Source organism: Toxorhynchites rutilus, chromosome 1 (genome assembly GCF_029784135.1).
Source record: "Toxorhynchites rutilus septentrionalis strain SRP chromosome 1, ASM2978413v1, whole genome shotgun sequence".
Lineage (NCBI taxonomy): Eukaryota > Metazoa > Arthropoda > Insecta > Diptera > Culicidae > Toxorhynchites > Toxorhynchites rutilus.
The window spans coordinates 115,753,760-115,855,336 of record NC_073744.1 but is presented as its reverse complement, the minus strand read 5'-3'; the positions used below and the strand labels follow the sequence as shown (position 1 = coordinate 115,855,336).

The following is a 101,577-nucleotide window of genomic DNA, read 5'->3' as shown; positions in this document are numbered from 1 at the left end:
ATCGTTTCTCTTTATTATCTCTTCGGTTCCTCATTCGGTGTAAGCTTATGAACCCCTTGGTGATCGGAATTTTTTACAGCTAATCGAGCTAAATTTCGCTCTGGATTCATGAGTTCATATCGTAAATTCTCCATCATGCAGTTTCAGTTTCACTTCTTTACGTATTCCCAACCGTGTTTGTTTTTCATGACTACATCAATTCCTTTGTGCATTTTGATCTGTCCATGAAGCAGGATATCCATGGAATTTCAGATAATCATCGATCGGGGATCATTCCCACTGTCTTCAGTATCCTTGCTCAGTGTATACTGCTGAATTGGCAGCGATACACTGGGCGCTGAACAGCCTCCCCTCACGACCTGTTGAACACTATTACATTGTAATGGATAGTCTTAGCTCTGTCGAAGCTATCCGTTCAGTGAGCCGTAAAAGCAATCGCCGTACTTCCTTGAGAAGATACGAGTGCTTTATCCAGACGCTGTTATGTTTTACCTTTGTCTGGGTCCCTATAAACTAAAAAACAGCATTCTACGCGTGGAGGGCGTCCAGCGCAAGTTCATGAGGTTTTCCTTGCTGCTTCCACCATGAAGTAACCCTCATAGTCTCCCTAGCTATAAACATCGCTGTGGAGGCGATCTGGCGTAGTGGTAACATCCATGCCTCTCACGCTAAATGTCACGAGTTCAATTCTCACTCCCGACATTCTTCCAAAAATGGAAGTAAAAGTGACGAACCTGCCAAATTGAGTTGAAAATCACTATAATACAGATGAAAAAAAAAAAACATCGCTGCAAAGTTATTAGATTATACACATTAGATGTGCGTCGTAAAATTGCTAAAACTTGTTTTGTATTTGATTTGTTATTGGGTCACATTGATTGTCCAGAGCTTCTGCAGCAAATCAATTTCAATATATAAAGTACAAGGTAGTACTTTATATATTCCTTCCTGTACAATTTACTGTCAGAAAAGCACATGAATTTCTCTCATGGCAACTCAAAATCTTCTCGTTACAGTTTTATGGGCCTACCGCAAGGCTCCTGCCTAAGCCCCCTCTTGTACAGTTTTTACGTCAATGATATGGATGATTGTCTAACTAGAGACTGCACGCTGAGACAACTTGCAGACGATGGAGTTATTTCCATCACGGGTACTAATCCCGTCGCTTTGCAAAAGTCGTTGCAAGATACCATGAACAATCTGTTCACGTGGGCCCTCAAGCTGGGTATCGAATTCTCTACGGAGAAAACTGAAATGGTCGTTTTTTCTAGGAAGCACGAACCCGCCCAATTCCAGCTTTACCTATCCGGCAAAACGATCCAACCCTCTATGTTTTTCAAATACCTGGGTGTATATTTTGATTCTAAATGTACCTGGGGGAGACACATTGCATATTTGAAACAGAAATGCCAGCAAAGAATCAATTTTCTCCAAACAATAACCGGAACATTGTGGGGTGCCCATCCAGGAGACCTCATTCAGTTATACAAAACAACGATATTATCAGTGTTAGAATATGGCAGTTTTTGCTTCCGATCAGCTGCTAGGATTCATATTCTCAAGCTGGAGAGAATACAATATCGTTGCTTGCGTATAGCCATGGGGTGTTTGCATTCGACACATACGATGAGTCTCGAAGTTTTGGCAGGAGTACCCCCGCTTACTCTTCGGTTCACAGGATTATCCTACAGATTTCTCATCCGTTGCAAGATCATGAATCCATTGGTGATTGATAACTTCGAAAATCTACTCCAATTGATTCCTCAGTCAAGTTTTATGTCTTTATACCATGAGTACCTTACCCACGACGTGCATCCTTCACCAGGCATCTCCAACTAAGTTTGCTTCCCATACTTTTGCAATTCCTCTGTCATTTTTGATCTGTCCATGCGACAAAAAATCCATGGAATCCCAGATCATCTACGCTCAGATTCTATTCCGCCGATATTTTCGGCAGAATATGGGAAAGTTAGATCTGATAAAATGTTCTTTACTGACGGTTCATGCATAAACGGGTCCACTGGCTTTGGCATCTTCAATGAAAATTCCAGTGCCTCTTTCAAACTCAAAGATCCTTGTTCCGTGTATGTCGCAGAAATGGGTGCGATATACTATGCTCTAGGGATCATTGAAACACTGCCCATCGACCATTATTTTATTTTTTCGGATAGTCTCAGCTCAATAGAGGCAATCCGCTCAATGAAAGTTGATAAACGCTCATCTTATTTCCTAACAAGAATGAGACATCTATTGAGTGTTTTGGTCGAAAAATTATTCAAGATTACCTTAGTAATGGGTTCCCTCTCATTGCTCGATTCCGGGGAATGAGAAAGCGGGCTCGCTAGCTAAGGTGGGCGCTTCAGAAGGCAAACTTTTTGAGAGGCAAATTGCCTATAATGATTTTTTTCAGATTCCTCGTCAGCACACACTCATTAGTTGGCAGCGCATGTGGAGTGAAGATGAGTTCGGTCGCTGGTTACACACGATTATCCCTAAGGTCTCGACGAGTGTTTGGTTTAAGGGATTGAATGTAGGTCGTGATATCATTCGCGTGATATCTCGGCTCATGTCCAATCACTACAACCTAAACGCGCATCTCTATCGCATTGGGCTCGCAGCAAACAATCTTTGTGATTGTGGCGATGGCTACCACGACATCGAGCATGTTGTCTGGTCGTGTATCCGGTTCCATACTGCTCGCTCTCAGCTCTCTAGAGCACTGAGAGCACAAGGCAGACAATCGGATATCCCCGTCCGGGATATATTAGGTAGCCGTGATCCTGATCTTCTGTTTCATCTATACCTGTTCCTCAGAAACGCCGATGTCAACGTTTAATGATGTTTCCTTCGTTGTGTCCCCGTTTCATATCCCTCCTATCCGATCTATAATCTTTTACTTAGTCGCGGCAATACATACACACACTCTTTACAGATACACGAGCCAAAGGTTGTGCAGTCCACTGATCATTCAACAAGAGCCAAAGGTTGTACCGCTCATGACAACTCTACACGAGCTGATGATTGCGCCGGCTAGTGACCATTCTATCCTGGATTCCTCGAGTCGAGAAGACGCACCACGCTAGATATGGGGTACATACTAGGGGGCGTTGCTGATTAATGGTCAGCTGCATCCCAATAGGAAGTATCCCGTGTCGGGCACACGTACAGAGCATTGGAGACAGCAACATCCCAATTACGAGAACACTTGTAATACTAACCTCGAGCCAACCGCGAGTAATCGGTTACATATTACTAACATAGATAATAAGAAAAACTGTCAAAATATTGAACTCCGGCCCCGTCAGGCTAACGCCATATGAGCCTTGATAAAAATATATATTTTGGAAAAAAAAAAATATAAAGTACAAACTATGGCTACAATGAGCCTTTGTCGAGCATGTGTCGCTAGTTCAACCGATGCAGTTATCTTTCGATTTCGGGTTGTCTCGTGCAGCACTCAAGAAACGCTAAACCTTCGCAATTACAGAAACCACTATTAGTAACTAATTCCTTTTTTCTCAATATATAAATGTATGTTATGTGTAATTTAATCTAGTTCAGTTTAGTTCGGTACCGAATTATCATTAGGGCTATAATTGTTGCCCGTTGATATGATTAAATGTAAATGAATCATTTTTGTGACGCTTTTCAGGATTAACTTTTGATCCGTTGGGTAAAATTAATTTCCAGGCGCGTCTTGCTGCTGCTTGGACCAAAGCTATTTGGTATGATCCTCGTCACCGCGTTGATGGCCTTTGCTGCCTTCCCGCATTCATAGTCGACGTGCTTAGCCGGTCGTCGATCATAACTGCGAGGTATTTCGCTGCCCGCCTCGAAGCGATGGTATGTCCTCTGACCGAGACTTATGCCTGCAGTACTGCTTTGCGATTGCTCACTAACAGCACCTCGGTTTTGTGATGTGCCGTCTGGAGCTTTACACTGTCCATCCAGCTACCGATCGTGTCTACTACCTCAGTAGCCAAAATTTCCACTTCCTGGAGAATTTTGCCGATTACCGTTGTTATGATGTCGTCCGCGAAGCCCTCGATCTCCACACCTTTGGGTAGCTTCAGCGTTAGGACACCGTCGTACATCGTGTTACAAAGCGTTGGACTTAGGATGGAACATTGTGGAACTCCCGTCGAGATGTTCTTCAGTAACTGTCCCCTGTCTGTGTTGTATAGCAGGATCCAATTCTGGAAATTGCTCCTCAGTATTCTGTACAGGTAGCCAGGGACCTTCAATCTGTGTAGCGCCTCGGCGATGGCCTCCCAGCTGGCACTATTGAGGGCGTTCTTCACGTCGATGAAAAGCTTCGCACAGTAACGATCACTTCTTCGTTTTTATTCAAGCGAGACCTGAGCTTTCTCGAGAACTGTCCGAATAGCGTCCACGGTCGATTTTCCTTTCCGGAACCTGAACTGCATTTTCGACAATCCTTGATCACCCTCCGTGCATATCATAAGTCTGTCGAGAATAACCCTCTCCAAGAGCTTTCCTAAAGTGTCCAACAAACAAACAGGTCTATACGATGCTAGATCTCCAGGTGGCTTACCTGGTTTCGAAGGCAGCACCAACTTTTGGATCTTCCATTTCGCAGGGAAATGACCGTCATCCAGGCATTTCTGCAGCACCATCTTTGTGATGACTGTTTCCTCTTTTGCTCGTGTCCGTCACATCAATCCCGTTGCTACTATCTCTCACTGACAGCTCCCGTTTTCAACGCCAGGTTTGTTATAAACATGGTGGCCCTAAACTCAAAGTCTGTAAACATAAAGGTGCTATATACTACAACCCCCCTCTTAGGATAAACAAATGAAGCTTCAGCTTGTTATATAATACTTTTATTATTATAATGTCGATAGCATTTTGAGATGAGGTATTGTTCTAGTGTGGTACATAGTCAAGGTACTTTGATGGTTATAGTCGAATTCGTTTAGCAAGACTAGATGACAAGTCAGATAGCGGTTGATAAGTGTTAGGTTCTTCGAGAGGATCCGAGTTTGTCTCTTTCGACTGATCTAAAGAACAGTCTGATTCATTGCCATCGGACGAGCCCTGTTGATCGCTGATCTTTTTTAGATGAGCTGAGCTCCTTCTATATTGCTTGCCAGTGTTCCTTGATCGTATTACAGTGTCCGTTCCTTTCTTCCGACAAATAGCAAATTTTTCATTCGTGAAGTCCGCATCAAGTTTGTTAGATCTACGCATTCTTTTAGCTAGTACATGGTCACCCTCTTTTAGAACACTTTCGTTTGCTCCACGCCTTTGATCTGCGTACTGTTTGCCTTTTTCTGGCGCTCAACCTCTCCGTTCGATTGTGGCCAGTAGGGGATAGTGTTCATAAGTCTGACATCGTTTGCATCACAGAATTCCTTGAATTCAACACACTCACTATTTAATTGCGTTGCATTATCTGCCTTCAAAACATGGAATTCCGTATCGACTGAACATAATGGACAGTTCTCTGATGACGTCGCGTGCCGTTATGGTTTCCATTTCACAAACCTCGAGAAACCGACTATAATAGTCCACCACTATCATCAGGTGTTGTCCTTCCGGTAAAGGACCGAAGAAATCCAAAGCTATCGTATGCCATGGAGAACTAGGTAGCTGACTCCGCTGTAACGGCTCCGGAGGTTCTGGCTCCTCTGCTAACTCTATCTGCAGAAAGGCTTCTCTAATATCGAGCTTGCTCCACATTCGCCCGCGGCCTAGCTTTGCCAAATAATCGTCAACTGATGGCATAGGGTGGTGTTCTCGCAACACAGCCTCATTAACCCTCCGCAAATCTAGGCATAATCGAGGCTCGCCATTTGATTTCTCAACTACAACCAGTGGCGACACCCAGGTTGTAGGTCCCGTTTTAATCTCGATGATATCTCGCTTCAGCATCTCATCCAGCTTCCTATCGACTGCTTCATCCAGTGGTACGGGAATCCGACGCGTTGGTTGATAAACAGGAACTGCTTCCGAGTCAATCCGAATCTTCGCGCTAATGCCATTTATCTTCGGGAAAGGGTACACTTCAACGTTGTTCATATTTATTCCGACCTTTAGCACTCCCAGCTGTTTTGCCGTCTTGTCGCCCAGCAAGCAACGTTGCCCTCCTTCAACAACGAAGAACTCCGCTTGAATGCGTTTGTCAACAATCGCAATATACGCAACGAATGATTCAAGAATCACGAGTGGCTCTGAGCTTCCATAAGCACGTAAGATCCGTTTGCTACCCTTCGTCGAAGAACATACCTTTACCTGCTCGCCCTTAAGCTTCTGCCATATCATACCGCTAATTAAATTAGCATCCACAGCAGAGTCAACCAGCATTTCCAAAGAAACACCGCCAACCACGCACATAACAACATTCGATTCGTTTCCCGAATAGAAGGCATAATACACCTTCGCGTCATTCTTCTCTGGATTGATTTTCGTGGTATCTGTTTCAATAGATTTTTCTTCTACCGCTCTCACAACTTTTCTAGTGTCTACGCCTACCGATAGCTTAGCTTTACGACATAAACGTTCAAAATGTCCATAGCTCTTGCAATTACGGCATTGCTTCCCGCGATCAGGACAAGTAGGAGATACAATATGTCCAGTCCTGCCACAGTTGAAGCCGGATTTTCCTATTGCTATCGCAGTGCTTGAAACGAATTTTCCTTTGAAACGTCCTGGTTGCTCGATTTTGAAAATCTTCTCCGGTGGGTGACCGACCGCAATCTCATCTATTTGCTGATCTACACCCTCCTGCACGATTCCTAACGCTTCGATTTCAGAAAAAAACAGGTCCTTCAACAGGATTCTTCTGCGAACTTCGTTTGAGATACACCCTTCAACCACCGCATCAGTCAAATAAATGTCACTCAGTATGGAGCTTACTTCTACACCATACTTCTCAAACCCGCATTGTGAAACCTGCTGTTTCAGCCTGATCATGTAGTCAGCGAAGCGTTCCCCTGTCTTTTGTTTCATTAAACGAATCTTACGGCGTCCCGATGTACTCTGATGGCGGGGTTCGAAAAATTCATCAAGTTTTTCGATCGCACAGTCGTACCACCTTGGATCTACTGTTACTATAGGCACATGATCGTAATCCTTCAGGTTCTTGAAAACGACTTGTTGTGCCGGTCCACCCAAGTGTAGAAGCTTTGCTCTTTTTGCATACTGGTCGGTAATATCGTATGCTGCAAAATAGCATTCCAGTCCTTCCTTCCGTATCTTCCATTCCTTGGAGAGCTTACCGGTTTCGATTTGATCACACCGAAATGGTGGAACTGGTCGTGAATCTTGCATCTGAAAATCAAAATGGAAAAATAACACTTCTATATTTCTATCTGCTAAATGCAAAAAACCAGATATTTTACAGTGTCCAACCATTTATGTGAACATTTCTAAGAAAACATCACCGTCTTCTACGCTTTCTTTCCTCTTCTTGTCAATTTTTACTCTTACTCTGAGGAAATTCACTTAAATTCCGCCATACTGGGAGAAATCCTCCAGATTTCCGCCACTCCTGGGGAATTCACTAAATTTCCGCCACATCAGTAGAAATCCTTCTGATTTCCGCCACTAGGGAAATTCACTAAACTTCCGCCATACCGGGAGAAATCCTTCAGATTTCCGCCACTCCTGCGAAATTATCGAAATTGCCACCATACCGGGAGAAATTCTGATTTCCGCTACTCCGGGGAAATTCGCTAAATTTCTGCCACATCAGTAGAAATCCTCCACATTTCTACCATTCCGGAGAAATCCATACGATTTCCGCCATACAACCATTTTTCTCTCCATTTTCATTTCTATCGCAAGAAATGTACAGTTACATGCAACAAGACTCCAATTTTTTTCACCGCTTTTTAAAACTAACTAACTGAAAACTCAATATTCACATTTTGTTTGTTCACATCTAATTTCCTTGATCTAGTACAAACTCGCAATTCACATAATATTTTTTTTATTATTCATTCGCTGGTAAAACACATCGTTTCCTACCGTTTTTATTAAATTTGTTGCACTTCGGGTTGTAATCCAAAATCCTCGTCGCCAGATTGTGATGACTGCTTCCTCTTTCGCTCGTATCCGTCACATCAATCCCGTTGCTACTATGGCTGATGTCACATTAGGCGGATTCGCCGCTGCGGATATCGCGACGGTTATTTTCTCCATTTGAAAACCGCCCCGCTCTGTGTGACATGGCTCATGTACAATACACTGTAGATCATCCGCTGCGGTTTTACTCGCGGAATCCGCGGCGGCGAATCCGCCTAATGTGACATCAGCCTATCTCTCACTGACAGCTCCCGTTTTCAGCGCCAGGTTTGTTATAAACATGGTGGCCCTAAACTCAAAGTCTGTAAACATAAAGGTGCTATATACTACAATCTTGAACATGTCGGGGAATGCAAGGATCGCCGATTTCAAGGTCAAGGTTCATCGGGGCTGGTGAAACAGCTCTGCTGACCGTCTTGGGGTTGCTCACCAACTACACATGAAGATTCCATTGATTTTGGCGATCACGAAACCTTTCTTTGAGCTCTCTACCACTTCCATCATGGTCTGTGATAAAGTAAAAGGTCTGTGATAAAGTAAAAGTTCGATTATTGTATAGTTTTAACACATATTTATTTTAACAATAAGTAAACCCATTCTTCAATACACATTTTACCTTTGTCAAAACTGCTTTGTAATGTTTTGTTTCGCTTGTAAAATTCAGCTGTTGAATAAGACTAGGCAAACAATCCATAAGAAAACCAAAATTGTCGTCAAAAGTACGCTTTTTTTTTAAATCAGTGTTCAGTAACCAACTGAATACAGTGAACACCAGTTCCACATTTTATTCTAATACTTTTTTGTTTGATCAGAAGCGCTCCGTTTTTGTTTGTTTGTTTGTTCGTTTGTAGGAAAGGATGTTCGCAAACTGCAATTCGTTTTCTTTCTTGTTTTTTTTTGTGTTTACTTCCCTAAATGAATCGGTTCAAAACCAGTTTAATGATTGTTCATACTTCTCGAAGCGTCGTTATTCAACAAATTGACAAAACTTAAATAAATTCCTTTGTAAAACATTGCATATAACGACGACCAGCGCCTAAAAAATACATATGTATGTGTATTGTTTTCACAATTTCCTCATTTATTTGCTTGATAAGAGTCTCGGTGTCTCGGTCTGGAGAATAATTACGGCGAACGATTGGTTTTTTTTATATAGATACGATAACTATTTTCCCTGTACATTCGATTTGTTTGTTTTTTGGAGAAAAACAATATTTGGGTATCTCGGATAGGAGAGAAAAGGTTACCCTCCGCAAGCCATTTGTCGGGATGAGACTACCAGAAGTTCGTTCACTAACCAAGTGAAACAGTCATATTTGTGTAGAGAAGCTAATAATAGATGATGAAAATCATCAACTCAAAGGTTTTTACACAACTCCGTTGTTGCGATAATGAGTGAAATAAAACCACAATTTTCTGATAAGTGGAATTTTCGTTTGCTTTCATATTACTAGTGCTCTTTTTCCGCATGACTGATTAGATCTGAAATATTCAGAAATTCAATACATTACTATTCTATTTACAATGCGCTCATAAGCGGCGATATCGAATATGTTTTTTTCTGCTGTAAAAATCAAATGTGAAGTACCTACATTTTTGGAAATGATCTAAAAATGTAACAAAAACAGTACTCATTGGTATAACAATTCATCATCATCGACCTCGTCATCCCACTGAATCATAATCTAAGGAAGACGCACCGTCGCTAAATTTGAAAGCACCGACCATTGACCATGGAACCCAATGATATGAGTGAATGTAAGCGATTTAATTCAGTAAATCACCCTGGGATTGTCCGGAAGATTGAAGTTGGAATCGCTGAAGGTGTCTAACACAGAGAAATGATTGACTAATAATTAAAGTCGGCAATCCTTATGACTCGAGATATTGGCCGATAATTTTCTCGGTCAACATTAGATCATGAGAAAACTTATGGATTTGCTGTTAATGTGTGTTGATGGATGTTAAAATTAGTTTAGATGAAATTATCTAGGAAAGTTCACTTACGCTACGGAGACAGTTTTAAGTAAGTTTCCGCATTAGCTTAAATTTAAATTTCCAATTTGTTCGCATAATACCTGAAAATGATTTACGCCGGAAGGCAACAGCAATGTTTCATAATCTGATCGATCATCATTCTGTAAATCATCTACAACACATCACTTCAGCTTTCAGATTCTGTGGATACGTTTTTGGAACACGAAAGAAAGATACAAAAGTCAAGACAAATGAAAGCTTGGTGTTCGAGTAGCAAATATGATGTTCCTTATACCCTATCCGAAGTACACGAGTTCAATACGACTAACATGTAAAGCGTTTTGAATATTTTATTACTGATTTTTTTTGTTTTTGTTTGTTTGTTCATTCTATAAACTTGTCTTATTACTCTACTACGTTTAATATTCTTGATTATGTTAAAGAGGCACTTTATTGCGCAAAATTTTGATGAACTTTGGGCAGCTCTCCGAGCGAAATGTGCTTGTTGAGGAAGCGTTTGCATCTCACGCCGCTGATCAAACCAATTTCGGAGTGTTCGCTAAGCCAACCAGCGCAATGAGAAGTATTCGCGCGGCTCGCCGTTATTATTCTCCAGACCAAGCACCAAAACGGTAAAATCTAATATGTTCTCTCACCTGGCTCTCTAACAACTTGTTCTCAAAGAACCTCGTATAATTGCGTATGGCTTCATGTTTCCCTTCTTATATTGTCCTACTAATGTAAGGAATCAAAATGTTCGAATTTATCTGCTGGAATAAAATAACACGAGAGGTACATTTGTAAATCACCGATAGATTCATTATCATGGAACGTTGGAAAGCCGATTTTCTACGGAATAATGCGAGAATGCATTGTGACACTGGAACAGTATGGAATGCATTGAACTCCGGACAAATGTTAGAACTTTAAATTTAATGGCAAATAATTGAGAAGCGACAACAGAAGCTTCAAAGTATCGATTGTGATTGAAAGTTGGTTAAGGGCTAATCACTTGCTCGATTGTGTTTGTTTGCTTCTTTGAAATCTTCAAGAGTCACGTCACGTGGAAGTTTCAAGCTTTCAGCGCACGATGGAAAGCCATTACAGAGTACCCCTCGCCCTCCTTCGTCGACAGTCGACAAGGAAGTGGTGCTTGTTCCGGTGAAAAGAAACCTCATGAACCAGAACTCCTTTTTTCATGGGTAATTTCTTCGTTCGGTCTCAGTATAGATAGAAAGTTATCGTCATTCTTGGAGGAGGTTTTCATTAGTGACTTTGAAATAGAGTTGAGGGAAGGAAAGTTCTTTCCAGAGCGCCCGATTCAACAATTAAAATATTGTATCGTTAGCTCCACCTGCTCGCATACCTCAAGGTGCCATTTGCGAATTTAGTTCACTTCTCGTTTGGTGGTCATCGGAGCAACATCGTTGCCGGTGAGCGGCGAGCTGGACAGGGTTGTCTTTCTTGAGACAGGTGAAGGAGGAGTAATGGAGTAGTTTTCTTTCCACAAGAGCCCTTCTCAGGGTTAAAGACGAATGAACTGCAAAAATTTAAAGTTTCTATAAACCAAATAAGGAAGGAAGGAAGGAATTTAGTTTAGAGACGAATGAACTGCAATGTTTCAAGCCTCTTAAAAACAAAGAAGAAGAAAAACAATTTAGTTCATTTAGTTTTCACGAGTTATACATACAACATCGATCAAGAATAGACAACTAGGAGGGAAGTATCACGTGTTTTGACTTTATTAGTGAACTCTTGCCATCGAAGATAACCCATTTGCACATCGATATTGGGCTGAGTGGACTGCTGTGGAAACCATTCTCTGGAAACCGTTCTCATGACGGAAAAAGTTCACTGCCTTGGCGCTGAGAATCGCGCCAACAGTTTTATTAAAGAAAAATCGAAATTCAAGCAAGAGAGGATCGCCAAGGCAACACAGTCGAAAGGAACAGGTCCACAGTGTAATTGTTGTAAAAAATATGGCCACATAGCAAGAAACTCTACTGCAAAAGAATCAGTTCAGCGTCAGGGCAAAATAGGGGGGCGTCAGGGCAAAAAATTATTCAATTTATTCATACAAATTCGGTTCTTCCTGCATCCCTAAAATCGTGTGCCTGGGAGCGGTCTGCCCCCTAGGAACCCCACAGTTGACGTCACTGACGACCAGAGTGTCATGAAGATTGTCGCGGAAGGATCAACGGAACTTCAATCTACGTGCAACCCGGGAGTTAAAAAAATTATTTTTTTCTGCTAGCGGCAATACGCAACAGTGGTTGACGCTCTGCGACGGGGGTGTCTACCCCAAGGGAAGTATATTAATAATCAAGATGGATGTTCCGACACTGGTGCGGATTCCCCACATACGATCTTGGATGATCTGATGACAGATCGATCAGATGGACGCCATAACAGCTTTCCTTCAAGGAGACCTCTCCGAGGTGATATACATGGAGCAACCTCCTTGCTAAATAGATAAAGAGAAAAAGGCCTTGTATAGACCCAAGTGATCCAACTGGATGTTGCCCTCCGGAAAGTCGGTCTTCAATGTATCACATACGACCCTTGTGTGTGCTATAGGATCGAGGACAATAAGATACTCTTCATTGCAGTCTTTGTGGATAACGTACTTATCTTCAGTAATTGCAAGGGATGGACGAACGAAATCAAATCGAATCTGAACCGAGAATACAAGATGAAGGATATTGGACCTGTCAAATATGCTCCGGTTATCCGTATCACCAGAACCGAAGCAGCGGATACTTTGGACCAGGACTGCCGTAATCTCGCAAAGTGACGCAAGCGCCAAAATTGATATTTTCCTTTTTTTGTTATAGATCGATGAAGAATTCCAAATGCTTTCAAACAACTGCGAAGTTTTACAGAAATGTGAAAAAATGGCCCCGTAAAAGCCTAAATACGGAGTGGCGCAAGCGCCATTTCCACTGTGATGTGGCGCAAGCGCCATTTTCCCTATGGTGTGACGTGATTTAATTGTGATAGAAAGTGATTTTCTATCTGATCTGATAGCATAGAATGGATTAGCAGGGACAGCAAATTTCACATAAAAACATCTTCCGTAATGAACGTTTAGCATAATGAAAATCACTTTTCCGAAAAGCTCGTCATGTCAAATATTTTAATCCAAAACAGTCCATCCCCATGCAGTGCTGCATTTATAATAGCAATTTGTTTCAGAACTACAAATAATGTACTTTGCTCTGTTTATAAATCTCGTCAAATATTCAAATTCATAAAATCAAACTCACCTCGAAGGAAAAAATTATCCTTGATCGATCACATATTGCACATAAAAATTGTAACTAAATAGCTATTATTAGTAAGTAATTGTAACTATCAATTTAATTGTTGATTACCAAAATTGATGTCTTTTGATGGTAATGATGTCTTCTATCCTCAAGTATCAAGCGATAAAGCTTCTTGACGCTGTTTACTTTCTCACATGCTCATTTCTCAGATCAGATTTTCGTAATGTACGCTGATTATACATGCAATTTTACGAAAAGTCTCGTACTGAAAATTCTTCCCTCTGGCGCTTGCGTCCCTTTGCAAAATTACGGCAGAGGAGTCCTATATCACAACGATTCTGGATCGATTTAAAATGTCCACATGCAAACCCGTGATTTCACCTATGAACGTAAGCGAGAAATCGACGAACGAAATGTGTTCAACAAATCAAGAAGTGGAACGCATGAAAAATGTTCCGTACGAGGAATCTGTTGGCTGCCTTATGTGCTTGGCTCAACGTACGCGGCCGGACATCTGTTATGCGGTGAACGTTCTCAGCCGATTCAATTCCAACCCTGGTTAGCGACATTGGAATGCGGTGAAGCACTTGCTACGTTACCTAAAAGGAACATCCAAACATCGCTTGGTATACCAGCAGGATAAGAAATCAATTATTGATCCGACGCCGACTGGGCGTCTGACCACGACGACCGGAAATCAACTACCGGATACGTATTCACCGCTCAAGGTGGAGCTGCCAACGAAAAAAACCGTTGCTTTATGCTCTTGTGAAGTCGAGTATATGGCTTAATCGGTAGCTGCGCAAGCAGCCATATGGTGCAAGCGTTAAAGATCATTGTTCGAGGAGGATCAATCAATTGTTATTCATTGCGGTAACCAGAGTGCAATATCCGTAGCGAAGAATGTTGGCTATCAATCGAGGACCAATAATCATATACGTCATCATTTCAATCGTGATTGCAGCGACAAAGGTGACATCAAGGTGGAGTATATCAGCACTGATAAACCAGGGGTATGACTAAAACGTCAAATCCCTCATATTGTCAGTGTACCCAATATTGCTGCGGATCACTGACATTTTGGTTCTGTCAATTACTGTTGTTTACCGGTTATATAGTCGAATAGTGACTAACTTTAAACTCCATGTTAAATGTGAACTGAAATATGAAACTGAAATATGAAAATCGCTCATGCAGTTGGAAATAAAGCAGCGCATTTTTCCTTGTTTTTACTACCTCCGTGATTTCAACGATTTCAATCCTCGTAAATTTTAAAACGTTAAACGTTTTAAGCAACCCATTACCTCCCTCGAAGATAAACTTATGTCGCGAAGCAATGAGATTTAAATTTCAATGGTTTTAGGAAGAGTGTTGAAGACCATCCAATATAGACAACCCATGATCTTCTGTCAAATAAAATATTCACTCCATTTTTTTCTCTATTATAGTGACTTTCAACACATTTCGACTGCTTCATCACTTTTACTTCCATTTTTGGAAGAATGTCAGGAGTGAGAATTGAACTCGTGATCTCTGCGTGAGAGGTATGGATGTTACCACTACGCCAGATCGCCTCCTATTCACTACTTGTTTGTCTGTAACTTACACTGCACGCGTTTTTTCTTTCTTTCTGCCCTCAGTCTTGACTTTATTCAATTGTGAAATCTATGTACACCCTGTCATTCAAAATGCTGGAAAAAAGTCATTCGAAATGCTTGGAAAATAGCTGCAAGGCTTTGGATTAACAAGCTCATAATACGATCCATGTCTCTATTATCAAATAGATGGAGGACGAATTCGGTTTGTCGCAATATAAATCTTGAACCGATGCATTGGAACGCTGTTTTCGAACTATCGCAAGTTTGGAGCGAACAGTGCAATGAATCAGATCAACATGAGAGTTTTATCCGAGCAAAAACTACATGTGGACTGGTGGGAATATATTTTCTATCTAGGAAAAGTGATACCTTCCCTTGACTTCTCAATCGACACTATAGAATAAAAATTTGGCCTAGCATACCGTCAAACTGTGACCCAGAAACAAATGCTGAAAGTGATAGAGAATGAAATTTCTCCGTTGAAGCGAAAAAAACAGCAAAAATGGAATGTCAAAGCCGTTCGGGACATGCGGTAAAAAATATCATCCAGACTAGGAGGTGTTGTTTCGACCGGGCTTGGCCTTCGTTCATTGCGCGAAGAAGTCGCTGAATGAGATAAGCCGCTTGAAGATAGATGTTGTTCCACAGTCTGACAACCCTCCGAACGTCCCCGAGCGGTGTCTCATCGAGAATACCTGGACAAACCTGAAGCGAAGGGTCCACTTCAACAATTTCGTGGCTAAAACGGAGAAGGAACTATTAAATAATACGATGGGTTCGACCGAAGTGGAAAGGGTTGCAGCCGTCAAAGATTTAAGTAAAGTGCTCTGCAACAAACTAAAATTTACGAAGCATATTGCAACAGTTACAGCTAAGGCTTATACCGTTCTCGGATTCATTAGACGCCACACTCAGGCATTTAGTAATAATGCCTCAGAGCGTTGTATGCAGAGCTCGGAAAAGTCATATTAAACTGAGGTTTTCTAGGAGACTATGAAGAAATGCACCTTCGCATTCAATTGGAAATGAGTGTTTGCTTCTCCCAGCAGTTTTTCCGTCAACATGACTCAACAGTCATTCGGGCGTTTAGTTGCTATCTCACTCCACGACTAGACAGTCTCATTTCATTCTTCCCCGTCAAATGGACTCTCTCATGTTTTACTTTTTCCATGTCGATTGATTTGAGTTCAACGTGGTTTGACATATACGAGGGCGGTCCGATAAGTACTTAGCCTCATCGCCCGATGGTGTCAGTATCGCAAGAGAGATTACTTATCGTGTACTACATTCTCGTAAACGGCTACTGTCAAAATTTCTGCCGAATCGGAAAAGTTTTGTTTTGACCGTGTGTGGAAGCGGGCGTGTCCGCGGATTTTAGAAAAATGGAAAAGATGGACATTCCGCCGTCGCCACGGCCAAGTTGGTCGAATTGCACTACGAACTGTTGCCCCATCCACCGTATTCTCCATATTTGACCCCGTGCGACTTTTTTTTGTTTCCAAACTTGAAAAAGTCACTCGCCGGGTAGAAATTTGAGTCGAATGAGGAGGTCATCGCCGCCACGGAGGACTACTTTGCAGACCTCGAAAGAACGTATTTTCCAGATGGATTAAAGAAGTTGCAGCATCGCTGGGTCAAGTGTATCGAGCTCAAAGGAGACTCTGTTGGGAAATAAATCGCCACTTTTCCAATTTTTTTGTTTTTTTTGTAAGCTAAGTACTTATCGGACTGCCCTCGTATTACAGGTGAGCTAGATTTTTTGATATAGTACACGAAAATTACTCACACATATAAAACAGCGTGTATGTGGAGAGAAATGACCAGAAAGGTATCGCGTATGAATGTACAAACTCTTAAGGAAAGTGTGAAATTAAAATATCGAGATTTTCGTCAAAAATTATCTAACATTTAGTCCATCACATTCAAATTGAAATATTTTCTCTTCAGAAGAAGCAATTTCTCGGATGAATAAAAAATCCTTGGAGAAAATCTTATTCCAGAAATTCTAGAAAGTCTGGGATGGATACGATTATTCAGAATAACGTTGAAAACTCTCAACTTGGTGTCTCGAGCGGTAGCAGCGACGCATCTCACAATTCCGCTAATTCTAGCACGCACTAACTTCATTCCCGTGAAACCCCCACCGGTGAGACTCAAATGTACCTTCATTCCAGTAGTTTAAGAAACAAAAATTTAAATAATCAGTGTTAGTCAATAGTCTAAACTATCTACACAATTCGGCGTTATCATTTGAAGTTCTAGTTACAATTTCACATGTTGTTGGATTTTGTTACCTCACGTCGTCTTTCTCTCTCAAATACTAGTTACACATCGATATTTTGTTTTACTAATTATTAGCATAATCAGAAAGTTCTCTGTGTGTGTGTGTTCCTCCCTTAGTTTATGTTTTAAGTTTTTCATCCCTTCAGTGTATTTTGCTTCTTGAAAAATTTCTCGTCACTCCGAAAACAGACTTTGTTTCTGTACTTTAACGCTGCTATTCCATAGCTATTTTTGTGTGTGTTTTTTTGTTGTTGTTGTTGTTGTTGTTGTTGTTGTATAACTAGGGTCCATTTGCGCTATGATTCGACGAAGATCTAGCTTCGATTATGATGAACGTACGAAAGTGTTGAATCGTGGTCCAAAGAAAAAAGATTCTGATAAAGCCAAACTTCATGAAACTTCATTCTCGTAGGGTGGTAGCCTCTGCCGTATCTGCAATTTTATTTCATACACGCGCGCGCCAAATGATTGCACCGAGATGCGCTCATCTAATTCATCGAGGTGTGAAGAGAAACACGAATCATCTCTAGATTGTTAGGGGCAACCAAAACTAAGGACGCGAATGAATTATTTCTATTGTTTTACGTCTTCCTTTCTCAGTTTAATTCTTGCATGATATTGCTTCTATTTAAAACTACTTATATGCTAGGATAGTTCTTTTTCATTCATGGTATAATATCATCAGTTGTGTGTGTGTATGTGTAGTCATTGTTTCTTCTGTTGCTTAACCGCATTTCGACTGTTTCATTTTTTCACTCCCTTCTGCTTCTGCAGAATGACATACACGTAACTGAAGCATGTAAGTCACAAGTACAAATTAAAAAAAAGTTTCAATCGTAACGTATAATTCGAAAAAATTGTCCATTCGACAGGTTTTGGTTTTTGGTAACTATGACACAGAATGAGTAGTAGGAGAAAGAGTCTTCTAATTTTTTTTGGGATGATCAGATTTTTTTTGTGAAATATTTAACGCTCTCACACTTAGTACTACAATTAAAATTATGGTTTTTGGTTTGAATATAATTTCGCTATTCATTCATGTGGTGTGTTTCTTTGTTTTTTGGTTTCAACATATATATCTCAGATGTATAAAAAATAAAGTAACTTATCGTACAAAACTTCTCTGTCCATAAAGTGTTTCTCAACGAATAAATTATCAACGAATTACAAATCTTTCATTAATATTAAACGCAGGGAACCTGCCCTCACGCGTGTATGTGATTGTTTGTATGTGTATGTGTCGTTATTGTTGCTTGTATTTTGTTACCATTTGGGAATCAATCCTCCAACAATGTTTGTTCACTGGCTATCGATTTTGCATGTGCATATTGACTTGCATACATGATTACGATGAGTATATGTTTGAATTTCTATTAGATTGTTGCTTATACATGTGATACGGTAGGAAGGGTGTGATGATGTGTAATTTCTTAGAGATTTTCCTCACGGTGTGATTCATCGTTCTCCGATGCGCTTTCCTCCTCGAGCGTCATCTGAAAGTCAATAATTTACTCATTCTTCTAAAACATTTGCAAACGCAAAACGTACCTGGAAGCGAATTTTATCTTCTACTTCGTCGAGCGCAGGGGGCGAGGGTGGAATCAAATTCTGATAGTAATCACGGTTTTCCTCCAGCATGTCGAGGATATCTTGCGCATCCGGATGCACCAAATCCCCCCAGGTCTCCCAAAGTGGATGCACAATGTAATCGATGAAACCGACCTGGGATTTCTCGATTGTCGCATTGTGACGATCGCACATCGGGCTTATATCCATACCGGCGGCCCGCTCCTTATCGCCCTGCAGGAAAAACTCCTCCATCAGGAGTGACACCCATCGTTTGTACAAGGGTAACGGTTTGGTGGGATTGCTCAAGTCAGCACAATGTACCAAGTTTTCTAATACCTGCCGAACGAAACAAATATGAGATTAGTATTGAAATGTTGATGGTCGAAGCGCACGTAGATACAAACCTGTATCCTATCTGTATAATTATCTAATAACAAAACTCCAGAGCCAGCAACTTTCTTTGTTTCGACCATTGTTTTCAGATCGGCCAACAGTGTCATATGCTTAGACATGTCCGTCGATAGCACCATATCAATAACCATTTTCCGAAACGTTTGACGTTGTTTTCTGCAAGCAAAGAAATAGATACACTTGAAAATAGTTTGAAAAAGTTTATAAAAATAACAATAGTTGTAAAAATAACAATAGTTGTGTGAATCGAATATCACTAGCTCTTCACAGAGATATAAATACAATTACTCTTTCAATATTATGCAGCGATCTTCGTAGTTAGGGGAATTCAATGCGAATCGACTCAATTTATTGAGAATTATTTTGGCAGTAGGGCTATCACACTACACAAGCATATACGAGTATCAAACGAACCGACACATAATAGAAACCTTGATGCAGTGTCCATCTCGAAATTGTTTGGCAACGAGAAAAATGGTTCAGAAACTTTGGTAACGAGAAATTAGAGTTCAGTACTGTTCCATTCTACACAATCGCAGCAACCGCTCACTGCGATGGATGGACCGTATTCTCCACGTCCACACTGCATCATACCATCCCCACTCAAACGGATTAGGAGAATGATTTGGGGGATACTTCAATGGGATCGACGAAACTTAAGTTGCTCATAATTGGATGTTAGAGGATAGGACCATCCTGTGACCAAGTGGTCATAGCATGTTGGGAACTCCGGGTTCGATTCTCATTCTGGTGGGTGGATATTTGGTCAAAAAATTTCGTCTGTCTTGCACTGCAATCACGTGTATTCTCTAGACAAGTTGATGAAGAGAAATCGATCAAGTCACCTACACCCCTTGCATTCTAAGGCCCTCAATTAAGATTTGTTATTTGGCGTAGAAATCTCAACCAAGTAATAGTAAGAACGACTCAAAGAGAACTACGTTGAGATGACAAAGTTCCTCTAGGAACATTAGGGTCGCTTAAGAAGAAGAAGAAAGAGTATCAGGACCATTATACTGTATTTACAAAAGTCCCGCTTACAGTTTCACTTTTATCAAAGGAAAATGAACACGAGCGACATGTAACAGCGAACAAATTGAAATCACTCCTCGGGGCCTCTGAATCTGTCATCAGCAGTGTTTGGATATCGATCAATATCGAATGATACACAATGTGTCATGCAAGTAACCTCTCACGAATAACAGTTCGGCTGAGAAGTTTATGAAAATAGGCCTTAGTTTTGGTAATCACTTCATCATCGGTCTTAAATTTCTTGCCAGCGAGCATTCTCTTCAGATCTGCGAACAGAAAATAGTTGCTGGGGGCCAGATCTGGAGAATACGGTGGATGCGGAAGCAATTCGAAGCCCAATTCATGCAATTTTGCCATCAATACACGAAATTCGGATTTTTCCATCTTTTTCACAATAACAAAAGTTGCTTCACTCTCAATGCTGTAACTCACGAACCAATCGACCGATTGCTGTCAAATTTTGACACATATCCATTGAGAGATGGTGCTTTGTGATAGTCAAGTAGATTTTTGCAAGAGATGCCATCTAGCCATCAACCTTATGAACTTTCCAGCCGAACTATTATATAACCAAACATGAGTGGATCATTCAGATACTTGTATGAATTACAGGAATCACTTGTGTTACACTAAATGATTAAAATTAAAAAGATTGTTGGTTGACTGTGCAGAGCGAGAAATGATTCTGGGAAAAGAGCTAAAACGAGAGAGTTTTTGTTTCTCACTGAAGCGGTGTTGCTAGTAAAACTATGCGGTCTATATGAATATATATATATATATATATATATATTTCAAGGGATAGCAGCGTTGACTACCCTTCTCTGAGCCTCTATCTAGCTAAATAATCATATAGTTTGCACTCTCTGAGACCTATGACTCAGGATCTACTATATTAGTTGAATATGAATAATTCGCTTTGCGTAGTCCGTATGATCCTGCTGTTTCATGATGCATGGAGAGTTTGATATGTATATGTTAGAGGTAAAGAAGAAAATAAACTTTCTGCACCGCAACCGTACATAACGGTTTTGGTTTGTTGGCTCGTATGTCATGAAGTGCGAATATATTATACATTACCTCTATTAATGCAATTAATGATAGAATCGATGTTGATGCACTTGCATTCTTTTTGAGATGTGAAATTTAATGATTTTGTTGTAAATAATTTTTTATGTGAATTGAAATAAACGATACATTTTACACTATAAAAAAAACAAGAAGTGGGTTATATCTATGGTATAACCGCAAGGGTAACGTAGGACTATCGTTGATTTAGAGATCATTTGTTCGAAGTTGAATCTAAATCCATTCTGAATGAATGAATAAATGAATATTTGGGGGACTTCGAAAACGAGAGCCTTACGTTGGAGGCTCAAGGTTTTATGCATCCAATATTGGATACAAAAAACCTTGTTCTGAAGAATAATCTCCAGAAGCTTTCGTGCTAACTGCACTTGATTGACAAATCACAAAACCAAATGTATGGATCTTCTTCTTCTTCTTATATGGCACTAACGTTCCTAGAGGAACTCCGCCGTCTCAACGTAGTATTACTTGCGTCATTTCATTAGTACTTAGTTGAGATTTCTATGCCAAATAACACGCCTTGAATGCATTCTGAGTGGCAAGCTCTAGAATACGCGTGACCACAGTGCAAGTCAGAGGAAATTTCTTTGAAGAAAAATTTCCCCGACCAGAACGGGAATCGAACCCGAACCCCCGGCATGTTAGGTTTGACGCTAACCACTCGGCCACGGGAGCACAAATGTATGGATAGAAAACATAAAAATAAACTCGCTTGAATGTAATTTTCAATTCTAAGGGGAACTGGCAGATTATTTTTCAGCAACGATCACTTCTTTCCAGGTTTCTTCTCGATACCCAGCAAACGAAAAGAGTTGCGCGCGTGTATATGTGTGTGTGTGGCGGGTGCTTCGATGTCTTCCCGGGGAACCGTTTTTCGATGCTGATACTCTCTTGGCCACCTTCTCTTCTCCTTCTGATCGATCGGCTTTTCTGCGCTCCCTCACAGTTAAAACAAACTGATTGCATTTCAGGTCAGGTCAGGCCAGGTAATGAATCCCTCGATCCCTCGCCGTCCAGCTCGTCCAGCACGTTCAGCTCGTTCGATTACGATGCTGCCTTGTCGATGTCCTCACGAAAAATGAATGCATTTCACCGCCAGAATATCGCTTAAGTATGCTTTTTGTCCGTGATTGAATCGAGAGATGGTTTGGTTTACGATGGCAATTTGGAAGGCAAACTAGAAAGGAATGAACTCTCCGAGTTTGAATCTTTCGGCGACTGAGCAATAATCGATTGATTGTTTCGCGATGCGAAACATTTTCCGTTGCGCGCGCATACAATATTGGATACGAGAATATCCTACTGATGGGGAAGAATAATGTTCAGAAGCTTTCCTGCTAATTACACTGGATTGAAAAATTACAAAAACAAATGTATTTGGTCGCTGTGTTATATGGTTAGAAAACATTAAAATAAATTCTTTCGCATGAATGTATTATTCGATTCCCAGGGAACTGGCAGATTATTTTTCAGCAGCGATTAGATCTTTCCAGAATTTTCTCGCTGTTGAATGGCATCCAAACGAAAATACTCCTTTCAGTTTGGTCTGCAAAAAACTTTTCTGTAATTTAATCCATCAAATTTGGAGCCCTAAAAAGGGCCATTGATTATATGCTAAACTAATATAGCACGCTCTCCTCGGATTAGAGATGGGCAAAACAGTTCACTTTGATGAACGGTTCACTCATCAACCGTTCATCTAAGTGAATCAGTTCTTTTGAACCGTTCTTTCGCTCTTTTGTTTAGCGGTAATGAGAACAACATAGAATGTTAGCTGGAACCCAACATCAATAGACAGCTATTCATTGATATCGTTGTATTGTATAGTGTACGTATGGGATTTATATTTTTGAAATTTAGTGGGGAAAGATAAGCTGCTTCTTTAAAAGTCGTAAACTGTATGTGAAAATATGTTTATCGATCGACAAAAGTTTTTGTTTTTAATGCGCACAAAACATGTGCAATTTTTCATATTTTCTTTTTGGAGAACACACGGGTTCCATGTAAGATCATATTTTATAATGTCCATTCGGGGAAAAAAATGAGCAGCGATTTTCACTAACAATCAATCATACAAACAATCACGATAACACGTACACGCAATAGGCCAAACAATGAATTGAAAGTTCACTCTCAAACCGTTCTTACGGAATCAGTTCGTTCACAAACCGTTCGCTCGCAATCAGTTCGTGCGGAGAACTACCGTTCTTTGAAAAAGAACGACCGCTCGTTCACTCTTTTCGGCGAACTAGTTCTTTCGTACCGTTCGTGAACGGTTTGCCCATCTCTACCTCGGATACGATGGGTCAGCTGGATGTCCTTGGGAATGATGTGACGCGTTTTGCATGGATAGCACACAAATTGGTATCTTCGAATAGGCCTCCTGCAACGTCATAACCGCGGAACTTTGGAAGCGCAAGTCGGTTTTAAATCCTGAGCAATTCCACGAACCGAATGCTGCAATGGTAGCTTGCGGATCAGCAATTCGGTCGACTTCTGATAGCGACGAATTTCACGCCAAGTTCCCGGTAGATAGCGATGTGGCTTCTTCACACTTTCTGCGGCTGGCGCGCTTATCCGAGCTGCTTTCGTGGTGCCTTACCACCGAAAGACTAACGTGGTGTCGTGGTGTCGATGATAATTCGATACCGATAGGTGCCATGAATATGGATTTGATAGTGAAGAATATGAAATACATGACATGATGTAGTGAATATTTCCCCATATCGAAGAAATCACTTTGATGAAACTGCATTATAAAATTATTTGTGTACGAATGCCGCAATCGATAGTCGACTCTAATTTGCGCTGGGTAATTTCCTCGGAGGGCTCGATTCCTCCTTTGAGCATTAATAATCTCTTTCTGGCAAAACGAAGTGGTATGAATCACATTATTCGAAAGATGAAATGAAGATGTTTTCTGCCAATTTCCTTCAACCTCCAAACATCTCTTTCTCCCGTTTGTCGTTTTTGTGTTCACTAATCTTTTCTCACAACACCCATTTCTCGTTTGAGAAATTGGTGAGTAAACATCGTTTGCCAGTGCGCGTAGAGCGGAAATTCCTTAAGATTCATCGCACTTCTAATAAATTTCCGAAAGACGTGGTCTTACGTTGATCGCACTTGATTGAAAAATCCAAAACGAAATGTATTTGGTCGCAGCATTACATGAGTAGAAAACAAATAATCGCTCGAAAATTACATGATTTTCGCGATGTGAAACATTTTCCGTTTTTCATGTTATGCATCCAATATTTGATACGACATTTTTCTACTGGTGGGGAAAAATAATATTCAGAAGCTTTCCTGTTCATTGCGATTGATTGAAAAATCACAAAACCAAATGTATTTGGTTGCAGTGTTATATGGATAGAAAACATCAAAATAAACTCATTCGCATGAATGTATTTTTCAATTTCCAGGGGAACTGGCAGATTATTTTTCAGCAACGATCTAGCAACGAGAGTTCCGCGCGTGTATGTGTGTGTGGCGGCTGCTCCGATGTTTCAAGCGGAACCGTGGGTGATGAGGATTGCGCCACGGAAGCAGACGAATTGCGTACCGACTGACTCTTCGCTGAACGGACTCGATTCTCGTTATGCCAGTTTGATAGTGCGAAGATAATAAACGTCCGTAAAGGTTTTTGAAACCCGCGTAATAAATCACATGTTTATTATTTATTCATTTATTTATTTATTTATTTACACAGCAGTAATCAACACCATGTCGTGCACTTCTGTTGCCTTGATGAAGTTGTAATGAGAGGTAAAAAGGCGGCTGCACGTCTACTCACCTACTGTTCCAGCGCAACCAGGATTTCGAATTCACGATTCGTACATAAAAGTGCACATTCACTCAAATAAAATATCTGGTTTAGCTACTAGAACTCAATGAACTTCGATCGAAAACGTCGAAGATTTAACATTACCGGCTACCGTGGCAGGAGTTAATTATTCTGGGAAATTCGTACACAGTGAAAATGTCTTTGTTTCCCACTGTTTGTTTATCCACCCCAAACGAATACTACGATTACACTTAAATCGTAGTTTACAGTGTTTTGTGTGTATTCTGCAACTTTCTCGAATGTCAACATCGTGTCTAGCTGTCATTCAATGCTCTAGAAGTTTTCGTGATCAAAATTTTAATTTCGTGTTCAAAATTGGAAGTTACGGTAATCATTCGGTAACTGAACCAGAAAGGAAGTCCATTCGATTGACATTCGGTTTCTAACTACAGTCAAGCATAGTGGTGGAGAGTTACTTTATCAATTTTTCAACCAACTGAGCATAACCTTGATTTTTCTCTGCAGGTAGAGTCATGGAGTGGGGATCAATGGCGATCAATGGCAATGGCGCTGCATGCGTTGGTGAACTTGAGTTCATCGATGGAATCATGACCAAGGAGGTTTATTTGGACATTTTGAAGCAAAAACTACCAGAGTATGCACAAAAGCTAAAGTTTAGATGCAGATATACGTTCCAACAAGACGGAGATCCGAAGTACACGACGATGTCGAGCGGTTATTGAAGCCAAAGGTGGTCACACAAAGTACTAAAACTATGTGAACCAGAGGGGTGGATATACTTGCAAGAAATGCAAGAGAATTTGCCTTTTATTTCGAACTCGCATAAATTGGACTTTTTTCTACATAGAAAATAATAAACTGAACAACAATTAACCGTGTTTTAATTTTCTGGTGGGTTTTTTGGAAGAATTTAATTTTTGTGTGCCAACTTCGAAAAAGACTGCCGCTATAGCGTTCGCGATGAATACTCAGTTTTAATGCGTCAATGCGTACATCGGCATGAGCAAATAAATTGCGACATATGATAAGCTTGTTTATTGTTTTCAAAAGGGAAAGAATAAACCATCATTGAAACATCTTCGAGTGCTTCTACAAAAGCAAAAACTGCTTCTATAACCCTTTAATACTGATAGGTGGAGAGTGTTTGTGTATGATTAAATCACACGTGTGTGTTGTTAACGGTGTGTCAGATGTGCGTCTTGAAGAAGAAATGAATAAAAAAACGAAACAGAATTTAAAAAACTAGAATTCTAGAATTCAAAAAATAACGTCCGGAATGTGGAACTGTTTTTAATGAGAAGTACTGTGGATTACTCTGCTTCACATCAAACAGTGGATGCAAAAACATATTTATCTAGAATTATCATCATAGGACACCTAAGAATTTCAACTACTCACTTTTGTATATTGCGTAGTATATCGCAGTCTTCATTTTGCAAGAGCTTAAATGCAACTGCTAAGTGATGATTCTCCAACACGGATTCGTCATTGTACATGATCGCTAGCTCCGAACCTAAAAATGAACCCGCGATTGGTGACCTCGAGCGATAGATAACGGCTTGTTGCGATACTCACTTGAATTGATTAGAAACTGATTGGTTAGACCTGGATGATCAACATCATGTATACAAGCGGCAAATAGTGCTGCGCAGATCTCTAACGAAGTAAATACGTTCTCTAGTGCCGGAGTGTTCAGTAACACATGCGTGCTCTGCGCCACATCCGCTGCATGCAGTGAGTTGTGAAATGGATTATCCTTAACATAATGATCCTCTAAGGTTGTCATAAACGCTAGAAAAACTTTGGATGGTATCATAAGAGTGTTCAATATGTCCCTTTCCTGCGAACCAGAAGATATATTAAGGATTGATGGTCAAACGGATAATTGATTGAGGCATAATACCTGAAATATAGAAAAAGCTACACAGGTAAGCGGTCGATTGTTGCTAAGAGTTTCGATTTTAAAGATATCGATACCCCATGTATCGACACTGTTGAGAACCTGTCCCAACTGGTGCTCGTGTGGAGTTTCCACGCCGTACTGTGGCAATCGATCGCTGGTGAACGAGTTAGTATGCATCAAGGGTCTCTTGAAGCCCGATATCTGCGACATTCGTTCACCCATGCGAGGGGATCGACTACGAGTGAGTGAGCTTGGATTATGCGAATCTGAATCGTCTCTGCTGTAAGGAATATCCACCTCCTGCTGCTTGTCTGCAAATCGATCGTTATCATTAATACGTTTGAAGTTGTCACACATCATTTTCGCTTACCTAAGAAGGTCGAACAGATGTACTCGGAAATTTGATTTCCCGATTTACTAGATTCACTAAGATGCGACAGCTCTTTGTTGAGCATTCGCTTGAACTGGAATCAATAACGTTATCATTATTGATAAACCTGTCTTCGATGAGAGAAATTGAGGCTTACCTTCAAGGATGCCATGTCGGAGACACTGCGGTGCGTCTGCACCGTCTCCAGTTGATCCAGACACCAATCCAGCTCGTCGATCGTATCTAAAGCCAGCTTTACATACGATTCATCCCCAGGAGTCAGTGCTTTAGGCATTGGTGTCAGTTGAACGTTGTTTCGCTTTGATCTGCATGCAAGAAAGGTTGGCGGTTAATGCGAAATTCGAATACAAGAAACCGGACATGAACAAAATGTGAGGGTGTAGAATTATAAATATTTTTTCCGCGAAGTCAACAAAAACATTCGTTAGTCATATCACATTTTATAGTAACATGTGATACAGATGTTTCTGGCCATTTTATTTCACACGTTGACGCACTTGATTTTTTCAGAAAACAATACACATGTATCGTTTCAACGAAATTTACGTGCACGTCACCGTTTGTATCTTCATTCACGATTCTCGAAATTGATCGTGTGTACAAAACAACAAGCGCGATTTGACAGTGTGCGAAAATGATCACGATCCGCGTGTACTTACTTGGGCGGGGTAACATTTGTCAAGTTGTAGAGGTTGGATCGCACCGAACGTAGGCTTGCCAATATTTGCGCGAATGGTGTCACGATCAAATCTTCCACATGCCTGCGCGCGTGACGTGATCGTTGTGATGTCGGAGCCAATGTTTGTTTTGAGCAGGAGGATCATATAGAAAATAAACAGAAAAAGACAAATTAGCTAGAATGAACGGCTGGCAAATTTGTGTTGTGGATAACGAGTGTCCCAAAGATTCATATAAAGATACGTTAGCCTTTTCTTTTTAGTAAAGGCAGTAGGGAATTCACGCTGAAGTTGTTTATTAGTTTGTGGAAGAATTTGGAAACATGTTTCTTTAAGCACACAGCGACATTGGAGAATGAAAAGCATACATCGACCGGACATAGAACGATGAATATGTTGTCATTGGATCTCCTATCTGCTAACGAGAACCAACAAAATCTTCATAATTAAGGATTTACAACAAAATTTGAAGTAATTTTACATCTGCCAGTGTGTTTGAGGAAGCATCATATCATCCAAGGAATAATGGAGTTTAATGTTTTTATTATTATTAAGAATTGATACAATGTGAATGTGTTTAATAATTTATTTTTTTACGATTAATTTTAGCAAATAAAATTGAAATTTGGAACTCAAATGTTGGTAGGCTGACCAAACGCACCCTTTTTAACGGGACAGTACCATTTTTTCGACTGATTTTGATTGTCCCGTCTTTTTATGATGAGATAAGGTGGTGGTGGAACCAAAAAATCCAACTGATGCGGTACACATAAAACATACTAGGTTACACTAGAGAAATCCATTTTCCATGTCCTGAGAATATTTGCACCCAACGATTTGCAGCTGGCAAGGATTATTAGTTCCACCACCACCTTATCTCATCAATTTTAACTACTTTAGTTGTTGTGTACTCATCAAACAACATGTTTCCATTTGTCTGAAAAAGACGATTTTTACTAATGCCACTTTGAACGGTCAGTTAGGAATGGACTTTAATAAAATCCATTTGTACTGTTGTGTGTTTATCAGACTAACTTTTCATTTCTCAATATACTCCTACGTAGTATCGTAAAATTATCCACAGTTTCAATAGATTTCGTTTACTGTGTTTGATCTGAATCAACTAAATTTTCAAGACCACTTTGCTCCTCACTAGTCAGAAATACTTCTTTCCTTTTATGTTGAAGAGTTCTATTTTTTTATAAATCGTTTATCCTTACAGGCTCAGTTCTGTAATTTTATGGAGCCAAATTCTAGAACCTTTTTTAATTGTAAATTATATTTACCATTTGTTTATTCTACGGTTAATAGAATGGGGAATCGATTCAACGCAGAGGAGGGGACATAAGGAGATTTGGACAATTTTGATGTTTACACACGGAGATCGATAGTTTTGAGGAAAAGATAGATTTCATCTAACCGAGCCAACACATCCCGCGCCGGCATAATGGGTTGTTTCTCTCGGGCCCAAAGATAGTTTTCTAAATTCGATCTGGCTACAAGATACATTTAGCACGACCAAACAACATGTTCAATGTCGCGATAAACTTGACCACAAACGCAGAAATTGTTGCTGGTAATATCGATACGAAATAACAGCGCGTCTAACGAACACTGATTGGATATGAGTCGGGAGAAGTTACTACCCTTAGGTTAGAATTCTAATAGTATCAGCAAAACTAACGGCAATATCAGTGGCAGATGCATTGTCTCTTTCAACAAGATGAATAAATGTTTGCAAGGTCACCAACTGATGTCTCTGGTAGAAAGCATCCATAGTATTAAGCATCGGTTTTTAGTTAAATCCCGTAGTACAAGAGGACACTTTTCTTGTGAAAGAAAATAAGAGCGCAATCCTTCAAAAATACTAAGAATCCTCTCTTGAATTGCTTTTGGGGCGTCCTGATTTATTTTTCATAATTGTCAAGTCAATGAAATAGTCAATATCGACGCCGACCACGTCCTCACAGTCACCAGGGGAAGGACCAAACTGAAACGCACTCTTTTTAACGGGACAGTACCATTTTTTCGACCGATTTTGATTGTCCCGTCTTTTTATGATGAGATAAGGTGGCGGTGGAACCAAAAAATCCAACTGATGCGGTACACATAAAACATACTAGGTAAGCTAGGTTACACTAGAGAAATCCATTTTCCATGTTCTGAGAATATTTGCACCCAACGATTTGCAGCTGGCAAGGATTATTAGTTCCACCACCACTTTATCTCATCAATTTTAATTACTTTAGTAGTTGTGTACTCATCAAACAACATGTTTCCATTTGTCTGAAAAAGACGATTTTGACGTAGGACTACGTCTTACATTAAGGGTGCCAAATCAGAAAACCGGTCACATTTTTATGAAATAAAGTTAATGTTAATAACTATTTTCGCTGCGAACGGATTTTAACGATTTGCATATCAATCGAATCGGAAATTTTCCAAGATTTGTTTGGTATGTTATACCTTACAATCCCACAGTCTGTATATGGTTTAAATTGATGAAAATTGAAAGCATTCCCATTTCCCCATACATTTGTTCTGTTCATTTGTGTGCTTTCTCGAACAGAGCTATCGATAACGAGCAACTTATGCAGCCGCTAGAATAGAAACAGTCGGAGACTGTTTGAATCGTTGAATCGTTGGATTTAATGTGAATGAATGAATCGTTGGATTTAATGTATCCATAAATAAAGGAAAAGAAGAAGAAGAAGAATAGAAACAACGATAGGGGATAGCGAAAAGAGAATATTTGCGGAGTAAGTAAGCTGTTGCTAGTGTATAAGTATTGCATCTCCTCTGAGTAAAATTCTCAGAACCTTTCTGTGCCCGAAACAACAAAGGTCGCTTATTCTGCTCGTTTTGTGTTTTATGTTTCCCCTCGAGCTGTGAACGCTAGCGCAACTTTTTACTGAAGAGTTATTTATGAACTTTCGACGTATTCGCAAATAATATCCAAAATGATAAACCAACAAATTAAAAAAAAAAGATTGCATAGTCCTACGTCCTAAGCGGTCGTGTCTCGGATACAACCCCTCGATTTTTTTTCTAATGCCACTTTGAACGGTCAGTTAGGAATGGACTTTAATAAAATCCATTTGTACTGTTGTGTGTTTATCAGACTAACTTTTCATTTTTCAATATACTCCTACGTAGTATCGTAAAATTATCCACAGTTTCAATAGATTTCGTTTACTGTGTTTGATCTGAATCAACTAAATTTTCAAGACCACTTTACTTCTCACTTTCCTTTTATGTTGAAGAGTTCTATTTTTTATAAATCGTTTATTCTTACAGGCTCAGTTCTGTAATTTTATGGAGCCAAATTCTAGAACCTTTTTTAATTGTAAATTATATTTACCATTTGTTTATTCTACGGTTAATAGAATGGGGAATCGATTCAACGCAGAGGAGGGGACATAAGGAGATTTGGACAATTTTGATGTTTACACACGGAGATCGATAGTTTTGAGGAAAAGATAGATTTGATCTAACCGAGCCAACACATCCCGCGCCGGCATAATGGGTTGTTTCTCTCGGGCCCAAAGATAGTTTTCTAAATCCGATCTGGCTACAAGATACATTTAGCACGACCAAACAACATGTTCAATGTCGCGATAAACTTGACCACAAACGCAGAAATTGTTGCTGGTAATATCGATACGAAATAACAGCGCGTCTAACGAACAGTGATTGGATATGAGTCGGGAGAAGTTACTACCCTTAGGTTTGAGGCTGCCCTTAGGGATAATCGAGTTGAAAACGGTTTGACGCTGATGAGAATTCTAATAAAATCAGCAAAACTAACGGCAATATCAGTGGCAGATGCATTGTCTCTTCCAACAAGATGAATAAATGTTTGCAAGGTCACCAACTGATGTCTCTGGTAGAAAGCATCCATAGTATTAAGCATCGGTTTTTAGTTAAATCCCGTAGTACAAGAGGACACTTTTCTTGTGAAAGAAAATGAGAGCGCAATCCTTCAAAAATACTAAGAATACTCTCTTGAATTGCTTTTGGGGCGTCCTGATTTATTTTTCATAATTGTCAAGTCAATGAAATAGTCAATATCGACGCCGACCACGTCCTCACAGTCACCAGGGGAAGGACCAAACCGAAACGCACTCTTTTTAACGGGACAGTACCATTTTTTCGACCGATTTTGATTGTCCCGTCTTTTTATGATGAGATAAAGTAGTGGTGGAACCAAAAAATCCAACTGATGCGGTACACATAAAACATACTAGGTAAGCTAGGTTACACTAGAGAAATCCATTTTCCATGTTCTGAGAATATTTGCACCCAACGATTTGCAGCTGGCAAGGATTATTAGTTCCACCACCACCTTATCTCATCAATTTAATTACTTTAGTAGTTGTGTACTCATCAAACAACATGTTTCCATTTGTCTGAAAAAGACGATTTTTACTAATGCCACTTTGAACGGTCAGTTAGGAATGGACTTTAATAAAATCCATTTGTACTGTTGTGTGTTTATCAGACTAACTTTTCATTTTTCAATATACTCCTACGTAGTATCGTAAAATTATCCACAGTTTCAACAGAATTCGTTTACTGTGTTTGATCTGAATCAACTAAATTTTCAAGACCACTTTACTTATCACTTTCTTTATGTTGAAGAGTTCTATTTTTTTATAAATCGTTTATTCTTACAGGCTCAGTTCTGTAATTTTATGTAGTCAAATCCTAGAACCTTTTTTAATTGTAAATTATATTTACCATTTGTTTATTCTACGGTTAATAGAATGGGGAATCGATTCAACGCAGAGGAGGGGACATAAGGAGATTTGGACAATTTTGATGTTTACACACGGAGATCGATAGTTTTGAGGAAAAGATAGATTTGATCTAACCGAGCCAACACATCCCGCGCCGGCATAATGGGTTGTTTCTCTCGGGCCCAAAGATAGTTTTCTAAATCCGATCTGGCTACAAGATACATTTAGCACGACCAAACAACATGTTCAATGTCGCGATAAACTTGACCACAAACGCAGAAATTGTTGCTGGTAATATCGATACGAAATAACAGCGCGTCTAACGAACAGTGATTGGATATGAGTCGGGAGAAGTTACTACCCTTAGGTTTGAGGCTGCCCTTAGGGATAATCGAGTTGAAAACGGTTTGACGCTGATGAGAATTCTAATAAAATCAGCAAAACTAACGGCAATATCAGTGGCAGATGCATTGTCTCTTCCAACAAGATGAATAAATGTTTGCAAGGTCACCAACTGATGTCTCTGGTAGAAATCATCCATAGTATTAAGCATCGGTTTTCAGTTAAATCCCGTAGTACAAGAGGACACTTTTCTTGTGAAAGAAAATAAGAGCGCAATCCTTCAAAATAACTAAGAATCCTCTCTTGAAATGCTTTTGGGGCGTCCTGATTTATTTTTCCTAATTGTCAAGTCAATGAAATAGTCAATATCGACGCCGACTACGTCCTCACAGTCACCAGGAGCAGGGAAGGAATGTTAGTATGATATTCGCAATCAGAAGGGTTGCCTCTATACCGTGGTTCCCTTTCGGTTGTCATGGAAGGGGTAGTATCGACCTGTGTCCTGAGTTTCAACTCCGACCAGATGGTATCCCTATGCAAAGGGTTCTCAAAAAGTAGAGAGGGTTGTGTCCAAGGCAAGACCGCGTTTTTGACGCAGGACTACAAAATTAGTTTATTCAATTCGTATGTTTACCACTTCGTCTGGAGAGTTGATAGAATGACAGGTGGCATGCCGCTGTATTTGTATTGAGATCCTATTTTCAATCACTTGAATAATTTCGTCGACTGAACATCGGGGTTTCGTCATCCGCGCCTTTTATGAAACCAATCGGTCAGTGATTGCGAAACAGAGAGACTTCAGTCGACATTGTAACATTCCCCGCTCAGAGTCCCATATACTCAGATCAATTCTAACGTGGTTGATTTGTGAGATCGCCACAAAAAGCTCAATTGGACGGCATAGGAATTGAAGAACACATGAAAATGTGAAACAAGTAAGAATTTCAACTAAGCAGTCACCGAGACCATCTGTGTAAAAAAATGTTGTTGTTTCGCTTTGGTTTAAATTTCCATCTTTAGAAAATTATATGAACTCAATGGTTAAATGGACGTGATTATGCCAGTCACAAAAAGCATCAGGATTATGATAGACTGGATGGATAGTAGGAACGAACATTGCGTTTGCATTTCGAGCGAGTAGGGGTTTTGGTCCTTGTGAAGCTATTGAAGCTATCGCAAGTTCTTCCACATGAAAACCCACATTGGAATATACTTTTTCATTGAATTTTACTAGACATGTAGAGATAGCAAATGTACCTTGTTCACTCTGGATCATATGTCGTGTAACTGCGATGCGCAACAGAAACAGAGCTGTTTCCAGCTGTTAACTCAAAAAGGATTTGTTTTTATTTCCATCGATAACTTTAAACATGTAAATTGCAGGATTTGTTTGATAGTTTTCAATAATGTTTTCCAGAACAGTATCATCGATGAAATGATGATTAAGTGGAACAGTCTTTTTCGACACAGATTTATAAAGTTTGCGAAAAATACATTTTTGTTGATTAAAAAGCGAGTGCTCCGTGAATAATATCGGCTATAAAAAGTGTACAATATATAATTCTTAGAAAATTTCCAATCCTATTGATATGAAAATCTTCAACATCCGATTGAAACAAAAATAGTTCTCAACGTTGAAACTATTTCGTAAAACGTAACATGTTTTCTGATTTAACAATCTTCTTTCAAGACATAGTCCTACGTCAATACTAGTTGATTCAAGTAAAATACAGGAGACTAAATTTGGAGTGTTGGAGTGTTGGAGTACATTAAAACATAAAAGGAGAAACATAGCAGTATTACATTAAAGTACATTCCTGAAAAGTAGCATTAGTTGAATGAAACTTTCTGTTCATAGTTCTGTTTGACAATTTTGTTCCCGCAAACCGAATATTTAAACAGTACTCTTAGACAACAACAATTGGCGGAGTTATCAGAAGCGAAACTGTTATAAAAACTCTCAAGAAACTCATTCGAAAAGTTGACAAGTTGGCTAAACGCAAAATTTGGTTAGTCTTCTCTCAGCTTTGAGAAAAGTCATGCTAGAGAAAAATCTCTTGGAAAATTTCATAAGGGGTTGGTTAGGCATGAATAGTTTGACGACAACAAGGTTTGGTCCAAAATTTCTAAAACAGCGAAATTTTAGATTATTAGATTATTTCCAACGGCTCCTAACTGATTACGGAACGTAGGCACATGAATATGACACCGGATCCAAAGTCCAATCGTCACAGTGCAAGTTGCCTGGAAAGACTTGTGAAACTACACATATACTATAATTTCTGTTACAAAGATCCACATTCTGTACATTCGAAGCATAGCTATTGCCAATTTATACTAGGTCGAGAATAGAATAAAATCACTACTCTACAAAGCTTCTATGTTAGTGCAAGGATCTATATTTCAGAGATCAATTGGTTCTTCCGAAACCATTTTTCACTCTTTAGCCTTGCAAACGCCAAACTGAAATTGTCATTAAAATAACATCTTTTAAAAGTTCAACTCATTTATGTTCTAGAGCAAAAACTACAAAGCAAGACACTCGTTAGGCCCTGTCCCGATACTTACGTTCGTTCCGTAGTGGTAATCGTTGGCGCTTCCACTTCTTTGAGTCTAGAAAATTTATCAGTTCTATAGAGCAATATCGAATCGTGGTGAGGACACATTTGGTTCGACGGTCGGGTAGTTGGTTGACGTGGTTTAGTAGTTTATGTAGGTTGTTTCGTTTCGTTGTTTGGTTTTTAAGGTTTCCGAATCACAGAAAAAACACAATACGAACACGCACAATATTGGGAAATGCAAGAAACGAAGTCGGTTCAGGTTTTACAATGCAAACAGGAAGAGACAGAGATTATTGGAAAATAGAATAACAACATGGTTGAGCGGTTAAGCTGGTCAACGGATAAGGGAAAGAAAAATAAAACAAAAGAAATTACCTTTCACTGGCGATACTGGAATTTCGTGACATCGACTTCGGCGACATCTCAAAATCCGAATCAGACCGGTACAGAAAGGATTCTCTTCGCTGAGGTAGATTCTGCAATACCAATCCGGCGGCCACGGCGGCTGCTGGTGATCCACCTTCCAGCGGCGATCGCGAACCTTGACCATTTTCGACATCAAAGCTGTAAGGAGAAAGAGAACAAATACTTAGTTATGTGGTTGACGTTATGCTAGAGATGTTCTAGATATAACTATGTGTTATAAAGTGCATTAGGATCCGTTGACGATTTTCTAGTTCAGTAAGACATTTTCATTATATTCGATGCTGGGAAAAATTCGCGGGCTTCTGTCTAGAATAATCTAAAACACATAATTCCAGTTTGAATGGGACAACAATGTTACACGAAACGGAGAATAACTGTTTTCGATACCATCGTCAGAACAACCTCTCCACTCATCTGTTTCCGTACCTCAGAGTTAAAGTTTTCGAAAGAGTTTAATAAAATAATTTTCGAAATACTATCTATGTTTAATACAATTGCCATATACTGCGTAGATCTTAATTTGTCGCACGTGGATATCTATGGGTGCCTTGAAAAGCTTTTTCTTCTATAAAACAAACCAGCGATATAAATCGAAATTCGTCGCGCGTAGAGTTAAATCAGCTTTCTATTATTTCAACACGTGGCGGCGGTAAATAACCCTGGGCAATTTGAGAGGGCAACCGAAAGCAGTGCAGCAAATCATCAAATCACTCATTTGAATTCGAACGAACAATTAACATCAGTGAAGCTTCACAACACTTCTATTCATTACGAGCCTTCGCGGGCTAATTTTCCATTCATGTGGATCTCATCTCACTGTATTCATTCAAGCCGCATGTAATGCTGTGACCAAGACTAAATTGACACCCTACGATTTCTCATGACATTTTTTGTTTCATCCATTCTTACATAAGTATAAGGGCAAAAGAAAATGCATTTGTTTCGCCTGATCTGTTGTCGACAGTTTTGCTGAAAAAATGTTCATGCATTAGCTATACGAGTATGACAGTGAACCTACCGAAATCGTGCTTCACAGCGGAATGTCGAGGTCGAGAAAAGGATTGTTCTTTCGTTCTACTCATATAATCTCATCTTACTTAAATGTGAAGTAATATTAAGAGTTTGTTCGAAAGGAAGCAGAAGAAGCAGTCAAATACATAGCAAAACCTGCCTGACTATCAATCCTGGCTTGGTTCTCGTTCGCATCGACTTATTGCTTTTCGTTTCGTTTCGATCAAGGCAATTTCCGCCTGATGTTGTATTAACTAATGCATCCTTCATTAACAGTCACCATACGCTTCAGTAAAGGTTCGCAATCACAATGGATTTTATCACACGACTGTCTCAGCGATATTTATTATGTTGTCGACAATTGACTGACCAGAGGGTATTTTTGATATTCAAAAAATGATTTGTGATTACGCTGATTACCGAAACTGAGGCCTATTTTAAGGAAGAACCTGAAGAGTACTATATAAATGGTATCAAGTTGCAAGATCGCTATAATCGCTGTATCGCCCTCGAAGGTAATTATGTTAAATAATAAAATTAAATTTTGCAAAAAAAAAGTTTTACTGTGTTACCTTATAAACTTCTCAGCCGAACTGTTACACTTCCTATTGAATGCAAATAATTACGACACCATATTTTTCTTACCAATACAAATATACTTCGCCTTCTAATCCACCTCATTATGTATCGCATTGTACTGCATCTAACGTACATCCAAGGAAGATGTTGAATGAAACCTGCATACATGTTTCGGTAAACATTCCTTCTTTATTCGTAAATTGTTCAATTCTTCAAATATTGTTTCTATTAGGGATTCACGCTTTTCAAAACGCATCCAAAATTCTTCAAATATTGTTCCTATTAGGGATCCACGCATTTCAAAACGCATTAAAAAAAATACTGGATAAATTTCCCGCCTAATGTTATATAGAATAACACATATAACACTAACATTTTTGTGTAATATACGTTTGAAATTTCTTAAATTTCCATTTCACCCCATTTTCAATATTCGTAGAGTTATATCAGTATTTAAATCAAACACGAATTCCTACGACAAAAGTATTTTTCGGTGCAAGTAGCTGATTCAACGAGAATGGTTGTCGAAACTGTTAAAAATAATTGGCTCTTTGCTATACAGTCAATCGGTGTACATCCCGTATTGGGTTGTTGTTTTTGAGTTTTTCGGTGTTTAAAAGTAAATAATTAAAAGCGACTTATATTCATCGAAAAATCGGTCCTTTTTACTCTCATGTAGTGATAAAAAGAAATAAAATGGTCACATTTCTACTTCATGTTTAAAAAACAAACAAAAGATGTGGCAAAATTGAGTGTACAGTTCAAGATCAGTTCAGAAATTTTAACAGGGAACAAAAATCAATCCCCTAGTATTTGGTGTGGCCCTCTTTGGCGTCCAGCACTGCCTTCAAGCACCGAGGCGAGATTTATGATCACTGTAGATGGAATACTCTTCCAGATCTCCTTCATCGCCATTTTGAGCTCTGCTATGTTCCCTGGAATTTTAATCTTCAGACAGTTCTTGATTTCCCACCATTGATGCTCAATAGTGTTCAAATCCCGTTATTTGTGTTTTGAGTTGATTGGGACATTATAGAGTAGGCACTCCCGCAAGATGAGATCGGGTCATCATCCTGTTGAAGGTAGTAATCACGAAAGAGACGGGACACTGAAGGTTACGTTTCAGGATGTTCAATGAAGACATCTTGTCCATGGCCGAATCGATAAACTCCATGGTTCAAGTTCCAGTAGCCGCCATCGTACCATACATCAGCTGACTACCGCCGCCGTGTTTTACTGTGGGAACCAAATGCTGGTTCTGGAGCACCGATCCTGGTTTCCTTCACACCATCTGTCCTCCATCCGATTCTAAGAGATTGGTTTTCATCTCACACGTATAAAAGACCTCGTTCCAGAACTCCTTAGATCTGTTTACATATGTCTTAGCAAACTGTAGTCGTTTTTTTCATGTTCACCTTCGAGATGAAGGCTTTTACGGGCAACACGACCTCTCAGATTGTTCATGTATGCTACTTTCCGGATGCTGTCTGCGCAGGTCTTTTAGTCATGTTTGTTTTAGGGTTCTTCCGAAATGTTCACACAATTACCCGTTCATCATCAGAAGACAGGATCCGTTTGTGTCCTGTACCCAGGAAAATTTTCATGGTTCCTTCGTATTTGACCTTGTTTAAGATTTTCTTTGTTTATAGTTTGTTTATAGTCCTCGGACTATAAACCGACCGATCTCACCTCGGCTGCGCTGAAAGTTTGAAGCCTTTCACGGCCGCCCATCGGCCGATGGCGTTGGTACCTGCCTGTATCCAGATACGTGGGATACGGTGGGTGTCACCCACTTCACCACCATATATTCTGACAGAGACTGGGGCGATCTGGCGTTGTGGTAACATCCATACCTCTCACGCAGAGTTCAATTCTTACTCCCGACATTCTTCCAAAAATGGAAGTAAAAGTGACGAACCAGCCGAAATGTGTTGAAAGTCAAAAAAATCTGCCAGAGTTTTCAGTACTAATGGGATCCATGTTCTGTTCTACGCCTTTTCCGGGTCCAGTTCTATAATCTGCATATGCTGACGGTTCCTGTTGCCTTCGGCTTCCACGTCTCCGAGGGTCGCGAGGGATAGAAGTGGGTGCCCATACCCGATCGGAAGACGAACGACCGATAGTCCAATTTCCGCCGCAAGCAGTTTAGAACAAATGTTAGCGTTTAGTACGACAATGCTAATGACGCAACGCATTATTGTGGGCGGCTAAATGGAAACACAAATGTTTAAAATGAAGTGTCAAAGCACAATTGTCGCGACCAGGGCCCGAAATCTTCGAAGGTGGAAAATGAGGACCGACTCTACTCCCAGTAGCTTCGCTTCGACTAGAACTGCTTCGGCAGTCACCGCCAACAAAAAATGACTTGACTAGAAAATGAATTGACTAGCGCTGACTAGCGAGGATGACTGGTGAACTAGTCCAGTCAGTGGTTATTTTAACTGACTCGACTAATCAATAGAAATCTGCCTCTTCATTCAACTGACTTCAATCCACATTTCCATTTCCCCCGATACTAATTTTGTACCCGCATACGCACGTCCATATAAAGAGGAACGAAAACTTGATTCCTGATGCAAAAAAGTAGTTACCCAATAAATGGACGGTTTTTTTTCTACCCATCGTGAACTCAAACCAAAGAACTTAGACATTTATCAAGTATGCTATAAAGGTCCTTGCATTAGTTTTAGTTAGTATTAGGCGTGCAAAATAGCGCACACACACTGCACGCTATTTCACACGTGTGAGTAGTTTTCGTGTACGCTACAAAAAAATCTAGTTCACCTGTAGCGTTTGTCAAACCACGGTGAACTCAAACATCGATGCATGCAAACGTGCATGGGAGAGAAAGAGAGGAACGAATTCGTTTTGAGGGAAGTCACTTCAAAATGCAATGAGGACAATTTGACTGGGAAGAATGGAATGATATAGTCGAGTCGGTAGAGGGAGATAGCGACTAAACGCCCGACTGACTGTTCAGTCGTTTTGGCGGAGAAACTGCGTGAAGAGCCAAAAGTCATTTACCGACTGACTATGGATATAGTCAGTCGGTTAGTCAGCCGTCTATCTTCAGTTTTTACGGATTCTAAGGTTTTAAAGGTTTAAAAAGTCCACCTTCTATTGGTGTCAAAGCGCCCCTCATTTGAGCTAACTTCAAATCAATAACTAGACGATCATTTGGTATGTATTCAGACCTTTTCTGGTCTGTAAACATCAAGCTTGCACATCATTTGTATCAGATTTATACATTTCAATCATTTAATTAATGCATCTTGATGACCTCAATTCTGATCATGGTTTGTCCGATGCGCTGATGTTGGTTTGTCCACATGATTACTATGACAGCCGCTTGGCGCGCTGCTGTTTTTGGAGAATAAAGTTTCTATGTGTTGAGTGCTGTTCACCATTTTAAAGGTAAAAGGTAAAGAAAGGAAAAGAAAATACAATATTCTCAAGAAAGTCTAAATTATGAATGGATCAATAAGATAACAGTAAAGTTAAGCAATAATAAATGCAACATCTACTTGAAAACTCGATTTTTTTTATTCAAAAATAGTGATTCCTAAAATTGAACAAACCATGGTCATTTTTCGGATAAACCATGATCACAATTTCTCATTGAATAAAATCGTTAAAAATCATTAAAAAAATCAATTGAACACCTTATGGTATTATCAGGAGCTAGAGACTTGGGGCTTTTCAACAAATCCAAACTCGTCTTGATCACATGTGATTTTCATGAGGAAAAATTGATTTGTGTTTACTAGTTGCGTGAAAACACCCAACATCGGGCAAACAAATATCGTTTACCTTATTATGGGGTCGCTTGGTATATTTGCATGCGAAAATAAACTATGCAACTCCATGGAAAATTCTGCAGAGTCTCAATATTTCGCTGCAGTATCTAATAGTAGTTTAGCAAAGGATGAGTAAATCGGAAATAGTTGAGTTTGTGGTCTATTTGTGGGAGGTTATTTAAAAAAATTATGATTTTGGATTTACTGTATTTACCCAAGCTCAACTAATGGAATAGTGTGATACAAAAAACAACACAGGACGCCAGAACATCCATATTTCAATAAATAAGTGTAACAGAGTCACAGAAAACAAGTACTGGCACATGATTTGAACCAAAATAATTAACACAAAGAAGCTGCAGCATTGTCCTGATTCAAATCCCTTTCATTAAATCGGACACGTTTGCAGTGATGATATTTACAGAAATGGAATTTTTGAAGCCTAAATATCAGTGCTCTTGACATAACCTATCAAAAATATACACATAACACAAGGAAGAGCACCGTCCATTCTGTACAGGTTTGTCAGTACAATGTTCGCGCCCTTTTTGAATTGCTCTCTAACCAATCTCCATTCTATCCCGTCTAAATACAACAAATCTCTAGAGACACCATATATCAACGAATGAAGGCAATTTAAATAAATTTATTCTTCGGAAAGACACCCCGCCACCCACTAATTGCAACCAGGGAACGCGCTCACGTTAGATGTTTGCTTCATATTAAAATTCTTTCCCACTCTAACACTCCCACACTGCATACCTGCCCGTTGTGCGTCTTCTTCTGGTCAAGCTTGTCCTAGAAATGCACCGTCGAATGCGGGTCAAACTTTTACGTGTCGTAACGCGCGGCTCCTCCGCCGAGCGGCCCTCGTCCGTGTTGAAGATATCCGAGCATATCGAGGATGAATCTTGACGACGTTTGTCGTAGATTTTGCTAGTGGCGGATGAGTAAACGGTATCACTCTGCAGCGATACGCACAGCTCTTCGAGTGATGAGTTCAGATTTGTTTCCACAGCGCTTGAATCATGCAATTTGCGGTGTTGTTGATGTTCGTCTGCTGCCGACGATAGCGACAGGTTATTGTGAATGACGGATTTGCGTTTTTGTGTTAGTCCTCGGAATAACGAGAATATTACAAATACAGCAACAATCATATCATTGTTTGTTAGCTTTCGTCCGATTCAAGGAATTCTAATATTAAACACAGCAGAGTTTATTCGGATTCGTTGGTCATCTGTCACTGTTTCGCAAAGATTTTTTTCCGCGAAGCTGAATCAACGTTTCGCCGTTTATGCGTTCTGCACCCACATTTCTCAGAGTATGAGGGGAAAAGGTGAGAGACGTTTCTGAGATGTAGAACAGCACTATGCACTTCCTGATAAACAGATAAATTATGCAAGTTCACTTTTATTTTTTTATTCGACGACTGAAGCACTGCATTTGTAATTCATATGCTGAACATCGGAAGCAGGTGAATAAGTTTAGCTCACAGGTCAGGAGAACAGTTTTTTGTTATTCATAAAAGGAAGATTTGATACGAGAAGAGAGAAAAAATGTCGAGTTCAAGTGTAAATAATACTATCTCGTATGGTCCGTTTCGGAAAATTATTCGCGACTTCCATACCGGTCAAGTACGCCTGCCCAGACCCCGCAATCAATCATAGTGGTGGAGGTGGTCGGCGCAGACGCTCGCAGGGTTTTTCGGCTCGAATCGTCCTCACATACACTGCGACAGCCTTGGCACGAGACTGTGGGACGTTACGCGGATTGAGAATCGTCCGAAGCGCTGTTGCGATAGGAAAAAGAAAACGCCGTTATCTGATAAACAACAGCGACATATCAGCGACACTATTTGGCGATGCACTGATTCGTTTGCTTATCTTTATCTGTGATAAGGCATACAACGATTAAGAAGTTGATGCTAGTGTATAGTGTCTTTCGTTGGCACAGTTTTCTGGTTTCATCACAGGGAATTTCATGCCAATATTAGTCACACCAGACAATATTTTTGAACCAGAAACAGCGTCCGTCTGTGAGTGTTTTTGAACCAGAGTGTATATACGAGAGTTTGAAACACTTTCAGGGTATGGATCACATTATCGCTAGTACTATATCATACGGTGATTCATTTAGAGGATCTATCCTGTATCATATAACGTTGATTTTGATTGGTAGACCTTTTTCAAATTATAGATATTTTAAATTACAAAGTTCATTTGCATCTAGCCTTAAAAAAGACCGATACAAAAAGGAAAGACCGATAAGCTGACGCACAACTATTTGACTACGAACACCCCCTCGTCATACAGTGATAGACATTCGTTTAGCCGCACCTGAAAAAAAAACTTGAAACACTTACAAAACAACTAGGAATGTTCTTTTTATCGGGATACTTGGGATATTTGCTGTAGTATGTTTAAAGTATGTTTAAGTTACTTCTATTGAAAGGACGTGCGTCATAATCACACACACACAAGGCGGCATCGGTTGATATAAACATTCAAACGTCGTTTTTCCCGAGACATACGTTTAGCCGCAGGGCATAAAAATCGAGTTTTCGCATAATCGCCAAGCTTTTGTCTGTGTTTTTTGAGAAAATACTTGGGAATGTTCTATTTACAAGATAAATATTAGATGTGCAATGTAAGAAGTTGGTCAGATTAGTGATTTACGTAGAATTTAAAGGAATGGCGAAAGGTATTCTATTGACGGAAGAGGAGTGGAAAATAATAAAGATATTCAGTGAACAAAAGTTTTCTAATCGCTCGATCGTAACAAAAATTGGTCTATCTGAGAAAGTGGTACGGAATTTCTTTGAATAGTGCCAGAAATATGGGATATAACGACCAACAAATAGGAACACCAAAGTTACTTTGCGCCTTAAAGGTCGAATAAGATACGAAGCAACCAGGAAACGATGTCCTGCTCATACATTAAGGCAGAATCGGTTGTTCCAGTAACGAAGAGGCACATTGCGTGCATCTTGAATGAGTCACCAAACATAATGTGGAAGAAACTTCAAGGGAAGCCGAAACTGACCGCCACCCATAAGCAGAACCATCTCATTTTCGCCGGGCAATACATGTAATGGAAACTAGAATGGAGAAATGTTGTATTTTCTGGCGAAAAAAGTTCAATTTGGATAGTCCGGACTGTTACAGTTGCTATTGGTACAATTTAAGTCAACGGCATGTCGTGAGATCGAAGCGAAACTTTGGGGTGAAGTTTGACAGTGTGGGGAGCGTTTCCTATCACAGCAAGCTTCTCATTTGTTTCATTTTCACCCGAATGAACTCCGAAAAGTATTTTCAATTACTGGAGGACGTTTTGATTGGCCATATTGAGAATAACACTATCGAGGATGTCGTTTTTTCAGCAGGATTATGCATGGATCCACGTTTCCAAACAATCGAAGGCATGGTTTGCCGAGAAGGACATACCGCTTCTTGAATAACCTGCTGGCAGTCGATTGCAATCCCATAGAGAATCTTGGCCGAGATGGTCTATGCAAACGGATGACAATTTGACAACATTTCCAGTCTCAAGGCAGTAATTCAGGAATGTTGGGCTATAATCAATATGGCAACACTTTGAGAGCTGTCTGACTCGATGCCAAATCGAGTTTTCAAAGTGATCCGAAATGGAGGTGAACATACTAAATATTAGCTACCGATTGGACTCGAAATTTGCCGCACAAATTTTCTTTTATTGAAATTTTAGGAAGCGGCTAAACGAATGTCCACCCTGATTCCACAAATTTGAATTACTTAGAAACCAAAAAGTGAATTTATACTTTTTTAGAATGAATTCGATGAAAATAAACAATAATCGTCTTTTATGAGCAAAACTGTACAAAGAATTGACTTATTTTTGAAAATATTGAAGAAAAATAGGGTGCAGCTAAACGAATGTGTACCACTGTACCATATTTAAATAACGTGACATTTTCATTCAGTATTGGTTGAGATTTTATCATGGAAAGACTTAACCTGGTGTCATAATATTTATAAATTATTTCGTTGTCTTACAAAAACATGTATTACAAATGAAACCGATATGCTCTATTTTTTGACGACACTTTAGAAGAGACTATGCTGATGATAGATATTTGATAAATTTGCTGTGAATGGCATATAGTAGCCAGATTTTTTTCCCATTACACTAAGTTGGCCATGAGTTTGTGCATATCTAAAAATATGTATTTTTATCGAAGGATGCCGAAGAATACATCCTCCATACTATCCAGAAAATCACCAAGTAGAGTGATTCTGGCATATGTACGAAAATATGTCAAACCGACTGATACAGTTGAAAGGTTCAAAAAAGATTGGACGAATCAAATCGGACGATCCGTTCTAGAGTGATGCGCGAACAGACATTTGTGGCGATTGATCTCATTACATGAAGATTTATATAATTGGTTCCAGCTTTGAAGCTATTTCCAGTAAAACCGCTATCAGATAGTGTAATGTAATGAGTGTACTTATAGGGGAACTGGGGGGAATGTGGTCACCCTAAAGAACATGCCTATTTCCTGTGTCCACATATCACTAAAATTCCCGTTCTTCGAAGAATATTGTAGCTCAACTTATTGTAGTTCAAGATAGTAAGCGGTTTTTATTATTTAAATTGGAAATAGTACATTTTTCATTATAAGAAAAAAAAGTTTAAAAATCGAACATTTTTATAGTGAGGAGGTAAAGTGGTCACCTGTGGGGGGCAAAGTGGTCACTCGCACATATCACGCTAGCAGGGTAGATTTATGCATGCTTTCTTGGCCAAATTCGTTTAAATCATTATTGAAATAGTAGGTACATGTATGAAATGAGCTAGGCCTTCCACCTAGAGTCGTAATTGAAATTTTCCCATGCGTACAAAAACGTAGTAGGAAACACGTAGGTACGTTTTTCATAATGAGGCTAGGTTTTGGTTGAGGTGGCATATTATTCCTGGGTCAAAACCACAAAAGGGACTCATTTAAGAGCAGAAGGTGATAAGGCAGACACTCTGTTAGTTCTAAAAACGTAATTAAAAGGAAAGCGAATTCAAAGCAGTTATCGCAGTTTGTTTTTCCAGGATTGCATGTCGTCTTACCAAGTGAGAAAGTTTAGTTTGTTCTTCAGAGTAGTGACATGAATATTGACTGCACATTTTGGTGTGGCAAATCAAAAGAATACATGTCGTGTCCTCCTTTGGCACAGACAACTGCCTGCAGGTTTCCAACACCGGTTCAAGCAAAACACCCCCAGACCATGATGTTGCCGACACCGTGTTCCACTGTTTTCTAAACATTCTTGTCAAGCAGCTCCTCGCTTAATCCATACTCTGGATCGTTGTTTTGTTCTGGAAATCTCGAATTTGCTTTCGTCTGATCCCAGCACCTTTTTTCAAAACGAGATTGGCTTGTGGACGTATTTATTGGTACCTTACGGATTAACGGCCGCCGAGGCGCAAACTCACTCCTTAATCCTTGCTGTTCCTTCCGTTCCGATATATTCAATGATAAACTTTCTTTTATAGTTCTACTTGTAGCTCTTGGGTCCCGGTCCGTTGTCAAGCGTGTGTGTCCTCGTCCTACCCGGTCGCAAGCGGTACCATTGGTACTTCCTCCAAAGCTTCTGAATTGCACTAATGCTTACGTTGTAGTCGGCCACTATGTTACGAAAAGATACGCCATCTTGGCGGCTCTTAACTATTAGTTTCTGCACAGAAATTTCAATTTTCATGAGCAGCAAGAAAAAACTTATACCAACTCGCGAAACCGTATTCAGAATCTACAAACTCAATCTGACCCTGAATAATGGTGGAACCCAAACAAATTCCGTGTGTAACAGAAATGTCATTGATATCGGTGATGACGCGCCATCTTCAGCAGAATACGAAAACTGTTCACCTGTATTTTTTTGTGTGCTACATTCAAAATTACCGTATCTACAACATTATTCATTTGTTCATAAAAATTATTAATTAATATGATCAAACCTGACACAACCGATGTCTTGCACTTCAATCCAGAAACAATATCGGTGGTGATAACTGATATCTTATATATGTAAAACAAACGATTCATGAGCAAAGAGGATTTTTTTAATAGTGTATTTTTATTATTGCCAGTACTGTATACTGCATTTCGATTTACGGGTGATTATTTTGCACTGCAGGCTTTTTAAGAACTTCAATTGTGGCTTTGGAAACTCATATTTTCCAAAACAAGAATGCAGTTTATTACAATTCAATATACTGTTTTTCCAAATGATTGGCTAAAAGTTTCACAAAAAAAGTGTTTTTTAATGATTATCTCTGAAATTAAAACAGACCAAAAAGTAGAACATCTTTTCATTTCGGGTATTATGGTTATGTAGTGGTGGGATATGGACAAAGAATTAATTTACATAGAAATGATATTGTGCTTTTTAGCAGTATAAACGGACAGACCCTCAACTATTTTGCTTTTGGTTCCAGTCAGCTACTATACGGTCCACCTTCGGCGATTTGCTTTCTGTTTATAGACGCAGGGCATTCCTTAGGAAGAGTACAAATAGACGTTTCACATTCCATCTCACTCTCACTGACAACTGTCCATTCCGCTCCACCAGTACATTTATTTCATTAATTGAAATTTTCCACTCACAAATGAATTTTCTTTTCCATACATACATAGTATTGCTTCTCTGTTAACTCACAATCAGAAATATATCCATCAGCGAATTGGATTTTAAAATTAAACCACCCAAAACGCTTGATATCGAAGCCGCAAAAAATTACATCCACACGAGGAATCGTGTTTGATTTTCGGGTTTTTTCTTTTCTACTTTTGATCAGTATTCATTGTCATAGAGTGGATGAACTATTAAAAATAGCATGTAGAAGGGGTTCTCATTACCAGAAAAAATCATAAGGTAACTGTACAAATCTACCACTTGTTCATTTTTAAAATAATGATGGTCCCACCTCTTTCCTCTACATAGGTTTGAGCTGGACGAGTTACCTTGTGGATAATTATATGGAGGAGTTTCTTTGTAATATTAATTCAACCAGTAAGTAAGTTAAAACAAAAAAACGGTCCGGTTGCACCACTGGCATAGATTGTTAATCAAAAGAACAAGTTAGGGCATTGTCTGAAGGCTAAATATTTCATGACATGTCAGGAGAATTTCCAACCCGGGAAGACACTTGACCGATCGGAAATCGAACCCAATGCCTATATCAGCATTAGCCATGAATTTAAAAGGAATTACCCGCTTTACTAGATTCCCGAGAACGATCTACTAATGCGATCGCTTTCAAGCCCAGACAGCTGAGCAACCCCAAGCCTAATTCTAGCCGACACTTCATTGAACCTAATACTTATTGCGTTTTGGAGACCAGGCAGCTGGCAAACCTTAGCCTAATTCCAGCCGATACTTCAGGCCCTTCCTTTAATCTGGGGTATAGCCGCATCAATCTGAATCATCTGCAATGAGATCTGCCACAACACAGAAAGATCTCGTCAATCATCTGTTAGAAAGATAAATTTACAAGTATTCCGGTTGAGCTATCCCTAGCTTCTTTGCAATTTCCACTTTCAATCCCTTAGAATGATATGATTTTCTTAAAATCAGAACCATTATTTTAGCCAATGCTCAATTTGATGCTCAAACTGTTGTAGACCCCTCGAAATATATAAAAATAAAAAAAAAATAATAATAATAATAAACGAGTAACAACAAATAAAATACCACCATCATCATGGTCTGATGATAAAAAAAGACAAAAGCACAAAAAAAATTAATCCGTCATAGCTTCGTCATCTTATATACTAACATTGATTATATACCAGGTAAAAAATCTAAATCGTGGTTCAAAAACTTTTTACAAATGCTACGGAACATTCGAAGACTTGTTGCTGTTTTGCCTCATTAGGCATGGTATTATACTGTCGATATCCCTTATAAAAAAATGAATTTTGGGTACATGGTATTCGGAAGTTCATGGTTTTGAGTGCACTTGCTTGTCTTGTATTATATCGATGCATATCTCTTCCATACATTATAGTATTTCGTAGATAATTCGGCGTCATATTATTCGTCATTTTGTATATAAACGAGAGCGTACAATATTTAATACGCTGACTGGCTGATATCCATTGTAGACATTCTAGCATGAATCTCCGTGGAGTTCGTCGATCACATCTCAATATCAGGCGCATAGCCTTGTTTTGCAACATTTGCATTCTTTGCATCTGTCTCTTATTTGCAAGAAATAGCACAGATGCACAATAATCAAAATGTGGAGCGATCAGCGCTTTGTAGATCGTTATTTTGCTTTCAAAAGTCAAGAAACGATTTATTCTACAAAGCACTCAATATTTTCGAGCTGCCTTCTTTATAGTTTAATTAATATTCTCTTCAAAAAGCAGTGTTTGCGTCTTGAATGAACACCCTTTACTACAACCTTGAAGGCAATCAGCTGCTGTCTGGTACGTACAATGACCTATAAGCAACAATAATATTCGCCCAAACAGCAACATCAAACGAAGCCGCAAACAAAGCACTATAAGGAGTGTAAAAAAGGCAATGAATGAGACACCAGATATCTCGCTTCCGCTGCAGTAATTCAGGACAGCCGCTAAGCAGAGGAGAATATTCACCAGAGCCGAAGCCGAATCGGGAGATGAGATATTGTGCTCGGGTGGAAGAGCAATAACATCAGCAGTAGACGGGAAAATTGCAGATCTGCGGAGCAGATCATTCCAAATCGGTCCATCGCAGAAGATACTTTAATATGACGAAAATTGTGTCAGTTTTAAGAACTATTTAGAATGTCCTGTATAAATAAAGAATGTAACATTGTTCGATGTACTGAAATGCAATGTGTGAAATGTAAATTCATGTGTTGTAATGTTATAAGTAAAATTGTGAAACAAAAAACGTATATGAATTGCGATTAGAAGATTGTGAACTAATAAACTCTCAGCCGCTATCCAGTGTTATTTGATTATCTACCGTAAGCACGGCTGTGCATATTGATTACATTGCGGGATGTGGAATACATCAATGGAATTGGTGTGGTTCCCATCGGCACTATTCGCGTTGTGTCCAGGTGTATTTTGGACAATAAGTGTTACGCATGGGTTGTTCGCATGATTAGCATGGTCAGTATGTTATGTGATGTTGGCACATGTTAGTCGGCTATCGAAGAGGTCAGGTAGCCAACAAGCAGCGTTTCGTCTAGAATAACGTCAAGATATTTGATTGATACTCTTTCCACAGGCTGTCAATCTATACTCATACTTAGACTGCCACTATCAAGACTGCGTGTCGATACTACCATATATTTCGTTTTACGTAAATATTTTTGTATTTTTTGTAGTTCAAGGTTCTTTTTTCTGTAACAGTCTTGCAATGTATCTGCCACAACAAATATCGCTGTGTCGTCAGCGAACAAATTCACGTCGCTGTCATTTAACACCTGTTTGATGTTATTGATATAAAGCAAGAAAAGTAACGGCCCCATAACACTTCCTTGAGGCACACTCAGATTCACTGATCCCGCCGATGATTTACTGTCCCTATAAATAGTGATTTGTGTTCGCCCGCTTAATATCCCCAATGTCCGTCTTATCTGCACCACCCCTACATGAAAACAACAACGAACTGTTTCGGCACCGTTTGCGCCCGAACGTATCGTACGAACTTACAACATCTGCCTGATTGCTTGTGCTCGACCAATAAGAACGCGGGATTTTTATGTAGATAATGCTTGAGAGTTTTCATTTGTTTGATGATTAGTTCCATAAAATATATAGTTTTCCTCAATGTAATAAATTGTTTGGGAGTACCTAAGCCGATTGATGCAAATGTATTGTAAAACCATCAGAAAATCACTAAGCAATTAGCGTTTAAAATAGGACAATTTTCTCGATGCGATCGGTTTCCGGTTTATCTATTTGTACCCCAATATGTTCCCGAAAGACGTTATCCTACGCCAAAAGGAATAATTCGGAGAAACTTTTTTTTTTTAACAAATACAGAATACTTTATTAAGTTTCGATAGTGAACAACACCGTTTCAACTGAGGACATTTTTGATCAAACTAATTTTTTTCCGAATGATATGCGCGTATGTTCGACATTCCCACCCAAAAACGCAATCAATGCATTTTATTTGGGATGGTGATCTCAACCAGGAACCAATACGAACTAACAGATCCGATTTTGCAATTCAATGGAAACACGTTCGCGTGAAAACATTTCTGGTGAAATCCCTTTATTGCGCCCACAGTCTATCGGCAAAAGGATATCCGGAAACAAGCGAACGTGTATGTGTGGTTGTGTAGGAGTCCGTGTATTACACTATCAAGCGTGCATTCCTGTGAAGGAGCAAGGTTGCTTGCATAAAACATTTAAAGGGAAGCAACATGCTACCCTTGCTAGACAATCTCCCCGGCAAAACCGGGAGTAATCATGTTCGTGTGCCTGTTTTCAGTGTGAACGTGTGTGCATTCAACTAGCAGTGGCATATCTATAGCGTATATATGACTTTTTTGCAAAAAATCTTTTCCAGCTATGACGACATTCATCTAGGAACCTTTTAAGCACTACTGGCTACAATTATTAAAGCGAAGAAAAAAATCAACCGCCAGCCTATGCTGGCTTTGTACTTACTCTAAGATTTCGGCATTTATGTAACACGATGTTCGCTCCTCTTTGCTTTGTTCACTTCTAATGCTCAGATGAACGGGACTTAGGATTGAAATTTTGCGATTCAACTGGATGCTTTTCTTCAGTTTGAATTCATTACCGGATTCCATTTCACCAAACATTTTCCCAAAGGACAGTGGAGATAAAACTAATTGCGAGGCTGACAGCGGTGACGATGTTGGAAACGTCGAATAACCAGATGTGGTTGAGACAGACTTGGATGATGAAGACGATGACGATGAAGTCTGGTGCAGGCCCGATACGGTTGCTCCAAAGTGACTCTGCTGCGTCGTAGCCGCGTTGCTGCTCTGCAGAAAACTGTGGAATTTCGTTTTTTTCGAGGCAACCGAGGACGCGGAAGACGAAGTCAGCACAGATTGAAATGATTGTACGCTTGCGTTCGTATTAACACTTGTTGCTACATTTCCATGAAATCGAACACCTTCCGCCATTCGGTCGGATGCCATGCTGTAATCCCCGAACGGTTCGGAATTTGGAGCTCCGGCCGATTTCATTCCCAGCGAAATCAATTGCTGCTGCTGCTGCTGCTGCTGCTGTTGCCATCTCTGCTGCACGAATCCTTCCAAGGGAGTCACCTCGTCACTCTCTTCGTCCGCACTTCGTCGATTCATGTTGAATGTTAAGGTCAAATGAATTAGTTTTGCTTGCACAGCTGCTCCACCTCCTCTCTGTATGTAACCTTCACAGAACTACACGAGGACACAGCGGTAAAAATTAATGCCCCAATGTTACTGATGACAGCTTGACAGGGAACACGTATATCTAGTTCACATTTTTATTCTGACCCAAATAGCCCTCAGTTTTTTTTATCAAATGCTCTGCCACTCGACTTGATTTTTTCCTCTCACTTGAATGTGAAATAACTGATTGCACGTTGAGTTTGCTTTATTATTTTGGTAAAAATTATACTTGTTACCATGACAATCACACGTATTTACTCATTTATAACTGAGCCGCTTGATGAATATGCCATGACCAAACGATAGTTCACAAGGTCAGCAAAGTATTATCAAACATACAACCAAATCCGATGAATTTGATCCTTCCATTAATTAACAACATAAACATGGAAGCAGTTCGCATCGACTCCACTCTTGTGGCACTTTTCATTCTTTATCTTTCATTCAGATATATTCACTGCTTTTCCCACTCAAAACGTGCGAACGCTTTTCATCGGCACCATTAATATTTTCCTTCCCCACAGCACAATTAATTTTCTCGACGGCGTTTCGCAATCATAAAAATGGCAACCAACGCTAGAAGCCAGCAGAAGCAGCAGCTGATGATGATGATGATGATGTCATTTCCGAACCAAACAAGACATAGCGAACGAACAGCATAAAAACTAAATCTTCCAATAAAATATCCTCGAAACGACCGGACACAGGTATTTCATTGATCGCTTTTACGGGGGTGCCCGCGTGTTAAGAATACCATTGGGAAATTGAATATCCGGCGCGGAGTGAACGCAAAAACGCGCGACGGACGACGACTTCGGTGGGCGAACTGTTTATAAAAAGCATGCCAGAGTTCAACTGGTCGTTGGCTCTCTCAAACCGCGCGGTTCACGGGAAGCTGGCATTGACAAATCTTTAATTTCGTTTTTTCCGCAAGTGAATATATATTTTCATACACACCGATAAAGGTCCACGGGTGAATATGCTATCTGTTTAAAACACAATGAGGATGCTCAAAAAGGTGCGGAAAGATTGATGTGGTAAAGCATAGTGTTAGACAAACTGAGGTCCACCTTTTTCACAATTATATCCAGTTGAATCAGACCTGTTGTTTTGCCAACTTATTCCCAAAAACAATCGAAAAATTACGATATACTTCCAATGACTAAATAACTTTGTACGATAACTGATAAGACAACGTCATTCGGACTCAGTATGACTTTATTCATTCACAGAAATAGCTTCACTGGAATCAACGTATCTTGCGATCAAAATGACTGACTCTTGACACTAAGGTTAGATCTGTACAATCCGTCAAATCAGTAGAATCATCATTGGAGTCAATTTTTTCTGATATTCTAAAGTTTACTAGAACCTAGAACCTCAGTTCACCTTAGTAGTTTCTGTTTATGTTCGGATTGAGTTCGGAGTTGTATCTGGAGGACCGAGAGCAAATTGTGGACTTCAGGGGTTGCTCCAGAACATCTCGGATAAAGTGGTTTCTGATTTCCAGATAATTGGATCCTTGGAACTGGGCAATGTCATATGTCATATTGATGGTCGCACTCAGTACACCCAAAATAAATGTTTCAAAACATATTTTTACATGCTCATATATTACATCAGATAAGCTTCATTTATGTTTTATAAAAAGTGCTCTCCTGGTACATCATTTACTCCAGCAAGAGACGAGTTTGTGTACAATATATACAGTGGAACCTTGATTATCCGCGAGCGGATACGGTTGCGTTACTTTCTGCGTATAAGAGATAGGAAATTGCGTTACGTAGGGGGGGAGGGGGTTCAAAATCCGGATTTTTAGCGTTACGTAATTTGTGCACGATGCCTTATGCGCGATTTTCGTGATCCGCGGTGACCTAGCCAGACTATTCCGCGGATAATCGGGGTTCTACTGATGCCATAACAATACAAGAGAACAAAATAAGAGACATTTTGCAAGTAAGCATCCACGGTTTCACGTTAAAGTACTCTCTTGCTTTTACTCTCAGAAAACACGATCTGCGTATAAGAATGATCCAATTTCATTTTATAATTTGGTGTAATATCCTCGTGCAATGGGACGACGGCACTAGTCGTTGTGTGGAACAGTCTTACAGCCCAGCCGGTCTTGCTTCAATCCTTGCTTGACATCGTTTGGGATTGTTTTTGTACAATTCCTGACATTCCGACATTCCGCCTGAAAGAATGAGAAGTCTGTTCCATACAAACATACTTTTTAACTCTCTTAAAAACATAGAATTCATAGAATTTCATCAAAAGAAGTAGGACTTTTGTCTCAGTGTCATCCACATTTTTTTAGTTTACTTTAGTTTACTTTTGTTCTTAGTAATCAATGGAGACTTTTGTCTAGGGTTTTTTTAGTTTTCAACTAGCTATAATCGCACCTTGGATAAACCTCATTGATTACGATATCGCCACTGCGCAAAGCTAGTCTTACAAGCAAAAAATCCACAAGTATATAGAATGAATTCAACAACAAAGCGATTTTAACTTTAAATTTTGGAGAACTTTAAGCTGTCTGAATACATATAATATAATTGAGTTATCACAGTTCTTTTTTTGCGGAAGAACTGGGGCTATATTTACTCAATCAACGGTATATCAAGCCAACTATCATTTCAGGCAGCGTTCACTCGAATCTTCTCCTTTGTCCTCTCGACTTCTACCAGTATGATTCCGAGAGGGCACCAGCAACTGGTGATGCTATTTCCTCGAGATAGTTTTGAATGATCATCACAGGTAAACTGGATAGTTGAAGCGTCTCGGTTTGTGAATCAGGACGTTGTGCAAGTCCTAACAAAGGATATTTTTATATTCACCATGGCCATGACTGTGATCTGCGAGAGATCTTTGGAACGCTTTAACAGCCTCCCACCACCCTCTGGAGATGATGTATTGTGAAGTATCCTCGACGAAAGCCGAATTACATGTCTAGGTTAATATTGCATTCTGCTTGAGGATCCTGGTGGAAAACGACTCTCTCCTACAACTTGCTTGCCGCCGAGAGGAAGCCAATCGGGCTATATCTTATCGGGCCCGTGGGGTCCTTCCCCGGATTGAGTATAGGTATCATTTAAGACACATTCCAGACTGCTAGACACATTCCAGACTGCAGACCCCAGTTCCAGACAGCGTTTGAAGACGTTCGTTAGAAGAACATACGATTTGGGTCCGAGATTGTTGAGCGCAATGTGAAGTGCTCATCGATGTCATGGGTCTTGTTGGGTCATGTTGCGGATGTTCCGTTTGAGCGATTTCATTTTCGATAACAGTCTTCTGTTTGGTCGTCCTCAGCATCCACTCAGCATCTCAAGTCGGCTACTGACCCGGTCTGATGGGTCTTCGCTGCCGGTGATGGTGGCTGGTGGACGTAGACCGTTGAATTATAGAGGCTATATAGTATATAGGCATATAGTATTTATGGAGTGTTGTTCTGGTTGGTTATTACGAAATTCATTATATAGGCATATAGTATTTATGGAGTGTTGTTCTGGTTGGTTATTACGAAATTCATTTTTTTGTCGTAATTTGAGTTTCAAAAATGCGTATGTAGCTCGTTTCGATTTGTAAACACGCGTGATCCTCGAAGGGTAGAAATATCGAGCATGATGCTACTTTTTGAACTCAATCAATTTGGTTTCAGTGAAATGGTTTACCTTCATTGAGCTGTTGTAAGTCAATCATTTCTAAAAGTCACTGTGGAAGACCGGAAATATTGAAAAAAAAATGAATGAAACTGTTAGCTCATTCAAATTTATTCAAGCAAAAATCCACTAGAGAGAGAGAGAGGAAAGAGTGCGGTGGTGTGGTGATAGAAAAGAAAGGTCAATGTCCAGGACTCGTGTCGGGCGTTTTCAAGCAATCGAATTCCATTCAATCGTTTTATTCATCGTTTTCAGGAACCTAATTCACTTCGAGACTCCAAAATGTTCATAAAAAGGTGTACAATTTTTAGAAAAATATCACCATAAATCTAACCACAATGCCTATCCTTGAATGAAAAACTTGTTGAACAAACAAGAACTCAGCTCATCTTCAAGCACTTTAGTGGTGTCCAAAAGGAGAACCACACAGTCACAGTATTGTACCTACAATCGATAGATGAAAGCGTTCGGTGTTTTTGAACCACAACACTTCTCACGAGGACGAGATCGCTGATAAAAGAGCACTTTTCCATTGTATCGTTTTAACGTCTTCTGGAAGGCATCAAAGCGATTCGATACACATTCGCTCTGTTTTAGCGTAGGCGTTCATTTGTCGTGTCACTGTCAGATGCGATATATGATTTTTGATTGTTATTTGCACAAATATATGAAATATATGAGAAATTCAAACCTCTTACTTCAACGTTATTTTGCAAATTAACTTAAGAAGAATTTTAATTTTCTATTTGCAGTAGATTATTATAGAGTGTCCAAATAGATTGGTACAAAAATTTTATAAGTCCATCGAAATATTACACAACAATAAAGGCCCAAAAATTGACCGTTTTTCGTGACGTAACCGAATTTCGGCTTTTCAATTTGTACCTCCAAATATTCTCAAAAGATGTAATTCTCCGAAGAATAAGTTTATTAAAAACTGAAACTATGGTTCGATTATCGATTTAAGTGTTATTCACTGTGGTTGTAAGCCTTTTCAAATTGTTGAATTGTTGTTGTTTTTGGTTGATTTTATCAGACTGTATGTTGTCACATTCAAAATGTCCAAAAACCACGCTTAATCGTTATACATTGTACAAAAAGCATTAAACTAATCAATAATGGTAGTCAAAACAAAGATAACATCAACAATATCAATAAAAATAATGTAGCTGGCATAGTCCATCGTTGGAAGCGTCTTTTTCCGGTATTCACCCTTGATCAGTAATCCTCGTTGAATCCGAAAACGAAAAGCTTTGGCAGATTGATTGAAATTGAAGTATCCACAAAATGCACTGAATCGTGCTGACATGAAGCGAATTGGGTCATGCAAGCCTTAGTTTGCAAAACGAGGCCCAAGATGAAGAAAATTTCTTGAGCGAAGTGCTCTCTCAGGTGCATAAATATTCAGCTCCGCAGGAATACCAGGACTATCTATTTCGCCCAAACACTTCAGCTGTGGCGTCATAATTTCGGCAAGATATGGACAAGCCGGGGAAGGGTCGCGATAGAAACTAAGACGGTTTGAAACTACAACAAAGACGCCACCTCCGCGTGATTTGAAACTATTCAGAAAATTACGGTCGTTACGAAATACGCCATACACACAACTAAACAATTGCGAGGAATTGATTCGGATTCGGTGAGAAACATTACATCGTAGTTGAAATCAACAGCTGTCAAGACAAGTCGTCTATCTTTGTCCTCGGACCAGGAACGTTCTGGTAGTACATCAAGAGACCGTCGACTGGAGTTGGAGGAATCTTAAGCATCAGTATGAAATGACCGCGGGTAGAACATGGAAAGCATAGAACTGTCAGGCGATGGTGAACTATCAAAGTTAACGTCCTTGCCTGTATAAATGATTCGAATAACCCCGACACCATCCTCGGCCACATGACCAGAACGACTGAGGAGACATGTACGAGCTGCAGGCGCGACGATAACTGAAGTATAAAAAAACAGGATTTGGCGCTACTGGCAGTAGGTGATTGAAACGTAGGAAACCTGATGATTTTGAGGGTAATTCACAAATTCGCGAAGGAACACGTTTTTGAGCCAACTATCTTTAGACAAGGTAACATTGCTAAGATACTTGTTCACGCCGATTTTGAAGATGATGAAGCCCAGGGTGACAGGATTTTTGTCCTTCTATGCGGTTCACACATTAGAGAGACCATGCACTTTGAACAACATTATAATGCTTCGTCCTTCCTCCGTCAACCGAGCACCTCTTGCCATTACTGAAACTTTATGATTTGCCATCAATACAATGCTGTTCAACGCATAGTTGTCCCATGTTTCAAAATCAGCAACTGAGGAAAACGCAATCAAAATTTTCTAGAAAATTTGCCTAACAGAAACATTTCAATTTGGCAATACACCGGGTTTTTTATAAGCAGTAAATTATTGTTCAATGAAATGTGAAAAGTTCCCCTCACTTGAATTAATCAAGCTTGATTACGGTTCAAAAGTACATGGTGGGATAGTTATGCCTAGAAAAACAACATGGAACAATCGAACTTGATGTTGTTTTTTTTTAAATACTGGGAACAAACAATAAGTTTTTTGATGTTTTTCCGCACAATTTTGCAAAAAAAAACCATTGTTTTATGAAGAAGGGAGTGATCTGCAGCACTTTTGCAGAACATAAATATCATTGTTATTAGGCATTCGCTGACAAGGTGTACACGTGTTCTGGTTCTGTTGAACTTTTTTTTTTGTTTGAGAATTAGTTCGATCTTCCAAACCAGAAATGAGTGCGTTAGCGCTGCTGAAAGCATTACATAAAATTCTTGTCCTTGAACAGATTCATTCATTATGGATTTGCAAAAATACATGGTTGGACAGTTATGCCTAGAATATCAACATGGGACAATTGAGCTTGATGTTGTTTTTTGAAAAGCTGGGAAAAAACAATAAGCTTTTTTTGCGGTTTTCTGGGAGATTAGGCATGAAAACAACGTTTTATGAAGAAAAGTTAAAATTGTCAAAAAGTAACATGGGACAACTATGCGTAGAACGGCAGTACAGCAAAGTTAAACTGTGCATTATTGACGCACTTAATAGAATCAACATTGTTTAGTCGATATGTTGCATAAACCACTTTAAAACCGCGATAACTTCACGAAGGTCCAATCTATTAAGTACCTTGGCTAAACAAACGTATTGTTGTACAAGAACTTCAATATAAACAGAAAATTACTGTTGCTTTGCGCGAGCGGTAAGGGGGGTATCAGTAGAGAACACGATGAAGCTTTAGGTCTTCATGAATGGGACCCCAGTTCGGGTCTGGTGGCCAAAAAACCGCATCTCGAGTGTCGAGCTTGGACTACAACGATTTGTTCCACGAGGAGTATTTCTATTTTTTCTATTTTTTATGGAGCTGTAGAACAATTTCTACATGTTTTCAATCAATACGGACTCATGTAGCAATTTTCAATAACGTTAGAACCCGGAAACACTGTATTTGAAATCATTTGACAGCAAGTTGTTTGGTAGGTAGGTTGATCCGTTTTGAGAAAGTTGTACAGGATGGAAGCCGAGAGAAGAAGTTTGATTTTGGACACCCACATTAAAAATCTTAAAATCGTGAAATCGCTGAAAGTGGTTAAATCGACCGTGTATGATGTTCCCAGAACAGTTCCCAGGCATGAAATTCCATAAGGCCACTGCCAGAGGAGATGCCCCAGCAAATTTAAATTCGTTTTCGCTGAGAAATTTGACTGGTAGTTCTTGATTTGGCAATAGAGTTGCAACTGTGGACAGAAAATCAAGGTTTTCGTCACGAACAGGACAATGGCAATAACAATTGTCAAGCGGAAGTTGAAAAAGGTTGCCAAAGTGGAATCGTGAAATAATATGGCCGCTGAGATTAGCCAATAGATTTTTCGTTATGCATACCTTTGAAAATTCGTGTTTTCTTAGTAAGCGAATGGTCGTGTGTTCAATACCAAATTCACTTATTGATTAATCATCTAATTGGTCTCTTCAAGGCTAGAGGTGAATGAACCTTGTAGTCTTTTAAGGCTTTTAAAATAAAAAAAAATCAATCACCACTTTCGCAAGAGCGAATGTACATTGTCGACATCTACGGCAGTGTGAAGCAAATATTTATCAGATTAGTAAACCTGAAAGCAATTATTAAAAATGTAATGAAAATTATAACTTGACGTTATTTGAATGCTTTAAACATGTAATCCTGACCCTTAATTTAAAATTTCTCTATAAATTTCGCAATACTCGCATTTCCTTTGACACGCACGCACAATTTTATATTCATTCATTATTTTATTTCAATAGTGTGTTCACTCCACCAGCAAATCTATTACCTTTCATCTATTTCGTTTCACACCAGCGCAACACGAAGCTTAATGACGTCAAAACGTCTACTACGATCTCACTGCAAAACATATGAAAAATCAAATTTTCTATTTACCTTCAAAATTCTCTAATTTCCACGTCGTACGACGTTCAAAAATCCTTGGATGGCGACGAACACAACAATAGCAACTCGAATCAAACGATCCGTTTTCGAGTGGTGCGCGGACAAAAAAATAGAACAATTTATTTTTATATTGGAAAAAAATCCTTTGATTATGTTGCATATGTCCTTAATTAACTGACCTGTTAGTTTGAATTAATTTAAAAAACCACAGTTATTCTTCAAGCATCCCTAAGTCCGTTTTGTGAGCGTCGACAGAATAAAATGTACTGCAATAAATACGGTTCAAAACAGAAGTTCTTCTCGCGGACAGAAATAAAATTAGATTTCATAAACACATGCAGGGGAACTGATTCTCTCTCCCAGCTTCTGTTCCGATTCCGAAGAGATGAAAACAAAACAAAGCAACAAAAAAACGGAAACGAAAAGACAAGCACAAACATTTATCGGAATCGTTATCTGGTTTTGCGCTCTTTGTCGTTTTGCCGCTTCGGATTGAACCAATAGTGTTTTTTTCTCCTCCCAAAATGCACTCCGGTTTCGTTTGATCATAGCTCGGAACCCAGCAGATTGTTTATGTACCCCGAATAAGTGTACATGCGGTGGTCCATGATGCGAGAGATATTTTCCTTGGGGGGAAGCCCGACCATATTGCTTGCTTATTGATAGCATCTTTCGATATAGTAGTCACGCTGCGTCGTGTACACTAAGATTTTTTCGGATGGCGATGTTTTCGCTGCGGCATATGCAAAAACATTTTGATTCGTGTAGAAAAATTATCCCAGACTTGGAGTAAATTAACCTAACCAACATATATTTTACAGGGTGGTACAGGGCAGCTTGATGGTTTAGAAATTCAATCAAATCCATTGCAGATATAAGTTTCATTCTCCCACCATAACATTGGAAGTTTACATTCACTTAGGTCCAAAGACGAAAAAAACAACGAAATGGAATGCTTGTCGTATTTTTAACCGTCTCGGTGACACAATGAATGCGCTGTATTATTAAGAAGTGAACTGTACTCGAGATTCACCCTCCCCTCACCTTCCTTGGGTGGATGTGAGCATATTTGGCAAGTGCGGTGATTCAGAATTGTATATGCCATGTGAACACAATTTCATCACGACACATGTTGGTTCGTTTGTTGAATCTTCACGTAAAAGAATTGAAACGTACAACAAGGCACGTCGTAAGAAGATTTCGGAATGTTTTTGGTAATTAAGTTTGAAATGTGTGATTTACTCATTACTCACCGTGCTCGTGTGACATTATAAAAACACGACCGATTACATAGAAATTGTGTAATTTAACGGATTTTTCAAAATATGGAGTCGAAAACAGTGGAGAAAATATATCACTGAAATTGCTGTCTATCGCTAGTCATCGGATAAATTACTCTTTTCTTTATCTTGAATAGCATTTTATATCTTGACAAAAACATGTGTGCATCAGCTTTCAATAAAGTAGTGTACATCATTAAAAAAAAGTAGACAAATATCGTCCCAAAAATCCAACAAAAGACTCTGGTAAACCCAAAGTTTCAAACAAGTCATTTGTGAGGAGAAGAATGTAAGCTCTGTGCAGATTGGCAATCCTGATTGTACAATACCAAAGGCGCCAAAGGCATTGTCTGAATCGACCCGATCCACCAACGATAGCTCAGAGTTTTTATTACAATTTCGAACCAACAATTGAAAACGCTTTGTACTTGATCAACTAAACTCATTTATTGACAGGAAAAACATTTATTTTGACATGTGAACGGATTGGATACTGGACTGAGACTAACTAGACTTTTCAACTCTATATCTATTTCCTATTATTTCTTTTAAATCTATACGTTCTATTTGATCTACACAACCATTTGAAATTCAAAGAACACAATAATACTCTATAGACAACAAAAAACATCAAACTGACAATTACCCTATCGCCTTCTCTATTTACATACACTAATACACATATATTTTCCATAATTTGCATTATGCCAGTGGCGCATCATCCATAGGGGGCTGTCAACTCCGACAGGCATTTTGTGGTGAACAGAACAGAGGGACGACAATATCAGTATCCTTTCGTTCTAAAAGGAATAAGTAATGCCCTTCACTAGGCTATCTAGACGTGGCTCTTATTCAGGAGCCGAGGTCCAATAATAGTAGATCCAAGCTATTTCTAAACAAAAATGTAAGCTTCTTTACGCTGCTACACAAACTGCACTAAAGGCAGCTATTCTTATACGGAATAACATTAAACTAGCAACCTGTTTTTTTCTCTATTATAGTGACTTTCAACACATTTTGGCTGGTTCGTCACTTTTACTTCCATTTTTTGGAAGAATGTCGGGAGTGAGAATTGAACTCATGATCTTTGCGTGAGAGGTATGGATGTTACCACTACGCCAGATCGCCTCCACAGTGCAACCTGTTTGAATTTTTTTTGAATAGGTATAAAAAAAAGCCCATCTTGGATGTTTAGAAACTTTTCTCAATTTCTGGACTATTTTATCAACTATTACTCTTTCAAGTAATTAACAAGTTTTGCCATTTTTGTTCATTCCCTTACGTGAATTCTTTAATGTGTGAAAATATGTATTGACAAAAACAAAAGCCCACCTCCAAAAAAATAATATTAAAATCATTCAAAACCTCTGAGTAACCCCTCATTTCTTCATGTTATGACAGTTAGAGCTGTGAGGTATTGTTCGCAATCGATTTTGAAGCGACAGAAACAAAGTGTTGTTTACATTGTATTAAAAACAGATGAAATTGTCTAGAAAGAGATGTCACCTCCTAAATAAACTTTTACTGAAAAATATCATCTCAGTTTTTTCAATCATCAACCAAAATCCGCCGAATTCGAAACGAACAATTTATTTAAAAGTTTATTTTCACTACCAGTCGCGGAACTTAATTGGCACATTCCGTATGCTGATAAATACATCAATATTTAGTTCTGCATATTACCAAAGAGAGTTAATGTATCTCTGCTAACTAATCGTCTTCAAACCCGATTATTCACATTCCAAGTATTTTGATTTCGAGGTGTGATATCATAAATCTAGAAGCAGTTCAATGTACACAATTTATTCGTCGATCAACACCACAACCACATTTCAGCACAGATTATCGACATCTAATTTTGTTTTAAAATAAACATTACTCATTCAAAATGATTATTCTATCGATCGCCTACCCAGTCACCTCCCAGCTAGCAGCATCAGCAGCAGCAGCAGCAGCTTCGCTTCCCAGCGGGAAATCGTGGTTGGATGTGATTCCTATCATGTGATTATTTTTAGCCAAGCACCCGTTTTCCCTCGGAAAAGCAACGCTAGAGTGCAGACATTAGAAGCAAGTTATGTGGAAAATTATTTTCCCTACACTCAGCGCTCCACTCAACAGATTGTCAAGTGTTTGCGGCTTTTTGATGGAAGAGTAAGTGCTCTCCCATAGTAAATAATCCGTCCGCCTCCGTTGTTGGGGTGGATTTGGACGATTTGGTTACGAGACGACCGAGAAATGAGAGTTCATTGATACACGAAAAGCGTGTGTTCTCGTTCAGATGACAGATGGAATTCAAAGCTTCGGTTTTCGCATGGCTGAGTAAACTCAATAACTAAAACAGAAAAGTTTCCGTATGCATCAAATCAATGAATTGATCATTCTGTGATAGACATTTGTCAAAAAGATATTCATGTCCAATTTCATGTTGTGCCCACCCTAGGCTATTAGTCCCAAGTCTTTTAGACTACTGTTTCCACTTAGTAAATGTTTGTATTGATAGTCGGACACAAAAAGATATTGGTCTTGTGTTCTGCTAGATCGAGACAAGCAAAGTTGTTGAATTTTAATTACGAAGCATTTGCCTAAATGAATAATTTTCTATGAACTATATATCGCTGTAAAAATTGAGGTTGAATCCCAAAAAACGACCAAACAAAAACTGTTGTTTGAGCTTGAGCTGATTGATTTGATTTTGAAAATGATTTCTCGTGTGCTGAAGAGTGGAATGAACACAAATAAAAGCACCGTTTTCAAAATTTTAAAATGTTTGTATATATGGGAGCAGACATCTCTTTCTTTCAGACTGAACGTCAGCTTGGGATTGTACCCAAAAAAAAGTCCAACCCAAAAAAGTCCAAAAACTTAGCCAGACATCGATCTTTAGCTTGTGTAGGGTAGGGAGGGGCGGTGCGGTGCAGTAATGATATCTCGGGATCTGAGCGTCCAAAAAATTAACAATCTATGGACAAAATATAGCGAATTGCTAATGCGATAAAATAAGCAAATTAGGAAACTTTTTATTAGGTAAGTTAAAAAATGTGGACATGGTTCCGATTTTGTCAAAAATAATTCACGGTTTGCGCATTATAAAATTAGTTCTAAAAATGGTTAATACTCATGGAAAAAATCGACTCAAACGTAAAATAAAGGTTTGTTGTAGGTATTAGCTTCAAGTATTAATGGAAATCACTGTTAAAATAAAAATAATTTTTATTGAATGTTCATTAATTTTCTTTTTCATTTATAGAGGGGCTAGTTGGTCACACTAAAGCGGGACTAGTTAGGCATACGAAAAGCTCGGTTATAGAAATTGCTCGTATGAGAGAAACGTATATAACATTTTCAGGTATATACTCTACTGCTAAAACTTGTGTATTCGAAACGAGACAACCTGATACCAACCACCGCACAAACCACTTGCAATATAATAGTCATATTTGTATTTTTACTGTAAAGTTTTCATTAAATATAATAAACACTAACATTTGTTTTTTACTTGATAATGAATGAAACCTCTAACAGGAAAACGCTCATAATTGACAAAACACAACATGGTTATTATATGATGGACATGGACATTCTCTGGTTATTTTTCGTTGAAAAGGTAAAAGGTAAGGTTCATTGTGGCACATAGCATTCTAGCGCAAAACTTCATACTAAAAATATATAACAAAATTTGTTCAACATTGGTCAACTAGCCCCGCTCTACCCTAATGTTTATCTTTGTTGATATCCATTGTTAACACACTGTAACTCACAACTGAATGGAACGAACAAAAAATAATAGAACGAACAAAATAAATAATAGCAAAATAATATTTTAGGGTGAAATGTCACCTTGGCGACGAGCATAAACTTGAAATTGTATGACCGATATTACGCCAAATATCGATCACTGCAGCTATCTACCGAGGAAATAATGGATTTCTTTTTCCCCAACCTAATATACTCCTTTATTCATGACGCGTAGACTTTACCGAACTCCAATCGTAACGGTGGATAGCAAACTTTGTGAATCCTGAAAAGCAAATCGAGAGAACTTATTTGAAACCAATCGGATCGACGATATATCCCGTTATTCATTGCGCGGTGTCTTTCACGAAATGCAATCGCGACGGCGGAGATTTTTTTTGGTAAACCCGAGAAAAAAAACTTTAAAACCAAACGAACCGGTGATATATTGTGTTATTTATCGCGCTTCGGTCGAAACAAAAAAAAGTGTTTATATTTATTTATCTGAAGAGTAAAAAATAAAAAAAAATTGTCACTAAGTTATGTTGAGTGTATAGAATCACAGTAGGCATTTGTTGTCAGACAAAAATATGCTTGTGCCAGTGACGCCATTATGTACATTTTTATTTATTTATTGTATGAATAAATTATGTTGCTCAAGTTACAAGTTACACAGTTGTCTCTTTTAATGCTACAATTTGGTCCACTTTGAAGAATATGTGAAAACTTATTCATTACTTAAATTACATCGTATTCGTTTCTCAATTACAACAAGCTAATTAATACTATTTAGGTGAAAAAGTAAATCCCGCTTGAAATGAACGATTTTTTATATTAGTTGGTAAACAATTCCGATATACTATGCCTCTAGAGCGACAGCGACTGACTATAATAGTGCGATGAATGAAATGGTATTAAAAAGTGATTTACTCGTGTATTACGGAATGGAATTAACTTTGAAAATAGGTAATTAGGCACTTTAGGTCGTTATCAAACGAAACAAGATAGAAAAAACTCGGTACTTATAGAATTGGTTGAATGGGCATTCCAATAATTGTTTTTGTGAAGGTGAAACCCTTCCCGTTTTAGGAATATTGAAAACATACCTTATGCAACAGTTCAAAGCTACTTTTAGTCTGCTCAATGATTGTTGAGTGGCATTGATGTATACAAAGTCACCATACATTAAATTAAGAAAAACTAACGCTTTGAAGAGCTGGAGTTTGACTTTGACGTCGAAATATTTGTTAACTAAATTCAACTGTTCAAACACACCCAAAATTTTACCAACTTGAGAGTTGATATGCGATTCCCAACTTAAATTAGAAGTAAAAATTACGCCAAGATTGGTTTATATGTTAACAAATTGGATTGGTTCGTTATTGACAGCTAGCACAGGTAAACCAGATGATGTTCTCAACTTCAATATAAACATTGCTTTAGTTTTGGAAGAATTTATGGGCAAAAGGTTTTTCTGTGACTAGCAATGAATTGGAGATCTTCGTTAATCTTCATAGAAATATCGTCCACACAAAAATGATCAATACTACAGAAATAAATTCGAACATCATCAGCATAAAGATGTATACTACAATAATTCAAAACCGCCTGCAAATCATTAATAAAAAGCGAAAAAAGAAGCGGCCCTAGAACTGAGCCCTGAGGAATACCGGAGCATATTGAGTTGAGGGAAGACAATATTTAATTAGAGAACACAGCTTGATTTCTATCAGAAAGGTATGATTTAATCATGCTTATGGCATACCGAGAGAAACCAAACTTATATGAAAGCTTTTTAAGGAGTTTAGCGTGAGAAACTCGATCAAATGCTTTGGCAAAATCAATCAACAATAACACTACAACTCCTTTTTTGTCGACAGCAAGAGCGATATCATAATGTTCCTTCAATAATGCCGTTTCAGTACTATGTCCTTTCCGGAACCCAGATTGGACATCACTTAATAGTCTCATATCGTTCATAAAATCAGACATTTGAGATTTGATAAGCTTTTCAAATGTTTTCGACAGAGCACTAAGAATGCTAATTGGTCTAAGATTCGAAACATCGGAGCAGTTCACTGACTTTTTTATTGGAATTATTTTAACCGTTTCCCATGCTTGAGGAAAATGGATGCTAAAATTATAGAATAAAATAGGCGATTAATCAACGGATACCCTTCCGAAATATTCATTGGTGTACCATCCAATCCCGTTGCATTAGAATCAATGGACAAAATCGCATTTATGATTTCGTAATCTTGCACATTACTGACACGAAATCCATCAGCATTTTCAGGTAAATAAGTGGGAGATTCAACATCACTCATCGTAACATTGGAAGAAAAATAATTATTAATAGTATTAGCATTTTCGTTGATGCTAGGCAAAGTTGGGTCCTTAGAGGAAACACCTAACTTTTTTATATTTTACACATCTGTTTACTAGAACCATTAGCTTCGAACGATCGTTTATCATTGTTCTGTTCCGCTATTTTAATCTTTGATACAACGCTATTTCTTAGCCTTTTGTAATGTGCTTCATCGAACAGAGATTTGCTCCTTTTCTAACTTCTGTATGCAACGTCCCCATCCACTATCGCCATTTCAATTTCCAAATTGATTTTTTACGCTTGTACAACTTTACAGGAACACAAAAATCATGAAAAATTAAAAGATTTTCATTCAATATTTCAATCAGAGAATCAGGATTATTCGAGCGGTAAAATGAATTCCAACTAGCATTCCGAAAACACTGTTCAAGTGCACTAAGATCACAATTGTTAAAATCACGATAGAGTGAAGTGAACAGAAAATCAGATCATGCTGGGGAATTCCAGGCATTGATACTTGAATAAATTTCAAAACTAAATCGAGACTGTCGGTTAAAAGGAGATCAAGTAACGAGCATCCGTTTTGATGGATAAAAGTTGGTTCAAAATTTACATTACAAAACGACCATGTTGAAAGCGCATTTCTATATCTTCGAATTTCCACTTTCACTCTCAACGTTATTAAGATTTTCCAGACAGTTATTTAACATGAAATATAATTTCTTCTTTAGGCAGTTCTATTTCACTAATTGCTATTCTATTCGAGAAAGTTTAATTACTAAACGAACTCCTTCATTTCCTATACAATTATCTTCTTCAATCGAATAATATCATTCTATACCACCTATAGAACATACATATTCAGAACTCCCTATTTTGTCAAATATATACCGGAAATTCGCGTTTTCAAAGAAAAGACTTCGTTTATCATCTAAATTTATATTATTGCCTTCAAAATAGGCCCCTTCTGAAGAAAAACATTTTTTCCAACGAACAATCCAGTTATCGAAACACTTCTCATAGCTGTATTCGGGAATTGCCTTCAGTTCACGTAGCTAATACGTTTTTATGTCTTCAATGCTGCATGTCATACTCGTACACCTATGTCTTGTCGCCAGTTATTATGCGTTGGATGAACGTGGGATCAAGATTTGATCGTTCAGGAATATATTCAGCCATTTGATTACGATGAATTTTTTGAAGAAAATTGAGCTAACTATTCACTAGTCATGCTGCGACTTTTCCCATGCCAAAAACATCAACCAAAATATGACGAACGATTTCGATATTTATTTCACGGGCTAGCTCTCTCAAACTTAAATGCTGATTTCCGAGCATCATTCCTTTTATTTTGCAGCATAACATTTGCAACATTTTCAGCGTTTCGGCACAAGAAACATTGTTTGCAACATAAAATTTCACACGATATCTTTGACCAATATAATTATCCATATCAAAAATCGCCGAGTAGAAATAAGTTAACTTGTTCTTAATGTTGCTACAGCTTGTCATTTGGTAGCCCAAGTTCGCACTCAAAATTGACATTTCGATCTCTGACAGTAGCACAAACTTTAAAAAAAAGAAAAATGTTCAGCGGGAAGCTTTAAAAGCACAAATCTCCGGCCACTATTTGACAGAATGTAAATGGCATAACTAGCACAAGAGCGACATGAATCGCTCGTAATGAAAATTTCGCATTTGTGCTAAGGGGGTATTCTAGTGTAGAGACACGAACTTCGGTCGTTTTTCGAGTTTTTTCATTCCGTGAGTATATCTTTGGAATCCAAAACGAGGTCAAGGCAAATCCCTCTTCTTTCTGGCGATTTTTCAAGAGTCGGAAAAACGCACAGTCGATTCCGTCGGTGATTGTCAAAGGAACGGTGACGATATCAACGGCTCAGTGGAACTCTTCGCATCTTTTTTCAAAACTGTCTATAACGCTGATTCCCCACCTGACTCCCTGGAATTGTTGAATTCATTGCCGTCGTACGATATAAACTTTCCGTGTCCAGCTTTCACAGTAGCAGACATTGTCAGTGCATTGAACTCTGTCGACCCAGCCAAAGTCCCGGACCAGATAGATTACCTCCTGTATTCATTCGACGATGCGGTGATGTGCTAGGACCACCTGTTTGTCGCCTATTCAACTTGTCGCTGTCAGAAGCTGTCTGTTTTTCCGGATGCCTGGAAGATTTCGGCGGTAACACCTATCCATAAATCCGGAAACATCCATTAAAAATTTCTGATCTATTTCGATTCTCTGCTGCTTGGCAAAGCTACTCGAGCCACTTATCCACGACAAAATGTACTCTGCTGCTAAGCCCACGATATCACAGTATCAGCATGGCTTTGTGAAAAACCGCTCCACTGTCACAAACTAAATGGTCTACATGAGCCTGCTCAACTCTAGCTTGGATAAGGGCTGCCAAGTTGATAGTATCTACGTGGATTTCACTAAAGCATTCGACAAAGTGCCTCATGATTTAGCACGGAAAAAGCTCGACAAACTAGGATTCCCAAGTCGGCTCAGCATGTGGTTGCGATCATATCTGCAAGGAAGATCCGCTTTCGTAAAACAGAGGTCTTCAAAGTCGAGCTGCTTCGCTACACCATCCGGCGTACCACAAGGTAGTCACCTCGGACCGCTGATTTTCATCCTTTTCGTAAACGACCTAAGCCAGCGTCTTAATTCGCATCATCTCATGTACGCTGATGACCTAAAGATCTACCGAATAATCAGGTCATCGGGCGACTGTGCCGCTTTACAGCATGAGGTTGACATCGTGGCGAGTCGGTGCATATGAAACGGTATGGAAATGAACGCAACGAAGTGCAAAATAATTTCTTTCAGCAAATCTCGGACACAACTAAAATTTAACTACGAAGTGAACAGCGGCAGAATGAACCGTGTCTCATCGATAAATGATTTAGGAGTAGTAATGGACTGCAAACTATCATTCAATGAACACATCACTGCAACCACTGCAAAGGCTTTCGCAATTCTCGGTTTCATACGCCGCAACGCACCTGAATTCCGTGATGTATACACGTTGAAAGCAATATATTGCTGTCTCGTCCTTGAATATGGCGTTCAAGTCTGGGCCCCTTATCACGAAGTTCATATCGCTCGGATCGAGAGAGAGCTCAACGGAGTTACGTTCGATTTGCCCTGAGGAGACTACCGTGGAATGATCCCGTTAGATTACCTCCATACGAACATCGGTGTGGACTAATAAGGCTAGAGATACTATATCAAAGAAGAGAATACCTGCGGAGAATGTTTGCGTTCGACTTAATCAGCAACCGAATCGAATGCCCAGATATCTGCAGTAGATGACCATTTTTGTTCCAGCGAGACGTTCTCGCCGGCGTTTGTTATTTGCAACCGCTAGACATCGCACTATGTTCGGACAAAATCATCCTCCTGAAATGTGCTTCAATTCGATTTTGATATTAGTAGGGAAATGTTTAGAAATAGAATAAGACAATTATTATAAATAAGGAGTTTTCAGTCTGTGCAGCATTATAGCTGAAGACGTAGTATAATAAATAAATATACACTGCGAACCGAATGCAGCGTCCGTTCTATGAGCATCGCGAAGAGAGGAAATATTGCAATGTAAGCTCCGCCTGGTTTTAACTGAGTATAAACAACCCAAGCAAATCACACTCTCAATTCTGCTAGCAAGCAAACAACATTTTTTCTGATGCTGAGAGGTATTATAGAGGTTTTGCACGATACACTGGAAGAATGGAAGGAAAAGCGAACAGTGATGCAATTTTGTTCTATGGAAGAGTCGGCCTTTATACCGCCTGGCGAGCGTGCTGTACATTTCGTTGATTCTATGCGTTTTAGGGCGACTTATTTTTATAACCGGATATAAATCTAGCACCATATCACACTTCGTTAAATCGAAAAGGGTTTCCAACAAAATATCAAAGGGACATATTTTGAGTTAAACAAATTTTTAATATTAAATATATACAAAATATGTTCATCTATATGAATAGGATTTTTTTTACTAAAGTTTGCTTTGAATATCTGACCATTTGGGAATGAACTTCAATACAATCCCTACATTCTATTGTGTTTCTCTTAAACTAGCCTTTCGTTATTCAAATCAGTATCGAAAATTTTTCCACAGTTTGAATAAATTTAGCATACTATATTTCACCAGAATCTACTAGTTTGCACCTCACTAATCCAAAATACTTCTCCATAACATTCCCTTCATATAAATTCAAAGGCCTTCAAATGCAGCATTAACAAAAAACGTTGGAATGTGAAACACATATTTTTTATCTACTGTGATAAATAATATGTGTTTCCAACCTCTTGATACTCGAAGGAATACTTATGAAAGTATCCAGTATCCATAAAACACTGAAATGCGCTAAAGATAACGGTATAATGAGAAATTATAATTTTCCACCTAACGATTAACCACGAAGATATATACTTGGGAAAACCACGAAATGCATGAAGCAATGAAACTCTATACTACACATACAGCCAACATGGTACAGACGATAGTTTTACGACTACATCCTGCACTTTTGCACCCTGGCTTGGGAAATTACCACGATTAATATCCTTCGATTGCTGTAATTATTTCCGCTTACCATGCGCCCCGTATTTTGCATAAAAGGATCGCAAGTCCTTTCGAGTGTTTCCCAGTTAAACCACCCGCTTGTGAATGCTCCTTTCAGATTCAGATCAATGGAACGCTCTCTCCCCTTTCCGTTTCAATTCCATACCCTCGCTTGGCATTTTTTCTGTTTTAATAATATGCGAATATTTGCATACATAATCAATTAGAGTTGAATTTTTCCTACCGAAGAGGGAGGCGTGTAAAAAAAACCAACAATATCGCGTGTCATGTTCGCGGCACACATTGTTTGACTTCAATCACGAGAAGTGATCGCAAACATTCACCAGCTACTCTTCCCAATTGACAAACGACACCCACGCAGCAGCCTCTCGCACATCATGCTGCAGAAAAAAAAAGTGTGCAAAAAATTTGTTTTGCCAATGTGTGTTAGAAATATTGGTGGTGGTATGCTTTCATTAGGTGCTCCACAATTACCTGGCGAGAAATTACAAATTCTGCTTCATACCGCCTCGTGTTCGGAACTAAACTGCTAAATAGTACAACACTAAACCACCAAACCACCGTTGACATCGGTGACGTTAGCGGGTAAGGGTTAACCGAAGCGTAACGAAACGTTGCGAGAGTTAAAAAGCTTTACAGCGAGTCGAAGCGCGACTGAAAATTCCCCCCAATTTATGCTAGCAGGAAGTCGTTGGTGGAAAGAAAAGTTCATTTTGAAAATGTGGGAAAGCTTAGGGGTAGTGGGGGTAAAGTGGTCACTTGCTTGTTTGGTAGTATAACTATTGACTATTGACACCGTATTGATAGTCATCTTATGTTTGAAGAATTTCATAACATTTGAGTCACCCTGTACTACAGTGGAGCTGTCGCATGTCAAGATATAAATAAAAACAAAAAAAAACGCTCTCTCGGTAGCCATTCGGCCGTTTGTGCGTTTCGAATTTAAGGAATTTCTTGTGAAATTTAGTTTATTTGACCTGATATTTGTGACAAATTAACAGTTTGGACGACTGTTCAAATATTCTAGGGGAAGTAAACAGATATTTTGTTGAATTTCAGCAATTATTTTGCATATTTTTTGAAGTCCTCCACTTATTGAGTACATCAAATTGAATTTCAAAATATAACTTTCCAGAAAGTGTCCATCTTTCCTTTTTTTTCCTTCGAATGTCCGTCTTTCTCGGCTCATTCTTGTTTTTTCAAAGATGACGGACACATTCATTATGCAAAATCTCTGCCTCAAAAACAAATTTTATTATGAAAAGAGACTTTGACTATCAATTTGTGGTGAGATTGCTGTTTATTTTTTTGTGAAATTCGCGAAAAAAAATCAACTTTTACTTAAGGTTTCATGGAAGGAAGCAGCATATGAAAAATTGCTCAGAAATTTAACATATATTATGCATACAAATAAATAGAATGAGGTCTGCCCCAATTATGGGCAAATGCTCATGTTTAACATAATTTTAGGAAAAATATTTTTTCTCGTAAGGTAAATGATTTTGGTTTATCCAGTGGAAAATATTATCATGGTTTGTCCACTTTTTTGAATGCTCTAACACATGCGCACCTTTGTCAAATCAGGTATACGAATGTTTTAAAACATATAAATAAAAATGTCTTTTTCATGATTACAGTAGTTTTATAGTATAGTTTTACGGAATCACATGCTTTAAAGGAATATAAAATACGCCTTCTTTTGGTGTAAATGCGCTCCTCATTCGAGCTAACTTTTAATCGATTAGCAGATCGATTTATTTGGCACGTATTCAGACCATTTCTGGATTATAACACTTGAAAATATTTGATTTGATAACGTTTTGATAACCTCAATTCTGATCATGAGTTGTCTAATTCAATAATGTTATTTTGTCCACATGATTTCTATGGCAACCGCTTGGCGCGCTGCAATTTGTTTATTGTGTCCTTCGCGCATAGCAGAAATAAAGTTTCTCTGTGTTGAGTGTGTTGAGGTGAACACTTTTAAAAAGCCCAAGAAAAGGCAATATTTTGAAGAAAGCCTAAATTATGAATGGATCAATATGATGACAGTAAACTCAAGAAATCTACTTGAAAATTCGAATGTTTTCGTTCAAAAATGGTGATTTCTAAAACCGGAGAAACCATGATAATTTTTTGGATAAATCATGATCAGTTGCGTAAAAACACCACAAATCGGACAAACCAAGATCATTTACCCTACTACAAGCACAATTCAAATGAAACTAATGATACGTTGACCTCGCTTGCGATTTAATTTCCAAAAACATTACAGGAGGGTTGTGTATGAGAATCAATACCATCACTAACCTCTTGGTGGTCCTGAAGAAGGAATTGTTCCTACATCACTATTTTCGCTTTAAACCAACGAAACATTCGCCATTCGAGAGATTATCCGTTCTCGAATAATCTCTCGAATGGCGAACAAACATTTGTGGCGATTGATTTTATATTCATCCTTTCCATGCCAAATCAATATAGTGTTTCTCAGACTTTCGTCAAAAGTGATAGTTTTGTTCTTTATCGCAAAATATTAGACCCGTATTTTTTTTGTTAGGGTGACCATTTCCATTTTAGGGTGGCCCGAAAAAATCAATTTTTTCGCATTTTCGCCAAAAATGATTTTTTTTCAAAAATTCATAATTTTCGAACCACTGGACCAATTCGAATGTCTTTTTTGGTCTTTTTTGAAAAAAATACTACACCTGCAGATGATCCGAATTCTGCTCTCGTTATTATTGATTGTATTCGTTTTTTATAGTTATCATGATTTCGGGATCAAAGGCGCTATATTTTTTTATATTTTTTCTGGGAAGCTGAGAATTTTCTACATATCTCGAAACCTCGAAAAAGGGAGGCGTTTTTTTTCGTTTTTGGGTTATGATTATTCAAAGTTAACCGATGGTCCGAAAAATCATTTTTTCCCATTCTTTCCACTACAAAAAATCATAACATTGGATCAACAGAACCGATTCAGATGATCGACATATCAAATTAATGAGCTAGTCTTGTTTGAAAAAATATTACACTCTGAATAAAAATGGATTTTGTTTTCGTAATTATTGATTATACAGGCCGGATTCGATTATATATAATCACAATTCCACTTTCAACGTTAATTCTCGAATCCAATACATAATCGAACTACAAAAAAAGCTATTTTTCTATTAATGTTTGACATTCATACATTAATGAAAAAAATGTTTCCTTGAGATTCGATTATGTTTAGGATTTGAAAATAATTGTTGAAAAAAAAGGACGACTATATATAATCGAGTCCGACCTGTATTTGTTTTTTATAGCTTACATTGTTTCGGTACCAAGGGCGCCATATTTTTTATATTTTTTTCCTGAAAGCTGAGTTTTTTTTTTTTTTGCATAATATATCCGATTACCAGAGATGTGTTATTTTTCGTATTTAAGTTATGATTTTTCAAAGTTAACATGTTTTCAGTTTTCGTTCAATATTTGTATGTGACTAGACTGGATGTATGTGTCTATGATCCAATTAATTGGTAAGTGCGTTATTTTTTCAAAAAAGCTAGCTAGTAGGCTTTAATTTGATATGTCGATCACCTGAATCGGTCCAGTAGTTCAAAAGTAATAAATTTTTGAAAAAAAAGGAATTTTCGGGAAAAAGGGAAAAATCCATCGGGTGGCTTTGAAAAGTCATAACTCAAAAACGAAAAAAACGCCTCCCTGGTTTCGAGATATGTTATGTGAATGATAAAAAATATTAAAAATATTAAAAAATATAAAAAATATAGCACCCTTGGTCCCGGGACCATGAAAACTTTAAATAACAAAAACAAACAATAATGACAAAACCAAAACCTGACATTGACAAGCTAATTAGCTTTAATTTGATATGTCGACCGTCTAAATTGGTTCAGTAGTTCACAAGTTATGAATTTTTGAAAAATGTCATTTTTGGAAAAAAGGGGAAAATGTCAATATTTCGGATCACCCTAAAATGAAAATGGGTACCCTAACAAAAAATGAAAAAATACGGGTCTATTAGTTTGCGATAAAGAACGGAACTAACACTTCTGACGAAAATCTGAGAACTACTATATCGGTTTGGCATGGAATGGCTGTATTAGAAGATTTAAATAATTTATTTCAGCTTTGAAGTCATTTCTAACAATTTTTCTATCAAATAGTATCACACTTACACTTCTACCGTTTCACAATGCATGATCGGTTATTGCAATGGAATTTTACGAAGCAACCGTTATGTCAAATAATATTGGATACACACGCGTATGCTGCATTTCGAGCAAACGAGTTACGAGCGACTAATTTGCACAGAAGACTTCGAAGTGGTAGTGGTATATACACAGCTCGCTGTCTAGAGTAATATTTAACAAAAACTGAAATCACGGCACACGGCTTATATAACAGTTCGGCTGAAAAGTTCATAAGGTAACACAGTAAAACTATTTTTTTGCAAAATATAATTTTGCAAATTGCCTTCGAGAGCGATACAGCGATTATAGCGATCTTGCAACTTTTCGACACCATTTTTATCTTTACTTTTTCGGTTTTTCCTCAAAATAGGCCTCAGTTTCGGTAATCACCTCATCATCGGTCTTAATTTTTTTGCCAGCGAGCATTCTCTTCAGGTCTGCGAACAGAAAATAGTCGCTGGAGCCAGATCCGGAGAATGTGGTGGATGCGGAAGCAATTCGTAGCCCAACTCATGCATTTTTGCCATCAATACACGAAATTCGGATTTTTTCATTTTTTCACAGTAAAAAAAGTTGCTTCACTCTCAATGCTGTAACTCACGAACCAATCGACCGATTGTTGACACGTGTCGTGACACGTGTCCATTGAAAAATGGTGCTTTGTGATAGTCAAGTAGATTTTTGCAAGAGGCGCCATCTAGACGTCAATCTTATGAAATTTTCAGCCAAACTGTTACGTGCTTGGACCAATCAAAACGTAGAGCGCAGCAGAAAATCAATGGTCAAATGCATAATTCATTACAAACCACCACCTGGTTCTTAACAGCAACTAACAGAGAGCAGATTGCTTACGGCCAGTGGCGCCTCGTCTGCCTGTTCAAACCGTTCACTGGATGAGGAATTATCGACGGTAATTTATTTGAAATTAAATATCATCCCGAAAATTTTTATTTTGTTTTTTGTTTGGGTGAAATTTCTTCGTCGTGAAGAATGTAATCTGATGGCTACACTACACCACCCAACCCGTACGCAACACAACACAACATTACGGAATAAGCAGTAATGACCACCGGGGTCACCTTTCATCAGAACTCGCCGTCATTTAAAACACGTTCCTGCATCTTCAAGGGCGACAGGGCAAACGCAGTCAGCTATGTACGAAGAGATCACTACTACTAATGCACTGTCTAGCGTAAAAATGATATTTGAGCTTCAAAGTTTCCTGCTGAACGAAGCCGATGGAATCCATAGAAAGCACAGACACCGCCACGCTTCAGTGTTTGTTCATTAATGAATAAAAATGATCAAATCGGTCATCACAATACTGTTGTTTTAATGTTTCAAATGTTAATTGAACAGGTAGCTTATTTGGTCACGCGTCACCTCTGCTTGCGGCCAATCAGGATGCGGAATTTTCGTATATATAATGCTTGACATTGTTCAATTGTTCGATGGTTAGTTTCAGAAAATATAGAACTTAATTCATTGCAATAATTTGTTGGATCTATAATCTTGTAAATCTATAAAAAAATATAGATATTTTTCCAACTAGAATATAGGGATAAATCCAATAAAAGATTTCCAAACAGGAATGTGGTACCTCCCGCACTAACGGAAAATGTAGGAAAGAGTAGGAAACAAAATAGAAAAACTCCACTTCCGTAGATGAGGTGATATAAAATAGGACAGTGTTAGTTTTTTAGATAGATGCACATCCTGAGGGAAAAGAAAAGAAAATTCAAATAAATTCAGGGAGTCGCGAGAACAGGAGAACAGTTGTTTTTCTTGTAATAAAAAATAATCCAGTAGCCTAGACCGCAAGGCAACGCTACATGCGACAGATTACTATTTTTTTATTTGCCCTCCCAATATGTTCCCGAAAGACGTAATCCTACGTCAAAGGTGGACCAAATGCGAAGGCTTCGATCGGTCACGCATCGAATAACTGAACTACTCCGCTGAGTGTCTTACCGCACTATGGTATGTAAGTGCGGTTTTCGGCTCAGTCAATTCACCACGAGTGAGACTTGGTGCTCCCGTGATCGAGTGGTTAGCGTCACACATTATGATGCCGGGGGTTCGGGTTCGATTCCCGTTCTGGTCGGGAGAATTTTTCGTCAAAGAAATTTTCTCCGACTTGCACTGTGGTCACGCGTATTCTACAGCTTGCCACTCAGAATACATTCAAGGCATGTTATTTGGCATAGAAATCTCAACTAAGTACTAATAAAAATGACGCAAGTAATACTACGTTGAGACGGCGAAGTTCCTCTAGGAACGTTAGAGCCATTTAAGAAGAAAGAAGAAGAAGAGACTCGATGATGAAGGAGCAAGGGTCAAAGGTATGATATTAGGATAGTAATTCATAACCAAACCGATCCCTATGCGCTGTTCCATCAATGATAGTCTTGCGGTAACAGTCAAGTGCGGACCTTTACCCCTCTTTTGCCGTGGAGTTGCCGGCCTAGAATAGCACTTCGGGTCTTGGTCCCTGTCCCTGTCGTATGAGGCGACTAATCGGGTGACAACGCGAGTAAGGGCGCGGTAAAGCCTATTGGAGATTGCACGGGGGAAATACCGTGTACAGGAGCCACGAAAGGAGTGCCAAGCACATCAGGATTGACGCCAGTAAGATCCTGATTACGACATACTGGTTACGACATAGAAAACGGACACGATACGGAAACGATTTCAACACGACGCTAAAGGCTGACAGTCGTACTATCCTGTTCCCTGAGTAAGGAAGGGTGACACCGTCCTGAAATGGCGTTTGGGCTAATAGTGCGGTTGCCCCCGTCCCGGTAATAACTTGGCAAGTCTTCGGGTACGTTCGATGCTCGTCTAGGCCCAGGCACTAGGTACTAGGCGTCAGATGTCACATTCCTGACTTGCGCTGATCTGGCTCTGAACACGGTCCCCATGAAGGACCGTGTCAACCCCTGCATGGCCTCACTGCTTGCATAGATAACCATGGGATCACTGGTAGCGACTATGTACAACGAGCGGAGATAGCGGCCCGAAGTTGGGACCCAGAAAAATATGAATAGTTGCAATAACACACCAACAAACGATGGAGAGGAGAATGTGTTCGCGAGAAGCGGACGAATGCTGAGGTCACCTGTCACTCGAGTAGCCACAACGAGTACAAGCAACACAAAACCACAAGAAGTGTTTGCCGCCCAAGCATTCCAAGGAGATCTTGGCTCCGTACAGAGCCAGTTGTTTACGCTGACCTCAAGCGCATCCCAAGAAGGGCAACTTGGGAGGCTCAGCATCACGGACGTTAGGAAAAAGGTCAACGAACTTTACGAGTTCGTAAAGGACAAAAACAATGTCCACTTAAAAATAAAACATCTGGGTCGTCATGGTTGCTGAACGCGAGCATAAGGAGCTGCAGATGAGAGCAGAGGGTGCTGAAAAGGCTCTGCTCGAGGCGAATGAGAAACCCGTCGAGATACTTGAGACGCCGAAGGGTCCTCTGAACACACGATCGGACAAGCGAAGGAGGGACACCCCAGGAGAAGAAGAAGAGCTGAAAAAGGCCAAGAACGATCTGAGTAACGCGAAAGGAGGTGAAAGCAGTGAATGGCGTACTGTCGATAACCAGGCAGAAAAACGCAAAAAACAGAAGGAGAAGAAGAAAAAAGTTGAGCAGGAAAAGAAGAAACTCGGACCTCGAGTGGAGCGAATCAAGGGCGATGCTTTGATCGTTGAAGTGTCAGCAGGAGTATCGTATGCAGCTATCCTTCGGAAAGTGAGAGACGATCCGGAGTTGCAGACACTGGGCGAGAACGTCGTGAAAACTAGGCGCACGCAGAAAGGCGAGATGCTCTTCGAGCTTAAAAAAGATCCAGCGGTTAAGAGCTCCGCTTTCAAACAACTCATTGAGAAGTCACTAGGGGAGGAGGCGAAGGTGAGAGCTCTCTCTCAGGAATCAACCATCGAGTGCCGGTATCTGGACGAGATCACGACTGTTGAGGAATTGAGAACTGCGTTACAGTCACAATGTGACCTTGGCGATGTGCCAATGACAATCCGGCTGAGAAAGGCATACGGTGGGACACAAACGGCCTCGATACGGCTCTCGAAACAAGCTGCGAATAAACTGGTGGAGAAGGGTAAAATAAAAGTGGGGTGGTCCGTGTGCCCGATGAAAGCTCCCCCTCGTATGGCCAAGCAAATGGAGAGATGCTTTCAATGCATGGGCTTCGGTCACCAGGCGAAAAACTGCGGTGGTCCTGACAGATCGAAATTGTGCAGGAAGTGCGGGACGGAAGGTCACGTTGCTAGAGACTGCACCAAGCAACCGAGGTGCATGTTGTGCAAGGAGGAGGACGGAAACGACCACGTCACAGGTAGCTTCAAATGTCCGGCGTACAAAAAGGCGATTGCGGGTTCGCAGTAATGGAGGTTACCCAGCTCAACCTCAATCATTGCGACATAGCACAGCAATTGTTGTGGCAGTCAACAACTGAAACTAAATGCGACGTTGCAATGATCGCAGAACCGTACCGAGTTCCTCGCGATAACGGAAAATGGGTGGTGGATAAAGCAGGGATGGCTGCAATACTAGTGATGGGAAGGTACCCCATCCAAGAAGTGGTGGAAAGCTCACAGGAAGGTTTCGTGATCGTCAAAATCAACGGAATCTTCATGTGTAGTTGCTATGCACCCCCAAGATGGTCAGCGGAGCAGTTTCACGAGATGTTGGACGTACTCACGGATAAGGTCAGCGGCCGCAAACCAGTCATCATCGGAGGAGACTTCAACGCCTGGGCTGAGGAGTGGGGAAGCAGATGCACCAACGCCAGGGGGTACAGCCTACTAGAAGCCTTCGCAAAACTAGACGTCACACTTCTGAACGAAGGCACTAGCAGCACCTTTCGAAGGGACGGCCGCGAATCCATCATCGATGTAACTTTCTGCAGTCCATCACTGGCGGCTAATACGAAGTGGAGAGTGTCGGAGGGATACACACACAGCGACCACCAGGCAATCCTGTATAGTGTCGGCCAACGGAATCCCGCAGCGGTACGGAATACAAAAACCTTTGAGCGGAAGTGGAGGACAAAGGTTTTTGACAAGGAGCTTTTCGTCGAAGCACTACGCATAGACAGCAGAACTCTTAATCTGAGCGCCGACGGGCTGGCAGGAACATTGGTGAGGGCATGCGATACAGCGATGCCGAGAAGACTGAACCCGACGAATGAACGACGTCCAGCCTACTGGTGGAACGAGACACTCAGCATCCTCCGCGCTAACTGTCTACGAGCCAGAAGAAGAGTCCAGAGGGCACGAACCGATGTAGAGAGAGAGGAGCACCGCGCGTCTTTCCGAGCGACCAGAGCCGCCTTGAAACGAGAGATACGTAGGAGCAAATCGAACTGCTATAGGGAGCTGTGTCGAGACGTCGACGCAAATCCTTGGGGTGAAGCATATCGAATCGTGATGGCGAAATTCCGTAGTTCAACGACTCCCATGGAATTATGTCCGGAAAAACTCGAGGTCATTGTGAATGGACTCTTTCCGCAGCACGACCCACCGACGTGGCCACCCACACTGTACGGTGAGGACGAAGCAGAGAACGCACAAGTCACCAACGAAGAACTCATCGCGGTGGCAAAAGGTCTAAAGTTGAAAAAAGCACCCGGCCCCGACGGAATCCCCAATGTGGCCCTGAAATCGGCGATCCTTGCTTTCCCCGACATGTTCAGGGTGGTGCTGCAGAAATGCCTGGATGACGGTCTCTTCCCTGCGGAATGGAAGATACAAAAGTTGGTGCTGCTCCCGAAACCAGGAAAGCCACCTGGAGATCCAGCGTCGTATAGGCCTATTTGTTTGTTGGATACTTTGGGAAAGCTCTTGGAAAGGGTTATTCTCAACAGACTGGTGAAATGCACGGAGGATGACCACGGATTGTCGAAAATGCAGTTCGGGTTCCGGAAAGGAAAGTCGACAGTGGACGCTATTCGGACAGTTATCGAGAAAGCTCAGGTCTCGCTTAAACAAAAACGAAGAGGCGACCGTTACTGCGCGGTGATTTTGATTGACGTGAAGAACGCCTTCAATAGTGCCAGCTGGGAGGCCATCGCCGAGGCGCTACACAGATTGAAGGTCCCTAGCTACCTGTACAGGATACTGAGGAGTTATTTCCAGAATCGGATCCTGGTATACAACACAGACAGGGGACAGATAGTGAAGAATATCTCGGCGGGAGTTCCACAAGGCTCCATCCTAGGTCCTACGCTTTGGAACACGATGTACGACGGTGTTCTAAGGCTGAAGCTACCCAGAGGTGTGGAGATCGTGGGCTTCGCGGACGACATCGTAACAACGGTAATCGGCGAGACGCTTCAGGAGGTGGAAATGTTGGCGACTGAGGCTGTAGACATGATCGGTAGTTGGATGGACAGCGTAAAGCTCCAGATGGCACATCACAAAACCGAGGTGCTGTTAGTGAGCAATTGTAAGGCAGTGCTGCGGGCAGAGGTATCGGTCGGAGGACATACCATCGTTTCGAAGCGGGCGGTGAAGTACCTCGGAGTCATGATCGACGACCGGCTGAACTTCAACCAGCACGTCGACTATGCATGTGGGAAGGCGTCAAAGGCCATCAACGTGGTGGCGAGGATCATGCCAAATAGCTTTGGCCCAAGCAGCAGCAAGAGGCGTCTCTTGGCAAGTGTATCTTCGTCGATACTGAGGTATGGTGGCCCTGCCTGGTTGGCGGCTCTGGAAACCCACCGAAATCGGAGGAAGCTGAACAGCACATTCCGACTCATGGCCATGCGAGTCGTAAGTGCTTATAGGACCATTTCGACAGAAGCTGTGTGTGTAATCGCCGGAATGATTCCCATCTGCATCACTCTGGCGGAAGATAGCGAGTGCTACAAGCGACGGGAAAGCAGAGGTATCCGGAAATTGATGAGAGCGGAGTCGTTGGACAAATGGCAGTATGAATGGGATACGGCAGAAAATGGTAGATGGACGTACAGGCTGATACCGGTACTTTCGACCTGGTTGAACAGGAAACACGGTGAAGTTAACTTTTACTTGACGCAGTTTCTGTCTGGGCATGGCTGTTTCAGGCAATATCTACACCGGTTCGGGCACGCAGTTTCACCCCTCTGTCCGGAGTGTGGAGATATGGAGGAAACACCGGAGCACGTCGTTTTTGTCTGTCCCAGGTTCACCGAAAGGCGCGAGGGGCTGCCTGCACTTCATGTCGAGAATATTGTGGAGGAGATGTGTCGCGACGAGATGATCTGGAATGCCGTGAGCAGTGCAATCACACAAATCATGTCGGAGCTGCAGCGAAGGTGGAGGGCTGACCAAAGTGCTGACAACGTCCGACGGTGAAAGGTGAACAACGGCGACGGCTGTTGCAAGAGATGGTACCTCACGAGAGTAGCTGTGACGGGGTGCGCGTTGTGTTGGAGGGCACCACCTAATCGGCTCTCCGCTGGGAAGAGAAATCCTGCGAGGGTGACTGTGACGGGGCGCGCGTCAAGTTGGAGGGCGCTTCCTAATCGGTGCACGTCTCGACAGGTAAACGGATACTGCCGCGGAGAACAGCAAAAGGCCTACCTGACAACGCCTGATCGTGGCCTGGATGGAGGAACACCGCGAACATTTCGAAGGAACGAGCATCAAGGATGAAGCCACGATCAAAATGGTGAATACCCCACGAGAGTAGCTGTGACGGAGTGCGCGTCAGGTTGGAGGGCACTGCCTAATCGGCGCTCCGTTGGGAAGAGAAATCCTGCGAGGGTGACTGTGACGGGGCGCGCGTCAAGTTGGAGAGCGCTTCCTAATCGGTTCACGTCTCGACAGGTGAGAAACCCCGCGAGGGTGGCTGTGACGGGTTGCGCGTCAAGTAGGAGGGCAATTCCTAATCGGTTCACGTCTCGACGGGTAAATTCAAAATGCCTGCGAAGAGGACATCAGCGCAGTGGAATTAAAAACGAATGGAAAGAAAAAAATATTGAGAAAAAGGGAAGGACAACGCTAGTTAGCGTTGAAAACTCGAGAAGTGCATGAGCACAGCCGCCCCCTGAAGTAGTCGCCTAGATGTGGTCCCAGGGGGAATAAGGCAACGAGTAGAGGGCTTGGTTTTTGTGGGTGCGATCCCCACTCGACGTCTGGGTTAACCCTTCCCAGGTAAGGCTGGTAGAGCGTTCCTCACCTCTTAAAAAAAAAAAAAAAAAAAAAAAAAAAAAAAAAAAAAAAACCCCTCTCTTCTCTTTTATCTCGAATGAGGGCTTACCTCAAAGTGGATATAATAAATTCCAACGAGGAATTTATATTAGTAGCGTCTTATTGATCAATTTACAGTATTTTTTTCCAGATTGTATACACGTTTCAGGATATTTTTTTTCGTAACTAGGTTTAGACTGCTTCTATCTATGCATCCGGAATCGATATTCACGATGTATGATCAATTCTTTTTGATAAGATCATACATGACGGCGCCAGTAGTTGTGTGGTTAGCGTAACAGCCTCACAATCCGATCGACCTGGGTTCAATCCCAGCTGGACTCGTTGGGATTTTCTGAGGTGAAAAATCTCTGGTTACGTCTTCCTTTGGAGGGGAAGTAAAAGAAGTTGGCCCGGCTCATGAGTTGTTGAGTCTGATAGATAAGTGGGGTCGCCTCCCTGATGTCGGTGATTGGCACTGAAGTGGCGGAAATAGGCCGACGAAAAATTGGTTAGTACTAGTGTACCAATGCGGAAAGTAAAATTAAGTTGTTCCGATGGAGTGGTGTGTTAAACCGTTGCCAAATCGTTTAACCATCGACATAAAACGCCGTTGTGACAATAGCAAATCTTGGCAAAGTTCACATGAACAGCCATATTCAAAAATATTATGAAAAAGTCACTACCCAAGTATAATGCAAACAAAAATCTCAGAATCGATACCGGATATGAAGCGGAAATGATTGTACGCCAAACAATATCTTTGAAGCTGAAATTATACCATCCTATCGACCTTTTTCCAGCTCATTATCCACCATCATCTCATTGGTGGAAGCATAATGACGGCCTCTATACCTTTGTTCTAGCAGCAGCATCTCGGCTTCTGTCTGCTCGTGGTGCAGCACAGACGAGTGGAAATCCTCTCGAAAACCCACACTAGCCTCACATCCCGACATACTTCATATGGATACGTGGCTGTGTGTGTGTGGGAAGCGCGTCCCAATCAATATCCTATTAAAGCAACAGATTGTACGACATATGTAAACATTCAAGTTCTCGCAGAGAAAAAGAACCCACCGGAGAAACAAGACTCCAGGCTCTGTTGTACTGTGTGAACATCATGGTGAGCCAGGCTCCCTTTTGTCGCTGGAACAGGAGAGCTTTCCCAAAAGTTTTACTCGTGTGTACCATTACAGATACCTGTTGAGCTGCGCCGGAAGAGCTTCACATAAAATCATAACGGAAGGACTGAAAATAACCAAAAGAAAACTTATGAAAATTCATCGATATTATGTCCGTTCCCAGTGGCCAATGTACATATAAAACATGGTTCATTTATGTAAGCTGAAGATAACAACTTGCCGTACATAGTTATATGCACGGGAAGTTGTTATGTATCTAATCATTGATAGTTTTTCCTTTGCGATGAATCAAAGCTTGATTCAAGCACTCGTTCTCATTATTATTGAACTGAAGATGTTAATTCAGAGGGCGTCACAATGTGCGGTGACCCTCTAACAAAATGACATACTTATCTGAGATTATTCATACAGCCACCGGGAGCCCAGATGCCACTTTTCCCTCTTGTAGTTCCCATTCTTCTGCTTGTTTTGTGTACAAGTTGAATATTGAATCAACACCGCCGTCGCCACCGGAGTTGATGTTGATGGAATAAAAGCATTTGTAGCAACCATTCAAAGGAAAATGAAAATCTCTACGCCCACCCAAAGAGTCTCCCTCGGTACATAATAAAAGAGACAGAAGAGAGCGGAATAAATTTCGTTTATTGGATTTCTCGGCTGGACTTCACTTGGGCGCTTGAAATCGCATTACACCCGCCGTTGGAAGCTGATTTGTTTTGATACTGCATTGATCTACCAAGATGTTCAATATATTGGCCATGAAAGTTTATCTTCACATTTCCGATTTGTAAACAGATAATATTATAGCTCGATGTTTCATTCGTCACCCAAATGCAATTCATTTTGGAAACCCATCCTCTTCCATCAAGTATAATGTACATGCTCAAGCTGTATCATGTTTATCCATCGAATCGCTTGCAGGCTCAATACAAATTGTATCCCCGACGGAAATGGAAGCAAATCAAATGAAGGATAGAGATTTCTCAGGCAAATCACATTTCTGTCCGTTCGTAGCATGCATAGTGGCATTGCTTCTTCTTCGGCACTGTTTCCCCTCCAACGCTGCAGAGCTTATCGACCATCTTTCGCGCATTGAAGAGCCCATCAACGTCACCAATGAGGTTATGATTTGAGAATCAATTCTGTCCACTCAGCCGAACACTGCCGATAAGATCTGGCGGAGGCGGTCTCGTAATTAATGTAATTGTCTCCTTTCAATATGTCGCCCGTGCATAATAATTTGCCATCCTTGGTTAATTAGTGTCATCAGGATCATTTTTGGGAGATGCGCAGATTTGTGTAATTTGGGTCCTTAGATTGTGATGGGATCATCCTTCAACAACAAACTATCATTATAATTATTATTATTATTACTAATAATCATAATTAAACAAACACAGAGAAAACGAAAAAGAAAAGAACAAATCGTTCTTCTTGAAAAAATAAAACAGGGATGTTTTCTTTGTTAACAATTGTTATTAACCCAGGACTATCCCATTGAGTTTCCCTCATATCAATATATTTTAACATAGGACTATGTCAATGATTTCTGTATAGGAGGGTCACTCGAAGAAAAATGTAACGAACCATTAAGAGATTTCGAACGCATATTACTCAAAATCGTTATTGCGACATATGTTGTGTTATATGCCATTAGACCGGAATTTTTTGCTTGAAACACGAACAGAAAATATAGTAAAAAAGTTAAACAATTTGATGATTAAAATGGGTACGTTTTGACGTAGAACTACGTCTTTCATTAAGGATGCCAAATCAAAAAACAGGTCACGTTTTTATGAAATAAAGTTAACGTTAATAACTATTTATGCTGCGAACAGATTTTGACGATTTGCATACCAATCGACTAATACATCTGTTTCTGCCCGTTTCCAACTTATTTGGTATAAATGGGCCATTCCTGATTTGAAACCACACCCCTTCTCATTTGGAGGTTTCCGGAGTAACATCGTTGCCGGTGAGCGTGAATGAATGGATTGTCATTTTAAGACAATAGTATGGAGAAGTGTTTCTTTCCACAAGGGCTCTTCTCAGAGCAAGAGGCGAATGAACTGAAGAAGTTTTGGAAACAACGTATCTTTCATTAAAATATGAATTCAAATCCCATTAGGAAAACCTCCGAAGTAATAAACAAGCTAATTGAATGATATAATCGGTAGTTCCACGTCAATAAATCGGTCGTGTTCTAAGCACAACCCCTTACAATTTTTTTCGATTACACTAACCATTCGCTTTCCTTCCCGACGCAAAGAGTAATCTTTTAGCCTGCAATTCGGCGTTAGCTCACAATGTGAATCGATGCGTATCACGAGTTATTTTCCATTTTTCGGACAAAAAGACATTCATAAGTTGGTAGATCAATTGAGGGATGATCTTGGAAGATGGTTTTACTCTATTATCCCCAAAGTTCAATCAATTCGTCTTTAATTTATGTGGTTGTGTTCCAGGATGTCATGATATCGAGCATATTGTTTGGTTATAAAAAAAAGCAATCAATGAATTAAACTGAACTGATTTAGAAGTTCAAAAGGGTATACTCACGCATATCATATTATGTGTACACTTTTGAACAGAATGTGGTTCCGGATTCCACCATCTAACACCTTGAGCAACTTTCAGGCAAGTTGGATAACTCCCTGTAGACAACATTCTATTGAATATGTCTGAAAACATCCTTGAGAATGTAATTGAATTCCTTTTTATGACACTTATTGTAATGGTATCAGGACCGTAACTCCTATTGCTGTTCAATTCATTTATAGTCAACAAGACCTCATTTTGGGTTGAGGGCTACAAAAATATAGCATTTCGGACGTGTTGGGGATTCATAAACGAAATGCTGTCATTATGTTTAGGGATTTCACTAGACAAGTGAGCTCCAATGTTTGAAAAATATTTATTGAAGTTGTTGCATACTTCGTTGTCGTTTTCAGTTTCCTTACCATCCTGAATGAGGCATAAACTCCGCCTGCGATGGACTGAGCTCTATAGTAGTATGCGCGAAAAAGAACCTGAAACTATTTATTGAGAACCAGAGCAGCGGGTCCAAAGCCTCTAAGGAGGATGGTTGTAATAGCTGTTATCCTTGGTTATTATGGAAAGAAAGAAATCCTTATCACATCACTCACCACAGTGAAACCTGATTCTTATCTCCCTCACTAACAACTATCCCTTACTTGATAATCGTTAGAGAACCATGCTATAGAGGCGAACCTTCTGGCCTACAGGCGTTGAATATCGTACTAACATTCCTTCCCTTCCCCTGGTGACTGTGAGGGCGTGGCCGGCGTCGTTATTGACTATTTAAAGCTCGATTCACCGAAACATGCACAATGGGAATGATTTGCTGCTCCCAAGAGTCATTCGATGTGTTCTTTGTGCAATTTCGCTGGTTCAGGTCAATCACGGAGAGCAAATACGATGTGTACAGTCTACCCAAGCTCAAGCTCAAGCTCCTTACTATCATGAACGAGTCATATTTTCTTTTTCTCTTTGGAGCATCCTAAAATGAAATTCATTTTTTTCCTCATTCTAGATTGGTTCGTCGTGGTCCCGTGGCCGAGTAGTTGGCGTCACACCTAGCATAACGGAGGTTCGGGTTCGATTCCCGTTCTGGTCGGGGGATTATTCGTCAAAGAAATTTCCTCCGACTTGTACTGTGGTCACGCGTATTCTAGAGCTTGTCACTCGGAATGCATTCAAGGCGTATTATATGGCATAAAAATCTCAACTAAGTACAAATAAAAATGACCCAAGTATTAATACTTTGAGACGGCGAGGCTCCTCTAGGAATGTTAGAGGCATTTAAGAAGAAAAAAAAGGAGATTGGTTCGTGTTTTGTAACATTTTTTCGAAGAATGTTTTTTTTACAGTTCCTACTTTTATGAAAACCGCTAGACCTTCAGCGGATACATCCCTGCAAGAAAAAAATGTTCTGTGTCCAACAATATAATAGCGACAACAAAATTCGGCTTTAAGCCAAGTCTCACCAATCACTATTACATCTATGGACACGTCAAACTGACTTAGAAAGAAATTTTATTGATTTTGGCTTCAAGACTCAAAGATCCCAAATATTTAATTGATATGTCGAATAATTGAGTTGCATTTTCGTCGTGTGTAACGGGAGTGCCCATAAATATAGCGTTTTTTCATTAATTACTCTATTTGTTAAGTCTGTTATAAAAATTTAAAAAAAACTCATAAAAAACATAAAAATGCCAGGGCAGGAAAATGTCGCACCGTGTTTTTTACTAGGTTTTCACTACGATTGGGCGATTTTCAGAAGACGATCTTCTCCATTTCGATTTCCGATTTTTTGGATCGATTCATTGTACCCGGAAAAATCGTGAAGATCGATCTTTCTCCTTCGATTTTTTTCGATCCTTATAAACATAATGATTACATTTGGATAGCTTTCGATGATGTAAAATTAGTGTTCGTCAATAGGATTGGGCGATCTTGGATCGATATTTACAAGATCGATCTTTTCCGCCCTTATTTCCGATTTTTCGGATAGATTATTCCTACTCCAAAAAAATCGCGAAAATTTATCTTTTCTTTTCGATCTTTTCGAACATTTGGTCGTAGAAAAAAAACTCGTTAATTTGTTTTTCAGTGAACATTAATTTCAATCTCACGAAAAACCACTTGACAAATTTTATAAACATTGGATCCCTTCCAAGGTTGTAAAATTAGCGGTCGTAAATTTAGGAGAAGTAGTTTTGTAAGTATGGTCATTACAAAATAAGCGATCACAAGTTATGTTTACACCATCACATTCACTAGGCTGATAGTGAAAAATAAGGCAAGATGGGATAGTGATATCAGGTCCAGATGAAGCGTTCTTTTCTAGAACTGGAACTATTACCAAGATTTCGATTAAATGCAAGACATATGATACAATTTGATTCAACGGGATTATTGTCGGCGAAGTTCTGGATGAATATCAGTTGTTGAATTCCCAATAATAATTTTAAACTAATTTATTTAGTTGAATAATTCCATGACGGTTCAAGATAAAATCCCTGGAAATGCATGTTTTCTGGGCTTCAATTTTGTGACCTTTATTTTGAGAATCAAACCTTAGATGTTTGAATAGAACTATGAAATGTTTATTCCATTTTTAAAGAAAAGACAACAAATGCCTTTTTCCAATTTATTTACTTGTTCTATAGTAAATAAATTGGAAAAAAAAGTCATTCGATTTTCCAAAGATCGATTCCTTAGTACCGATTTAATCAGTGAATCGATCCCTGTGCCGTGTAAAAAATCGATCCAACAAGATCGATTTTTTTCTAAAGATCGACCAATCCTAGTTTTCACTCAATTTTAAAATGTCTTCACAATGTTGCATGTTTTTACAGTTGTTGTAACAAAAACTTTTTTTATTCTTACATATGCCCGTTATGCGATGTATAAACAATTTGTAAACATGTATATCGACTTACTGGCAAACAACCATTTTTTAAATCGAATTTTAGTATTTGAGATGCATTTTTCCAGTATAGACCTTCAATTTAACTTTAAAAAAATATTAAAATTCAAATAATTTTCTGTAAGTCACTCATAGAATACATTTATGTAGGAGATCTTGTTTTTTTATCCAAAATATGTATTTTTATCAAGGCTGAGCAATTTGACATTTTGACAATTTTTTTATCATCTATGTTAGTAATATGTAACCGATTACACGCGACTGGCTCGAGGTTAGTATTACAAGTGTTCTCATAATTGGGATGTTCCAGTCTCCAATGCTCTGTACGTGTACCCGACACGGGATACCTCCTATTGGGATGCAGCTGACCATTAATCAGCAACGCCTCCCTAGTCTGTAACCCATATCTAGCGTGGTGCGTGGGGGATATCCAATTGTCTGCCTTGTGCTCTCAGTGCTCTAGAGAGCTGAGAGCGAGCAGCATGGAACCGGATACACGACCAGACAATATGCTCGATGTCGTGGTAGCCATAGCCACAATCACACAGATGGTTTGCTGCGAGCCCAATGCGATTGAGATGCGCGTTTAGGTTGTAGTGATTGGTCATAAGCCGAGATATCACGCGAATGAAATCACGACCTACATTCAATCCTTTGAACCATGCACTTGTCGAGACCTTAGGGATAATCGTGTGTAACCAGCGACCGAACTCATTTTCACTTCACATGCGCTGCCAACTTACGAGCGTGTACTGGCGAGGAATGTGGAATAATTCATTATAAGCAATTTGCCTTTCAAAAAGTATGCCTTCTGATGCGCCCACCTTAGCTAGCGAATCTGCTTCCTCATTTTCCGGGATAGAGCAATGAGAGGGAACCCATGCTAAGGTAATCTTGTATAATTTTACGAACAAAACATTCAATAGATGTCTTATTCTTGTTAGGAAATTAGATCAGTGTTAATCAACTTTCATGAAGCGGATTATCTCTATTGAGCTGAGATTGTCCAAAAAAAAATAATGGTCGATGGGCAGTGTTTCAATGATCCCTAGAGCATAGTATATCGCACCCAGCTCAGCGACATACACGGAACAAGGATCTTTGAGTTTAAAAGAGGCACTAGAATTTTCATTGAAGATGAAGAAGCCAGTGGACCCGTTTATGAATGAACCGTCGGTAAAGAAATTTTTTTTCAGATCTAACTTTCCCATATTTTGCCGAAAATATCGGCGGACTGAAATCGGAGCGTAGATGATCTGGGTTTCCATGGATTTTTTGTCGCATGGACAGATAAAAAATGACAGAGGAATTGCAAAAGTATGGGAAGCAAACTAGGTTGGAGATGCCTGGTGAAGGGTGGACGTTGTGGGTAAGGTACTCATGGTATAAAGACATAAAACTAGACTGAGTAGTCAATCACCAATGGATTCATGATCTTTGCAACAAATGAGAAATCTGTAAGATAATTCTGTGAACTGAAGAGTAAGCGGAGATACTCCTGCCAAGATTTCGAGACTCATCGTATGTGTCGAATGCAAACACCCCATGACTATACTCAGGCAACAATATTGTATCCTCTCCAGCTTGAGAATATGAATCCTGATCGGAAGCAAAAACTGCCATATTCTAACACTGATAATATCGTTGTTTTGTACAACTTAATGAGGTCTCCTGGATGGACAGTTATTGTTTGGAGAAATTTGATTCTTTTCTGGCATTTCTGTTTCAGATACGCAATGTGTCTTCCCCAGGTACATTTAGAATCAAAATATACACCCAGGTATTTGAAAAACATAGAGTTCCATATCATTGACGTAAAAACTATACAAGAGGGGGCGCTTAGGTTTCAGTAGGCCCATAAAGCTGTAACAAGAAAATTTCGAGCTGCCATGAAAGAAAATCATGTGCTTTTCTGTCAGTAAATTGTACAGGAAATTATTGAGAATTGGTGAAAGTCCACGATTGTGAAGCTTCTCTGAGAGAATTTCCATGGAAACTGAATCAAATGCCGCTTTGATATCAAGAAAAATAGAAGCCATTTGTTCTTTACGAGCAAATGCAATTTGAATTTCAGAAGATAGCAGCGCTTGTTTTTGAGCCACATCGATTTATAAAAAGTTTCGCACTAATTTTCGCTAATTTTGGAAATATTAAGTATGCACATTTTAAGTCTCAAATAGCTGATATCTCCACATCCGCAAAGTTGGGGGATTTGTGAGAGATTGCCGCCAACTCCAAGACCAATTGGGACGAAATCCGTCCATAAGTTTGTTAAATTACGAACCACAAATTTAAACAATTTGCGTCCATTTTGTGTCCAAATAGAGTTTTCCATGGAAAGGACGAAGGTAGACATAATCGTGCGCTATACATAAACAAAAGATGAATACATTAATTGTTTCGTTGGAAATAATCGAGCAATGGTCCGTCCGCAAATCGTTGGCATCGACTAAACGTTCAACAGCAGTATCATTAGCCGTACAAAGTGAATCAGGTGCAGTTGTTCTCTTTTTTTCTCACGCCAACCAATTCAACAGATGCGCTCTCGGTCGTCTCGTGCTTCCCCCATTGTTGTGCCCATATACAAGCCACTCTCGTTCAGTTGCACTAGCGGCTCATGTTTGCATTATATATCAGGCTAAGTATACACAAGCGATGCATCAAATGCACTTCGCATTGCTCTCTAGCTCCCCAGCTGGTCAGTCTTCGCAAACGTCATCGACTGCATATATTCGTGTGTTTATGCATACATACTTTTGTATCTGGAACGCTAGTTGATTGGAGCTCTAATTGAATGAAACGATTGCCTTCTAATGAATGCATACGAAAACAATGCATTAGCATAACTATTAATTTTCTCCAGTTGCATTGTTTTAGGATTGTTATTTTTCGTGAACTTCCAGTTTAAGTAGAGGAAATTGATGAACGAAAATAATTCCGCACGATAGCAATCAGTGCAAAGTACATATAATTCGTTAAATGCACGCCCCCCGGGGGCAAACTTCAGACGTTCGTCATTTTTGCCAATTTCTGTAGTAAGCAATTCGAGAAAAAGATTTGCTGATACCAATGTCACATCGAATCTCACGTGAGATGAATCAATTTATAATTTCCTGGATTAATTTCCTCCAGGATTAAAAAAGCTTATCTAAAGCATAGTTTATTTTTTATATGCCACGTTATCTGAACGTTATAGTGCGCCTGGTAACTGGCAACTGAGAACGCTCCAATCCCAACTCTCCGGATTATGGATTTCCGGTTCCCATTTTGATTGAATCTCTTCCTACGCTTTTTACACAATGCGTTTCCTGTGCCGAGCGCAAGTTGTTCTATATTATACCAAACCGTTGCTTTCACGGTTAGGTAATAGGATGAATGATAATACAGCTTGGATCCTTTCGTGACGACAAGATGTTATTTCATTTGTATTGTAGATCTAAAATGGGGAACAAACAGCGCTGATTATTCGGACATCATGCAACATGAAGCAAAAATCAAATAATGTTGGTGTATTATTGGTAATTCAACGTTGGATTTGTTTGCCTCAAAAATATGTTCAACACTTCGTTCATTTGAATAGCAATATGTTCAACTTTAAAACTTTGGCTCTACGGCAAGTCATTCTCATCAATATAGACTCTGGAATTTATACGAGCTATTCAACAGAAAGCGACGAGTTTGTGTGTTGCGGAGATTAGAAGAGGAGTTTTGAAAGCGCCAGAAGCTTCGAAATTTGAGGGTCTGGGTATTTTTTCTGTGGGATGGAGTGGAATCCTCGTGAAAATCGAGGGGATAATGACGGCATATTCCTATATCGACATCCTGCAGGAAATTTGGGAGGTTTCGCTTATTCAGACGGACCTTGAAGAGAAATTTGTATTTCAGCAGGACAATGACCCGAAGCATACTGCCGAAAAGTTTTGTTTCCGATCTTGTCTAATTACACCGCTGGAATATCCTCCACAAATTAGTGTGCGATTATCCATGCCAGAGTTGACAAAACTATTGTTACCAACAAAAATAACTATTTTGAAGCCCTGTAGCACGACTGGGAAGAGCTGGATATACAGCAGCTACAAAACCTGATGGAGAGCATGCCGAAGCGCCTGCAGCTGATCATGAGGGTCAAAGAAAAACAGATTAAAGTTTTGCCAAAAATGCTTAAAGATTATTTTGGTAGATGCGAAAGTAAGCGAGACACATTGAAAGCAAAGTTTTTTTGAGCTTTCAAAATATTTCGATCTGGTCTTTGAATTCAGAAACATTACCTTTGATCAACCAGCGCACGGCAGTTTAGAACCTTGTTCCGTTTTCGTTTTTAGTTATAAGGTACATCTACCCTACTTTTCTTTTAAAAATCGAAATACTAGGAGTCTATAATCTGAAGTACTTTCACACGTCAATACTGTATTTTCCTGTATTTTCAAGTTCCGAGTATTGTTTTGGAACAACTAAAAATGAAGACTGTGAAAATAGAAAACTTCCTGCTTTTGCTTTCGTATTATTGGAATCGGAATCCAACTCGGTGGCTGTGAGCAGACCAACGACCGCAAAGAGTTAACTTTTTTTCGAAATTGCGAAAACATATTAAACGAAAACTGTGTCTGATGTTGATTTTATATCAATTCTTTACTTACATAGCAAATATAGGGTTGGGGAAAAAGAAATGTCGTATTTCTGATCGAAATTTGACGCTTCATTTAACATACTTAAAATTATCCAATTTAAGTCAAATATGCGCCGTTTTGTTCGCAAACTTGTTGCCATTTAGAAGACAACTTGATTATCCTCCCATTATAAAAAACCCCCCTCCTTATTTGCAAAAAACTCAGACAGCCAGTTTTCGCAAGCCTCTTTTGAGGCCAACTTAGTATCACCAAGAGCGTTTTGCATCGACCGGAAGAGATGATAATCACTTGGAACCAGGTCCGGACTATACGGTGGGTGCAATAGGTGCAATAGGACATCCCATCCGAGCTCCCGTAGCTTCTGGCGGGTCATCAAAGATGTGTGAGGGCGAGCGTTGTCCTGGTAGAAAACAACACCATTCCTATTGATCATTTCTGGCCGCTACTCAATCGCCTGCTTCAAACGGTCAAGCTGCTCACAGTAGAGAACCGAGTTGAGGGTCTGGCCATAGTTGAGCAGCTCATAGTGGATGATTCCCTTCCAATCCCACCAAACACACAGCAAAACCTTCCTGGCCGTCAATCCGGGCTTGGCGATGGTTTGGGCCGGCTCGCCGCGCTTCGACCACGACTTTTTTCACTTTAGGTTGTCGTACGTGATCCACTTTTCATCACCTGTCACCATCTTCTTCAAAAATGGGTCGAGTTCGTTCCATTTCAGCAGTGCATCGCAGGCGTTGATTCGGTTTAAAAGATTTTTTTTGCGTCAACTCGTGTGGCACCCATACATCCAGCTTTTTTTTAAATCCAATCTTCTGCAAATGGATCCAAACGGTTTTATGGTCTATACCCAGTTCCTGGCCAATCGATTGAGTACTCACATGCCGGTCTACTTGGATGATTTCAACGATTTTATCGGTTTCCACGACGATTGGCCTACCAATAGGGGTGTATCTTCGACAGCCACTACCTCCTGATTGGCGTTAACGTTCCCTGTGGAACTTTTGCCGTCTCAACCTATGAATTAATGAGCGTCATTTTATTAATATTCAGTTGAGATTTCTTAAGCCAAATAACATGCCTTGAATGTAATTCTGAGGGGCAAGCTCTAGAATACGCGTGACCGCAGTGCAAGTCGAAGGAAATTTCTTTGACGAAAAATCCTCTGGCCAGAACGGGAATCGAACCCGAACACTTGGCATGATAATGTGAGACGCTAACCACTCGGCCACGGGTGCACAACACACAGCCACTACACCAGAACGAAATCGATCAAACCAACGCTGTGCTGTGCGAATCGTTACAGTATCGGGTCCATAAACTACACGATTTTTTTCGGCCGCCTTCGTTGCAGTTTCACCTCGCAGGTAGTAAAAACGTAAAATAAGGCGAATTTCTTGCTTGCTGGACTCCATCTTTGACGCGCTATAACTTGAGACTGAAAAGGACAATCACAACACTGTCAAAACGACACTAGTAGCACATATCGTCGTCTTTAAATAGCCGTATAGTATAACCCGATGTGATAAATACAACACATGATATGTTTAAGTGTTGCCATATATTGACAATATACGACATTCCTTTTTCCCCAACCCAATATGTTGAATTCAATTGAATTCGAAAATTGTTTCATTCAATCAATAATTCAATCAATACAAACAAATTATTATTAAGCCAGCGGTAGTCTTACGTCAACCTTGCGGTTATATCATAGATATCCATATAACCATTTTTATTTTGTTATTGATTGGAAAAAAAATAAAAGTAGTCTTCAAAGATTCAAACGTCACGCGCGTGGCACAGATATAAAGGATATAAAGTAAAAGTTTTTCTGTGAGCCGGTCTAGGAACTAATCCACGTTAAATTTCGATCCTGTCCACGTTAAATTTCGGACACTTTTCTTCCAGTGTAGTTTATGAAATATTTCACTAATCATTGAAATATTTCACTTACATGACAGCTGAAACCCTCCTCTTTATTTCGATGTCCAACATGTTTACATTCTTCTTCAGTTTGGTAAAATGGTGTCGAATCAAGTGGAAAAAAAAGCTTTTTTTTATCTGTATTATAGTGACTTTCAACTCATTTGGCTGGTTCGTCACTTTTACTTTCATTTTTGGAAGAATGTCGGGAGTGAGAATTGAACTCGTGACCTTTAGCGTGAGAGGCATGGATGTTACCACTACGCCAGATCGCCTCCCTTGCCAAAAAGCTAAAACTGCCGAAGACTACCGTTTTTAGTGTGTGTAAATCGTTTGACCAGCGCTTAACTGTGGATCGGAAGCGGAACAAATAGAAAAGTATGCTCCCGACCGAAAGGTGGTTGCCATTATTGAGAAACATCCCAACCTTTCAGTTAGAAATGTGGCTCGAAAGGTTGGAGAATCAAAATCATATGTACAAAAAGTGAAGCAGAGGCATGGACTGAAGGCGTACAAAGTGAAAAAGGTGCCCAATCGTGATAATAAGCAAAATTTCACTGCAAAAAGCCGTGCTAAGGTGCTCTACACCCAGTTTTTGCAAAAATGTTCATGTACCATAATGGACGATGAAACTTATGTTCTCGAAGACTTCAAACAGCTTCCGGGTCTCGCTTTTTATACTGCAATGCGAAGGAATGCCGTAGCCGAGTGTTTCCGGACCAAGAAGCAGTCTAAATTCCCCAAAAAGTACTTGGTTTGGCAGGCCATATGCAGTTGTGGCCGAAAATACAAATCTTTCGTCCCTACCGGCACTATCAACAAAGATGTCTACGAGAAGGAATGTCTCCAGAAGCGGTTGCTACCATTCATAAGAAGCTACGACTCTCCAGCGTTGTTTTGGCCAGATTTGGTCTCTGGTCACTATGCAAAATCCATCCTGGAATGGTATAATGCATATGAGGTCTAATATGTGCCGAAAACAGCAAATCTACGAACTGTCCAGAACTTCGCCCAGTGGAAAAGTACTGGGCTCTGATTGAGCGTAAACTATACGAAACTAAGAACAAAGTGAATGGCATTAATGATTTCAAGAGGAGATGGAAAAGCGCCGCCGCCGGCATATCTTAGGTACTGTACGGAACCTAATGGCGGATGTTCCCAAGAAAGTTCATGAATTTTACAGACAACGTAATTAAAATCGAAGTAAGCTATCCTTGTTTTAGATATAAGTCTATTTTACTGATACAAACATTCGGTTTGTTGTATTACGTGAATTTTTGGTTTACTGGCATCATCTTGGTGTCCGAAATTTAACGTAAACAGGCGTTATTTGTAAAGGAAAATTTCTCGACTTGGATATTCACAATCAATCCAAAACAAAGCTGGCGACTTGTGCTTCGGTGGACCAATTGGCTACAAGATTCTTGTCGGGACTGTATCGACTCTGTGGTGGACAAGACTGGTTATTTGCTTGTTCTTTTTATTTTTTTGAAATTGCCAATTGCAAAATACTATATACGAATTTATATCTGTAAATAAAATCCGTTCTTTTTTTTTTGCTAAACTTGTTTCAATGCTGAGAAAAATAAATTATCTTTTAGATAACTCGGGAAATATACGGCCACTTTCAATGAAATGGTTACAATACGTATAAATGTATTTCGCAGTACGTATGAATACGCTTACAATACGTATAAATCTATTTTCTAAGGCGTTGCGTAGCGGTTTTTCAAAATTCATAGATTTTTCAATGGCGGCTTTGTGAGCTTTGTGTGTTTTTTTAAATTTTTGTGGCGCTACTTAAATAAAAATGAAAATAACAATGAAAATGGTTCCCGGAAATAATCGCTCCGGAAAACAACTGCGGACCTTGCTAAAGGATCGTATCCTATGTTTCAAACTAACCGGGCAATCAGGGAAACACAGGTTTGCGTGCGAGAGACCGTCGCTTCCGAAGGCGGGTCGGTGGTCCATTGGTACATTTGTTTTTTGAAATAAATGATATTTGAACGTAGTTTTGAATGTCATAAACTAGCTGGTTAATTGGTAACAAGTCGGTAATCAGACCTAATTACAATGTGATATCAATGATAATTAAATTCATTATAGTAAAAATAAACAACAATGCAGTTGATCCAAATAATTTAAGTCAAAAACAACAACTCTCTGCCTTCAACACAGTTCTTCAATAAATCACTTACCTAACTTTAACTGTTCTAGAGCCCCTTCGAGCGCCCCACTTGCGGTCAGGCAACATCCTTCAGAGCACAGATGGAAATCTTTCCCGGCCACAGAATAACAAACTTTCTTCTAACTTCTCTCATATAATTGTTACGCGCACTCAAACTCTGTTTAGAAACATTATTTCACGGAAGTATGCTCAACAACAATCACATCTTTCACGCAGAATAAAGGATATCACTCAGAAAGGATTATGCAATGTTGTATTACGCTTTTATCAGGGAGAAAGCAATGTGCGTTGTCCGGATCCGTCAATCCGCATCCCCGTCGAAGAGGTTTTGTTTTTCCGAAGCCATTTATCCACTGGCCGCGCCGTCCGTGTCAACTTTTCGGGACCCAGTCGCAAATCAAACTGAACGAACGATGCAAATTAACGAGTCTCGGTGGGAAAAATAAATCCGAATGCATTTATTCTTTATAATTGCACGCTCCGAAACGTTGAATTATCGCGCGGGTGCGGCTCGAGCGTTCGAATGGATGAAACGAGAAGATCATAGAGAAGATCAGCCACATAGAATTGCAGTGTAATTTCCGAATACACAATATTTGTGTGGGTACACGGTCTCGTCATAGTTTTCCGGTTGTCTAGTGAGCTTGCACACCCACTGGAGTGGATCTGTTTGTTAAAATTTCCAATCAATTTGATTTCGAGTTGGGGCAATTATATGTCAAATTGGGACGAAACCACGATAACGGAAAAAATGGAAGTTTCGTCAACTACGTCCCTGTAACTATTCAAACTATGAGCTACGTTTACATGGTGCAATCAGACATGAAACTGAAATGAACTTCGTTACGCACCTGATGGTTGTGAACGGAATAACATCGTTCAGATTATATCTGCGAGCTGAT

At 39.6% G+C, this 101,577-nt stretch overlaps 2 protein-coding genes and 1 pseudogene across 6 annotated transcripts; all 3 read right to left on the bottom strand.

Annotated features, from left to right (window-relative positions):
* Positions 1-5,412: 5,412 nt before the first annotated feature.
* On the bottom strand, positions 5,413-8,143 carry LOC129761361 (uncharacterized). The gene is made up of 2 exons (XM_055759080.1): positions 7,993-8,143; positions 5,413-7,293 (listed from the first exon to the last, which is right to left on the bottom strand). Exon 2 carries the CDS (start codon positions 7,291-7,293, stop codon positions 5,413-5,415), a length of 1,881 nt encoding a protein of 626 aa, XP_055615055.1. The 5' UTR covers positions 7,993-8,143.
* Positions 8,144-9,254: 1,111 nt separating this feature from the next.
* Positions 9,255-101,089, bottom strand: LOC129763611 (cAMP-specific 3',5'-cyclic phosphodiesterase). Of its 5 annotated transcripts, none has more exons than XM_055762855.1 (12): positions 100,686-101,089; positions 36,065-36,253; positions 35,697-35,759; positions 28,030-28,131; positions 27,507-27,675; positions 27,350-27,443; positions 26,980-27,290; positions 26,652-26,916; positions 26,475-26,589; positions 19,147-19,309; positions 18,722-19,078; positions 9,255-18,666 (listed from the first exon to the last, which is right to left on the bottom strand). In XM_055762855.1, the coding sequence occupies exons 1-12, from the start codon at positions 100,739-100,741 to the stop codon at positions 18,604-18,606; spliced, it is 1,947 nt and encodes a 648-aa protein (XP_055618830.1). In that variant the 5' UTR covers positions 100,742-101,089; the 3' UTR covers positions 9,255-18,603. The 5 variants fall into 5 exon arrangements, with proteins under 5 accessions (XP_055618830.1, XP_055618826.1, XP_055618828.1 ...); XM_055762851.1 differs by lacking the exon at positions 100,686-101,089 and adding an exon at positions 52,151-53,658; XM_055762853.1 differs by lacking the exon at positions 100,686-101,089 and adding an exon at positions 42,265-43,094.
* LOC129763695 (U4 spliceosomal RNA) lies at positions 55,253-55,334 on the bottom strand (annotated as a pseudogene).
* Positions 101,090-101,577: the final 488 nt, after the last annotated feature.

Excerpts from the sequence above, each read along its gene's own strand:
- LOC129761361 (XM_055759080.1), bottom strand. The coding sequence starts at position 7,293 with ATGCAAGATTCACGACCAGTTCCACCATTTCGGTGTGATCAAATCGAA.
- LOC129763611 (XM_055762851.1), bottom strand. The coding sequence starts at position 52,818 with ATGAATCGACGAAGTGCGGACGAAGAGAGTGACGAGGTGACTCCCTTG. Across the intron at positions 27,444-27,506 it reads CCGACATGGCATCCTTGAAG|TTCAAGCGAATGCTCAACAA; the intron begins GTAAGCCTCAAT and ends TATTGATTCCAG. Across the intron at positions 27,291-27,349 it reads CATCTGTTCGACCTTCTTAG|ACAAGCAGCAGGAGGTGGAT; the intron begins GTAAGCGAAAAT and ends ATCGATTTGCAG.